The sequence below is a fragment of the Hylobates moloch genome, unplaced genomic scaffold, assembly GCF_009828535.3.
Source record: "Hylobates moloch isolate HMO894 unplaced genomic scaffold, HMol_V3 SCAFFOLD_1, whole genome shotgun sequence".
Taxonomy (NCBI): Eukaryota; Metazoa; Chordata; class Mammalia; order Primates; family Hylobatidae; genus Hylobates; species Hylobates moloch.
The window spans coordinates 186,900,675-187,012,525 of NW_026652276.1; the positions used below are offsets into that span (position 1 = coordinate 186,900,675).

The 111,851-nt window shown below is 42.1% G+C and overlaps 2 pseudogenes; both read left to right on the plus strand.

Moving 5' to 3' along the window:
• Nucleotides 1-1,274: 1,274 nt before the first annotated feature.
• On the plus strand, nucleotides 1,275-71,366 carry LOC116810909 (uncharacterized; annotated as a pseudogene).
• Nucleotides 71,367-99,674: 28,308 nt separating this feature from the next.
• Nucleotides 99,675-99,775, plus strand: LOC116809828 (U6 spliceosomal RNA; annotated as a pseudogene).
• Nucleotides 99,776-111,851: the final 12,076 nt, after the last annotated feature.

The window sequence follows — 111,851 nt, forward strand, 5'->3', positions numbered from 1 at the left end:
TCAGTGAGCACCTAATGGCATATCTCCTTTTGAAATAACATTAAGAGCTGGGCGCGGTGGCTCACGCCTGTAATCCCAGCACTTCGGGAGGCCGAGGCCGGCGGATCATGAGGTCAGGAGTTCGAGACCAACCTGGCCAACATGGTGAAACCCCGTCTCAAATAAAGATACAAAAAAATTAGCCTGACGTGGTGGCACGCGCCTGTAATCCCAGCTACTCGGGAGGCTGAGGCAGGAGAATCGCTTGAACTCGAGGGGTTGCAGCGGGTTCCTAATGGATGGTTGCGGATTTCTCCCACTAAGCAACAAAGCATCATAGATACCCCTTAGGGCTAGGTGAGTGGAAGGTGACCATACACTGCTACCTGGTGCATCTGAGACCACGATGAGCGGTGCTCCAGGTCTTCCAGCTTCCTCTCTCTCCTTTTTTTTTCTACTTTGTTTCTGTGTCTTCCTCTCAGTACTTCTCTTTTTGTTCTCTTCAGCCCGTTTTTCTAAGCTTTTACCCTCATTCTGTTGAGGTCTTCTGGGTAGGCACCTGGGGACGGAGTAGTGAATAGTAGGACTATTTAGCTTGTGCTTCATATTCACGAAGATTCAAATTAGACTCCTAATGTTATTTCTTTTTTTTTATTGAGACAGAGTCTCACCCTGTCACCCAGGCTGGAGTGCAATGGTGCGATCTCAGCTCACTGCAACCTCCCCACCCCCGGGTTCAAGCGATTCTCCTGCCTCAGCCTCCCGAGTAGCTGGGATTACAGGCACGCCACCACGTCCGGCTAATTTTTATGTATCTTTGTTAGAGACGGGGTTTCACCATGTTGGCCAGGTTGGTCTTGAACTCCTGACCTCATGATCCGCCGCCTCGGCCTGCCAAAGTGCTGGGATTACAGGCGTGAGCCACCGCGCCTAGCTCTTAATGTTATTTCAAAATGAGATATGCCTTGACAGATTAGAGATATGTTCACATGCAGCTTTATTAATTAACTTTAAATATCTAAAACATACCATAACTTAGTAAACCAATATTGGCATCTCTTCTTCTGTTTATTGAAGGCCTTAGAAATTGGAATTGGCCAGGCCCTTTCTCAACTTCTGCGCTAAACTTTCTGTTGCTTCTGTCTGCCTGTCCTCACTTTCTCTCCTGCTTCTTGTTCAAGCCCACCAGTGGAAGGCATGGTGGTTACTTTTCCTCAGGAAACCTTCAGTGCTAGAGTAACTCCTTGAACTTTAAGAAGGTTCCTTCCTTGGCCCTGTGGCACTTGGTTTTAAAGATGGAGACCACCGAGGGTGAGCAGAACCACATCTGGTCACTTATCAGAACTCATTCACAGAATCTCTCTGAGCAGAAAAAAACAGAAGTGAGCTGCCACTGCTCACCTTCAGTCACAGCCCAGCACTGCTTCTGCCAGTCAGCCGAGCTCAGGGGCCTACCTTCCTGAGAAGGAACTGGCCGTGACTGGCAGAGCCAGTGAGATCTGATTGGGCCACAAGATAATTGTGATTTTTTTTTTTTAAATCCTCCCCAAACAAGAGTGTTTAAACAATAGCATCTCATTGAAGGCACAACTGTTCAAAATCTGGGAAGAATGTTCAGATGACTGTATCACATTGACTACAACACGGTCATTTTCTGCATTGTTCCTCAAATCTGAGGAGAGAGCCAGATGCTCTGGGAACAACATGTTTCAGGTCTACTCTACCAGGGCTATTTGGAAAATAATCCCTGTAATATAAAATGGTTCTGTCTATCTGAGGTAGTATTATTGAGCGCTATCTGTGGTGGTAAAATTATGGCTAAGTTACCTACATAATTTGTCATTGTTTTACTTTCTCTCTGTGGCTTTGAACACATGTGCCAGACTGTGACACTTGGGATTTAGGAATGCTCAGAAGGCCAGAAAGGAAACTATATTTAGGCAACCATATATTAGCTATATTAGGCAACTATATATAGCTATGTTAGGCAACTTATTGGCTAACTATAATTTTTTTTGTTTTTCTCAATGGGAATACAAAATTTTGGTCACCTTACTGGCAAGATGAGACTTTGTAACTCATTCCCAACCAATATTTACCTCCTTTTCTGAAAAGATATTGTTTAATACCAAATTCAAAACCTGACTTTTGCTTATAAACACAAATAGGTGTTTTGTTTTCACTAATGAATTCAATAATCATTTTAGAAAAATTTTAAAATAACTAAATTTATTTAAATTGTACAATGGATTGATTCAATAGGCTCAGTAAATTAATCTCAAAATAATTAATCTGAGGCCTCTTAAACTTTTCATTTTAAAACGTATTTTGATTTACAAATGGCAAAGTACAAAGAGTTCTGTATACACTTCACCCAGTTTCACCTAATGTTAACATCTTCTATAACCATCACACATTTGTCAAAACAAAAAAATTAGTATTGATGTATTACTACTGACTAAACTAAAGAATTTTTCAAACTTCATCAGTTGTCCACTAATGTCTTTTTTACTCCCCCAGGATCCAATCCAGGAAACCACATTTAATGTAATGAGCGTCACAGGTGATCAGAAACTATCTGGGGCCAGTAGTGCAGGCAGTAAGAAGAATTTACCAAGACAGTTGCAGGTAAAGAAAGGCAGATTTATTTGAGAAAGTAGGAAAATGTATTGCAAGGGTGCAACAGGCAGGTCAGCGAAAGAGGAGCTGACTGCAAAGAGACAAAAGCTTGCTAGGGATTTTATAGGATGGCGCTTGTGCTCTGTGCTTGAAGACTTTGTGCAGTACTGGTAACGCTGAGGTTGCAGTGAGCTAACTTGTATTTTTCTGTCAGCCAAGAGTCTGGTGATAGCTGGGCACAGGAAGATTGTGAGTGATTTACGCATGAGGGCTATGTGTCCTGGACCATGAAGAAAGGCAGACTTATAGCTTATCTATCTGCTTTCTCATTTTGCTTTCCCCTGGTCCTGCCACCCTGACTCCTTTTCCCGAATTAGGACTCTACCTTTCTTCACACCCTGACACAGCAACGACTAATCTTTGGCATGTGGTCGAAGGTCTCATCTTCCAACTGCTTCTTGCTGACCAGGGGTGTATAGTTGGCCCTACCTAGGATTGTTAGTCGGTCAGGAGGTTATGTGGGCCTAAATCCGTGAGTTGGGACTTAAATTGGGCAGGGTTGCTATGAGACTATGGGGGAACAGCATTTGTAGCCTAAAATTTTGCTGCTGCATTCAAAGGAAAGTTATGGAGTTCTCTTAGTAGCTGTTACCTTTGCTGTAGTACTATTTTGGTTTGAAATTGTTGTATCCTAGAAAACACAAAATCAGATGTAGTATTAACAATACATGATGCAAATAAACTAATATGAGCTTTATTATAGGCAGAAGAAGTTGAGCAACCCATGGCCAAATTTAACTGGAGAAGCTTTGAAATAGTTGTGCTAAAAAGGAATCTTGAGGAACTCTGTTTTGAAGGCCCTTTAATATTTTTATGTTCTCTGTTATCTTTTCTAAACTTTCTTCTACCTGACATGAGTTACTGATGTAAAAGCAACAAGTTTTATTTAACAGCATGCAGGTGCCTCCTGCTTCAGCAGGAAGCACGTCCAAAGTGAGTTGGTTCTGCAAAACATACCCTGCCAACGAGTTTAGGGCCTGCCGTTGGGCTTCAATGGCCGTGATTGTAGCTTCCCAAGATTGCTGGACTAGGATGGTGAGATTATGAATACTGCACTTAAGCATGGGTATATCTGCAAACCAAAAGATTGCACTGGCTACAGAATGTCCTAGGTCATTTTTCTCTGTGACAGGATTATTACTGGCGAGGATGCCAAATGATGGGAGACTAAGTACTGCTTCTGATGTCCTTTGGAGGGACCAACATAAGAAGGATTTTAAATTTGGAGCTTGGCCAGAGGTTACGAAGTCTGAGGAGTTATATATATGCACTCCAGATATTGCTGCAACTATAGTGTAAGTGCCTCTTCACTTAATAGATAAGGCTAGGAATATGTTAGGTCTGTAAAAAAGAAGAACCCAGTTCATTTTAATGAAACTCCTGAAGAGGAACCTCATAACCAGGCATAGATTCCAGTATGGTTTGCATAAATAGAGGGATCCCATGGTCCCCTGGGATTAAATGTGGATGGGCAGTGACCGAAAAAGTAGTTATCCATGCATAAGGGGGTAAAAGTTTGACTTGTGGTGTTATGTGAATATGGGGCCTGACAGGTATGATTTTTGAATATTAATGGGATAAGAGAAAATTGAGGAAAAGATGTAGATGTATTAGTGAAGTTGAGAAGTCGTCCAGTTTTGACTGCTGTTTCTATGTATTCCATCCTGGCTGCTAAACTACTTATAGGCATAAAGGAATTGTTATAAATCTTTCTGGCATGAACTTTGTTGTTTCCTCACCATAGAGAAAAACTGTGGAGGTACACAGTGAACTTGTTAAGAGTCATTGTATGGCTTCCTTTCTGGTTTGTTTGATTATAGCTGACAGTGTAATTGCAGTGGACTTGTGTGTTAAAGCCCCTGGGAAAGGGCCAGACTCCTTGGAATTTCTAGCCTTATAGGCCATCTCTGGTGCCCTCCCTATTTGCTCGGTCACCGTGGATGATTGGCATGAGGGATCGAATGGCCTAGGTTTACCTCATAAACCTGTATTTTTGGTGTGTGTGTACCTGGTGTAGTTGAATCCAGAGTATTGGGCTTGTGTGTTAGCAATTTCTTCTATAGATAGTGGAACTGCTAGGAGTGTAATGTCGTTCTCGAGTGACTGCCCACGTGAGCATATCCAGCGGTTAGTGCTGTGTGTTGTGTTAGCAACCTGAGATATTACTGGTTAGAGTGGGTGCTTGGTGCAGCCATGGAAGCAATAGTTAGCCATGATAGACAGAATAAACACAGAAGAATATTTAAGGAAAATGACAATATACAGTAAACTCAGGGAGACAGGAAAGAAGAAAGGCTGTAAAGAGTAAGAAAAAAATCAAACACTTAGTACCTCAGCATATCAATGTTGTGGTATGGGGGCAAATAACATTACTAGGACAAAGATAAAGAAATTTCCCCTGGGCAGTAGTTTTGGAGGTCCCCCTGCAAACAGTAACTATCTCCCTTATAAAAGCATTAATATCAAGAGGGTGAAGCTGCTCAAGAGAGGCAGTTGGATAGTTACTGAGAACTTGCAGTAGAATAAAAGAGTCAGCTTTAAGAATAACGTTTAAGAGCCAGGCACAGTGATTCACACCTGTAATCCCAGCACTTTGGGAGTCCGAGGTGGGCAGATCACCCGAGGTCAGGAGTTCGAAACCAGCCTGGTCAAAATGGTGAAACCCCTTCTCTCTTTTTTTTTATTATTATACTTTAAGTTCTAGGGTACATGTGCACAACGTGCAGGTTTGTTACATATGTATACATGTGCCACGATGATGTGCTGCGCCCATTAACTCGTCATTTACATTAGATATATCTCCTAATGCTATCCCTCCCCCCTCCCCCCACCCCACGACAGGCCCTGGTGTGTGATGTTCCCCTTCCTGTGTCCAAGTGTTCTCATTGTTCAATTCCCACCTATGAGTGAGAACATGTGGTGTTTGGTTTTCTCTCCTTGTGATAGTTTGCTGAGAATGATGAGGTGAAACCCCTTCTCTACTAAAAAAACTACAAAAATTAGCTGGGCGTGGTGACACACACCTGTATTCCCAGCTTCTTGGGAGGCTGAGGCAGGAAAATCACCTGAACCTGGGAGGCAGAGGTTGCAATGAGCCAAGATCAGGCCACTGCCCTCCAGCCTGGGTGACAGAGTGAGTCTCTGTCTCAAAAAAAAAAAAAAAAAAAAAAAAAAGAAAAAGAAAAGAAAAAAAAGAGTAAGGTTTAAAGGAGGTGCTGGATTTATTTCCATCAACTTTAAGGGAGATTTAAAAACTCTAGGTTGTTTGGTTTAACAAAACCTCTTTTACCTTTTTTAAAAATTTAAATGAGTTTCCAATGTGTACCTTCTAGTTAGACTGTAAATAATGAGTATCATCTCAGCACTAGCAGCTGAGTAACAGCAGATTTAAAGCAGGCAGAAAAAAAGAGAGGAAGATAGACAGCTTTAGAAGACTCTAGTTCTCTTTAGTGCAGGTTAACCATTTGAGCTATGAATTTTTTTGTTGTAGTTTTTGCATCAGTTCAAAGTATGCACAAAATTATAATAGTGAAAGAGATCTGATCTAGCCCACCTGCCCCTCTTGCCTTTAGCTTGTAAGCTGCCTTAATCATTCCAGGGCTTTTGGGCTGAGTTAATTTTAGAAGACATCTGGGTTATAGTTTAATGATAATAGCCCTTCCCCCAAACTCAAACACGTTTTTAAAGCTAATGAGTGGCCATCAGGCTAGGGGGTGGAGAGGAGCCTTATTTCTGCTAAGGAGTAGACATAGGTTGCCAGCCATTCCTGTAGATAATACCACTATTGTAGGTTGGCTTTTTGAGGTATCTTTTCAGGTTTTTTGAATGTCTGACACCCATGACGCTACCTGGACCCACAATCCCACTCCTGTGACCTCACCCAAAAGCGATTCAGTGTGCAGGAGGACAGCTTCCACTCCCTATGATTTCATCTCTACCCCAACCAATCAGCAGCAACCCCAGCCACCCCCACCCCTCCCCTAAACTGCCTTTGAAAAACCCCTAAACTATGATCTTTGGACGAGGCACGTGGCATGACTGGCCTCATGTCTATTAAACTTTATCTGTACTGTAATGCTGTACTCTTTCTTTGTACAGCAGGCAGGAAAAACTCCTCGGGTGGTTACACATCCAACCCAAAACTCAGGACTCAAACCCCTGTATGGCTCTCGTTCTACTGGATGGGCCTGGAGCTCAGATGTTTCTCTTATACAAGGAATGAATCTCTGGGTTGGCCACTCCTGTATTCCCTCACTGGGAACACACATTCAGGTGTGTCTATCATACAGGGCCATTCTAAGGGTATGCTCAAGTTATTCCTCTCAGGGGCATTTACCCTACACTTTGACAAGAGGTTTAACCTTTCTAAGTTTCCATTTTCTCATCCCCATTTTGCAGACAGGAAATGAGAGTTGTAGTGGGATTTAAATTTTATAATCATAAGAGATCATTTAGAAGAGTGCCTGGTACAGACTAAGAACTGAGAAAATGTTACCCGTTCTTGCCACTGTGTTCCAGAAACAGTGGAGTGGGTGCATCAATCTTCTGATTGGGTCAGTAAGAAGCAGCTAAGACTTAGTGCTACAACAAAAGTCATTTAAGGAAATCAGACTTTGGCTAGAGCGAATTAGAGTTGTAAGGAAGAATGTTCCATTGATAAAATGAAAGAAATATGAAATGAGAATATAATTCTTGAAAGCAAATAAAATGCAGTTTTTCATTACTGAAAACTATGTGGGGCAGAGGTCATGCTAATCCTCCCTGTGTGGGTCTACTTTTAGTCTATTTGTGTCATCACCATTTCAAGCTTAGCTCACATTTAAGCAATGAATATACAGGGAAAGTCCTCTAATTTGTAGAGGTTAATTTTATTTTTATTTTTATATTTTTGAGACCGAGTCTCACTCTGTCACCCAGGCTGGAGTGCAGTGGCCCAATCTTGGCTCACTGCAACCTCCACCTCCCGGGTTCAAGCGATTCTTGTGCCTCAGCCTCAAAAGTAGCTGGGATTACAGGTGCCCGCCACCATGCCCAGCTAATTTTTATATTTTTAGTAGAGATGGGGTTTCACCATGTTGGCCAGGCTAGTCTCAAACTCCTGGCCTCAAGTGATCCACCCGCCTCGTCCTCCCAAAGTGCTGGGATTACCAGCATGAGCCACCGTGCTGGCCGAGGTTATTTTTATAATAATCATTACAAGTACTGTAATTAAGTTTCTAAAAAAAGGCTTATTGTGTAATAACTATTTTATAATAACATAGCATGGCCTTTGAATAGTGCTTTGCCTTTTTCAGAGAACTTTCAGGGTCATTTTTTTATGTGACCTTTGAGTTACAGGATGGTGTAGGAATTATAATCCACATTTTGCTAATGCAGAAGCTGAAGTTCAGAGGGAAGAAAGTGTATCAGAAAAGGCTTCCTAGGGGAAGTGACACAGCACTGTAGCTTGAGAGATGTGTAGGTGATTCCTCAAGTAGATGGGGGCTGGGGAGTTTTCAGCAGAGGTGCTGCAGAGGGTAGGGCATAGTGATAGAGGAGGGGGAGTTCTATAGTGGGACCAAACACTTTGATATATCTGATGCTTTGGGTTAGGGGAGCAGTGTAGAGTCAGGGCTTTGTATATCAGGCTAGGAGTTTGGACTTTATTCTCTGTCAGGGAGGTGCTTTCAGGCAAAGGAGAGTAATATGATCAGATTTCAGTTTAGGAAGATCACTATGTCAGTAGTGTAGAAGCTGAACTGGTAAGATGTTTAGGTGATAGATTCAAGCTAGCTGATATTTTCTAAACCTATTGGTCATGAGGTCTCAGTTCCCAGGTATGGTGACAATGAGCAAGTGTAGACAGCCAGATTGGCACTAGCAGCATAAACTGCTTGTGAAAAAAGCACAGCATTTAGACACGGAAACCACTGGCTCCTGTCCTGGATTTGTCAGATCTACAAATTTTCCTGGAGCATTTGCCATTTAATTTCCTTTGGCTTACCTCATCTGTGTAATGAGGGTATTTGTATGGCACCAGCTTTGCATATGTTAACATTGATGAAATACTTCAAATAAAACAAATCAGAACTTGGGAATGAAGACAGATATGAAGATGCCACAGGCTGGTCCCAAAATCATAGCCAAGGATGGATGGAGGGCTTAGCAGGTTGCCTGTGCTATATAAGCAGGGTTGATAAGAGGTTTTAAGATCCAGTTTTGAGCAGCCTCTATCATAAATAATTATTCAAAGGACTTCCATGTTTTATTGTCTCCCTGAAAAGCAGAGTACCCACAAAGATTTATGCAGAGTTTTCAAGTTTAGCATTGTATTATAGCCACCACTCTCTCTTGAAATCAGGTGGGAAGCAAAACAAAATGTCCACTAGTTCTGAATGAATAGTGTATTTATCCTATTTGCAGTTGCACAGAGAACTGACTTCCTACGAAGGAGAAAACAGTTGATAGATCTTCTGAGACAATAAACTGGGTGAACGAGGCGCTTTGTTTTAAGCGTGCTAGACAGAATTTTTCCAGGATCTGAACTTCCTGTACCTAGGGTGGGAAGCCCAGAGAAATATACAGTAGCCCTTCCCTCCTAATTCTAACCCTGCAGAATTTGTGTCAGAACCACCAAGATCAGATTCTGAGTGACATCATAGCATTTTATTAGGAGAGAACAGATCACTGAAGGTGACCACTTTCAATGTTAGCTAGTCATATACCCAAGATGTCTATAATCTTATCAACAACAGAAATCGATCTTCTAACATGTTGCAAAGAGGGGAAAGAAAGAAATGCCTGAGTGGAGGCTGGCCAGGAAAATTCTAATGCTGATGAACTGACGGCAATGGAAGTTTGTATATTATTTCTCTAGCAGGCATAGGAAGGTACTTTACACAGTAGGTGGGTTTCTAGAAAGTTAACTATTTTTATTTATTTATTTATTTTTGAATCTCACTCTGTCGCCCAGGCTGGAGTGCAGTGGCACGATCTCAGCTCACTGCAACCTCTGCCTCCCAGGTTCAAGAGATTCTCCTGCCTCAGCCTCCCAAGTAGCTGGGACTACAGGCATGCGCCACTGCACCCAACTAATTTTTGTATTTTTAGTAGAGATGGGGTTTCACCATTTTGGCCAGGCCAGTCTCGAACTCCTGACCTCAGGTGATCCATCCACCTCAGCCTCCCAAAGTGCTGGTAGAAACTTAACTATAACTGTAATTTTTTTAAATGGAATTTTCTTTTAAACACACTTTAGGAGTTGGTCATTTAAAGTAATTTTTTGGAGAATCTGCTTGTGAACATTCTTTTTTTTTTTTTTTTTTTCTGGGAGAGTCTCATTCTGTTGCCCAAACTGGAGTGCAGTGGCGTGATCTTAGCTCACTGCAACCCCCACCTGCCAGGTTCAAGCGATTTTCCTGCCTCAGCCTCCTGAGTAGCTGGGATTACAGGTGCATGCCACCACGCCTGGCTAATTTTTGTATTTTTAGTAGAGATGGGGTTTCACTATGTTGGTCACGCTGGTCTCAAATTCATGACCTCAGGTGATCCATCCACCTCAGCCTCCCAAAGTGTTGGGATTACAGGCGTGAGCCACCACACTCAGCCTGCTTGTGAACATTGTTTATGTTTCATGGGCTTGTATTTTTTATATCTTCCACCCATTCGAATTTTTTAAAGTGATAAACATTTGTCATTAATTGTCTTACAAGCTCAATAAATTGATCTTTGCTTTCTGAAGCAATTTGTTATTGTTGCTATTTTCCTTGAGGGAAAAGCAAGGTTTCTGTGTTTGTATTTAAACCCCTCTGCTTTCTTATTCTTCTTTGTTGATTTTTTCCTCTCCTAGTATGACCAATGGTGAGAAGCCTGAGTTTATTGACTTTGACTAGGAATTTACTGACTTTGACTTTGTAATCAAGGCAGGTGACCACCTTTTTGATGAGGCCTGAGAGAATAAGAAAAGTCCCAATCACTCCACCACCCACCTACGGAAATATATATACACCGCATGCCACTGTCTCACTGACCCTGAAGTGCCATCATAATACATTCTCTGTCTTAGGCTAACGGCTTCATGTTCTAAAATACAAATACCCTGGAGAATTATTGGATTAAATGATCTATTACAGCATAATGCTTTAATGAGAAATTATCTGAATATGTTTCTCCTGGCAGTAAAAAATAAAATAATGGGAGTTTTAATGAGAGTATAGCAGGAAAGAGATAGTCTTGGAATCTGGGCACCATCCCAGGAAGACAGACTTAACTAAAGGGAAAAGTTCTAGGCTGCCAAGGAGCTGTAAAAGGGATACTGAATGCCTGGGAAGTATGATGGAGAAGCTGCTCAGTATTGAAAAAAAGGAAAATGCAAAGCAGAGCTAAGGCAAACTTGGATTTATGATACAAGTTAGCTTAGGGAAGACTGAACTCTTAGTATCTTTAATTTCATTGTTTGCCAATCATTTGAGAAGAAAAACCTGAACATTTCATACATTCCTTATAGTATTTACTGATCACTCATATGTACTGGACACTTTGTTAAGTGCTGATCATACAAAGTAGAACAAGATATTCTTGTCCTCAAAGAGTTTATATTTTAAAGGGAGAGATAGGGCTGGATGCAGTGGCTCATGCCTGTAATCCCGACACTTTGGAAGGCCAAGGCAGGTGGATTGCTTGAGCTCTGTAGTTTGAGACCAGCCTGGGCAACATGGTAAAATCCCATCTCTACAAAAAATACCAAAATTAGTTGGGCGTGGTGGCCTGAGCTTGTAGTCCTAGCTACTTGGGAGGCTGAAGTGGGAGGATAGCTTGAGCCCAGGAGGCGGAGGTTGCAGTGAGCCAAAATCACACCACTGCACTCCAGCCTGCATGACAGACCCAGGCCCTGTCTCAATAAAATAAAATAAAGCGAAAGATAGGACAAAAACTATATATATTTTCAAGTTGTGATAAGTGCAGTGAAGAACACAAAACATGTGCTTTTTATATATTTTTTTTGTTTTCTGCTTTACAATTAGATTACCCTGCAAAATCTATGGTAAAACAGAGATAAATTGGTAAGGGCTGCAGTCTTCATAATCTACATAAAAACTATGATTGACTCAGGTCCTATAGGAGGAAATTTCTGGGGATAATCCTGTGACACTCTCAGTACTCTTTGAAATTCTGTAGAGCGAAGGAAGAGCTTGTGGAGTCTGGCAGGAAGAGCAACCAAGGTGAAGGTGAAGATGTTGAGCTGGAATCCGGACAACTATGTCTGCAAAACCAAGTTGGACTTACAGATTGTTCCAAGAAACTATGATCCTACCTTACATCCTTTTGAAGTCCTGCAAGAACGTGTAAGAGTTTTAAGTGCTACCAAACTGGGAGGAGTATTTGCAAAACCATGCCTGGCTTGGCTGGATGGTCACGAGATGGAGTCAGTTGCTTGGCAAAGCATCCGAAGAGCCTGGCTACTGTCCTTTCTGGGGGATGTGATGGAGCAGTTAGAATTTGGAACCTGACTCAACTGAAATGTATCCATATAATACAAGCACATGAAGGTTTTGTACGAGGAATACATACTCACTTTTGTGGGACTTCTTTTTTCACTGTTGGTGATGACAAAACTGTGAAGCAGTGGAAAATGGATGGTCCAGGCCATGGAGAGGAGGGAGAGCCATTACATACAATATTAGGAAAGACAGTGTATACTGGGATTGATCATCACTGGAAAGAAGCTGTGGACAGCAAGGAGACATTTGGGATGAACAAATAACTAATCCTATATGTTCAATGACCTGGAGATTTGACAGTATAAGTAGTGGTAAATTTAATGCAATTGAGACATTTATCTTGGGAAGTTGCGCTTCTGACGGGACTATAGTACTGTATAATAGTATATAGTATATAGTATATAGTATATAGTATAATAGTATATAGTATATAGTATATAGTATAATAGATATGAGAACAAATACAATCTATTGAAACCCTATGGAAGCTTTCATTTTTATGGCAGCAAATGATGATTATAACTTATTTACTTTTGATATGCGTGCACTCATGTAATGGTCCATATGGATCATGTATCTGCAGTGCTTGATGTGGATTACTGTCCCACCGGGAAAGAGTTTGTGTCTGCTAGTTTCGATAAATCTATTTGAATCTTTCCTGTAGACAAAAGTCAAAGCAGGGAGGTATATCACACAAAGTGAAAGCAACATGTTGTCTGTGTAAAATGGACTTCTGACTGCAAGTATATTATGTATGGATCTGATGAAATGAACAGTTACCTGTGGAAAGCTAATGCTTCTGAAAAATCGGGTATGCTTACATCACAAGAAAAAGCCAAGTATTATAACCAGAAACTGAAGGAGAGATTTCAGTGTCATCCTCATATACAACCAATAGCTCGTCATTGACATCTACCAAATTCTGTCTGCAGCCCAATTCAGGAACAGTGCCTCATGAAAGAAGCTTGTTGACGAAAGGAAGTGAATCACATTAAACACAGCAAGCCTGGATCTGTGCCAATTGTGTCAGAGAAGAAGAAACACATAGTGGCAGTTGTAAATATTTGGTATTCCTAACAATCTTGATGTATAATTACTTGTTACTTTTGATTTGAGAACTCTACAAATAGAAGTGCTGGGACTAGATTAATTGTAAACATTTCAGTTATATATGTAGAGCTTTATTGTTGCTCCTTTTAGCTACCCTGATAAATGATTCTTAAAGGTGGCCTAGTTGATAAGACTGTGTTTTATCCTTAATCTGTGTTCTTCTTTCATTGAAGGATACAGTACTTGCAACTAACTCATTTTTTCCTGTTTTTTTTTTTTTTGTTTTTTTTTTTTTTGAGACAGAGTCTTGCTCTGTCGCCTGAGCTGGAGTGCAGTGGCACAATCTCGGCTCACTGCAACCTCCGCCTCCCAGGTTCAAGCAATTCTCCTGCCTCAGCCTCCCTAGTAGCTGGGACTACAAGTGCTAATTTTTGTGTTTTTAGTAGAGACAGGGTTTCACCATGTTGGTCAGGCTGGTCTTGAACTCCTGACCTCGTTATCCTCCCGCCTCGTCCTCCCAAACTGCTGGGATTACAGGTATGAGCTACTGCACCCAGCCATTTTTTCCTGCCTTTTTTTTTGGAGATGGTGTCTCGCTCTTGTTGCCCAGGCTGGAGCGCAATGGTGCAATCTTGGCTCACTGCAACGTCCACCTGTTGGGTTCAAGCAATTCTCCTGCCTTAGCCTCCTGAGTAGCAGGCACCTGACACCATGACAGGCTAATTTTTTTTTTTCTTTTTTGTATTTTTAGTAGAGACAGGGTTTCATTATGTTGGCCAGGCTAGTCTCGAACTCCTGACCTCGTGATCTGCCCGCCTTGGCCTCCCAAAGTGCTGGGATTATAGGCATGAGCCACCATGCCCGGACTTTTTTCCTTTACAGATATACTTACTTTCTCTCTGATCTATTATTGTAGACTCTGTACATTCAAATTGACATTTAAGACCAAACAGTTCTTCTGATACCTTTAATATTACTTTGAAAATGATTGCAATGATGTTTCTTCCTATGATTCCACATAACATTTAGAAGAATGATGTCAACTGCTTATAACTGAATTTATTTCTAGTGCTTTATTTTTATTTGGCTTTTTGACTCTTTCAAAACAATCAGCCTGCATTTATATAACTTTTATAAATAATATAATTTGGGTCAAGTTAAGATAATAAAACTTTCTTTTAGCATTGAAAAAAAAAAAGAAATTCTGTAGACTCAACATTCTAAACACTGAGGGGCTCCTCAGACCCAATTCTAATAATTAAACAGGTGAGATTAACTGCTGCCTGTGTGGTTTGATGTTAAAACCTATCTTCTGTTTGCTATGCCCCCCCACTATACAATGCCTACCCTCCTGTTACATATCCCAAAATTCCAGGCTTGAGAATTCTAATAGACTGGCCTAAGAAGAAGAAAACAGGGAAATGTGATTAGTCATGAAGCAGCTGGTGACAAGGAGAGAGGAATGAGGAATATGCCCAGAACCGCGGAAAAAAACTAACAAGAAAACTGACTGAAGATGCTCCACGTAGGAGAGTGAATTCACACCGTTTCAACCTCAGTAACTTAGGTAATGAGAAGAGGGAGAGTGGTGAACAGAATTCCTTTTAAGTTTAATAGTGTAGGGGCTGCATGCAGTGGCTCATGCCTGTAATCCCAGCACTTTGGGAGGATTGCTTGAGCCCAGGAATTCAAGACCATCTTGGGGAACATGGCAAGACCTTATCTCTACTAAAAATAGACACACACACACACACACACACACAAATTAGCTGGGCACAGTGGCTCATGCCTGTAGTCCTAGCTACTTGGGAGGCTGAGGTGGGAGGATTGCTTGAGCCTGGGAGGTCAAGACTGCAGTGAGCTGTGATTGCATCACTGCACTCCAGCCTGGGCGACAAAGCAAGATCCTGTCTCAAAAAAAAAAAGAACATAGCATGGGGATCCCATGCACGAAACTCCAAAGTAAGCCCTTGAGGACTTGTTGCTCAGTGTTAAGGCGCTACTATAAATATGTACTATGCATGCATAGTCCTAAACACTTTCTTAGCAAAGCATGTGATTACTAAAGCCATTAGAAGTAAGAAGACAGGGAGATAACTTAATGTTATTTTTTTATTAAAAGGTTAATTGTACTATCATTAATAGAATACTAAGGAACTATGTAAAATATGTCTATGCCTTGTTCTCATGTACCTACTAGTGAAAGAGGCAGGAGAATTAATTCGAGCAATCAAATAAAACTATCTCCTCAGGTCTTCTAGTGGCACACATTTTTGTCTGCCCAGCATTCCTTGTGGGAAACATGCTCCTTCTCCAACACTCCAAAGTATTCCTGGTCATGTGGTTTGGGCCAGGGATGAGTATGTGATGTAGGCTCAGCCAATCAGTATATTTTATTCCTCTCATCACAGTGACTGGCTCATGAAGGAGTATGTAATATATGATGGACCATTTGAAAGTCTCTGGGTGTTTTACCAGAGACTTTCCAGAAAAATGTCCCGTTTTTGGATCATAGGCTCTAAAATCTCTAGAGGTCTGGAGCAGCCAGGATCCATCCATCTTGCTGCTACATAGAGGGGGCTAACTTGAAGATGAAGCAAAGTAGACACAAAGAATGCTAGGAAGTATAGGGACTGGGGGAAGAAAGAGCCCAAACAGACACTTTGTCCGTGCTAAGAGATCCTTGTGTGAATGAAGCTCAGGGTACATTCCTATTAGCCTATTAGCAAGGGGACAGTTGGTGGGGCGGAGGGGGTATGACTCACCGTAGAACCACTTGTTCTTGTCAGGAGGGGCCAAGCTCCCCCAGGAAATTTACAGTGGTAGGGGAATGATGATAATAAGTAACGAGTCTGGGACTTACTTGAAGTTATTTGTCTTTCGGTAACTTCAAGACTGATGAATATGCACCCACTTTCCTGGAAGCCTTCTTGTGCCCTCTGCTGCCTTAATGTCAACTTGAGTTACCTGATTCACCTGAGATACTGTCAAAGTCCAACATAACGGTTTTGTTGTCTTACTCAAGCGTCTGACTTTGAGTTTGGAGGCAGGGCCTGTATCTCCCACTTCTGCATCTTCATGCTTTGCACAGCCCCAGAACCCAGTAAGCATTTCAGTGGTGCTTGGATGAGTGAATCTGATAAGGTGTATAGAAATAGAAGCCCTGAAATATTAGCCTGAAAAATTCATGGCTTTGCATTGAAGTACTGCCTCTCCAAGCATCCTCTTAAAAAATACAAATACCCAGAGGAGACATAACATGTTTAACTAGCGACCAGCAATTCTCATTTTTGGCAGTTATCAGAATGAAGGTGTCAGAGGTGTTAAAGAGAACAACTCCATCTTGAATAGGAGCTGGGTAAAATAAGGCTGAAACCTACTGGGCTGCATTCCCGGATGGTTAAGGCATTCTAAGTCACAGGACAAAATAGAAGATCAGCGCAAAATGCAGGTCATAAAGACCTTGCTGATAAAACAGGTTACAGGAAAGAAGCCAGCAAAAACCCACCAAAACCAAGATGGAGACAAGAGTGACCTCTGGTTATCCTCACTACTACACTCTCACCAGCGCCATGACAGTTTACAAATGCCATGGCAATGTCAGGAAGTTACCCTATAAGGTCTAAAAAGGGGGAGGCATGAATAATCCACCCCTTGTTTAGCATATTATCAAGAAATAACCATAAAAATAGGCAACCAGAAGCCCTCGGGGCTGCTCTGTCTATGGAGTAGCCATTCTTTTATTCCTTTACTTTCTTAATAAACTTTCTTTCACTTTACTGTATGGATTCACCCTGAATTATTTCTTGCGTGAGATCCAAGAACCCTCTCTTGTGGTCTGGATTGGGACCCCTTTCCGGTAACAAAGAGAACGATAATAATTGGATTTTAGGCCGTGTGCAGTGGCTCACACCTGTATTCTCAGCATTTTGGGAGGCTGAGACAGGGGGATCACCTGAGGTCAGGAGTTTGAGACCAACCTGCCCAACATGGTGAAATCCCTTCTCTACTAAAACAATTACAAAAATTAGCCAGATGTGGTGGTGCATGCCTGTAATACCAGCTACTTGGGAGGCTAGGCAGGAAAATCGCTTGAACCCGGGAAGTGGAGGTTGCAGTGAGCAAAGATTGCACCACTGCACTCCAGCCTGGGTGACAGAGTGAGACTCCGTCTCAAAAACAAAAACAAAACAAAAACAAAATTGGATTTTAAGGAATACTCTTTGTATGAAAGAAAGGTCATAGATTTGTGTAACTAATTTGAAAAACAGTTTGGCATTATTTCCTAAAGCTGAACATTCATCTATATATGACCCAAAAATTTCACTCCTAGGGATGGGACCAAAGGAAACTGCTGTGGTTCGAATGTGTTCCCCAGATGTCATGTGCTGGAAACTGAATCTCCAATGCAACAGTGTTGGTAGGTGGGACCTTTAAGAGGTGAGGGATTAATGCTGTTATTGTGGGACTGGGTTAGTTATCTCAGGGGTGGGTTCCTGAGGGATGAGTTTGGCCCCCTTCTCGTGTGTGAGCACTCTCTCTTGCCGTGTGATGCCTTCCACCATGTTATGATGTGGAGATTCATTCCCTTGATCTGGAACTTTCTAACCTCCAGAACTGTGAGCCAAATAAATCTCTGTTCCTTGTAAACTACCCAGTGTGTGATATTGTGTTATAGCTGCAGAAAAAGGACCAAGATAGAAACTTTTACACATGTAAAACAGGAGATGTGTACAAGAATGTTCATAGCTGCCCTGTTTTTGATGCAAAAAATTTGGAAACAATTGAAATGCCTGTCAACAGGAGAGTGGATGGATAAATTGTGGTGTATTTACACAACTATTGTAGGACCATAAAAACAAATGAACCACACTGATTCACAACAATGTGGACAACTCCTAGCAATAATAAAACATTAAGTGAAGAAAATAAATGCCCCAAATGTATATGATATGATATATAGTCTTATGCCACATAATGGCATTGCAGTCAGTGATGGACTCCATATATGACAGTGGTCCCATAAGATTATAATGGAGCTGAAGAATTCCTATCACCTAGCGATGTTGTCCTGAGGAATTGACTAACAAGAAGTTTTTGGAAATGGAACAGGAATGCATGGCTGAAGAAGAGGCAAGAGAAAAGGAAATTGCAGGAGAAGAAAAAGAAGAATCCCCAAGAAAATTCATGAAGGGTTTAGCAGAAGGTTTGCAAACCTCAACAAGCTCCTTAAAAGGTTTAAAAACATAGACTCCAATGCCAGAGTTTTCATTAACAGAGAGGAATTTTCATAGTGCAGTATCTGCTTATAAGCAAATCTTTGACAAAAAAAAAAAAAAAAAGAAAGAAAGAAAAACAAACCAAGAAAACCACCATGCATGTATTTCTGAAGAGTGACCCTCCTCAAGAAGAACCACAGGCAAGACCTTCAGGAGGAATTCCAGAAGAAGGCCTTGTTATCATAGGAGATGACAGCTCCATGCATGTTACCGCCCCTGAAGACCTTCCACTGGGACAAGTTGAGGAGGTGGAAGACAGTGACATTGATGATCAGGAAGCTGTGTAGGCCTAGGCTAAAGTGCATGTTTTTATGTTAGTTTTTAACAAAAAAGTTTAAGAAATGGAAAATAAAAATTTAAAAATGGAAAATTTGAAAAAAGCTGATAGAATAAGGATGTAAAGAAAGAAAATACAATGTGTTCCTGTTTTAAGCTAAGTGTTATTTCAAAGTTTAAAAAAGTTTGCAAGAGGTACATGATGTGTTCAAAGGAACTGAAAGAGACTTTAGAGTACAGAAAACAGGAGGACAGAGGAAGGGAAAGTGAGCTAGGAACCACTAGAAGACATTATGTTTGTCCACAGTCAATTGCCTCTGTGGACAAATTGACTTTGAGAACTTCTGAGATATCTAACATATCATTGTACTCAGACTACAAAATGGAATAAAATGAGTTCAGACACGGGAAAACAAAAAAGTTTATAAAGTTAAAAAGTTACAGTAAGCTAATTTATTATTGAAGAAGGAAAATATTTTTAAAATAAATTTACCATCGCCTAAGTGTCCAGGGTTTATAATCTCTACAGTACTCTACAGTAATGTCCTAGGTCTTCACATTCGCTCAACACTCACTCACCGACTCACCCAGAGCAACTTCCAGTCCTGCAAGCTCTACCTATGGTAACTGCCCTATATAGGTATGTAATTTATAAATCTTTAATACTGTCTATTACTTTACCTTTTATATGTTTAGATACCCAAATACTTAGCATTGTGTTATAGTTGCCTACAATATTCAGTGCAGTGACATGCTGTACAAGTTTGTAGCTTAGGAGCAATGGGTTATGCCATACAGCCTAGGTGAGTAGCGGTCTACACCATCTAGGTTTGTGTAAGTGCCCTCTATGATGTTCACACAATGACAAAATCACCTAATAATGCATTTTTTAGAATGTATTCCTGTTGTTAAACGATGTACGATGTGTTTTTCTAGAGTTACAATTAACATAAAAATAAGCTTTATAGAAATACATATAGGTGCAATAAAACTATATATTTCAAAAAGCCAAGGAATTCTCTGGATGATGGTGACCTTGTGTGTGTGGGGGGTTGGGGGGGTAGGGGGTGAGGGGGGTGGGATGTGGGCAGTGTATGGTTAGATGAAGTTTATGTCAAGGTTCCAGATTTTGTTTTGGATGGTAGGTTTCCAGGTACTTATATCATTAAGAATAATGAAATAAGAAACTAAACACAAACATGACTAGAAATCCTGGGTTCCCTAGGAAACTGTCTAAGGCTGATGCTTTATTTGGAAAGTGCAATCTCAGAGCATTGATAGTAGGGGAGAGTGAGGCAAGGAGGAAGGATAGGGAGCAATGCCAGGGGTGCTTTGGCCTTACTTCATGAAGAGCTCTGCTGGTGAGTCGGCAGGTGAGCCTGTCCGGCCACATACGAGTCTTCAGGTGGGACAGGTCTGCCTTGGAGCAGTCCTTGGGTGGAAGAAGGGAGAGGAAATGAGCAGATTGGGTCTCTAACTGGAAGGTAACTTCTCTGGGGCACTGCCTCTGGGTTGCTTCTCTGGCCTCTTTTGGTGGCAGCCGGGAAACTAGATCTCACATCTTGTGTTTTAGTTAAGTCTGGAAGTGGTGAGAAATGCCAGAAGCTCAAACCTGCGGCTTTTCTGCCTAGCTGCCCAGCAGCAGCAAGGATATGGTCCCAGCCCTCCCTGGCAAGATGCTGGCTGGCCCCAGGCAGAGTAAGTTGGTGCTATGGAGGCAACTGAGTCAGAGTTGGCAACCGAGGGTCCGTGGGATGCCATGTGAGCAGGATATTGGGAGTCAGACCCACATTTGAATCTCTGTGTGAACTTGGATCGATTTCTTAACTTCCCTGGAGCCTCATCTAGAATGTGGGAGTAGTGATAACCACCTCCAAGTGTTGTTTCTCATATTAGAAAGGGATAACGTACATAATGCAACCAGCAGAATCTTTGGCATCTCATAAGTGCTCAAAACATGTAACTCCCCTTTGTCCTACCCCTGCCATGAAGCACAACTGAGACAGTATTGGGGGTTGAGGGTGGGCAGACCTGGCTTAATTCCCCTTCTCTCCTTGTCCCACCTGGCCCATTTCCTGGCCTTGGGCAGCCCAAGGGCACTGGGCCCTGTGTTACAGGATGAAGGGGAGAAAGACGCTTTGCATCCCCTTCCTAAGGTCGTCAGTCTTGAGGCTGCACCTTCCCTCTGTGCCCTTGGTTTGAAAAGATATTGGGTTTAAAGAGGGATCTCAAACAAAGATGGGTGCTCCAAGCAGGCATATAAGCTGCTGTCCCCTTGAAACAATATTCGTCAAATATTTGTCTAATATTTACTTTGGCTAGGGGCAAAGCTGGCCCAGCAGAACAAAGGCATCTTTCCCCAATATGTTAGGGGTTGGGCCTGGAGACCCAAGGCCATTGATGGCAGATTTCCAATTTATTTAAGGGATGTGTCTGCCATCTTCTGGCATGCTACCATGCCACCTGTTCACCTGGTTGTTTCTTATATGTCTAGAGCGCCACAAAGGGTGACTAGGTCAGCCAGAGCTCTTGCTAGGCTTCACTTTAATTCAGGATTACTTTTACTCTTTGGTCACGTAAGAACATTCATTTCCTGATTTGCCTGTCTTATACATTTAAGTGCTCGTGTATTTCATAACACCACTATAGGATCTTGCATTTGAATACTTACCAGGGACTAAAATAAATTCACACTGCTATTTTGCTGGTGAAGTGTCCTATTGTGTAAGTGAAGTTTTTAATTTTGTAGATTTAGATGAGTAAGTTAAAATTTTCCTTTCTGGTTCTTAATTTGTTTTCTAATTTGGGGTAAAATGAAGTTAGGTGGGGGCAGGGGAGAAATTTTCAAAAGGAGCTCTTCATATCAGTAATGCATATTTTATACATGCCCCAACTCCAAGACGCTTCTCCTCAGAGCCATTTCAAGGGCAGAGAAGATTCCTGATCGCTAGGTTGCCCCTGTTCCCTTTGAGTTAATCCTGTGGCCTCCACAAGCATGTAGAAAATTCTGGAGGAGTGGTACTCCTTATGCTCTCACGAATTTTATTTGGCCTCCCCATTCTGGCTCACTTCTTGTGAATGCAGATTCAGTTGGCCCCAATTTCTTTCTAATGGGCAGGAGTCAAAGGCGTAGAATGTTGTTGAAAGGTTTTGTACTATTGTGCAAAGTAGTACTGTACAAATTATCTTTTGCCTCTTTCTCATAAGACCTTTTGAGCAAAGCCCAATTCTAGAATTCTGGAATTCTACTGCTAGAACTTTCCTTTGGCTAAATTTTGATTGTTATTAAAAAATCAGTATGCCAGAGGACCACATTTTATTCATTTTTTTGAGACAGGTTCTCATTCCTGTTGCCCAGACTGGAGTGCAGTGGCACGATCACGGCTTACTGTAGCCTCAACCTCCTGGGCTCAGGTGATTCTCCCACCTCAGCCTCCTGAGTAGCTGGGTCTACAGGTGTGCACCACCACGCCCTGCTGATTTTTTGTATTTTTAGTAGAGACAGGGTTTTGCCATGTTGCCCAGGCTGGTCTTGAACTCCTGGACTCAAGCAATCTGCCTGCCTCTGCCTCCCAAAGTGCTGGGATTACAGGCATGAGCCACCGCACCTGGCCAGGACTGCATTTTAATTGTCCTAAGTCATCTGTGTCTTAACGTGAATGGCAGACAGCTTGTGTCAGTGGCCGCTGTGAGGACAGCCCTGGAATGGAGGGGAGGAGAGCCTGGAGTTAGGTAGCTCAGGACTCAGGGAGAACTTCAACTTTGGTAGGAGCCATCCCAGACCTGCCTACAGCTGGTAACATTTTGACCCTGAAAGCCTCCTCCTCCTTGCAGGTGTAAGCTGTTTCTTAGTCTTTAACTTTCAAATTAGAAATGTTTATTTAGGGTAGCAATGGAAAATAGAAGATAAGTTAGCAAAGCCAGCAGAAGTTGGAGAACTCATAAACAATAAAATACCAGAAAAGTGTTACCCAAAATGCAACATTGAAAAAAGGTAAACATTAAAAAAAATCTTGAGAGCCAAGAATAAAGGTGCGTCAAGGGAAGTAACAAATACTGTGATTTTTTTGCACTTTTTCTTTTGCCCTGTGATACTGGTCTATCTTTTATGAAGGTCATCTTTTATGAAATTCAATAATGGTAACTAATGTTAGGGTGTCTCCTGAGGCAACATGAGATTATATGGTAGGTAAACAGTAGGCCGTTGCTGACTCAAAGGAAAGGATCACTTAGGAATACAATTAGCCCAGTGCCAGTGGACCCTTTTAGTCAGAATCCTCAATCTCTGTGGGGATCACCCTTTGGCCTGGACTTTATTGAGCTGCCAGATTAAAGGCATGAGAATTGAGCCTCATTTTTTCCCATTTCTATTCTTAGATAATCCACTCATTCTTTTTCAATTTACCAGGACCAGTCCCAGAAAATGTTGAGAACTGGGTGTGAGCAATAATCACTGATATTATATAGTTCCTTGTAGTTTGCAAAGCAGCTTTACATACATTATTGCATTTAGCCCTCCCAATAACCCTGCGAAGCAGGCGTTATATTATTATTATCATCACAGTTTCACAACTGTGGAAACTAAGCTTAAAGAGATGACAGGACTTGTCTAAGTTCACAGAGAGAGGGAATGGCTCTCAGCTCCAGTGTTTTGATCCTAAATCCTGTTGCTCCTCAGTTCACATTGAATCTGAGGAGCTGCCATTTGTCCACCATGCTCCTCTCACTCTTATTAACAACAACAATGGTAATAGTGGCCAGTGTTTGAGGGGTATTCATATGATGCCAATTACATCCCATTTAATCCTCACACCAATTGTATGATACAGGCTTAATAACTGATCTTATTTTACAGTTGAGTAAACCAAGGCTCAGAGAGGGTAGGTAAGTCTCAGAGAGGTGGGGTATGTCGACCAAGGGTCATAGCTAGGAGGTGGCGAGATAACATTTAAATCTAGACTTGTTTGGTGTCCGTGCTCTTAAACATGAGACTTTATGACCTTGCTGTCTCTTTGATTTCTCTTCCAAGGTTTCTGGCTTAGTCCAAATGTTTGATTCAACACAGCAGAAGCATACAGGCTGCTTTCAAGGGCAAAGAATCAAACTACAGGCTGTGGGGAGGACATAGAGAATGAACAATGGGTTCTCCAGGACTTGTAAGAGTGGGAAGCACCACTGACCAGCAGATGAGGATTGACAGAACAAAACAAAGAGTAATGATGGGGTGCAAACATGCTACCCCATAATATGGTACCTCGGCATATTGAACAGTGTAAGCTGAAGGAATTGGAAAAATACACATAAGCAGGAAGGTCTCTGTGACCTCGTCCAGGCTTCTTTCCTGAGTCAGGTCCTAAAACCTGGAAGGCCTCTCTGACTTTCCCCTGCAGCAGGTCTTCAGGTGCTCATGTGAGAGGTGCCCTCCCCACATCTGGAGGAAAAGAGCATCCTTACCTCTGAGGACATAGGACACAGAGAAAAATCTGAACAAACAGGCCTGCCTAAGTTCCCCCAGCTTATTACCATTACATCATACTCTTTTCCCTCTCATATTTCTCTGTGACTGTCCACTCTTCATGAAACCTACTATAAAAAACAAGTTTCACTGTTTCTTCAGGTCTTCATTTCCTTATGAAGTCTCCCGTACCCATAAAACTTACATTTAAATAAATTTACATATTTTTTTCTCTTGTTTATCTATCTTTTATTAGAGGGGCCTCAGCCATGAGCCTAGGATGGGTGAGGAAAATATCTTTTTAGTCACTACAATAACAGATGCATTAGTCAGAAGGGACATGGAGCCTACTGGGGGACTGGGAAAAAAGCTGGATGGATTAACCCACATCCAGGCATCGGGGACTTCATACGGATCCTCTGGCCTGAATCATTTGCATTTCATTGCAGGATGGCAACACTTAACACCAAGGCATCCCTTACTAACAATGACCTATCATAAGGCACGTGGAGGGCTCAGGGTTGCCAGCTGGGTACAGGAAGCTCCTGGAAACACCCTATGAAGGCAGCAGCCTGCTCCAGACAAGGAACACAGACTGATAGTGTTAAGACTCTCTCATTGGCTACAAATGCTTCTGCAGTAAGTAATCCTAAAAGATAAAACTTCTTTGATGGAAAGGCCATAATACACTTAAATGTTACTTAACCCAGCAATCCCATTATTGGGTATATACCCAAAGGATTATAAATCATGCTGCTATAAAGACACATGCACACGTATGTTTATTGCAGCACTATTCACAATAGCAAAGACATGGAATCAACCTAAATGCTCATCAATGATAGACTGGATAAAGAAAATGTGGCACATATACACCATGGAATACTATGCAGCCATAAAAGGAATGAGATCATGTCCTTTGCAGGGACATGGATGGAGCTAGAAGTTGTTATCGTCAGCAAACTAACACAGGAACAGAAAACCAAACACTGCATGTTCTCACGTATAAGTGGGAGCTTAGCAATGAGAACACATGGACACAGGGAGGGGAACAACACACACTGGGGCCTGTGGCGGGGGAGATGAGAGGGGGAAGGAGAGCATCAGGAAGAATAGCTAATGCATGCTGGGCTTAATACCTAGGTGATGGGTTGACCTGTGCAGCAAACTACCATGGCACACGTTTACCTATGTAACAGACGTGCACATATGCACATCTTGCATATGTACCCCGAAACTTAAAATAAATACTAATATTAATTTTAAAAAGCAACAAACAGTTCCTCACCACCTTTAAGAGATATTTAGCTAGTTTCCCTGCTGATTGAACCTGGCAGAGGTGAGGGGGGAAGTTGGTGAGAAAAGGTCTGGGAATGAGACGATTTGTCCAGCCCCATAAAAGGAAATCCCTGGAAGAATTGGAGCAGGTGGGAGAATCTGCATCTCTTTCATCTTCCATTGCTCCCTGGGGATGCAGTGGGGCGGTGCTTCTCCCAGTCCTGGCTCCTGGTTCGCAGGCCTGGAGGCACATTAGAATCACCTGAGGGGGCTTTTAAATCCACCCGTGCCTGGACCCACCCAGAAATCTCCAGGAGTGCAGCTGAGGTAGGGAAGTTTTTAAAAACTCTTCAGGTGACTGTGAAGCACAGAGCATATTACTGCTCGAGAGTTTCAGAACCAGAAACAAATAAGTGACACAAGTGTCCAGCGAAACTACAGGATTTCGGTGAGTTTGGAAGGGAGCAGGCATTTTAGATAGATTTTTAAAGAGGGGAAGTGGGACCCCGAGAGGAGGAGCAATTTGCCTGGGTCAGTGGCAGAGTTGGGGAAGGAGGTAGCCTCGTTTTCTTTTTGGTCCCCTGTACCCTTTTTTTTTTTTCTGGTGGCATATTATAGCATTAATTGTTCTGACGGCTTAGCTTTATATGTACCCAGCCATGAAATTTCCACTCTGTCATTGGGCAACCTCTCCAGTTAGACCTACACACTGTTGTAAAGTGTTTCCTGGCAGGGAAACCCAAATATTTCATTTCTAATTCTTAGTTCTTTGCAAGTCTGAGCACTGGGTCATGAGTCTCCCACAACTGTTTAGAAGGAGCCAGGGCCCACGTTTCATGCATTCTGTTCAAAGCATAATCCATTCCATGTGCGTGCAGTGAAAATGCAAACGTGAGGGTGGCATTCAGACCTAACGCAGTCTCAGCTTTCAATCCCGCTGTGAATCCAGCGTGGCTGTCATGGGATCTACTGCAGTTAATTTTTTCAGAACTCAGAGCTAAATCCCCGAGGAGGCCTGGGCTGGAGAGGCCACCTGAATGGTGGCCTGCTTAAAGGTGCGGTCATGTTTCCTGATTTAACTGGGTCAGTTTGGTTGTTTATTTTTGCCATTTGATTTCAGGGCAGGGTTGGCTTCAGTGTGCTGGCAATTCCCAGATAGTTTATGCTCTGAGGGACTGGGACAGGTGTTCAAGAACCCCCAGTGACTATTATTTAATTTTGTTCCTCCCCCAGCCTCATGGTTTATATATGAGTTGTTATGTGACAGAGTTCTATTCTTAACCACAAACATGCTCTGTTCAACTGGAATCATGTTCTTTAGACACTGCATTATGCAAGCTGGCTCCAAAGTTTGCCAGAAGTGCTAAACTAAACTGTGACAATTCCCAGCCGTAGTCACTGACACCCCCACAGTGAACCAAACAGCATGCTTACTTGCTTCAAGATAGGGTTTCAGTTGTGTTAAATAACTGTCTGGTGCTACCTGATGAGAAAGCCATGTCTGGCCGTTTGCATCAGCTTCTCTGATCTTGTCTCCTGTCTAATTCCGGAATAAATCCTTTGGGTCTTGGGGGAGGACGTTAAAAAGGCTCTGATGAAGAAGATTAAACCTGAAACAAGTCATAATGAGGCATAAACAAGGTAATACTTGTTGTGAGGTATCTTCCCAGGTTCTAAACAGGAGAGGAGAAAAGATGGTTTCGATGGAGGGCATCTGTTGAGAAACCCCTCTGATGTAGATGTTCCTGTGGAGTCATTTTTATCCAAACGTTAGGACATTAGACAAGTGCACTGGTGGGTTCTCAGGGTTTTTTTCATGGGGTGATCATAAAGAAGTGGCTCTCAAGAATTGCATCAAGCCAGGGATCTTCTAACTTCTGAAGATTGATATCTGGCTTATCTAAGATGACCCAGGGAAGGGGCGGAGCTAGAAGTCTCTGCAGGGAGGTTGTTAGTATTTGCTGGGATTCTTTGGTGGCAAGCAACAGAAATAAACTCTCAAGAAGAGTTAATCTACTTAGGCAGAAAAGGACTTTTTAGAAAGTATGTTCCATGACAGCAAGGGCTAGCTTGTTCACTTGTATTTCCTCAATAGAACAGTACCTTGAATATAGTAGGTACTCGTTGTCTTAGTCCGCTCAGACTGTTAACAAAATTCTTTAGACTGGGTAATTTATAAACAACACAGATTTATTGCTGACAGTTCTGGAGTCTGGGATGTTCAAGATCAAGTTGCCAGCAGATTTGGTATCTGATGAGAGTCCGTTCCTCATAGTTAGTGCCTTCTGTGTGTCCTCTGGCAGAAGGGACCAGCAGGCTCCCTCACACCTTTTCTGTAGGGCACTAATCCCATTCAAGAGGCCTCCTAAAGTTCCCACCTCTTAACACAATCACATTGGGGATTAAGTTCTATAAATTTTAGAGGGACACCAACATTCAGATCATAGCGCTCAGTAAATATTCATGGACTAAAAGAAGATATAGGGTGGATCAAAGCATTGTTAGGAAGATTGAGAACCAGTTTTGGAAAAGGATAAGAATGAGAGCATCTCTGGAGAGGCTTAGGTAGCAGGAACTAGGTCCCTGACAGTCTCATCAGGACACCACTGCTGGAATAACTGCTTTCCAAACATTTTAATATTTTTAAGGGTCTACACTCATGCTTCAAAATCCAGACAGAGAGAAAGAGTGTATATTAATCAGGGTTCTCCAGAGAAACAGAAACCTCTATCTCCACCTCTCCCCCTCTCCTCCCTCCCCCTCTCCCCGTGTGTGTAAAAGAAGGAATTGGCTCGTGTGATTGCAGAGGCTGGCAAGTCCAGTCTGGCAGGTTGGAGACCCAAGCAGAACCCATGTTTCTATTTGAAGGCCATCAGACGGGAAGAGTTGATATTGCATATGAAGGCAGTCTGCTAGAGAATTCTCCTTACTTAGAGGAAAGGTTGGTCTTTTAATTCTATTTAGGCTTCAAGTAGTTGGATGAGGACCATTCACTATGGAGGGCAATCTTCTTGACTGATTAAGGTGTTAATCTCTTTCAAAAACACCCTTGCAGAAACGCTCAGAATGTTTGACCAAATATGTGGGCACTGTGTGGCCCAGTCAAGTTGACACACGAAATTAACCATCACAGAGAAGGAGAGAGAGAGTGCAACTGACCTAGCTTAAGTCGTGTGCTCACCCCTTTGGCTGGTAGAAGGCAGGGTATTTTGTGAGTTCTAGAGATTTTGAACCATGGGGCAGAACTGATTTCCTAAAGGGAAAGTGGAGAGCTGTTACCAGGAGAATGAGAATAAATAGTGGGAAGCTACAAAACAACTGGCTCTTCTTGAAGGATGGTTTTATTTTTCTGATTTTGTTACTTGCTTCCATGTGAGTAAACATCAAAACACATCTGTGCTGCTTTGCTTGACTTCTTCCAGCTCCTCTATACAAGAGGGAGAACAGCTGGGATGGGGAAAAATATTTTTTTCCTTTCTCTCTTCACCTCCAGTCCTCAGTAGAGATGACTGTTTGAGGGGTGATGGTTACCTCCAAGTCCTTGCTCGTGGGGGTCTGTGCTAATGATTGAGCACTCGAATGCTGCCTCACTCTGAAGAGGTCCTTCAATACTGTAAAAGGCATTCACAAGACATCCCTGCCCCGGAAGAGTTTGAATCTGTTGGACTTTGTGCATTTTTCTTTTCTATCCTTCACCTACTAGTTGTGGCTACTACGAACTCATATAGTTCTTCGGGAATTAAAGAGACACGCTTTCCTCAAAGTGCTTTGCATCTATTGGTCAGAAGTGGTCATAATGTACTGTTTGTTAGAAGGACACGTTGCTATGTGCCAGGAAGTTATCATAGGGCATGTAAGTCTACCATGTCTACAATGTGAAGGATGCCTCGTTAGATGCAGCACTCTTGTGCAATGTACAATCTGTCTACTTTATATGGCAGGCCTGAACTACGGAGGGAGAGAGAGACCACCAGAAATCAGGAAAGCACAACTTATTTAATGCTCTTATGAATGGTGTGTGCTGGGGGGTGGTTGCAGTTCCCTTTGTGTTCTCACCAATAGCTGAACCACTGATCAGATTCAAGACAGAACCTTGAATCCAAAACTCCTTTAGTGTGGCAAGTCCACCATAGTTCCTGAGGAAGCTGCCTTCGAGGAATTGGGGACCACTGCTCTCTTTTTAGGGGAATTCCTGAGATACCTGCATATCTCAGACCCGACAAGCAGGGAGTGGGAATGGGCATATTGCTATTCCAGGATACAACTGCTGTGAGATCCTCTTCAGAGGTTTATAAGCCTGACTTCTCATTAGCACGTTAGATACAAGGCATGACTCATTGGCAAATCTACAGACCCATGATAGGGTAGACAAGATCAATAGTCTAAAATGAAAACAGATTTTAAAATGAACAGAAATTTAATGCTTTTTCCTGTATGCCAATGGATCACATGGTACACACCCTGGGGTAGGCATAGCCCACTTTGTAGACCACTGATCTAGAGCCTGGTACTCCCCTTACAACACCTGTGCAGGCAGGACTAATTGAGTACAACACCGTGGGCCTGGAGACACCCTCACCCTCCATTACAACAAGTGGGCACGTGGTTTCTAGGCCAAGAGTTGGCAAATTACAGCCCATTGGCCATACCTGGCCAGCCCCCTGTTTCTACAAAGTGTTTTTGAGACACAGCCACACTCACTTGGTTAGGTATCGTCCATACCTTTTTTCACACTATAAAGGCAGAGCTGAGTAATTGCCACGGAGAGCAGATGGTCCACAAAACCTCAAATACTACCTGACCCTTTACAGAAAAAGGTTGCCAACCCCTGCTCCAGGCAGGTAGTATTGATCCCTGTGTGTTGGTAATAAAAGGTAAGACTTGTCTGCTGCCTTTGCTCTGGAGTTAGGCCAGAGTTTGCGGCATAGCTCATTGTGTTAATGAGGCTCAGTTTGGCCCTTCCTTCGGGGGATTAGCACCTAATCCCGGCTAGCTTTCTTAGAAAGCTCATTCACTGGTCACAAGGACGCAGAGAAGTGAGTGTGGATGAAACTGGTCCTGGTCACCTGAAGTCCATGCCTTACACGGCGTGGGTCAGCTGTGTCCTCTCTGCTAGCTGGCCCCGCTGCTACCTACCTCCAGGTGATGTGCCTGCTACTCAGCACAAGTGACGGAGACAGATAAGGCCTTCCCCACTGCACTGCTGCACAGCTGCTGCACATCCCCAAGGGGGTGGGGCAAATGCATGCTGAAATGTTTGTGTGCACATGTGAATACATTGGTTAGGACTATCCCCAACTCCAGCTAATGCAAGCCTAGTAGACACTTGCGTTTTTGCATATCCATGCACCCTTCTTTTGGGAACTGCCGCTAAATGAAAATCCAAATATTTAATTCCTAGCAATTAGTTTGGGCTTGAGTGGTATTCATTTTTATTCAGAACTCAGGTCCTAGGCCTTATATTATTCAGCTTTCAGTCCCACTTGACAAACTTCCACAGTTCCTCTGAGATGTCCTGATTCTTGCTGGTGAGAATGGCAGAGACTGCTGGTTCCTTACCTAACAGCCATCTACCCTATAAGCCCTGATTTTGAGACAGTCTCTGCCACCTAGGCTGGAGTGCAACCTCCACCTCTTGGGTTCAAGTGATTCTTCTGCCTCAGCTTCCCAAGTAGCTGGGACTACAAGTGCACGCCACCATGCCCGGCTAATTTTTTGTATTGGTAGAGACAGGGTTTTGCTATGTTGGTCAGGCTGGTCTAGAACTCTTGGCCTCAGGTGATCTGCCCATCTTGGCCTCCCAAAGTGCTGGGATTACAGGCATGAGCCACCGCACCTGGCCCCTATAAGCTCTGATTTTATTGGAAACGTGTCCTTTAGTGAATTGTGCCTCTGGAACAGGGACAGACATGTTGTGCTTCATTTGTACTTTATCCTTTTTGTCCTTGGTGCAGAGGTATTACATGCCCTAATGCTGGCTCTTTGGGGCCATGAAAATTGCAGAAGTCACGGCTCTTCCCACTTCAGTCACTGAGCCAACACCAGTACTCACTTACTTCAAAATGTATCTTTCCATGAGAGGAAAGAAAAACCCCACCTTGTTTTTAGTTTGAACACAACTGCATCAAATTCCTTACTGATGACTGAAAAAATTAAGGAAAAGCTCAGAGTGAACAAGAAATAGGAGATCAGCTTTCCTTATAGATGCACAAAATGACACAGCAAGCCTGGGTTGTTTTTTTTTTTTTTAAATTTTGGAGCAGGGTCTTCTGTCCCCCCAGCTGGAGTGCAGTGGTATGATCATAGCTTAGTGCAGCCTTGACCTCGTGTGCTTAAGCAGTCCTCCACCTCATCCTCTCGAGTAGCTGGGACTACACGCATGGGCCATCATGCCCGGCCTAAGCCTGAGTTGAGGTCTAGATCTGTCATTCTCTCATCATGTGCCCCAGAGCCAGTCACTTCCTCTAAAAAGGCTCGGTGTCAAGGCAAGACCACTGCACTCTGAGGCCCCCTTGATCTCTAGGCCCCGGCATTAAAATATATGGGAGATTTCCACCCTTCCTCAGGGGGCTTGCAGGCTGAGGGAGTGAGAATTTCCTCTCCAGCAGCATGGGCAAATTCGTAAAAAGAAAGAAATAAATTGCTTGCTTTTAATGGCCACAAAACCTCAAAGTCTAGTTACCACCAACCAGTCCCTCCTCAGTGAGGCTGGTCGAATCCAGAAAGGCTTTCTCTGGAAGAGCCCAGAAACCTGCTGTCTCATTTCAAAAGCCATCTTCCTTCCCCGAGACAAACATGGTGGAAAGGAGGCCTGCCTGATAACACTGAGGGTTTTGGGGCCAGATTTTTTTCTGCAGGCAGTTTTGGACATTTATTTTAATCTTCTTTATGTGAGCTTTAAAACACATTTAGAAAAGTATACTAACTGGTTGTAGTGGCTCATACCTGTAATCTCAGAACTTTGGGAGGCTGAGGCAGGAGGATCATTTGAGCTCAGGAGTTCACGCAGTGAGACCCCATCTCAACAAAACATCAAAACATTAGCCAGGTTTGGTGGCATGCACCTGTAGTCCCAGCTACTCAGGAGGCTGAGATGGGAGGATCACCTTAGCCTTGGGAGGTTGAGGCTGCAGTGAGCTGAGACTGTGTCCCTGCACTCCAGCCTGGATGACAGAGTGAGACCCTGTCTCAAAAGAAAAGAAAAAATACATTAAACATAATGAACAGTTACTGTTTTTTAAAATAAAGTAAACCCCTTATTAGGTCAAGAAACAGAACTTTGTGAGACCCCTGGAGCCCTCCTGCCAATCCCTTCTCAATTGCATTCCCCCCATTTAATGGTAACCACTGCCTCTATTTTTTTTTTAATTTTTTTAAGATGGAGTTTCGCTCTTGTCACCCAGGCTGGAGTGCAATGGTGCGATCTCGGCTCACTGCAACCTCCACCTCCCAGGTTCAAGTGATTCTCCTGCCTCAGCCTCCTGAGTAGCTGAGATTACAGGCGCCCACCACCACGCCTGGCTAATTTTTTGTATTTTTAGTAGAAATGGGGTTTCAACATGTTGGTCAGGCTGGTCTTGAACTCCTGACCTCTTGTGACCCACCCGCCTCAGCCTCCCAAAGTGCTGGGATTACAGGTGTGAGCCACCATGCCTGGCCCCCCACTGCCTCTACTTTTATGTTCATTCATGTCTTTGATTTTCTTTAAAATTTTACTACAGACATATATGTCCATGGCCACTATTATTTGATGATACCTGCTATTGAAATTTATAGAAATGGATCCATACAGGATGTGTTCTTCATATCTGGCTTCATTCACCAACATGATGTTTATGAGATTCATTCTTGTTGTTGCAAATAGCTGTAGCTTATTCACTGTCATTGTCATGTAGCATTTTATTGCATCAATAGGTTTTCACAAATTCATACCATTGCAGATACTTGTTACCAATTTGGGGATTTCATGAATAGATCTGTTCTGAGTGTTCTTGTCCCTGCCTCCCTGTGCATATTTCAGTAGGATGTCCACCCTGCAGTAGAATTGCTGGGTCATGGGGTATGTTCCGTTGGCTTTGCTAGGTGATGCCAAAGTGATTCTGTGGATTTATACTCTCAGCAACTGTACATGAGAGGTCTTCGTGCCCCACATCTTTGTCAACACTGGAGAATGCTATTCTGTAAGGTTAGCTACCCCGGGTGGTGTGCACGGCTATATCTGTGTGTGTGTGTGTGCGTGTGTGTGTGTGTGTGTTTGTGTGTGACAGAGATTTTTTTTTCTTGAGTTTTAGGGTACATGTGCACAACGTGCAGGTTAGTTACATATGTATACACATGCCATGTTGGTGTGCTGCACCCATTAACTCATCATTTAACATTAGGTATATCTCCTAATGCTATCCCTCCCCCCTCCCCCCACCCCACAACAGGCCCCGGTGTGTGTTGTTCCCCTTCCTATGTCCATGTGTTCTCATTGTTCAATTCTCACCTATGAGTGAGAACATGTAGTGTTTGGTTTTTTGTCCTTGTGATAGTTTGCTGAGAATGATGGTTTCCGGCTTCATCCATGTCCCTACAAAGGACATGAACTCATCATTTTTTATGGCTGCATAGTATTCCTTGGTGTATATGTGCCACATTTTCTTAATCCAGTCTATCACTGATGGACATTTGGGTTGGTTCCAAGTCTTTGCTATTGTGAATAGTGCCACAATAAACATACATGTGCATGTGTCTTTGTAGCAGCATGATTTATAATCCTTTGGGTATATACCCAGTAATGGGATGACTGGGTCAGATGGTATTTCTAGTTCTAGATCCCTGAGGAATCACCACACTGACTTCCACAATGGTTGAACTAGTTTACAGTCCCACCAACAGTGTAAAAGTGTTCCTATTTCTCCACATCCTCTCCAGCACCTGTTGTTTCCTGACTTTTTAATGACTGCCATTCTAACTGGTGTGAGATGGTATCTCATTGTGGTTTTGATTTGCATTTCTCTGATGGCCAGTGATGATGAACATTTTTTCGTGCATCTTTTGGCTGCATAAATGTCTTCTTTTGAGAAGTGTCTGTTCATATCCTTTGCCCACTTTTTGATGGGGTTGTTTGTTTTTTTCTTGTAAATTTGTTTGAGTTCATTGTAGATTCTGGATATTAGCCCTTTGTCAGATGAGTAGACTGCAAAAATTTTCTCCCATTCTGTAGGTTGCCTGTTCACTCTGATGGTAGTTTCCTTTGCTGTGCAGAAGCTCTTTAGTTTAATGAGATCCCATTTGTCAATTTTGGCTTTTGTTGCCATTGCTTTTGGTGTTTTAGACATGAAGTCCTTGCCCATGCCTATGTCCTGAATGGTATTGCCTAGGTTTGCTTCTAGGGCTTTTATGGTTTTAGGTCTAAGATTTAAGTCTTTAATCCATCTTGAATTAATTTTTATATAAGGTGTAAGGAAGGGATCCAGTTTCAGCTTTCTACATATGGCTAGCCAGTTTTCCCAACACCATTTATTACATAGGGAATCCTTACCCCATTTCTTGTTTTTGTCAGGTTTGTCAAAGATCAGATAGTTGTAGATATGTGGCATTATTTCTGAGGGCTCTGTTCTGTTCCATTGGTCTATATCTCTGTTTTGGTAGCAGTATCATGCTGTTTTGGTTACTGTAGCCTTGTAGTATAGTTTGAAGTCAGGTAGCGTGATGCCTCCAGCTTTGTTCTTTTGGCTTAGGATTGACTTGGCAACGTGGGCTCTTTTTTGGTTCCATATGAACTTTAAAGTAGTTTTTTCCAATTCTGTGAAGAAAGTCATTGGTAGCTTGATGGGGATGGCACTGAATCTATAAATTACCTTGGACAGTTTGGCCATTTTCATGATATTGATTCTTCCTACCCGTGAGCATGGAATGTTCTTCCATTTGTTTGTATCCTCTTTTATTTCATTGAGCAGTGGTTTGTAGTTCTCCTTGAAGAGGTCCTTGATGTCCCTTGTAAGTTGGATTCCTAGATATTTTATTCTCTTTGAAGCAATTGTGAATGGGAGTTCACTCATGATTTGGCTCTCTGTTTGTCTGTTATTGCTGTATAAGAATGCTTGTGATTTTTGCACATTGATTTTGTATCCTGAGACTTTGCTGAAGTTGCCTATCAGCTTAAGGAGATTTTGGGCTGAGACGATGGGGTTTTCTAGACATACAATCATGTCATCTGCAAACAAGGACAATTTGACTTCCTCTTTTCTTAATTGAATACCCTTTAGTTCCTTCTCCTGCCTGATTGCTCTGGCCAGAACTTCCAATACTATGTTGAATAGGAGTGGTGAGAGAGGGCATCCCTGTCTTGTGCCAATTTTCAAAGGGAATGCTTCCAGTTTTTGCCCATTCAGTATGATATTGGCTGTGGGTTTGTCATAGATAGCTCTTATTATTTTGAGATACGTCCCATCAATACCTAATTTACTGAGAATTTTTAGCATGAAGGGCTGTTGAATTTTGTCAAAGGCCTTTTCTGCATCTATTGGGATACTCATGTGGTTTTTGTCGTTGGTTCTGTTTATATGCTGGATTATGTTTATTGATTTGCGTATGTTGAACCAGCCTTGCATCCCAGGAATGAAGCCCACTCGATCATGGTGGATAAGCTTTTTGATGTGCTGCTGGATTTGGTTTGCCAGTATTTTATTGAGGATTTTTGCTTTGATGTTCATCAGGGATATTGGCCTAAAATTCTCTTTTTTTGTTGTGTCTCTGCCAGGCTTTGGTATCAGGATGATGCTGGCCTCATAAAATGAGTTAGGGAGGATTCCCTCTTTTTCTATTGATTGGAATAGTTTCAGAAGGAATGGTACCAGCTCCTCCTTGTACCTCTGGTAGAATTTGGCTGTGAATCTGTCTGGTCCTGGACTTTTTTTGGTTGGTAAGCTATTAATTATTGCCTCAATTTCAGAGCCTGTTATTGGTCTATTCAGAGATTCAACTTCTTCCTGGTTTAGTCTTGGGAGGGTGTATGTGTCCAGGAATTTATCCATTTCTTCTAGATTTTCTAGTTTATTTGCATAGAGGTGTTTATAGTATTCTCTGATGGTAGTCTGTATTTCTGTGGGATCGGTGGTGACATCCCCTTTATCATTTTTATTGCATCTATTTGATTCTTCTCTCTTTTCTTTATTAGTCTTGCTAGTGGTCTATCAATTTTGTTGATCTTTTCAAAAAAACACCTCCTGGATTCATTGATTTTTTGAAGGTTTTTTTGTGTCTCTATTTCCTTCAGTTCTGCTCTGATCTTAGTTATTTCTTGCCTTCTGCTAGCTTTTGAATGTGTTTGCTCTTGCTTCTCTAGTTCTTTTAATTGTGATGTTAGGGTGTCAAATTTAGATCTTTCCTGCTTTCTCTTGTGGGCATTTAGTGCTATAAATTTCCCTCTACACACTGCTTTAAATGTGTTGCAGAGATTGTGGTATGTTATATCTTTGTTCTCATTGGTTTCAAAGAACATCTTTATTTCTGCCTTCATTTCGTTATGTACCCAGTAGTCATTCAGGAGCAGGTTGTTCAGTTGCCATGTAGTTGAGCAGTTTTGAGTGAGTTTCTTAATCCTGAGTTCTAGTTTGATTGCACTGTGGTCTGAGAGACAGTTTGTTATAATTTCTGTTCTTTCACATTTGCTGAGGAGTGCTTTACTTCCAACTATGTGGTCAATTTTGGAATAGGTGTGGTGTGGTGCTGAGAAGAATGTATATTCTGTTGATTTGGGGTGGAGAGTTCTGTAGATGTCTATTGGGTCTGCTTGGTGCAGAGCTGATTTCAATTCCTGGATATCCTTGTTAACTTTCTGTCTCATTGGTCTGTCTAATGTTGACAGTGGGTTGTTGAAGTCTCCCATTATTATTCTGTGGGAGTCTAAGTCTCTTTGTAGGTCTCTAAGGACTTGCTTTATGAATCTGGGTGCTCCTGTATTGGATGTATATATATTTAGGATAGTTAGTTCTTCTTGTCGAATTGATCCCTTTACCATTATGTAATGGCCTTCTTTGTCTCTTTTGATCTTTGTTGGTTTAAAGTCTGTTTTATCAGAGATTAGGATTGCAACCTCTGCCTTTTTTTGTTTTCCATTTGCTTGGTAGATCTTCCGCCATCCCTTTATTTTGAGCCTATGTGTGTCTCTGCCTGTGAGATGGGTTTCCTGAATACAGCACACTGATGGGTCTTGACTCTTTATCCAATTTGCCAGTCTGTGTCTTTTAATTGGAGCATTTAGCCCATTTACATTTAAGGTTAATATTGTTATGTGTGAATTTGATCCTGTCATTATGATGTTAGTTGGTTATTTTGCTCGTTAGTTGATGCAGTTTCTTCCTAGCCTCGATGGTCTTTACAATTTGGCATGTTTTTGCAGTGGCTGGTACCGGTTGTTCCTTTCCATGTTTAGTGCTTCCTTCAGGAGCTCTTTTAGGGCAGGCCTGGTGGTGACAAAATCTCTCAGCATTTGCTTGTCTGTAAAGGATTTTATTTCTCCTTCACTTATGAAGCTTAGTTTGGCTGGATATGAGATTCTGGGTTGAAAATTCTTTTCTTTAAGAATGTTGAATATTGGCCCCCAGTCTCTTCTGGCTTGTAGAGTTTCTGCCGAGAGACCTGCTGTTAGTCTGATGGGGTTCCCTTTGTGGGTAACCCAACCTTTCTCTCTGGCTGCCCTTAATATTTTTTCCTTCATTTCAACTTTGGTGAATCTGACAATTAGGTGTCTTGGAGTTGCTCTTCTTGAGGAGTATCTTTGTGGCGTTCTCGTGACAGAGATTTTCTAACCTAATTTTCATTATTGCATTAGCCTAATTTTTATTAAAAATTTCTTTTTTTTTTTTTTTTGAGATAGGGTCTCTATTGCCCAGGCTGGAGTGCAGTGGCAGAATACCAGCTTAACTGGGCTCAAGCAGTCCTCCAACTTCAGCCTCCTGAATAGCTGATACTAAATGCCCATGTCATGGTGCCCAACTAATTTTTTTTTTTTTTTGAGACAGATTCTTGCACTGTCACCCAGGCTAGAGTGCAGTGGTGCGATCTTGGCTCACTGCAACCTCCGCCTCCTTGTTTCAAGAGATGTTCTGCATTTGTCTGATGTTTTCTCATGGTGTCTCACTCGTTCTTCTCTATAAGCTGGGAGTTGTGTCTAAAGGCTTCATTAGAGAAATCTCAGTGTGGTTTTAATGTGCATCTGTTGGATTTTGTTTGTTTGTTTTTTGTTTTTTTGTTCGAGATAGAGTTTTGCTCTTGTCACCCAGGCTGGAGTGGAATGGTGCGATGTCAGCTCACTGCAGTCTCTGCCTCCTGGGTTGAAGTGATTCTCCTGCCTCAGCCTCCTGAGCAGCTGGGATTACAGGTGGCCACCACCACGCCCAGCTAATTTTTGTATTTTTAGTAGAGATGGGGTTTCACCATGTTGGCCAGCCTGGTCTTGTACTCCTGAAGTCGTGATCCACCTGCCTTGGCCTCCCAAAGTGCTGGAATTACAGGTGTGAACCACGGCGCCCGGCTACATCTGTTGGATTTGTAATGAGATTGAGCACCTTTTCATGTATTTACTGGCCATTTGGAATTCTTCTCTCTTGAGGTGCCTGCTCAAGTCTCTTGCCTGTTGTTCTGTTCGCTATGTGTCTTTTTCCTGTTGATTTGCAGGAGTTCTTTATCTTACACGTGTTGAAAATGGCTTGTCCCACTCTGTGGTTTGCCTTTTTACTTTTTTTTAATTTCACTCCTGTCACCCAGGCTGGAGTGCAGTGGCATGTTTTCAGCTTATTACAACCTCCATCTCCTGGGCTCAAGTGATCCTCCTGCCTCAGCCTCTGGAGTAGCTGGGACTACAGGTGCGTGCCACCACACCTGGCTCATTTTTGTATTTTTAGTAGAGATGGAGTTTTGCCACATTGGCCAGGCTGGTCTTGAACTCCTGGCCTCAGGTGATCCACCTGCCTTGGCCTCTCAAACTGCTGGGATTACAGGTGTGAGCCACTATGCCTGGTCTGCCTTTTTCTTTTTGTAAGGGTATCTTTCGGTGAGTGGAAGTTTTAAATTTTAATGTCCAATTTATCAATATTTCTGTAACATGTTCAAGAAATCTTCCCTAACCTGGGGTCACAAAGATCATTATAGATGATCTCCCTGATCGTCTTCCATAACTGGGTCTCAGGTCCTCCTGGAAGTGTTGTTTGTGCATGGTGTGAGGTGGAGGCCTGGTTTCATTTCTTCCCGTAATGACATTAAGAACATGGTCCTTTCCTTAGCCCTCTGCAGTGCTCCCTTCCTTGTAACCTGAGGGTCCCTGTGTGCATGGGTCTGTTTTGGAGATATCCATTCTGTCCATTGGTCTATTTTTCTAAATTTTTATACCAATGTATACTTTCTTAGCTGCCATAGGTTTATAATAAGTCTTGAGGCCTACCTATGCAAGCTCTCCCTCTGAATTACTTTGATGGTGCCGTGGCTAGGATTTTGACATTTCACAGGAGACTTGGCTCAAACCTTATGCCCCTTTTTTGAGGTAGGATTATGGGGTTACTATTCTTTCCTGGGCTGTGATCTCCGAAGTAACTTAGTTTTCCAGTTGGTCCTTTCTAGGGACTCTTCTCACTTGTGTCTTATTAAATAAAGATTTGACTTGAGACCATGGAAGTCCAGTGTTCGGAATGCCTGTATCTGTTATGTTCTACTTTTTGGGACAGGTGGACATACAGGAACTGAATCTGAAATAGATGGTAAGGAAAATCCCCTGAAATTTGAAAACGGGTGCCTGAGAGGTGATTTGGATGTCTCCTTTGGCGGCTGCACGCTGTAGAGAGAATGAACTCTAGAGTCAGGTTTTTGGGCTCAATTCCTGGAAACACCAGTTACTAGCCCTATGACCTTGGTGACATTGATTAACACCCTGGCCTCAGTTTCCTCATCAGTAAAATGGGGATAGAAATAGCATCTACCTCATGGGTGTTTGTGAGGATTAAATGCGATTATATAAAAAAAGGGCCTGGCACAGAATAAGTGCTTGGTAAATCTTAGCCATGATTATTTTTGTTGAAAAGAATTCATCTTTCTTCCAAGGGCTTTGAGACTAACCTAGGAGGTAGCAAAACCCATTCCTCTTGTGTTTCTGAGGTGCAGAGGCTTTACTTGTTGGAGACTCAGCACAGGCGGTGATGATGGTCCTAACATTACCACCTGCCCCTCAGCCCTCAGAAAAGCAGTTCATTTGTGGATGTTGACCTGAGGCAAAATTGATACAAATAAAGTTTATTTGGGCCACATTTGAGAATTGCAGCCAGGAGCAGATTCAAGTTGCCTTGAATATGCATTCCAATTAACAGCAGTTACAGGCAGGTTTTTTTTTTTTCCTGAGATTACAAGTGTTTTTTTTTTTTTTTATTGAGACAGGGTCTCACTGTGTTGCCTAGGCTGGCCTGCAGTGGGATGATCACAGCTCACTGCAGCCTCCACATCCAGGGGTCAAGTAATCCTCCTTCCCCAGCCTCCTGAGTAGCTCAGACTACAGGTGTGCGCTACCATGCCTGGCTTATTTTTTGTAGAGATAAAATTTTGCTATGTTGTCCAGGCTGGTCTCGAATTCCTGGGCTCAAGCAATCCTCCCGCTTCAGCCTCCCAAAGTTTTGGGATTACAGATGTGAGCCACCTTACCTGGCCACAAGTGGATTTTTAAAGGCAAAAAAAGGGGTACGGGGAATGGGCTGACACAAAGTTGTTTGTCAGAAATTCTCATGGGTTTACAGAAATATCAATTAGTGATTGGCTATCTATTGTTAAGCTATAGGGTGTGGATTCTAGTGTGGGGTGTGGCGTTATTAGGTTAATTTATAACTAAATGTGGAAAGAGCAAATAGTCTCAAGAGATGAATACGTAGCTCAAAGTGGGGATTAGGGCATGATTGTAGTCTCATTTTAATGTCTCTCTGGGCCTGATAATTAAAAGGACTTGCATTTCTCAGATAAAAGCTATTTTTTCTGCCCCTGGCTAATAGTTATGTAATATACTTGACTCCTTTAGTTCTTTGAACCTTACGTTTCGGAGGTTATAGAAGTTACAGATGGCAGGAGTCAGCGGCACGGGCCGGGCCCTATTCTGTGCTTGATCACCTTGCTGCTGTGGTAGGGCATTCACCACTCTTCCCGTCTCTCCTGGTCCATGGCCCTTCATCGCTGGAGGTGGAGTTGTTACAGAGGCCAAATATGGGGAGAAACAGTTTACATTCGGTTTACTGGGGAGCCAAAATGAAAGACCCCAGTGGAGTGGAGCAATGAGTTTACACCTTTAGAAGACTGGAAAGAAACTAAAAAGGGAGGCATCTCCTCAGTGCACTGGAAGAGGGTGAAGGATGATGCGATCTTGGGAAAGCTGGGGGCTGGAGTGGATGAACTGCATTGGATGGTCAGTGTCAGGCAGAATAATCGGCACGCCCAGCCCACCATTGTCCCAAGTCAAGCCAGTTGGTACTGGTGCAGAGAAGTAACTTCAGCTTCTGGTCTCAAAGCCATCCTCTGAAGGGTGCCACAATCTCTCAAGCCCTTTTAGAAATGAAGATGGACTGGTGGTGGCGTGGGAGGGCAGACCTAAGTCTGATCTCATTGGAGCCAGACAGAAGGGCAGGCAACTCTAGTTACATTAAAATAGCAATGTATTGTCGAGGGGTTGAAATTGCACACTTACAATTGCACTATTCTATCTATAGTATTATCACATTTAATGATAAATACGTATTTGTGTATATGTATATCTGAAAAGATCTGGAAGGTTATTTCTGCAGCTTTAAAAGAAATTGTCTTTGGGTGGAATTATTAGCACTTTTGATGTTCCTCTATTTTTTTTTTGTATTTGTACTATATATCTGCATAACTTTCTGGTTAAACGAGTTTAAGTTTATAATTTAAATAAAAAGAGAAGGAGCATCATTTGGCCGCACCTCCCTCAACTTCAGATGTAACTTGCGGGCGTGGAGGACAGGGCAGGGAGGCCAGCTGGGGTGTTCCTCCAAGAGTCAGCATTGATGATCGGGCCTCACTCTGTTCCCTACGCAGGTTGGTCACTGCCATCTCTCCAGACCCTCTGGCCCCCTCACTCTAAGGTTCTAATGTTATTTCTATTTCAATATGGGGACGAGAAATAAAAACAGAAGCTGCCTATCTGGATCAGGAAAAGGCGAGAGGGTGTCTTTCTTCCATCTGGGTTTTCTCTGTGACTGTTAACTGGATGCTTACAATGCATGGGGCAGGGTAACCTCCTGCCACTTATAGTGGTGGGGGTTGATGTCAGTGACTTAAGAAAATTAGGGAATAAATGTTTCAGTTTTTTCTCCAGTAACAGAAGGAGGGAGGAGTTGAGGCAGGTATGGTGGCTCCAAAAGGTTATTGATGTCAACTCCTCCTGTGTATGCCTGCCACTCCTGTGGATGGCTGTGAGCACTGAGCTCACAAGATGACTGCTGGACCATCCCTGCTGTGGCCGTGTCCCTGTTTCAGTCAGGATTGGACAGGGACAGGGGCAGATGCACCTCCCAAAAGGCCTCATCCCCAGGCTCGCCAGCATATTTAGTGACATTAATCTGTGCAAGAGGCTTGGAATGCAGTTTTTTGTTTTTGTTTCTTTTTAAACAAACGTATTGTCCTGTTACTAAGGAAGGAGGAAGAATAGACTTTGGGCAGGCAACAAGTACTGTCACATAGTCCAAAAGCTCTGATTCTCACAGGAAAGTCCATAATCTTTAAGTGCTGCAGAGATTTCAGGATCAAGGTAAATTTGTAAAAAATTGGGAAACCAAAGGTATTATACAGTCCCATGGGAAGAGTTTGCTCGACAAGATGGTTCTTATGCTGTAGTTGGTGAGCCAGGGTCTCGCTCCACGTTCACCCTCAGGGCTCGGTGGGGTTGGGGTTAGCCTGATCTGCAGCTAGGCTGGCACCTGTCAGTGCCTGGATGATTGTTCCAACACAGACAGTCCGTAGGAAGCTGACACAAGAGCTGACGGTTCTTGTTTGTCATCCCGTATATTTCTTTCTGTCCCCACTCAGTTGGGCCTTCCTGCATTCTTTTGACAGTCGCTAATGTCACAGACATACTTGACTTTGCCGTTTTTAGAGGGGACCTGTCACCTTTCAATAAACAAGAGGGAAGATCTTTGAGCAGTGAGTTCCAGAGACCCTGTCAAAAAGAAAAACCTCAGACAAGTTTAGCAGAGTTTAAGTGAGAAAAAAACAAACACTCAGAAAACAAAAACACATGATGTGTGAATCAGGCAGCCCTCTGATTCAGAATGGGTTCTAAGAACTCAGTCAGCAATGTGATCAAGTGTTATGGATGCACAGAAAACAGAAGTGAGGTACGTATAGGGCTTAACTGGTTCCTGCTCAGCGTTTGCCTTATTTGATCGTTGGTGGACTGTGATTGAAGGAAGCTCAGTTGCTGTGATGGTGGAGACTCAGCTATTTCTTACAAAAGCATACTCCTAAATTTAGGCTTTCAGTTAGTTTAAGTAGTAAGCCAGGCTGCCTGCAGTTAGTTAAGTAAGGACTTGGGTGCAAAGGCTTCCTCAGGCCAAATTTAGGTTATTTTAACACCCCCAATGGCCAGAGACAGGCTTCTTGGAAGCCAACTGCTCGGAGTAAAACTGTGATGACATTTCCTTTTGAAACATGTACTCCTTGAAATTTGGAAGACATTTTGGGCTAATAGATGTTCTCTGTGCCTGAAAATAAGGATGGCTTCTTCCAAAATGCAGGTGAGTCAGCCCTTCCCTGGAAAGAACTTGCTGACTGCTGCAATTAGGGGCAGTCCACAAAAGAAAAACCATAAGGCTGCATCAAAGCACTGGCTCCTCTCTCAGAGAACAGAGGAGAAGCTGCCCCTCAGAGGAAGGAAGGTGGCTTTCCAGCAGGCAGATGCTGAGTCAGGAGGAAGGTTGCTTCAGGATGTTATGTTAAACAAAACAAAAAGCAGGCCAGGCGCCCTGGCTCACGCCTGTAATCTCAGCACTTTGGGAGGATCACCTGAGGTTAGGTGTTTGAGACCAGCCTAGCCAACATGGTGAAACCCCGTCCCTACTAAAAATACAGAAATTAGCCGGGTGTGGTGGTGCACGCCTGTAATCCCAGCTACTCGGGAGGCTAAGGCAGGAGAATCGCTTGAACCCGGGAGGCAGAGGTTGCAGTAAACTGAGATCGCGCCACTGCACCCCACCGTGGGCGACAGAGCGAGACACCGTTTCAAAATCAACCAACCAACCAAAAAAACAAGGAGTCATCTGATCCCCACCCCCAGCAGAGGCTGAACTTGGAACAAGTACAGATACCATCAGAACTATGATCTCTTTCAGATCAAAGAGGCTCATGGTACATTCTAGCTTTGCTTGTTCTCTGATTCTAGACATTTTCTGCCTTGAAATAGATTTCCTGGGGTGCGCCCGCCCGCCTTGCCTCAGCTCTCAAATACATCCTGGGAGCAAGGAGCCCTGCGGCAGGCAGTTGCCCAGCGCTCGGCCCTCTGCTGCCCTCTGCTGGAATGTCGCTGCCAACACCACTAGTGCTTACCCTCAAAGCTTTGGCCAATTCCTGGTACTTCTTTTTGGTCTGTTAACAGAGAGAAGCTGACAAGCAAGTTACAGACCTTTGTGACTTAGAACTGAATGCTAAGTAAAATCAATGCTCCATTAACACAGAATGAGCAACATGACTGTTAAAAAAGCAATGATAGGGTCGGGCGCAGTGGTTCCCGCCTGTAATCCCAGCACTTTGGGAGGCCAAGGCAGGTGGATCACGAGGTCAGAAGATCCAGACCATCCTGGCCAACATGGTGAAATCCAGTCTCTACTTAAAAAAAAAAAAAAAAAAAAAAAGCCGGGTGTGGTGGCGCGCTCCTGTAGTCCCAGCTACTCTGGAGGCAGGGGCAGAGTAATTGGTTGAACCCAGGAGGGGAGGTTGCAGTGAGCCGAGATGGTGCCACTGCAGCTTGGCGACAGAGCGAGACTCTGTCTCAAAAAAAATAAATAAATAAATAAATAAAGGCAATGATAGAGACAATTTAACTTAATTACCAGGCAAGAAAGACCGTAGATTTCTTGTACTTAACAAGAAATGCTTCTCAATGGCCATATTGTGCAAAATATTGTGTGCATACTAAAAGGGACACATGAAACAAGTTATGTACTCTCTGCTTGCAGGAGTTTATAATCATATAACTCAGAAGGAGGGGAAGTCATTACAAAATGAGACAGATCCAGATATATCCCACGAGAGAGCACCAGATAGTGATGGGCTCACATTCAGCTAGAGATCAGGGAGGTTGCAGAAAAGCAGCCGATGCAGCCAGGCTGCTGAGGAGGTGCAGACATTCTGGGGAGAGGACAACAGGGACGAGGTCTCAGCAGGAGGGAAGAATGCTGTGTGTATGTAAGTGTGTGTGTATAAAGAACTGTATATCTGTGCCCATATGTTTGGAAAGAGTGTTACTAGGTTGCCTTGGGTTCCTTAGAGTCTAATTCAAAAAGCTATTGAATGCTTCAGGTAGGGTTGGACCAGTAAAGACTGAGCAGTGAGATAACATTTTGAGATAGGAATAATTGCCCCCTTCTGACTGTTTAACAAAGCTCTTTTTACTATGAAATAAAACCAGCTATAGAAAACCACACAAAAGACAAGTATAGCTTAATGATTGCAACATGGACACCCAAACACAGCAGCCTCCCACACCCATAAGTAACCACTATTCTGACTTTTATAGCAATTACTTATTTGCATTTCTTTCTAGTTTGTCATCTAAATGTGTAGTCCTAGACACTGTAGTTTAATATTGTTCCCCCTTTTGAATACTGTCTTGTGTCCTCAAGTTATTTTTAATTTACGTATTACCCTCCATCTTTTCCTTTCCCTTTAAATGTATGGGCTTAAGAATCTGGGCCACTTGACCTGTGATCTGGATCTTAGATTGTGTGTACGTGGTCCTCTCTCATGTTCTTCTGACCTTTGTGATCCTGCAGATGGGCAGCTGGATCCAGAGGCTGGCTCACCTTCAGGCTTGAGCCCTTGGTAAGACGCTAGGTGGTGAGGCTTCTTTCATCTCGTAATCTCTCTTTTATGTGCACGATGTTAGCAGCCATCGATTCTCAATGTCTACGTGGACTAACTCATTGGCCGTTGCAAAACGGTGATATTAAATGGTGATATTCTGAAACAATCTCTTGGTTGTTTCATTTGTTAGTTAGAATACGTCTATAAGGAGAAGCTTTGCCATGGCAGCAGTTCTTTCGAAAAAGGTAATTCTAAGCATCTTGTGTAGTTTTGGATAGTCACACCCTCGTACGGCTGACCCCTTAGTGGTTGGCTCTCTCAGAATCTTGCAGAGGCCAAACTGGACCCAGGAATAGTGGCCCGGAACTGCTGCCACTGGCCACTTGTGGACATAATCGGAGGACCCTTACCCCACCTGCCACTCTTCCAGTGACCTACTCCCCCATGGGGTGGAATAGCTGTTTCTGTCCATATGGAAGATTAAACACTCTAAATTATCTTCCACTTGAAAACTGGAAATAAAATGCTAGACAAAACAACATATTTAAAACATGTAATACTGAGCCTCTTTGAAAGAAATCTGGAGAGGTCAAAAAACAAGAAGGAAGCAAGAATCCTGTGAAGTAATACCAAGGGTTTCCGCTACAGACAGGAGACTTTCAGCTTCCTTTTTGATAGTTGCAGGGGAGATTGGAGGGTAGGCGATAAGGCTAGGGCTTGCCCAAGGGGTGAGTCTATGTTAGGAGACTCTTCTGCGTAAGAGTGGGAACCCAACAGGCTACAATCTGATGGCAGGAATGAGCAAGAAATAAACCTAATATGCTGAAGAGGATAGTAAGGAGAATTGCCTGTTTCAACCTTGACACCAGATGGGAGGGAATAAAAATATCTCCCATGAGAATTTGTAATGACAAGCTGGCTCTCTGAGTTGTGGTCCAAATTTATGTAACCTGTGTGGTAAAAAATAAAACAAAACCTCAAACAGATAATTACATTTAGAATGGTTCTGGGTTGAGACTGGGTGCAGTGGCTCATGCCTGTAATCCCAGCACTTTGGGAGGCTGAGTTGGGCAGATCACCTGAGATCAGGAGTTCAAGACCAGCCTAGCTAACATGGCGAAACCCCGTCTCTACTAAAAATACAAAAATTAGCTGGGTGTAGTGGTGCACACCTGTAAGCCCAGCTACTTGGGAGACAGGTAGGATAATTGGTTGAACTCAGGAGATGGAGGTTGCAGTGAGCCGAGATCACACTGCTGCATTCCAGCCTGGGAGAAAGAACGTGACTTCATCTCAAAAAAAAAAAAAAAAAAAAAAAAATACAGGAATGCTTCTGGGTTGATAGTGTCCCCAGGCAAATGGCAGAAGCAAGCATAAAAACTTTCTGGAGGACTGCAATCTGAACAACGGCTTCAGAGATTTCCTATGGTGAATTTCTTTACTTTTAAGTAAGTGAGTATTTCAAGGTCAAAAATCTTAAAAAGAAAAGGGGAATGAGGCACCTGACTGAAGGCCAGTTGGAAAAATCAATATCCAAAACAGACTCTAAAGACTTTGAGTATTAAAATCATCAGATGCAAAGTATAAAATAGCTATATGTAATATGTCTAAATAAATAAAAACAACTTGAAAATATGATTGGAAAAGAGACTGTAAAGCATGACCAAGCAAATTTGCAAAAGAAATAAAATTTCTAGCAATAAAAATTAATAATTGAAAATAAAACTCCAAGGATAGATTAAATAAATCAGATTTTAGATGAAGCTGAGGAGAGAACTAGTGAATGGGAAAATAAATTCAAAGAAGTTATCCATAACATAGATCAGAGGGATAAAGACACAAAAACGAGACAGGTAACAGGACATAGAGGATAGAGAAGAGTGTCTAATGACCAGCTAGAGTTTCAGAAGGAGACAATGTCAATGAGGCAATGTTGAAGAGACAATGGCTGGGAATTTTCCAAATTTGATGAAAGCAGATTTCATCAGATTTAGAAAGCCCAAGAAATATCAAGTAGTATAGATAGAAATAAGGCTGGGCATGGTGGCTCACACCTGTAATCCCAGCACTTTGGGAGGCTGAGGCAGGTGGATCACGAGGTCAGGAGATCGAGGCCATCCTGGCTAACACAGTGAAACCCCGTCTCTACTCTAAAAATACAAAAAATTAGCTGGGTGTGGTGGCGGGCACCTACAGTCTCAGCTACTTGGGAGGCTGAGGCAGGAGAATGGCGTGAACCTGGGAGGCGGAGCTTGCAGTGAGCTGAGATCGCACAGCTGCACTCCAGCCTGGGCGACAGAGTGAGACTCCGTCTCAAAGAAAAAAAATAAAGAAACAAATCTACCAAGACACACCATAAGCAAACCATGGAACACCACCACAAAGATGAGATCATAAAAATAGCCATATTAAAAAGAAACAGCAATTAGAGAAGGTTGAGTCTTAATTTTTTTTTTTAATTGAGATGGAGTCTTGCTCTGTTGTTCAGGCTGGAGTGCAGTGGCTCAATCTTGGCTCACTGCAACCTCCGCCTGCTGGGTTCAAACAATTCTCCTACCTCAGCTTCCCAAGTAGATGGGATTATAGGCATGTGCTGCCACGCCTGGCTAATTTTTGTATTTTTAGTGGAGACAGGGTTTCACCATGTTGGCCAGGCTGGTCTCGAACTCATGATCTCAAGTAATCCACCGGCCTTGGGCTCCCAAAATGCTGGGATTACAGGTGCGAGCCACCGTGCCCGCCCTAATTTTTTTGATACATAATATTTGTATATATTTACCGGGAACGTGTAATATTTTGTTACACACACAGACTATGTAATGATCAAGTCATTATTTAGGACGTCCACTGCCTCAAACATTTATCATTTCTGGGTATTGGGAGTATTTCAAGTCCTCTCTTCTAGCGGCTTTGAAACATATAACACGTTGTTAACTCTAGTCACCCTACTCTACTACAGACATTAGAATGTATTCCCTCTACTTAACTGTATGTTCATACCCATAAACCTACCTCTCTTCATTCTCCTTGCCCCAACACAATTCCCAGTCTCTGGCAACTATTATTCTACTCTCTGCCTCCACAAGATGAAATTTTTTTAGCTCCCACATATGAGTGAGTACATGTGATATTTGTCTTTCTGTGCCTGGCTTATTTCACTTAATATGATAACTTCTAATTTCATCCATTTGCTGCAAATGACAGGATTCTATTTTTTTTTTATGGCCAAACAGTATTCCACTGGGTACATATTACTGAATTTTCTTTACCATTCATCCACTGATGGACCCATAGGTTGATCCCATATCTTTGTTATTGTGAATAGTGCAGGCATCCCTTTGATATACTGATTCCTTTTTCTTTGGGTAAATACCCACTAGTGAGATTGCTGGATTATATGATAGTTCTATTTTTCATTTTTTGGAGAAATATCCATACTGTTTTCCATAATGGCTAACTTACGTGCCCACTGACAGCATATAAGTGTTCTCTTTTCTTTGCATTCTCCTCAGCATCTTTTCTGTCTTTTTGGTAATAGCTATTCTAACTGGGGTAAAATTATATCTCATTGTAGTTTTGATTTGCATTTCCCTGATGATTAGTGATGTTGAGGATTTTTAAATATACCTGTTGGCCATTTGTATGTCTCCTTTTAAGAAATATCTATTCATGTCCTTTGCCCCATCTTTAAATTTAGTTTTTTTCTTTTTTGCTGTTGAGTTCCTTGTATGCCTTTGATATTAGTCTCTTGCTGAATGAATAGTCTGCAAATATTTTATCCCATTCAACAGGTTTTTTTCTTTACTCTGTTGATTGTTTCCTTTGTGTGCAGAAGCTTTTTAGTTTAATATAGTTTCATTTGTCTACATGGATACACATTTTGTTGTCTGTGCTTTTGAAGTCTTAATCATAAAATCTTTGCCTAGTTGAATGTCTTAGTGTTTCCCTATATTTTCTTCTAGTAGTTTTATAGTTTTGGGTCTTACATTTAAGTCTTTAGTCAATGTTTGAGTTGATTTTTGTATATAGTGAGAGGTAGGGGTTTGATTTTATTCTTCTGCATATGGAAATTCAGTTTTGCCAGCACCGTTTATTGAAGAGACTGTCCTTTTTCCAGTATATATCCTCGTTGCCTTTGTCAAAAATCAGTTGGCTGTAAATGCATAAATTTATTTTTGGGTTCTCTCTTCTGTTTCATTGATCTATATGTTTATTTTTATATCACTATCATGCTGTTTTGTTTATTATAGCCTTGTAATATATTTTGGAGTTAGGTAATGTGATGCCTCCAATATTATTCTTTTTCCTCAGAATTGCTTTGGCTATTTGGGCTCTTTTTGGGTTCCATATAAATTTTAAGATTTTTTTTTCTATTTCTGTGAAAAATGTTATCGGTATTTTGATAGGGATTACATTGAATCTGTAGATTACTTTGGGTAGTATGATCATTTTAACAATACGAATTCTTATCCATGAGCATTGGATGTCTTTCCATTTGTTTGTGTCCTCTTTAATTTCTTTCATTAGTGTTTTATAGTTTTCCTTGTGGAAGTCTTTCACCTCCTTGGTTAAATTTATTCCTAGGCATTTTTTTTTTTTTTTTTTGGTAGCTGTTGTAAATGGGATTGCTTTCTTGATTTTCTTTTTCAGCTAGCTCATTATTGGTGTATAGAAATGCAGCTGATTTTATATGTTGATTTTTGTATCCTGCAACTTTACTGAATTAATTTATTAGATCCATGAGTTTTTTTGGTAGAGTCTTTAGGTTTTTCTAAATAGAAGATCATGCCATCCGCAATGAGGGACCATTTGACTTCCCTGTTTTGCATTTGGATGCTTTTTATTTCTTTCTCTCGCCTGATTGCTCTAGCTAAGACTTCCAGTACTATGTTTGATAGGAATGGTGAGAGTGAACATCCTTGTCTTACTGCAGTTCTTAGAGGAAAGGCTTTCAGCTTTTCCCCACTAAGTATGACGGTAGCTGTGGGTTTGTGTCTTTGTTATGTTGAGATATGTTCTGTGTCTAGCTTGTTGAATTTTTATCATAAAGAGATGTTGAATTTTATCAAATGCTTTTTCTGTATCTATTGAGATGATCATATGGTTTTTGTCCTTGATTCTATTGATAAATCATGTTTATTGATTTGTCCATGTTGAACCATCCTTGCATCCCTGAGATATTTCCCGCTTGATCATGGTGTATTATCTTTTTTGAAGTGCTGTTGGATTCACTTTGCTAGTATTTTGGTGAGGATTTTTGTCTCTGTGTTCATCAGAGATATTGGCCTATAGTTTCCTTTTTTTGTTGTGTTCTTGTCTGGTTTTGGTATCAGGGTGATGCTGGCATCATAGAATGAGTTAGGGATAATTCTTTTCTCTTCAGTTTTCTAGAAGTTTGAGGAAAACTGGTGTTAGTTATTCTTTATAAGTTTGGTAGAGTGGCAGTGAAGCTATCCAGCTCCAAAGTTTTTCTTTGTTGGGAGACTTACCTGTTACTGGTTTTCTATTTCAGAAGGCTGGTTCTTAATAGCAAAAATGGAAGCCAGAAGACAGTAGCATAATAGCTTCAATTTAATAATAGAAAATAACTTTCAAACCATAATTCCATACTCACACAATATTTCTCAAGTATTAGGACAAAATTAAGAGATTTTTTAAAAAAAACCAAATTTGAGCATTTAGTAATAGACCTTTACCAGAAGAAAATTCAAGGAGAAGCTTTAGGAAGAAAGAGAAGTTTCCAGAGAGGTAAAAAAGAATGATAAACACAGACACTGGTAAATGTGTGGATATCGATAAACTAACATTAACCCTGTAAAATAATGATATTAGTAAGTCTGTATTTGTGGAGGCAAAACAAAATAGGCCCAAAATACGGAACAAAAATAACATGTAAGTTATTAGTGTTATGAGTAGCAAAAACATATTCTATCCTTCTAGTATTGTTTGGGAGGAAGGTAAGGATGTTGATTAACTTTAGTCTTTATAAGAATATGCATCTTAAAACATCGGGGGGTAAAGCAGGAGGGATAGAGAAAGAGAAGAACAATCAGTAGATCAGTAGAAACCTACAGTCAGTAATCTACAATAGGGATCTGTAGAAAATTAAGATGGTAAAAATAAATTGAAACGTACCTTTAATCCCAACAAAGGTAAATGGACCACAATTCAGTTACAAGGTAAAGAATGTCAGATTGGATTTAAATAAAATTATGCCATTAAATGAGACATAAGGATACAAAAAATGTGCAAAGTCTCAAAGGATAGAAAAGCTGGTAACTTCAAAATAATTAAAGATAGACTTTACTGGAAAGTTATAATAATTCTAAACTTGTGTGTATCTAATAACACAGTATCACAATATTTTAAGCAAAATGACAAATCTAGGAGAAAGTGACAAATCCATCATTATAGTGCAAAATTTGAACACATTGCTCTCAGTAAGTTTTGGATTAAGCAGACAAAAATCAGTGGGATATAGGAGATTTGAACAGTGCAATTAGCATGCATTGTGTAAAGAACACACAAGAACAGTTGGAGAATATGCATCTTTTGCTAGTACATAAGAAATATTAATAAAATTATCCACATGCTAGATCACAAATCTAGCTTTTACAAATTTTGGAAATTCAGTACCATATAGAACATATTCTCTGACAACAATCCAATTGTGAGATATAAATATCTAAAACTAAAAAAATCCTCTGTATCATTCAGTGCTCAAATCAAAAAATCACTGTAGCCATTTTGAGCAGAAAAGGTCTTCATACTAGGAATCAGGTGATGACAAAATTGTTGGAAGGCATGGATAATTGAACTTTAGGTGGGGTTTATGGAGATGGTACCCAGAACAATATCCCAAGGGCACTGCCTTGGACTCTGCCAGGGCAGGAGGGTGGGAACCAGGGCACTGTGCAGGTTTCCTGTGGCAGCTGTCCTATCACTAGTAACTGTTGAGTTGAACAGGCCACTGGACCGTGATCCAGGTGTCTCAGTCTGTTTGGGCTGCTATCACAAAGTACCTTAGATTGGGCAATTTATAAACAATATAAATTTATTGCTCACAATTATGGAGGCTGGGAAACCCAAGATCAAAGCACCAGAAGAATGTGTGTCTGGTGAGGGCCTGTTTCATAAGTGGTGCCTTCCTATTGTGTCCTCATATGGTGGAACCCTCTTTTCTTTTTACTTCTTTTTCTTTTTTTTCTTTTTTTTTTTTTTGAGATGGGGGTCTCACTCTATTGCCTGGGCTGGAGTGCACTGGCATGATCACAGCTCACTGCAGCCTCAACCTCCTGGACTCAAGCTATCTTCTCACCTCAGCCCCCCAAGTAGCTGGGACTACAGGAGCACACCACCACGCCCAGCTAATTTTTGTATTTTTTGTAAAGACAGGGTTTTACTGTGTTGCCCAGGCTGGTTTCGAACTCCTGGGCTCAAGTAATCCTCCTGCCTCAGCCTCCCAAAGTGCTGGGATTACAGGTGTGAGCTGCTGCGCCTGGCAGGCCTTTTTTAAGGGCACTAATCCCATCTGTGAGGGTGGAGTCCTTATGGCATAGTCACCTCCCAAAGACTCCCACCTCTGAACACTTGCTTTAGAGGATAGATATCAGTGTATGAGCTCAAGGGCATATGAACATTCAGGTCATAGCCCAGGGATCAGGAAGCAGCCCCTGCTGCCATCACAGCTGCTGCATACCCACAAAGCCAGTGCCTGCACATGAGAACTCTGAGTTCAGTGCTGCCACCATCAAAACCAACTCTTAACACTCAAAAAACCCAGAGAGACTAGATTTGGGAGTGCTATGGAAGAAAAACAAAACATTCCATGACCTTGCCTATCAGCAGGAAGAGGGCGTTTACTTCTGTTCCTCCTTTCAAATCATGTGTAGGTGTGTCCAATAGAGGAACCTAATTCACATTCAGAACTGTAGCTCGAGGTAGTCTGACATATGAAGTTTTTCACTTTTTGGACTCTGTAGTACTTCTGTAGTGTAGAAAGAGGTTTGTAGAAAGAGGATAAATGCCAGTTTACCAAATCCATCACCCTCATGGATCAAAGGAAAAAATTCTGATGTAAATATTTTTAAAGTTGAACAATAAAATACAACATATCAAAACTTGTGAGGTACAGCTAAAATGACACCCAGAAATGGATAGTTTAAGTGGTTATATCAGAAAAGAAAGGCTCAACATCAATGAGCTAAGATTCCAACTTAAAAAATGTAAGAATAAACCTGGCATATCATACCCAAAGAAAAAGAGCAGTTTAGAAATAATAAGAGCACAATATTGACATAGGAAAGAAAGACACAGTAGAGAAGATCAACAAAACCAAGAACTGGTTCATAGAAAAAAAGCAATAAAATAGACTTCAGGCAAAATTATCCCATAAAAAAGAGAAAAGATGTAAATAACAATGATAGGAATGAAAAGGGAAATAAAACAACAGATGCTGCAGACATTACAATAGTAAAAGGAAATTATGAACAACTTTTTGCAAATAAATTGGAAGGCTTAGATTAAATTATTACGTTCTTAGAAAAACATAACTAAATTAACTTAAGAATAAGTAGAAAAATGGATAGTTTTATGATCTTAACCAAATTGGATCAGTTGTTAATATCATCCCTTGAAGACACCAAGTTGAGAAGGTTTTATAGGTGACTTTCACCAAACTTAAAAAGAGTAGATAATTCTGCTTATAAGCAAACCCTTTCGGAGAACTTATTTTGAGAAGAGCTGGATTTTTAATAGAATTCTATTCTTAAATGTTGGCAATTATTTAAACATTTTTGTCAGTGCAGGCAAAACAAAATATGTCTGCAGGATGGTTTCAGCCCACAGTCTGACAGTTTGCAACCCCTGATCTAAACCTTACAAAGGAGAGCTGATCCAAATCATAGTGCAATTAAACTGAATGATTTAGGTCTAACATTAAGAAAATTTGCTGATGGAATTATGAGACACTGATATGCATTTCCAGAGATGGTTGTGGAAATAGGCTCTGAAGGCTAAAAATTATAGCTGACTGTAGTACTCCTAATAAGACTCATGTGCAGTCTTGCCTGGAGGCAGAGGGATGGACCAGATGATCTTTCTGGGTTGTTTCATGGACTCTTCTGGTCTTTATAATAAATGCAGTTTTCTCAATGCATCCCTTCCGTGTTACCATCTGATCCAATAGTAAACAGTGATTTGATGCTTCCTCCAGACAATCTTGCTTCAGGAAAAAAGGATTAGAATATTTAGGCCCAATTTGGGGCTGAGAATCTTTCACAGCATACAGTTACTTACATGTCTTTGATTAGGAGAGTTAATATAGTGTAGTGATTAATAGCACAGACTTTGGATCCAAATTCTTTTAATTTGATCTTGCTTCTCTCACTTCATAGCTATATGGCTTTTCCTTGCCTTTGTTTCCTCAGTGGTGAAATGGGAATAAGACAGGATCCCTTTTTTAAAGGCATTCACACTCTAGTTGTGGGAGATGACAAAAAAAAAAAAAAAGTGCTGGGGATGGTGGCTCACATCTGTACTCCCAGCACTTTGGGAGGCCGAGATGGGAGGATTGCTTGAGCCCAGGAGTTTGGGATCAACCTGGGTAACATTACAAAACCCCATCTCTACAAAAAATACAAAAATTAGCCAGGCATGGTGGTGTGTGCCTATAGTCCCAGCTCTTTGGGAGGCTGAGGTGGGAGAATAGCTTGAGCCCTGAAGCGAGAGGAGGTTGAGGCTGCAGTGAGCCAAGACTGCACCACTGCACTCCAGCTTGGGCAACAGCAAAACTCCATCTCAAAAAAAAAAAAAAAAAACCAAAAACCAAAGATGCATAGTATGTATCAGCTAGCAGACTATTTCCCCATCCTTGAATCTGGCCTTGGCCATGTGATTGGTGTGGCTAATAGCATGGGGCAGAAGTGTTGGTCCTCTAGTCCTGAGTCTGAGTCTCAAGTGTTGGTGTGTTTCCAGTTGCTTTCTTGCACTTCTGTTATTGCTATGACTAATTTGCTAATCCCCGGGGAATGGAAAGATAGATGGAGCCGAGCTACATTCAGCCTAGATTATTCAGTCCCTAGCTGCTTACAGAAGTATGAATGAGCCCAACAGAGACCAGCAGAACTGCCCAGCCCTGCCTAGACTAGCCACCTCCCCAGCTGACTGGCAGATGAAGGAGAATTAACAAATTCCTGTTATTTTAAGCCATGGAGTTCTGGGTGTTTTTTTACACAGCCATAGCTCACTGACATAAACAGCTGAGATTTATCAAGGTCTACTTTGTGCCCAGGACTCTTCATTTTCACAACAGTTGTGGGGTAGGTACAGGGCATGCTAACTTAATTAAAATATAATTAATGGAAATTTGATATAGTGCAATAAAGATATTAATAAAATCGTGCTTTGTGTGCAAAGTTTGAAATGAGGCAAATTTCTATTATACATCTCGTCTCCTTCCATCGCTCCCCCACCCCCAACCAAATCTTGTCAAACATCATGGAACATCAAGGTTACATGACTGGTTGTAACCAAGGCTGACTGGCTCAGTGCATTGTAAATGGTGCCTGCTTGACAGCAGAAATGTTTGATATTCTTTGTCTGGATTAGCTTAAATTACTGCATTTTGTATAATGAGAAGTCTATATTGAATTTGTCATACAAAAAGAACAACTACTTTGGACTATCATTATTAGCTCCAGTGAACAGATGAGGGAAGTGAGACGTAGAGAGGTTAAGATCATGTGGTTAGTAAGTGGGTACTGCCTTCTAGGATGATGGACAATGCCAGAAGTTAGATAAATCCCAAATGCCTAAAATGGTTTTTCCTCATCACAGGACACAGTTTAGGAGTATCTAGTCGCTGCAGGGTATCTGACTTCAGGCTGAGAGGGTCCATCCAGGTTTACCAGACCATGTGCCCTTTGCTTTCTGTCTTCAGATTCTAGAATTTCTGGTGATTCAGGTATTGATTTTGCATATTCTCCCTGGCCTTTGACATTTTCAACCTTGTATTTAACACTACTAGTAATGTGATTGTTCTCTGCTCCCTGTGTCCATGACTTTTAATCATTTCCTACTTTATTAATGTGCTTTGCTAATTTGGATTGAACTTTAAAAAATTATTCATCTCTGTCTTTTCCATTTTTTTCAGCAGTGTTCTCACCTCCGCCCTCAGGCTCATAGAAACACCAACATGGCACATGTATACATATGTAACAAACCAGCACGTTGTGCACATGTACCCTAGAACTTAAAGTATAATTAAAAAACAAAACAAAAAAAGAAAAAAAGAAACTGGGCCTTAATGGGAATTAGGTCCTTCCCATGCTCTTAGTGGGCTTTCTTGGCTCTGGAATAAATTCCTGGCCCTTTGTTGCCCTCTAGTGGCCTCCTGAATTACTGCTTCATGTATTTGACGTGTTTAATCCACTGTATTGTGGAAGCACTTGTCGGGACCAACAGTTTTAAAGGATATAGTTCATAACTGCATTTCATCTCTCACTGGATCCAGCCTCCTTCATGATAGTAAGTTACGTGTTTGAGGAAAGCTTAGACATTTAAAGATTTGAGGCAAATTGATAAAAGTTATTTCAGAGAACCCCAGGAAAGTTCTGCTGTAACGTTTTGACCTCCAGTTGAGCCCTGTGCTAACAGATACTTTTCCTCTCAGCGTTAATGAGAAGCCAATGAATAAATCAATCAACAAACATTTACTGAGCACCTATCAAGTGCCACACACTCTTTTAGATGCTGGGACCTAGGTGGAAGAAAGTGTCAAGCTCTTGCGTTGCTTTTCAAAAACTATTCTGCTATTATCATTTTAAAAAGCTAACAACCAGCCCACTCACTTTACATGACTTACGTGAAGAGGAAAAGTTCATGTTACCTTCTCTAACCCCAGGTGAATCTACATCACTTTTTATAGTCCTGGCTTGGTTAGTTGTATTACGATCAGGCGAGTCACCAATAATGGGTTAAATAAAGTAAGATTTATGGTAACCAAATTTTTCATAACAAATGTACAATGAGCAAATTCAATTTTCTACAGCAAATAGTAAAACAAGTGTCATAGTCTCTGGGTTAGGGTTACGTAACAGTAAACCATGGCAGCTAAAATAGAATTTTGCAAGAATTCTTGTGGCAAATGAAGCACCCAGTTTTATGATCTGGCTTGAAAGGGCCTTTACTCCAACTTGGCTAAGATTCATCTTTTTGGTATCCTTGAGACTAGCTGGGCTTGCTATTCTCAAAGCATTTGTGGTGATAGTATTTTTATTTTTTTAAATTTTCTTAATGACCATTTTTGGAACATGTAGCTTCTGATTTCAAGTATAATCTTAAGACTGAAAAAACTCCTGCGGTTTATAGCTTTCTATTTTTACATGCAATGCTGATGGCCAAAGTTGCTGCTGTTTAGGAGCTTGCCTTCTTGTAGGGGAGAGAGCCCATGATCGGGTGAGTAAGTAAGCCCAGAGGAGCAATGCCTGGGTTAAAAGTCAGACTGGGCTAAATGTCACAGTTCTCTCTGGCTCTATCCCTAGATCTTTGGGCTTCCAAGGAGAATATTCAAAACATGACTTAATATAACACCTGCTGTGGTACTGCACCAGCTGTTAAATCTTCACAGGGTCTGTTGTCCCTGACTGGCTTGACCTGGCCCTGGGCCCTGGCGGGATTGGAAATGTCCTCCTGACCGGTGTTAGTCGGGGGTCACTTCCTCAGGCCATGCTGAAGGCATGCGACCTCCCCTGCAGGAGTCAGTGCTTAGCACAAGTCTCCTTCTAAAAGGTCAGCGCCTTTTGAGGAGTTTCCCTCTGTCTGTGTGGAAAAGGGTGGAGGGGGAGTTTGTGGAGATACTGAACAGCTACTTTAGGTAGTCTCCCTCCCTCAGGCCCCTCCCATGAAGAGCGCCATGCAGTGAAGCGGGTCCAGGTTTTGTGGTTGATACGTTTTGGCTCTATGTCTCCACCCAAATCTCATGTTCAGTTGTAATTCTCAGTGTTAGAGGTGGGGCCGGGTGGGAGGTGATGGGATCATGGGGGTGTTTCTTATGAATGGTTTAGCACCATCCTCTTGGTACTGTCGTAATGATTGTACTGTCGAGTTCTTGTAGGATCTGGTTGTTTAAAAGTGTGTGGCACCTCCTGCCTTGCTCTCTCTTGCTCCTGCTTCCGTCATGAGAAACGCCTGCTCCCCCTTCACCTTCTGCCATGATCGGAAGCTTCCTGAGGCCTCCCCAGAAGCAGAAACCTCTATGCTTCCTGTACATCCTGCAGAACCATGAGCCAATTAAACCACTTTTCTTATAAATTACCCAGTCTCAAGTATTTCTTTATAGCAATGCGATAACGGACTATTAGTCTGGTGGGGCCTGAAGGTTGACATAATTGTGTGTATGTGAGTGGTCTGTAAGCAAGAAAGCCCAAAATTTGGAATAAAAACTAGATACAAAAAGGAACATTTATTTAGAATGAGAAAAATGTCATCAGAAATTAAATTTTTTAAGCTAACGAATGCTAGAAATGTCACAAAATTGGGTTGCCTTTCTTGGTGGCTAGGAGGAATGGACTTGAAAGAGGGTGCTGGCGGTTGGAGAATTAGCAATGCCAGAGAAAGGTGAGAGTTCTAGAGGCCCCATGAGTGAGCCAGGGGCCTAAGAGTGGCTGTGAGAGGAACAAGTTCCCTTCAACTTTTGGAGCACTGGTCCTCAACTGGAAGGAGCATCAGCTGGAAACCGGTTCAAAATGCAGATTCTAGGTCCTCACCCCAGACCAAGTGAATCAGAAACTCAGGGATGGGGTCCAGCCATCTGTGTTTCAACAAGCCCCCCAGATGATTTAGAAGCATACTCAAGTTTGACAACCCCTGATGTAGAGGAGAGTGGAACTCTACTGTGCATGTGGGCATCTCCTGTTAAATATATAATTCTGGCCAGGCGTGGTAGCTCATACCTGTAATCTCAACACTTTGGGAGGCCAGGGTGGGAGGATCACTTAAGCCCAGGAGTGCAAGATCAGCCTGGGCAATATAGACCCTGTTTCTACAAAAAAGAAAAAAAACTAGCTGGCTATGGTGGGGCACACCTGTGGTCCCAGCTACTCAGGAGACTGAGGTGGGAGAATGGCTTGAGCCTAGGAGGTCGAGGCTACAGCAAGCCGAGATCGTGCCACTGCACTCGAGCCTGGGCAACAGAAGGAGACCCTGTCTCAAAAGAGTGGCTGAAATTTTTTTTTTTAAATAATGTATTTTATGAGGTGAGTGTAGTGGTGCCCTCAGCTGAGGTAGGAGGCTGAGGTAGGAGAATCGTTTGAGCCCAGGAGTTTGTGGCTGCAATGTGCTATGATTGCACCCGTGAATAGCCACTGCACTCTAGGCTGGGCAATGTAGTAAGATCTGGTATTTAAAAATATATCCAGATACACACACACATGCATACACACACACACACACACACACACACACACACACACACGCATATTTAGGCAATACATACACAGATGATATCTTTCATAAAGCAAACCAACTCATCAGCTTTTATGTCATGGTTGAGTGTCTGAGAGATAAGTGATACCATCCACCATGATTGGGTGCTAAAGAGAATACATTTTAAGGCTGAGTGTAGAAGGGAAAATTCTCAAATCTCAGTATTCTCCACAGTATAGTTTATTAGCCAGAGACACATGGTAGGTTGTTTTTCTGCTAAATTTATGCAAGTGATTTTTAAAATTTTGCATCATTTACAAAAAACCACAACCACAACAACATCGAATTCAGGGTAGAAATTTATTTTATTGTTTGCCATTAACTGAGCTAACCTATTTTTCTTTTAACTTTCCATTTTTTCCAGCTTTTCCTTCTGTGTTCATGGTTGGGGTGTTAATAGCATGTCTAAACTAATTGCACTCCTGATGGTCTAATTCTAGTCACTGTCATTTTTGGCAGGAAAATTTTGAGTTTGGCATACTCTCACACTGCACACAGGCATGCTAAATTAGCTGAGAAGGATCTGAGAATGCTAGATTTTTATAACCAGGCAGAATAAGTCCAAAAATACCATCAAGGATTATACAGAACAGTTAAGAATTCTGCTTGGTAGGCACTGGGCATAGAGCTGCCAAAACAACAAAACAAAACAATAAAACCTAAAAAAGAATTGCATCTACTCCAGGGAAAGCTTGTCTGATGACCTCTCTTGCCACTCTGGTGTTATTGGTGTGGGCTGTCAAGATGCATATTAACGTTTTAGTGAAGAGGTCTTTGGGCTACACATGACATGACAGAAACCCAACTTGAACTGATTCTTACAAGGAGAGAATATATTACCTCTCACAACTGAGAAGACCAGGAGGAATCAGGCATGGCTGGCTCCAGGGGCTCAAATGATACCGTGTTAGGCAGTCTCTCAAATGGCTCTCAATGATCCTGGCCTCCTGGTACTCATGCCCTATGTAATCCCTTCCCCTTGAGTGTAGTTGGACCTAAAATTTGCTTCTAACAAATAGAATACAATAAAAATGATGGGATGTCATTTCTGAGATTAGGTTGCAGAGGGACTGTGACCTGGGCCTTGCATGCCATTGCTTGCTCTTCTCACAGAGCCCTCCATCTGCAGGAATCAAGTTGTCATGTTGGGAGTAGTCCTACGGAGAGGCCCCGGTGGCAAGAAACTGATGTCTCCAGCTCTCAGCAAGAACCCGAGGCCCGCCAACGCTCACGTGAGTGAGCTCAGATTCAGGTGTGCTCTGAAACCTGCTGCCAGGTGAGTGCAGTTCTTCCCGCAGGGAGCCCTGAGATGATCGCCGCCACTGGGGAGACCTTGAATCAGAACCGCCCAGCTAAGCTGCTTCTGCATTTCTGACCCACAGCACAGGTGAGATAGTAAACATGTTGCTTTAAGTGGCTTCTTTTTGGGGGTAATTCATTAGTCACACTCGGTAACCAGCACCAATGCCATCTACACGTGGTCCCTCTCCATCTCCCCCAGAGCTTTCCTCTGTGTGGCCTTCATGACCAGGCAGAGATGGCAAAACAGTGGCCGGGAACTCCAGACTCATGGCCTAGCTCCCTCATATAGTGACTTTCTCCTTTGCAGTAGATAAGGAAAATATCCTGGGATTGAGTCTCATGAAACTGACTTGGGTTGCTTTCTGCTGGAGCCCTTAGCATTGATTTTCCTTTGTGCTGTTCCCTCTGTCAGTTTGGAAATGTGAAAGATTGTAACCAGAAAGTTCCATGTCAGTCTTTGTGGCCTCCCCGCTTTCAGCCTCCCTGAGTTCTAGCCTAGGCCAAAAGTGACACTGGAGTTTCTTCTGCTTTTTTTTTTTTTCCTCCATTGGTGAAGCTCGACAAAAATTGAGGTGGTGGGACAGAGAAGGTACAGACAACTTAGACGAGGCAGTGGTAGGTGCCTCTGCCGCTAAAGAGTGCTATTGTTAATTTATTTATTGACCATTAATAGTTATTAGTGATTACTAAAGTGTTTGTAGTTTTAATTTTTATTTTCTATCTTTATGACCAAGCATTGATTAGTTTCTATAAGCCTCCTGGACCCAGTAATTGGCTCAACTGCTGAAATTATACCATATAGTTATATAAAAATGTACCAAGCGTTTAGTGGCTGCTGCAGAGCTCTGTTCCCAGTGGGGCTCACGGCTGCAGCATTCATCCTGAGTTTTGCCTTCCCCCCTCTAGTTGGGAGTGGAGGAATGTCATATGCAAAGGCCAGGGCTATAGATTTAGGGACGTGGGTTTGAGTCCTGGTTAGAGTGTTGCCTTGGCCTTTCTGAGCTGTAGTCTCTTTTTATGTAAAACAAGGATTTTAGTGCCTGCCTCATAGAGCTGTTATAACTATTAAATGACACAAAACTTATGCTGTTGTTTATATTTATTTACTCCTGGAGCATACTAAATGTTTTATACATTGTCCATAGAAATAATGTTTTAATGTCCCTCTTAAAATGCAGAAACTGGCTGGACACAGTGGCTCACGCCTGTAATCCCAGCACTTTGGGAGGCCGAGGCAGGCGGATCACAGGTCAAGAGATCAAGACCAGCCTGGCCAACATGGTGAAACCCTGTCTCTAGTAAAAATACGAAAATTAGCTGGGTGTGGTGTCACGCGCTGTTGTCCCAGCTACTCAGGAGGCTGAGGCAGGAGAATTGCTTGAACCCGGAAAGCAGAGGTTGCAATGAGCCAAGATTGTGCTCCTGCACTCCAGCCTGGTGACCATCTCCAAAAAAAAAAGGCAGAAACCAAATCTGAACAGACACCTCATATAATGATGTAATTACTTCAACAACTTCTGAACTCTTCTAATGACATAGCTTAGTCTGCTATAGATTTTTATTTTTACTTTTTGGTAGACACATATATTGTTGACTTAAGTTGATCTTTTAATGAGTGAAAGACCCTCCCAGTTCTTTTTTACATGGACTGTTGACAAACCTCATATCTGACTCTGCACTCGTCCCAGTGAGTGTACTCAAACACTTGGCTTTACATTGATGCCTATGACACTCGTTTTGTTGTTTGTGGACATATTCATTTTATCTGCCTGGTCTTTTTGAATTTTTTTTTTGCCTTTGCCCAGTAAATCGGTTGGATGTGCACTATGCTGGATGAATAATTTGACCATTTCATGACCAGGCCATCCATCTTGTCAGTTGAGACATTGCAAGATCTAGTCCAGAGACCCTTGGCACAGCAGTAGAGACCCCTTTTGGCTCACACTTGCTGAATGATCAATCTGTACTTTCTTTTTCTAGCCAGCTATGGATGCTCCTAATCGTTCTAATCTTCAACCCACATAGCTCCGTATTCCCCACCTGGATGCCATGAAAGCCTTTTCTAAATGCTTTGTTAAAATTCACAGCCTATATCTACATTATTATAATTATCATGAAAAGAAAACAGGCCAGGAGCAGTGGCTCACGTCTGTAATACTCGCATTTTGGGAGGCCAAGGTGGACAGATCGTTTGAGGTCAGGAGTTCAGGACCAGTCTGGCCAATATAGTGAAACCCTGTCTCTACTAAAAATACAAGAATTAGCTGGGCGTGGTGGTGCATACCTGTAATCCCAGCTACTTGGGAGGCTGAGGCAGGAGAATCACTTGAACTAGGGAGGTGGAGGTTGCAGTGAGCTGAGCTCACTCCATTGCACTCCAGCCCAGGTGAAAGAGGGAAGCTCTGTCTCCAAAAGAAAACAAACAAGAAAGAAAACAAAAGGTCATTCTATATCATCAGCTGTCCCTTTGTTGAGCAGCAGTTTCAAGAGGCAGGTTCCTTTATTACTTGTGAATGATGCTATTGCTACCATGTAAGAGTTTCTGCTTTTCCACATTTTTGCCAATAGTTGGTATTATCAGATTTTTTAAATCAATTTTTCTGAGGGTGGAATGGTATCTTACTGTTTTTGTAATTAGAAATTCCTCCTCACTAGTGAAATAGAGCATGTTTTATATTCATTGACAATTTGGGTTTTCTTTTATATAACTTGCCTGTTTATATTCTTTGCTCATTTTTTTTGAACTTTCATTTTAAACTTGATATATCTTGATATTTCTAGATATGTGCACATACAGAGTGCTAGTATTTTGTTTTTAACAACTGCAGAATGTTACATTTTATGGACATAGCATGATTTATTTAACCATATTCTTCTGATATTTAGTTTTTTTCCTAGTTTTTGTTTCCTACTATAAACATCGCCTTACTTGATATCATTTGGCCAGTATATCCACAGATAGGTTCCATTCCAGGAGAGAAATTGTAGATTGTTTTTAAAGTTTGTGCATTTTATATTTTAAGCGATATTATTAAATAGCTTTCCAGAATGTTGCACCAATTTACACTCTTTCCCCAACAAGTATCTCATCTGTTGTGATGTTGCGTCAGGACAGGGCTATGTATGTTCTTCAACTGATTAGGCCATTTGTACAACATGCCTGTGGCATTGTCTTCACTTCTCTCTTTTTTTTTTTTTCCAAGAGAGCTCTCTCCATGGTACAATCATCGTCTCTTGCCTAGCTTTCCACAGGATTCTGGGGGAGACTGTATTTTCACTTAGCAAGTATCTGCTCTCCCTCCCCATACCCCCGCCACCCCTTTATGGGAAGAGCATATTATCCCACTGATGTTGGGTGGCCATGTGACTTCCTTCAGACATCAGAGTGTAAATGAATGAGACATGAGCAGAGGCTTTACGTGTGCTTGTATGGCTTAACTTCCCTCCTGTGCAACTGCCATTTCCCATGAGAAGAGCATGCCCCGGGTGGTTCTGGTTCAGAGCGAGAGACAGAGGGAGCCTGACCCACAGCCTAAAGCAGTCACGCCAGCCAACCCACTGATCCGTGAGTGAGAAATACATGCTTTTATTGTACTTGCCAAGATTTTTGGGTTTGGGTTGTTACATGGCATGATTGCAACAATTGTTGACTAATATAAGCGTCTCACATTTATATTTTTAAAATGCTATATACTTGGAAACATATATATATTTTTACAGAAGTGCATAGCATATTTATGATTGTGTTACACAGGTTTTCCTGCTGTCTTTATTTGTCTTTTCCTTATTAGATTGGTTATCCCCTCTTTTATTTTCCCTTATCCTACCTAAAGAAGTCTCCGTTCTTTTCCAAGTAATCCATGTTAACAGCCTACTATGCAGCCATCTATATTTTCTCCATAGTATATACTTATATACAATAATATGAATGCATATACGCAGGACACTCCTCATATGACCTTTGCTCATTTCTCCTTTGGATTTTTTATATCCTTGTCAATATGTAGAACCTTTTTTTGCATATTGTAGGTATGAATCCTATGCCTACATTGAAGTACATTTTTTCTTAATCTACTATATGTCTATTGTTTTGGTGCAGGTTATCACTGACCTAGCAAATGCTATCATGAGTTTTAGGAGTGTGCTGCATACATGCATATGCATACATTCAAAATATGTAGCAAATATGTATTGGCTGCAGTATGCACAGTACCAATCAAACACAGTGAACACTTACTAAAATGTCCAATATGGTTTTATCAGTGTACACTGGCTGAATGCCAGCCCTGAACACACACATACACAATAGAAATTTCTGTCATTATTTTGTTCTACAAAAATGGAGCAATATTATGAACATTTTTGCCCTATATTTTTAATTATTGTTTTCCACACAATACCTCATTCCTTAAATTTCAACTCCAATATGGCTCTATTCATTCCATTTAATTGCTGTATAAAGCCATATTGAATGGGCTAGATGTATCAGTGTTTATTCAACAGTACCCTATTAATGGCCTTTTTCTTTGTACTGGTGTTTTTGCTACTGGGAAGATTGCTGCAATTAGCATTCTTGTGCAAATACTGATGTGCCTGGTGCTTTTATCTTGACAGCATCAAGTCCCCGGAATGGAACAGGTGGATTGATTGAGTGGTAAATTTTGTTAGATGACGTCAGATAGCTTTTCAAAGTTCAGTAACAGTTTACACTTTTTACCATCAAGATTTAAAGAAATCCTTTCCCCTCCATCCCACTCAGCTATAAGTAAGTGGCTTTCTGATTTTTGCCAGTAAGTATAGGTATACAATAATGATCTGCACTTCCCAAACTGCTAGTGAGCTGAACACTTTTTCATGTCTTGGCTACTTGGATCTTCTCTCCATGTCTTTGCTCATTTCTCCATGGCATTTTTTATATCCTTATCAATATGTAGAACCTTTTTTTGCATATTGTAGGTATGAATCTTATGCCTACGTTGAAATACTTTTTTTCTTAATCTACTATATGTCTATTGTTTTGGCGCAGGTTATCACTGCCCTAGCAAATGCTATCATGAGTTTGGGAGTGTGCTGCATCTTTCTCATGTCTTTCTTTATATCTCTCTCCCCCTTCCCTCCCTCCCTCCTCCTCCCTTTCCTCTTCTTCCCCATTACTCTCTCTCTCTCTGTGCCTGTTTTCCTTCCTTTCTCTGTCTTAGGATCTCCTTTTTTCTACCTCCTGCTTTGTCTGCTTCCTTTCATCTACTCCTTACCTCCTTGCTTCTCCAGCTCCATGGGAATACTCACTTTCAGTGCAGCGAGCACTGTGTTTTTCTGCTTGTGTCACTTACAAAACCAAGTCAGACCGAAGAGGTATTGTGGAGCAGCCCAGTAAGGGGTTAAAGCCGTGTGTTTTCAAAATCGGCTGAATGTAAATTTCTTTGGGAAGGTTTTTCTTTTTATATGGATCCCTCAGACCCATCCTCAGAGATTTTGATTCTGTAGGTCTAGATGGGTGTCAGTGGGTATTTATTTCCAAATCTATCCAGGTAATTACAGTACCTGGCCATCTGTGGGTGAGTGCTGGCTCAGGGAAGTTGGACAAGTGCTCCCCAATGTGGGGGTAGCTTGCTTGGGTGACTGGACAAGACAGGCCATTGCAGTCTTAGATAATTGGCTTCCACAACCACCCAGCTCAGCACAAGACAGCAGGGAGGGGTTCCAGTGGAGTAGAGACATTAGTGAAGTCGTGGTCTACTGGCCCGATTCTGCATCTCAAATGGCAGCTTTGCATGAATGCAGCCGCAGTGTGGCAAATGGGCACAGGGGGGCAGTGTGGCCCCACGTGTCTCCGAAGCCCTCTGATCCTGCATGAGGCCTGACCGGGGCTGGGACCCAGGCTCCAGGAAAGCTGTGAGCTGGTGAAGGGCTCTCCCATTGCCTTCTTCCCCTTCCACTCTTAGTCCCTGTCCCACAGAACCTGGCTTTCAGATGATTAAAGTTCATCCACCATTTACTGAGCATGAATTATCTCATGTCGAACACTGTCCTGGGTTATTTCATTTAATCTTCATAACAATCCAAGAAAGGCATATGATTTCCACCCTACACAGAGGAAGCTTCAGTTTGGGGAAGTTAATTAGTTTCTCAGTGATGGCAGAGCCAGGATTAAGACCAAAGCCTGTTTGACTCCAACCCCAGTTGAGTGGAATTCTTTGCATTCAGTAACTGCTGCTTAATACAGGTAACGATTAGTTGATTCTGAATATATTAGGTACTAATTTACCAGTTAATTTATTCATGCACGCTGATTATTTCCCCTTCCTTCCTTCTTTAAAGGGATCAGTAAGAATAACCAAGTTAGCTAAGAAAGCTCAAAGCCCGAGGTCTGTTTGGATTTTAACAGGAGTCTCTGAAGAAACAAAGAATGAAATAGCTGATGGTGAAATAGTGGCCATGGGGTTGCCTTCTCCATTCAACTAGGCCAGGGTATCACACTGACAGTCTGCAGACCGAATGCAGGATTTTATTTGGCTAACATGATGTTATTTAAAAATCTAAATTCCAGTGGTTTTGTTGTTTATTTAGAGACAGAGTCTCCTTCTGTTGCCCAGACTATTCCAGTGGTTTTAGGTGGGACATCTGCTTTTCAGTTTATCACAATCCCACCCTTCCCCTTTCTGTACATCTTTCTGCTTTGCTCGTTGATGCTACCTGCCTGACATCCGCGAACAGCAGTGCCGAGCTGACGGGTCCTGTCACACTCCTGCAAGATGAGAACTGGCTTTGGGCCCTGCTCCGTCTCTTTCCCTTGCTCCACTTCCCTCCCAGGTGCTTCCCTCCCAGGTGCCATCATTGGCCCTCACACCTGTGATGGGTGCGTCAGTCAGTCTGCTCTGCTGCTTCTAGCACCCAGATCAGTCCCAGGTTCACCAGGGCTAAATTTAACCTGCAGCTGCTTCATCAGATGCTCGGGTATTTTCAGCCCCAGGAGCCTCGAGTGGCTGAGCTGGAAGTAGCTGAGGGCTGCTGGCCAGGGCTTACGTCCAGTGTTGTGGATTGAAATTAGCATCCAGGTTGGTCCAAGGTCTTGGCTACCCCCAACACTGTGCTTCCATTTTTCTTAACTGAAGATGAGGAGAAGAGAGAGAAGGCAAGAACTGACAGAGAATAAGACAACACAAAATAGACCCTGGGATCCCTCTGAATTTCCTCCATCATTCCTCCCTTCTCCACAGCCAGGAATGCCCCTCTGGTTGGTGGCCTAGCAGAGGGTACAGTCTGCATCACACAGTGAAGGGCTGCCAGCTGGCCTGTTCTCTCCCGAGACACTGTTTTGGGGAGCCGCCAGCCTTGCTGTGAGCTCTAGCGTTCTTCATGTGTCTGTCATTCAGTGTCCTTTCCTGACCTGGGCATTCACTGACAGGACTATGTTGGCCCATGACCTCTGAAAGTTTCCTGCTGATGTGTGCTGTGGAGTCAATAGTCCCTCTGGCCAAGTAAGCAGATGCATGTGCAGAACTGCAGGCTGTCAGTGGCATTTACAAAGAGAAGAGGAATGTGGGTCCAGAGATGGGGCGGGTGGCCTTGAGGGGAGGGGAGGAGAGGAGATGCATGTGCAGGGGGGGTTGCAGCCCCTAGGTCCTGGGGCCCTGGGATGGAGGAGGTGCCTGCCTGGGCATGAACCATCCTGCCTATCCTCAGCTGGTGTCCTTGGCAACAGGCTGTCAGCCATCATCAAACCTCCTGTGAAGCCAAGTGAAGCAAAGTCCTCCCTTTCTCCCTAAATCCTACATGTCCAACGCAGGAGATGTTCCTTTGACTACTTCTTTAGTAGATGCCCCAGTGGGTGGCAGCTCTAGCCCACAGCTCCAACAGTAGAAGGGCTGTAGGGATCCTTTGTTTGGATCTGCTCATGTTACAGACAGGCAAGCTGTAGCCCTCAGAGGTTGTAAGTTTCATGGCTGGAACCCTGACCTCCTGTTATGAGCCCTCAGCACCCTTCTCTCTTTCACGCCAATATTCACAATACCTAACGATCAGGATTCTGTACCAGGCACTATTTCATTTTATTTGTTTGAGATAGGGCCTGGCTCTGTCACGCAGGCTGGAGTGTGGTGGCATGATCATGGCTCACTTCAGCCTCAACTTCCCTGGGCTCAATCGATCCTCCTGCTTCAGCCTTCTGGGTGGCTGGGACTAGACGCACATGCCACTATGCCTGGCTAATTTTCCATTTTTTGTAGAGACGAGGTCCTGCTATGTTGCCAGGGTGGGCTCCAACTCCTGGGTGCAAGCGATCCCTGCCTTGACCTCCCAAAGTACTGAAATTATAGGCGTGAGCCACTGTGCTGGGCCCACCAGGCTCTATTGTAAACACTTCTCAGGTATTAACTCATTTAGACCTTGCACCCACCCTGTGTGAGGTAGGCACTGCTATCATCCCCATTTCACAGATGAGGACGCTGAGACTCAGGTAAGTGACTTGCTCAAGGTCCTGCAGGAATTGAAGCTGGGTGTTCTGGCTCCAGAGCCCAAGTTCTTCACTACTGTGCATACTGCCTCTCACAGGACTTCCTCGGACGGCCTATTTCATGTCCATCTCCTGCACCAGATTGTAAGCCACTTGATGAAAAGGATTCTGTTTTAGTCCACCTGGGGTCCCCCAGATTACGCCAGAGCTCAACACAGTGGAAGCTCAAGCAAATGTTGGTTGAATGAATGTATGAATGAATGGAAGAAGAAAAGCATCAGTTAAACCATTGTTCCTTACCCTGCGTTTCTTGGAACCAATGTCTCTGAGAGCTTCCTCAGTATAGGGTGGGACATTTTGGCCTCTGGGGAGAACCCAGCTGGGTATGAAAGCAGCCCTTCCCTGGGTGGGACCCTCCTGGCTTCTCACTCCGCCTGTGTGACTATGAAGTGGGAGTGCTGCATGTTTTCTTCTGCAGAGCAAACACCTGGGTTGTTTTGGCAACTGTCCTGTAGACTGAGGAGCACGCGGAGCATGTGGAGTGTCCAGCTGACTCCTGTGACTGTGGCAGCAGCGTCACCTCTGTGTGGGGCCAGAGGCAGTGAGGGCTCCCTCTTCTGTGCCTCAGCCGCTGTGTTCTTGAGGCTCAGACCCACAAAGGTCTCTGAGTATCCAGTTTTCTGAGGCTAATGCAGGGGGAGGGACCCAATGTGGATAGGGGTAAAGTTGGGGTGGGGTGAGGGGTGCCGAGTAGATGGAGCTTGCACTGGGCCCTGGGAAACATACTAAGAGTCAGAGATTTGCATGCAGCTGGATTGCATGTGGACTGGGGAAGCCCCATGGGGAGTCACGGTGGCTGTTCAGAGGTCCTGAATCGAGGCAGTGGGTCTGAGCTTTACACCCTTTTCATCCACCAGTTATGGGGACATAGTGGCTGCCTCAGGGATGGGAGCAGACCTTGGGCAAGTAGCTCCTTAATTAGAAGCAGCCTTCCTAGAAAGGAGGATTTGTGAGCCATCAGCAAGCAACACTTGGGCCAGGGTGGTGGCTCATGCCTGTAATCCCAGCACTTTGGGAGGTCAAGGAGGGAGGATTGCTTGAACCCAGGAATTTGAGGTTGCAATGAGCTGTGATCACCCCACTACACTATAGCCTGGGCAGCAGAGTGAGACCCTGTCTCTAATTAATAAGCAACACTCCCCATTGTTGGGGAATGAGGTGCTAAGTCTTAAAGAAGGATCTGGGGAGGTACCACAACATCTGTCAGACACATTCACCTGGAAGACAACAAGAAACAGCTATGGCTGTTTCTTCAGCCCATGTCTGTTTCTCTTGTCATCTTCCAGGTGAGTGTATCTGGCAGTGGATGTTGTGGTGACATCCAGGTGAGTGTATCTGGCAGTGGATGTTGTGGTGATGGCAAGAGAAGCAGCCCTGGACTGAAGCCATGCTGAGAAGCAGCAACAACAGGAGAAACAATGGTTCTGAGTGCCAGAATCACCACTTAGCAGCAGCACCTCCTGGGAGTTTGTTAGAAATACACATTCTCAGCCCCATGTCAGATCCGGTCAGGAACTCTGGGGATGGGGCCCAGGAATCTGTATCTTAAGAAGCCCTCAAGATGATTCTGATGCAAGCCAAAGTTTGAGAACCACAGTTCTAGACTACCCCATTGGCAGGACTGATCGAAGACTTCAAAGAGTCTTTATTGAGTTCACATATTTTGTAGAAGGTGGCATTCAAGGCATGTTGCAGATTGAATACAACCCTTCTCTCCCTCTTCCTCACCCTGATGGAAACTCTGGACCAAGTATGAGAACCTTAAAGAGCAACAAAGTACATGGAGCCAATCATTGCTTTGGCCCAAATCCTACATCCACAGGAAAAGGGAACAGAAGATATATTTTTATCCAAGATTTGTCACACCTGTGGGCCTCCAAAGATCAGGAAAATAAGACATTAGTACTCTCCAATCTTTTTCAAGTTGTAATATGCTAATAACTGATGGGTTAAATTACAAATCATGATCTGTCCCCAAAGACTCTCAATACACATAACTACTTAGAAACAACAATTAGCCTTGGAAATTAATGGTTAAAACCAACACAGTGTATCACTAAACTATGTCCTCAGAGCAAGTAGTGGTGTTTGAAGAACCTCCCAGTAGGAGAAAACACTTGTGAAAAAGTTAGTTTAGGTAGGCTAGTTTAAAAACCAGCACAGGCCCTCTTTTGGATCACTGTTTATGTAAAATCATGTTAGTAAGTATCTTAAGTTTTAACTACTATGTATTCAAGACAAATGATTAATTTATTAAATTTTAATTTTTCTGAATCAGAAGTTGACACTTAGATCATCTTTTTTAGTTGCTTTAATTAACATGCTTCTACTTTCCGTTGCTTTGTGGTTGCATGGTATCAGAAGCCACTCCTTTATTTTCAACTTCTTAAAATCACTTTGTTTTACATTTCATTTTTGCATATAGTACATAGCTGGATTTGTTTTTAAGCCAACCTGACAGTCTATTTTTTAATGGGTTAATTCAGTTTCTTTATATTTAGTGACAACTGGTAATACAGTTGACCCTTGAACAACACGGATATGAACTGGGAGACTCTACTAATACGCAGATTCAACAAAACTCGGATTGAAAATACAGTACGCCCTGGATGTGAAACCCACTTGAACAGAGGGCTGACTTTTCACATAGGCAGGTTTCACAGGGCTGACTTCGGGACTTGGGAATGAGCAGATTTGGGCATCTGTGGGGGTCCTGAAACCAAACCCCCAAGTGTAACAAAGGATAACTATACTCACTTTCCTTCTGCCAACTTAAGTATGTTTACTGTTTGTTTTATTTTTTTATTTTCTATTTTTTTTGAGATGGAGTCTCGCTCTGTCACCCAGACTGGAGTGCAGCGACACGATCTTGGCTCACTGCAACCTCCACCTCCTGGGTTCAAGCGATTCTCCTGGCTCAGCCTCCTGAGTAGCTGGAATTAAAGGTGCGTGCCACCATGCCTGGCTAATTTTTGTATTTTTATTAGAGATGGGGTTTCACTGTGCTGGCCAGGCTGTTCTCAAACTCCTCCTTACCTCAGGTGATCCCCCCACCTCAGCATCCCAAAGTGCTGGGATTACAGGCGTGAGCCACAGCGCCCGGCCTGTTGTTCGTTTTGTTTTGCTGGTTCCTCTTTATCCCTTTTCTTATGGTTTGATTAAGTTACCATTTAGTCCCTTTTTCCCTGTTGTTAATTTTTAGCAGCTTCATTGAGGTATAATTGACATGTACAATAAACTGCACATTTTAGAGTATGCAAGTTGGTAAGTCTTGACATATGTACAGGCCCTAAAACAGTCACCAAAATTCAGGTGATTAACATATTTATCATCCTTAAAAGTTTCCTAGTGCCCGTTTGTAGTTTCTTCCTCCCATCAACTTTCTGTTACAGTTTGTATTTTAAAGAATTTTATATAAATGGAATCATACAGTATGTGTATGTTTTTGTTTGGCTTCCTTCAGTCAGCATTCTTCTGTTTTTGAGATTATAAGTTGTGTGCCAGTAGCTTCTTTGTTTTTATTGCTGAGTAGTATTCCATTGTAGGGATATGCCATAGTTGACATTCACCTGTTAGATCCATGGTATGGGTATGCCATAGTTGGCGTTCATTTACCTGTTGATGAACATTTAAGTGGTTTCCAGTTTGGTGCTATTACAAATAATGCTGCTATGAACGCTCATGTGTAGATCTTTGTGTGGATGTACATTTTCATTTATCTTGGCTAAATACCTACAGTTGGAATGTCTGGACCAAACAGTAGGACTATGTTTAACATATTATGAAATGTTCATATTGTTTTTTTTTTTTTAATTTTAATTTCTTATTTTTTTGAGAAGGAGTCTCTGTTGCCCAGGCTGGAGTGCAGTGGCACGATCTCAGCTTGCTGTAACCTCTGCCCCTCGGGGGTCAAGCAATTCCCCTGCTTCAGCCTCCTGAGTAGCTGGGACTACAGGTGCCTGCCACCGCACCCGGCTAATTTTTGTATTTTTAGTAGAGATAGATTTCACCATCTTGGCTAGACTGGTCTTGAACTCCTGAACTCATGATCCACCTGCCTCAGCCTCCCAAAGTGTTGGGATTACGGGCGTGAGCCACTGTGCCCAGCCTCATACTATTTTTAAAGTCATCGTTCCACAGATAGCGGGTCTGTAAAATGACCCACTATCAGTGTATGATAATTCAGTTTATTCATGCGTCTCCAACCTTAGTATGTTTAGTCTTTTTAATTTAAGCACTCTAATAGGTGTGTCAAACCTAAATAACAGAGAAGGAGATGCTGAAAGAAAGATTTATTCAGGAATGGGCATTGAAATGGGAATATGTGTGGGCATATTGAGGAAGATAAAGGAAGGCAAAAGTTTTTAAAGGTAAAACAAAGAGGATTATGTAAGTTGTTTTCCGACAATTATCCTTGGCCACTAGGACCAACAGCAAGGTGGCATTGATGCAATTGCTAGGCAGATATCCTTGTAGAAGTAGTTTTTTGTAAGGTAGTGGCAGCCTTTGTGCAAGGTTGTGGTTTTTGCAGAGTCTTTTGTGATAGTTCCTGTTATCAGGCATACGTGCATGAAAGCCCTTCCTTCATGGCCTTCCCTAGCTCCATTTGTCAGGGTTTTGACAGAAGTGACTCCATTTTGATTCTGACAACTTTTGCGGATCTATGATGGTATCTGATTGTGGTTTGAATTTGCATTTCTGTAATGTAATGTTGAGAATGTTTTAAAGGTTTATTTGCCATCTGTATATCTTATTTGGTGAAATGTGTTTTCAAATCTGCCCATTTTTAATAGTTGTTTGTATCTTTTTTTATTGTTTGTCTCATTACTGGGTTTGAGAGTTCATTATATATTTTGGATAAGATTCATTTATCAGACATACAATTTGTAAATATTTTCTCCCGATTTCTGGCCTTTCATTCTTAACGGTGTCTTTCAAAGCGCATAAATTTTTGTCTTCAATGAAGTCAAATTGTCAACGTTTCCATTTATGGATTGTGCATTGAAAACTATAGCTATGAAACCTTCACCTAATATAAGGTCACAAAGATATTTTCCTAGATTTCCTTCTGGAAGTTTTGTAGTTTTAGGTTTTACACTTGAGTCTATGATCAATTTTGAGTTAATTCTTGAATATGACATATGTGGATCAAAGCACTTTTTTTGCATATGGATATATAATTGTGTCAGCATCATTTATTAGGAAGAACATTCTTTCCTCTCTGAATTTCTTTTGCACCTTTATAAAAAATCAATTGTCACAGCCATAAAAAATGATGAGTTCATGTCCTTTGTAGGGACATGGATAAAACTGGAAACCATCATTCTCAGCAAACTATCGCAAGGACAAAAAACCAAACACCACATGTTCTCATTCATAGGTGGGAATTGAACAATGAGAACACATGGACACAGGAAGGGGGAACATCACACACCGGGGACTGTTGTGGGGTGGGAGGAGGGGGAGGGATAGCATTAGGAGATATACCTAATGCTAAATGACGAGTTAATGGGTGCAGCACACCAACATGGCACATGTATACATATGTAACAAACCTGCACGTTGGGCACATGTACCCTAAAACTTAAAAGTATAAAAAAAAATCATCCATTCATATGTGGGTCTATTTCCAGACTCTGGTGTTCCATTGATCTATTTGTCTATGTTTATACTAGTACCATACTGTCTTGATATTTGTAGATTTATAATAAACACTGAAATCAGATGGTGTTAATTCTTCAGTTTTATTCTTTTCAAAGTTATTTGTCTATTCTCTGTCTTTTGCATTTCCATATAAATTCAGTCTTTCACCACTACGTATGATATTAGCTATGGGTTTTTTTTTTTTTTTTTTTTTTTTTTTTGAGACAGAGTGTTGCTCTGTTGCCCAGGCTGGAGGGCAGTGGCGTGATCTTGGCTCACAGTGACCTCCGCCTCCCAGGTTCAAGCAATTCCCCTGCCTCAGCCTCCTGAATAGCTGGGATTACAGGTGCATGCCACCATGCCCAGCTTTTTTTGTATTTTTTTTTAGTAGAGATGGGGTTTTGGCATGTTAGCCAGGCTGGTCTCAAACTCCTGATCTCAGGCAATCTGCCCACTTTGGCCTCCCAAAGTGCTGGGATTACAGGCATGAACCGCCGCACCCAGCTGAGGCTATGGGTTTTTCATAGATGCTCTTTAGCTGATTGGGAAAGTTCCCTTCTATTTGGATTTGTTGAGAGTTTTTATCTGGAATTGGACGTGGGATATTGTCAAATGATTTTTCTGAATCCATTGAAATGATTAGGTGTTTTTTCATTTTAGTTTGTTCATATGATGAATTATATTGAAAAAATATTGCTTTGTTTATTTTTGAGTTGGGGTCTCACTCTGTCGCCCAGCCTGTAGTGCAGTGGCACAATCTCAGCTCACTGCAACCTCCATCTCCTGAGTTCAAATGATTCTTGTGGCTCAGCTCCCCAGTAGCTGGGATTGTAGGCACCCGCTACCATGCCTGGCTAATTTTTGTATTTTTAGTAGAGACAGAGTTTCACCATGTTGCTCAGGCTGGTCTTGAACTCCTGACCTCAAGTGATCTGCCCACCTTGGCCTCCCAAGGTGTGGGATTACAGGCATGAGCCACTGCGCCTGGCCTATTTTTGAATATTAAACAAATCTTGCATTCTTGAGATTAAACTCCTCTTGGTCATGACTGACTGACAACTTAAACGGGATAATACATCATGTTATCTCGGTCAGATAACATGTCAGTTAAACAGTTGTCTTTTAAAGTATAGTAAGAAAAAATCATGTTTTCTTGGTCAGATAACATTAGTCAGTTAAACAGTTGTCTTTTAAAGTATAATAATAAGAAAAAAATCTTATGCGTTTACTACTGTAGTGATCATTTCCAGTGGTCTTTAGTCTTCAGTCCACACTTAGATTTGGCATCCTTTTACTTGCCTTCCTCCCCTTCCCTTTCTCTTTCCCTCTTACCTTTCTGAAAGACTTTATCACTTTTTGCAATGTGAATCTGCTGGTGATAAATTCTTTCAGTTTTATATGTCTCAAAATGTACTTAATTCACCTCATTTTTGAAAGATATTTTTACTGGGTATAGATTTTTTTTTTCTCTCAGTCCTTCAAAGATTTTGCTTCATTGTTGTCTCACTTGCACTGCTTCCAACAAAGTCTGCCCAAATGCTTATCTTGGTTCCTCTGGATGTAAAGTATCTTTTCTCTCTGACTGGTTTTAAGACTTTTTTTTTTTTTTTTTTAAAGACAGGGTCTCGCTCCGTCACCCAGTCTGGAGTGCAGTGATACGATCTCGGCTCATTGCAGCCTCTGCCTCAGGTCTTTGAGCAATTTTCCTGTCGAGTAGCTGGGACTACAGGTGCCTGCCACCAGACCTGGCTAATTTTTGTATTTTTTGTAGAGATGGGCCTTTGCCATGTTGCCCAGGCTGGTCTCAAACTCCTGGGCTCAAGTGATCCTCCCGTCTCAGCCTCCCGAAGTGCTGGGATTATAGGTGTGAGCCACCATACCTGGCAAGACTTTAACTTAACACTTCTTTGGAAAATTTGGTTGTCATGTGCCTTGGTACAGTTGTTTTATGTTTCTTGAGCTTGGGATTTGTTGAACTTCTTAGATCTGTTTATAATTTTAGTTAAATTTTGAAACATTTCAGATATATTCACTTATTTTTTCTGTTCCTTTCTCTTCTCTCCTCTGGAGACTCTAATGACACATGTATTAGGAAACACCTGATGTTTCCTACAGATCAATAACGATCTGTTATTTTATATTTGAGTGTTTTTTTCTCGCTGTGTTTTATTTGAGATAGCTTCTATACCTATGTCTTTAAATTCACTAACCTTTTTTTCTGTACTGTCTAATCTGCTTTTACTTCCCTAGTGTGTTTTAAATCTCAAATATTGTAATTTTCATCTCTGGAAGTTCAATTTGGGTCTTTACAAAATATCTCCCATGTTTCTACATGACACATTCACTGTTTCCTCTGGCTTTCTGAACACATAGAATATAGTTGTAAGTTTTAATGTCCTTTTCTTCTAAGTCTAGCATCTGTGTTCAATCTGGGTTGGCTTCTGTTGATTGATTTTTTTTCTCCTTATGATGGATTGTAGTTTTCCACTTCTTTGTGTGTCTTGTGAAATTTGATTGGCTGCCAGATATTATGTTTACCTTGTTGGTACCAGAATATCCACGTGGAGTATCTTCCAAGACCCCTAGTGGATACATGAAACTAAGGATAATACAGAACTCTGTAAATATTATGCACAAATTTCTTTTTCCTTGTTCACAATTCCACAGATTGAAGATTTGTTCTTACCATAGGTCTTAGCAACTTCAGCATATACATGTATTTTACCTATCCAAGGAAAATGTTCACCTTTTCACTTAAAGGAAGCACTTATTGGCTTCTCTTTGGTGTATCTGAATTGCTAGCATTACTACTCTCGTGTTTTGTAGCCATTATTAAGTAAAATAAGGGTTGCTTGAACATAAGCACTGCAATACTGCCGCGTTCAATCTGCTAACCCAGATGGCTACTGACTAATGGGAGGATAGGGCATACAACAGTGTGGATATGCTGGACAAAGGGATGATTCATGTCCTGGGCAGGACAGAGCAGGAGAGTGTGAGATGTTAATCTTGCTACTCAGAAAGGTGCACAATTTAAAATTTGTGAATTTTCCATTTAATATTTTTAAGCCACAGTTGACCATGGGTAACTGAAACTGCAGAAGGTGAAAATGTAAATAAGAGACTACTGTATTTTTATGTTTTTATAAATATTCTTGAGATTTGTTTTGGGATGCAGTTAATATTTTGGAGCAATTTGATTCTTTCAGGGGTTATTTTTAAGGTTGTTATGTGGGGCCAGAACTGTCTTTAGGTGTAGTTGTTTCTCACTATTGAGGTAAGACACTTTGGAGTATCTGCCACATAACCTCTGAATCATAATGTTTTCTAATTTGGATGGCAGAAAAAAGGCACCATTTTTGGGCTGGCATGTGTTCTGTGTTCTATTTCATTTAACTCTTTCAGATAATTCTTCTCATACGTGCTCTGATCAGTATTTGCTGAATACTTGAGAAAAACCCTCTGCAGATCTCTGGAGCATGCTCTCTCTCTCACTCTGTCTTTCTCTGCAGTTCTCTCCTTTATGGTACCCTAGCCTACATGCCAGCCATGTGAACTCTAGCTGCCTTGGTCTTATTGGCTTTTCAGCTTTTTAACTCAAAGAATCTGTCAAGCTCCCCAGGTTCCTTTCTTGTTTATTTCTTTAAGGGATCACTTTTCTTTGTTGCCTGGTGTTCAGTGCTTTAAAAATCGTAGTTTCATATTTTTTTCCTCTCTGTGTATGTTTTTAAAAGTGGTTTTAGGAATGAGGGCAAATATAGTCCTTGTCCCTCCATCTTCCTTGGAAACAGAAGTTCCCAGATTCTGCCTTTAGTCAAAGCCTCGATGGAAGAAATCCTGCAGAAGGTTACTCCCTACATTCACTCTCAGTGGGAGGCTCTTCTTCTTGACATCCTCCTTTCTGGCTGAGTGGAGGCCTGAGGGCTGTGGTTCAGACAGGGTTCTTGGGAGCTATGCCTAGGGCGTGGGATTGGAAAGCCCAACTCTTTCTGTGAGGGTGAAAAAGTAAAAGTGCTGCCCTGATCTTAGATAAGAGAGAGTCAGAGTATAGACACAGATCTTTTCTTTAAAACGCCTTTTCCTATGTTTTCCTATTGCCCAGGCTGGAATGCAGTGATGTGATCATGGCTCACTGCAACCTCCACTTTCCAGGTTCAAGTGACACTTCTGCCTCAGCCTCCTGAGTAGCTAGGACTATAGGCATGCTTCACCACAGCTGGCTAATTTTTATGTTTTTAGTGGAGATGGGTTTTTGCCATGTTTCCCATGTTGGTCTTGAACTCCTGAGCTCAGACAATCCTCCTGCCTTGGCTTCTCAAAGTGCTGGAATTATAGGCATGAGCCACTGCACCCGGCCGGCTCTGGCCTTTTTATTCCATTCTGACAAGTGAAATCCTGTCAAGTAGGAGGTCCGGTACATCAGGAAATCTGAAGGGACTGAGGCTTAGGTGATGCAGAGTCAGAGGGATGGCATGCTGAACAGGGGAGGCAGCTGGAGGAGAATTTTTAGGTAAACTTGAAAACAGAAAACTATCAGAAGGAAAGGCCATCTGTATTTAAAAAGTTATCACACATCTTTGTAAGACTGTGTATAAAAAACCTGTTTGAAAAGCCAATTCAATCTCACACATTTGTCTCTTGTATAACAGAGCCTTTAAAAGCCTCCAAAGACCATTTTCTGCTCATTGGTCTTCAAAGGTAGTGGTATTCGACTTGAGAATGGTTACCTTAGAAGTTATATAAATGGTCACTTTTTTTTTTGTCAGACAAAATCTTTTGACTCCAGGTCTGTGTCTTTTCCCACTTCCTCAAGAGAAACACATCAATAAATGTGATGAATCCCTGGCCTTCTAGATGTTACTAGAGGTTTACTGTTGACAGGAGCAAAAATGGGTTTGAAGCATCCAATTCCAGGGTGTAAGTCCGCACATAGAACAAACAAAAGAGAGCAAGTGGATTTGGGTGATGGGACTCAGGTTTGTTAGGTTTCTGGAACAGGAAGATTGACGATGCACAGCAGAATGTCGGTGGGGGGTGGGGGTGGGCTGGAAGCCACAGGATAAACACAACCTGTTTTGGGACATCAATTTTAACATTGGTAAATATTTAAAACACAGTTTAAAAGCAAACAGATGTATTATGATATAAAAGAAAAATTTTACCAAATGTTAAGATAAAATGGTTAGACTTGGAAGAAATACTGAGCCTTGGGTGACCTTAGACCACGCCCTCAGACTCCAGAGGGCAGAGGAAGTTCTGCTCATTCCTCTGCATGGACAGGGATACTTCAGTGGGGAAAACTGAGAAAACTTGCTCTAAAACTACAGTGCCCCTAAAAGGGAAAAAGAGAGGGAGCCCCTTATGGGAGGCCTGCAACTGTCTAGTGGGCTTGGAGGGAGATGTTGATGGGCCAAGCCCATACAGAAGGCCTTGAGAGCTGCCCAAATGGGGACAAGACCATTGCATTCACTCATTCACCCATCCATCCACCTGATAAGGATTTATTAAATGCTTCCTATGTATCTAGGATAATAATTAGCAACGAAGACAAAAATCGATAAGAAAGACTGTATTCTCAAGGAATTCAATGCCTAATGCAAGAGTCTCAATGTTCTTCCTGCCCCAACATATATCATTACAAAAATATATGTTAAATCTCTTGTCTAATGTCAGATACTGTTCCAAGTGATTTACACGAAGTGGCTCATTTAATCTTTACAATAACCCTATAATTCACATACTATTATCATCTCTGTTACACAGCTGAGGGGCAGGTGGACTGTGTTTTCGAGGCTGAGTCATTGTTCAGAAGGCGTACATGTTTATAAATCATTATAATACAGGGATATCAGTGTAAGTGGAACAAGAGTATGAGACTAATTATTTCTAAGGAAGTGGAGACCCCTGATTCCAGATGGATGACCAACAGGGCATGGAAACCCCGACATGGAAATCCGTTCTTTTTCCTGCTTCTTATCACAGAATCTCAAGCCCTGTGATGTGACTCTTCACAGCATTTGACCTATAGTGAACAACTTCAGTAGCAAAGCATTCCTGACCTCACAGGCAGCCCATTCTGTCTTTGGCTAGCTTGAATGTTGGGATATATTATACTGTATATTGTACCAGAATTCATCTCCCGATAATTTCTGAAAACCTGCCCTAGTTCTGTTTCTCTTTTTCCCCAGCTTTACAGAGGTATAATTGACAAATAGCAATTGTTTGTATTTATAGTGTACAATGCAATGCTTTGCCTAATTCTGCTTTTTAGAACAGCTTTTCCTAATGTTCTACGTATGATGTTAATAAGCATTACATGGGGAAATAAAAGATGAGATTTTGATTCAGTAAGTTTGGTAAATAAACTTGAACAAAGGTTTCTTTATTAGAGGATTTTCTCAGAATCTTCTGTATGCTAATGTGCTTTGTGAACTTCAGAGGGGCTTACCTTTGTGGCATTTTCCAATTTTATTTACCCACACAACTCTTTTCTTGAATGCCGCATACTAACACTCCACTGGAAATGGCTGGGGAGGTAAGGCTGGGGTGTCTCACAGGTATAAGGAGCCTGGTCCTCCTTTCTCAGGCCAGCTTTTCAAATGGCTGTGTGGGTGCTGTGAATATAATCTCCAAACTAAGCATCCTTGCATCTTTCAGTCTTCTTCATGGTCAGGTTTTCAGACCTTTCTTTCTCTGGTCATCCTTCTCTGGGCAGTTCCACTTTGCCAATGTATGTTCCTCCTAATGCGTGGGGTTCAAAACAGAGTATAGTAACTCTAAGGTGGATTTTGGGTTAGTTCCGATGAGCACATCTGGAACCCCTGGGATATTCTCATTCTGCTCCTTTGTTTACAACCTCATAGGGAGGATTAAACAACTCTTAGCACAGAAATGATGGACTCTAGAAGCAAGAGAAACTAGTGGAATTTGGAGCAGTTCAGAGAACAAATAGAATGATTTTTAGTTTTGAAAGTTTGGGATATCTTAAACAATCAAACATTTGGGAGCCTACTATGTACAAGGCACTACAGAGGATAGAAATGTTGTGAGCCATTAGTCTTTCACTCATAAACCTGAACGTTGAGCTCAGGAGATGGTTAACAGAACAGGCCAAAAATATAAGATAGTATCACCAATGCTGAATTAGGCAGATTAAGTAGGGTTTTAGGAATTCAAGGAAGATTCGCTGCTAGCTGTTTATGTACTTCCTCCATAGAATCTCATCCATACATTGAGGATGAATAAACATTACTAATGGGTTGAAAGAGGTGGTCTTACTTGAAGAATGTATGTGCTTCCAAATAGCTCAGCAGTGAAGTGAACTTTTGATCATGGAATACTTTTTCCCAATGATATTTTATAAAATTATAAATGTGTTTTCTGGAAGAAGGTAATGTTTACTCCAAGTCAAAAGTCATGTCCTGAACTGGATTCATCTTCTAAAAAGTCATACACTTAAATGCCAAAACAGAGAGTAAGTTTTTTAGGGTACAAAGTATTATTCAGAATACGTTAAGAAATACAAGTACTTTCTTTTCAAAGTAACTCCCACACTCAAGGTGAGACATTACAGTGGCTAAAAGCACAAATGTTGGAGCCAGACCATCTTGTTTCTATCCCTGTTCTTCTACTTGTTAAGTGAATGACCCTGGCTATGTACTTCTCACTATCTTGTTTTGCTTTTTTTTTTTTTTTTTAAATGCAGATGTTAAATAATGCTTATTTCATGGACTGGTATGAGTGTCAGTGCAACACATACAGTCTATGTGTTATAAGTGCTTTGCAGATAAAAAGACAGCGTATCTCTTTTTATTTGTTACTATGTAACAAATCACTCTAACACTTAGTAACTTGAAATAAGAATCATCATTTATTATCTTTCATATTTTCTGGCGGTGTGGAATTCAGGAGCAGCTTAGCTGGGTGATTCTGTTGAGATTTCTCAAGTTGCAGTCGGATGTCTGCTGGAGCTGAGGTCATCTGAAGGCATAACTGAGGCTGGAAGATCCACTTCCAAGGTGGCTCACTCACGTGGCAGGCAAGTTGGTGCTGGCTATTGTCAGGAGGCCTCAGTTCACCTTCACATGTGCCTCTGCATGGGATTGCTTGAGTGTCCTTACAACATGGCAGCCACCTTCCCCCTGGAGTGAGAGACTTAAGAGACTGATGTGGAAGTGCAATGCCTTTTATGACCTATCTTTGGAAATCATACACAGTTGCTTCACCTTTATTCCACTCTTATTTAATGTGAGAGGGGGCTGCACAAGGGCATGATGCTATCAGTGGGGGTCATCTTGGAGACTGGCTACCACACCCTTCAAAAAGGCACTATGTCCTATTGTGTTACTGATACTAGGTATAGGAAACTTAAATACAGAATATTTTATTTATTTTATTTATTTTATTTATTTTGAGACAGGATCTCACTCTGTGGCTCAGGCTGGAGTGCAGTGGTGCTCACTGCAGCCTTGACCTCCTGGGCTCAATTGATCCTCCCACCTGAGCCTCCCAAGTAGCTGGGACTGCAGGTGTGCACCACCATGCCCAGCTAATTACAGAATATTTAGAAATCATGGGTCCATGTAGATACTCAGCATTGTTTTCCTGAAGGAGAGTTCTGTTAACATGACTCCATTGCTGTAAATCACATATCACATGTTTTGGATTGGGTTCCCCTGAAAGCAGAGCCTGAGACAATGACTTGGGTACAAGGAGTTTATTTGGGAAGTGGTCCCAGGAAGCAGGAGGATGGGAGTGGGGACGTGAGCAGGGAAGAAGGGAAAGCCAATATAAAGGTATGTTATGGAGGCTGCTGTTATAGCCACTTTGGACTTGATTCCTCTGGGACCTCCTAAGAAGGGGACTGAATGCCTCCCAGCATTATCTACCTGAAAGTTGGGAGGCCAGGGCATTTATCCACTGACTCTCTCCTTTCACTGACTGAGGGCTTCCCCAGGGGGGTTAGCTTCCCTTGCACTTACGATCTGTGCTTGTGCTCAGGCTGAGGGGCCCCATGGGATTGGAGAAGACTCAGACAAAAAGTGGAACTGTTGGCTCTTGCTGGAGGGAGGATCCTGTCAGCACAAGTGGGTCTGGGCTCACACAGCTGTGGCAGAAATCAGAGATGGGCTGAGGGATGTGATATAGACACCAGAGGCATTCGCTACATCAGGTTTGTAGGAGTTAGGGATGGTGGCTGTGATAGTTCAACTCCTCCAAGAAGCAGATGTTAAGATGGGAGTAGATGTGCAAGGACTGTTTTGGGGAATATGCCTTGAGGAAGAGGAGGAGGGAGCTGGAGGATGCTGGGAGAGCTGTCAGACTGTGATACAAGTCTGCCCCTGGGGAGGAGAGAGGGAAGGAGGAAAGGTTGGGTAGAAAGTCTTAGGTTGTTGTGCAGGTCTAGGAAAGGTTCAGCCAGGCTGATGGGGAGGCCTCAAGCCAGAGTCCTCATTGGAAGAGTCTTGGTTTCACAGGCACAGACCTGCCTTTGAGTCCCAGCCTGCATGAAGCATGGCCTCTGTGCAAACAAACACAGTGGTGGGTTCCGAGCACCTCAGCTCAGCTGTCAGGCAGTTATTCTCCCTGCAGCCATTGATCTGAGAGGTCTATTTTTGTGGCTGCCACAGGTAGTGTCATGCGTGGACAGCACAGGTAGTTGCAACAAAACTTGTATTCCGGGGAAACCAGAGGTCATGCACCCATATATGCTAAGATACCTCCTTCCTCTTTCTGTTTGCCACATTGTCTGAAATTCCACCACAAGGGAGCAAGCCTTTTGTTTAATTGTTGTCCTCCCTTCTGGCTCAATTCTGAAAGAAGTAACAGATTGAATCACTAATACTTTCAGATAAACATATTATCCAAATTCTTTAATTCTATGACAGATGGAAGGGTTCTGGGACAACACGAGGGCATGTGGAATTAAGGAAAATGGCACAGATCTGAAGGACTGAGGGCCACACTGGGCACTCTTTCCAAGTATGCCACAGCCCGCCTGCTGGAAGTGGAGCCAAACCAGCATTCAGACTCTGTAGTGCATAGCAGGTGAAATGTCCTTCAAATGAAGTGTCTGTCCAGCGCCACTTTTTTCTAAATCTGAAATATTTTGAGGGAGGGTGTATTTTTCTGAGTGGTTTGAGAAATTAAATGAATATTGCCTAGGTGGCTGGAATATTTGAGTGGGGAAATGGGGTTGGGGGAGGAAACGATCCCAAGATTTTTCAGATGGCGATCCATGAGCCACTTGGAAAAGAATCCTAAAAGCTTAAAAATATTAATTTCCTGTTCTCCCTGACCCATGTCCCCTCACACAAGATCAGAACTGATTTAGAACTTCTGGGGGTGAGACCCAGGAATGAGTAATTTTACCAGTGTTTCTGGTGATTCTTGTGAACACTAAAATTGGAGAACCACGGGTTCAAGGCTAATTGTAGTAGGACAAATGACATAAAGATCATAGCTAGGGCAGTTTAGTTTCTAACACATAACTGAGGTCTTTCTATATCTTCTCTCCTGAATTGTAGAAACCAACTGCCTCCAATTTCCAGCTATGTCCTTGATATCCCAAACTCAATGTGTACATAGCCAAATACCTAATCACTGACCTGGTCCTTGCTAAGAGGCTTCTCCACCAGCCTACCCCATTACAGTATTGACAGCTGTGTCCTTTCCCATTTGCTCAGACCAGGCTCATCTTCCCCCCACCCCCCTACCCCTCACACTTCATAGCATCCAGTTAGCTCAGTTTCACAATATAGCCAGAATCATCTTAACACTTCTCTCCACCTCCACTGCTCCCTTTCTGTTCTGATTGCCATAATCACTCGTCTGACTTTCGACAAGAGCCTCCTGACAGGTCTCCCTGCCTCAGTCTTTGCAATTTGCCCTGCCCCCACCTTGACCCTTGGCCGAAAACCACTCAATGGCCCCCTACTTCTCTTCAAGTAGAAACCAAAGTCCTTGCAGTGGCTTAGTTAGGACCCCAACTATCCCCTGACCTCATCTTCTATTCCCTCATTTCTTCTGCTTTAGCCATGCTCGCCTCCCTGCTATCCTGGAGTACATGAAGCATGGCCTTGCCCCAGGACCTTCGTATTGGCTGCCCTTTCTGCCTGGACCCCTCTTCCCTCGGATCTCTGGGTAGCTCTCTCCCTCACCTCCTTTGCTTAAGTGTTACCTTCTCCGTGAGGCCTGCTATGACCTCCCCTATTTAAACTGCAACCCTTCCTGTTCTGAATTCCCTTTACCTGTCTTGATTTCTTCTGCATAGCACAGTGTATTCTAATATGCTATATAACTTACTTATTATGTTTATCTCCTACCTCTCCCCAACAGAAGGTGAGCTCTAAATGAGCAGGGATTTTTGTTTTATTCACTGCCAGACCCCAGGGTCTGGAACAGTGCCTGGCATATGGAAGATACTCAGTAAATGTTTGCTAAATGAGTGACTGAATTGCATAGAGTGGAATGAGAGGAAGCACGTGTTTTTATGAAATGATTCCTTATAGAGAATTTGCCATATCCAGATCAAAAGAGGCCTGTGAGTTTAAGTCATCCATAGAAAGATACAAATCACTTGGGAAGAGTGAGCAATAAACTTCAATTCAGTGTTTACTGTGTGCTAGAAACCACACTAAGCATTTTCACCAGCATTATCTCTTTAAATCATTCCAACAACCAACCCTATGATGGGGGTCTACTATTCTTATTTTACAAATGGGAGAGTTGAGGCCCAGAGAGGTTAAGGAACTTGTCCAGGGTTGCACAGCTAAGTGTCAGACTCAGAATGTGACCTAATGCTGTGAGTCCAAAGTCTGAGTAGACTGCTTCTTCAGAGTGTGGCCCTTCCTAGTGATACTTCTGTTTAAGTGTCTGTTTACTTAACCTGTATTGGTCCCTTTAAAAATCAAAGTTTATAAGCTTGAAGCTGTGGCTCATACACTTTGTGCTTAAAAATGTTTATTTTGATTATGCTAATATTGCTTCATTGTTTATTTAGCTGAGTTTCTGTGACACTCGTAGGAACATGTGCTCTCACCTCTGTGTACATTTTTTTGTTGTTTTTGAGACAGGATCTGGCTCTGTCACCCAGGCTGGGATGCAGTGGTGTGAACACAGCTCAGTGCAGCCAGGCTCAAGGGATCCTCCCAACCCAGCCTCCCAAGTAGCTGGGACTACAGGTGCATGCCAGTATGCCTGGCTAATTTTTTGTATTTTTTTTTTGGAGAGATGAGATTTTACCGTGTCCCCAAGGCTGGTCTTGAACTCCTGAGCTCAAGCAATCTGCCCGCCTTGGCCTCTCAAAGTACTGGGATTACAGGTGTGAGCCACCATGCCCAGCCCTGTGCATTTCTGAGATTTTTAGAATCTGCTGCTCTGCTGGCTTTACAAGTTCTTAAGGTTGGTGGAAGGAATCTGTAACTTCAGAGACTCCCTTTCTCCTTCCAGTGGACTTTTAGAACTCTGTAGGGGTCCCTCTGAGGACATATTCAGCACAGGCTGTGTTATAGTACTATCCTATTTCATTCAAGTCAGCAGATTTCTTGAGCATCTCAAGAAGCTAGGCTGCTAGGCTCTGAGGACATAAGATGATAAATGCATGGTCTTGCCTACCTGGGCTCTCAGTGGAGCTAGGGAAAATGACAGAAAATGCTGTATAGCCATGAAGGACCAGAGATAGCATCTCCATGGCATAGGATCAAAGCTGGCTGTAGCGGGAAGTGGGATGAGTTTGCCCAGAGTGAGGGGAAAGGGGATAGATTGACAGGAGGAGGTAAAGTCCAGGTAGGCTTCAGGCAGTGCAGGGCTTGGGAAGTGGGGAAGGGAAAGGCCATTCTAGCAGCAAAGACGGCCCCAGCGACCGGCAAGGTGCAGTAACATGGTGTGTTTGGGGGGGACTCTACTTGAACTTGATGTTGGGTGGGGAGTGCTGAGAGTAAAGGATCGGAATGAAATGATGAGATTCCAATTGTGCAGAGCTGGGGATGAAGAGGTGAGGAATCTGTAACCCTTGTGGGAGGGTTTTGAAGGAGGTAGATTCTTGACTTACTTGAGATTATGGTTCTGCAATAGGGTGAGGGGTGGGCAGGACTCATGGCCCACTGTATCATTTAATCCCCTTCGCTGGAGGGAAACCTCTGCCTAGAGTAGACCATTTCTTACATACTTTCCTGTGCCCTGCACTGCTTTGCTTAGAGTAGATACTTAGTACATACATAGTGAATAAATGTGTGTTTACCCCCTCCCAGTTTATTTCTGTAATTTTATTTTTTTAATGGAGATTTTCTTTTAAGAGCAATTGGGGATAGATTCAGACATCAGGAGATCTGCTCTCACACTGATTGCAGATAGGCAGGTAATTGTGGGCAGCATTCTCTTCAGTTACTTTGCATATTAATCTGCTCATTGTAAGATGGAAAATTTCCTCCTCTTTCTCTTTCCTGGATTAAAAATAATTTTTTTTTTGAGACAGGGTCTCGCTCTATCACCCAGGCTGGAGTATAGTGGCACTAACATAGCTCACTGTAGCCTCAACCTCCTGGGCTCAAGTGATCCTCCCATCTCAGTCTCTCAAGTATCCGGGACTATAGGTGTGTGCCACTATACCTGGCTAATTTTTAAAATTTTTGTAGAGATGGGGTCTTGCTATGTTGCTCAGGCTGGTCTTGAACTTCTGGGCCCAAGTCATCTTCCTGCCTCAGCCTCCGAAGTGATGAGATTATAGGTGTGAGCCACTGCACCCAGACCCTCTTTCCTGGATTTTAGCAAAATATTTGACTGCTCTGAGAATATTCCTTGTCAGAACAAATGCATTTGATATGGGACTAAATTATGGGACATTGTGGGAGTGGATTCACATAGGCTGAAGTGAACAGACGTTTGGGTTACCAATGTTACTGCCTGCATAGAGGGCAAAGGAGATAAGGCAACAGATGGATTTGCCTGCATCCTGGATCTCTTTTAATTTTCTCAGCCATAAATCAATTCATACATTCAAATAGAAAAACCATGAGAAAAAAAAACAAAAAAAAATCCACCAACAATTTTGAGTAATGGAAATAATTAGGATTTTTTTTGTTTAACTTAACTACGGTCTTTAGTAGAAGTGTGAGTACTTGCCTACCACATTCTTTTGATATGTTTATGGGTTTATTTTCAGAGAGGAAAAGTGAGAGAGAGAAAAAATGGAGAGAGAAAGTGGAGAGAGGGAGGAGAGAAAGATCTTCAGATATTTAGCTACTTGTCTGCATTAGAGAATCCCTTGAGACACAGAACTAAAATTAGCCAGAAGCAAATACTCACTAAATGCCAAAGCATACTCCATGGCCCAGAAGACTTGTCTGGTGCTTAGAGGTAAAGTCTGGCCTATTTGTCCCTATGCTGAAGCCTGGTCTATGTCCCTGTTCTCTTGACATCATGTTCCCATAGCAGGTACACAAATTAACTGATGATTGTGATGGAATTCTGTCCTTCTATATCCAGCCTCAATCTGAGAGATTCTTAAAGATTCTTATCTTAAACTTATTCCAAAATAAAAATCCACTCTAGTCAATGGAGAAATTACTTTGTAGGTCTATATTATTTTCTGTTACATTTCTTACATGAAGTCCTCATTTTTCTTCAGGGAAAATTATGAAGACTTACATTTTTGTATTGCTGTGTAATTTACAAAGTGCTTGTCGTCCATGACTCCATGGAAATGTTACTATGTTGTGAGGAAGGATATTTTTATCCCATTTCACAGCGAAGAAACTCGAGCTTCTGATATTTTCCTGAAGTCTCTTGGCTAGCACTCAACAGAGTTGTGTCCGGTATCTTTATATACGAACTCCTAGACCAGGATTTGCACCATAAAAAGTACTGACTATTAAACTGCAGTAAACCTGCAAATCTTAGTAGAGAAATCAGTTGTGTTCTAATATCTAACTACCTGATTCAAGCAGAAGTTAAAATAAAAAGTACACATTCAAATAAAAAAGCAGCTAATTATTGAACACTGACTGTGTTAGTAGGACTAGGAATTTAAAAAGTTTATTATCTCTAATTCTCCTGACAGCCCTAGGAGGTATGGCACTGTGGTCACTTCCATTTTTCTAGATAAGGAAAGGGCTTATGAAAGTTAAGAAAATGTCATAATTTCTCATTCACTCCTTACAACAAATCTATAAAGGGGGAATAATGAATTGCTCCCATTTTACAGATGGTACAACTGAGGCACAGAGGGGTGACCAAGTTCACATGACGAGTAAGTAGCAGAGCTGGGATCTGAACCCAAATAATGGTTCTCTCAGGATCTGGGCGTATCTTATGTATCCAATGCCACAAAACAGTCTTCCCTTGCTCTGTTGTGGTCAAAGTCTTGGAAGGTGTGGGATTGTTCATTATGCTTAGGGCTCCTTGGGCATGTCAGCATCGTCATGCCTTCTTGGATAAGCTGGTAATAAGCAAACTTTTCCTACATGGAAAGGAAGAATTTAATAGGAACTTTCTACAAGGACTTTGTTATGGAGAGTCTGTCTGGAAATTGTTGAGACTGAGCTGTAAATATGCTTCAAAGATTTTCACTCTAAGGCAGGAGTTGGACAAGTTAGAAGTTTACTTCTATGAGTCTAAAGAAAGAACAAGGTTAGGTTAAGTAGCTATTAATAACAGTTGACAAAAAGAAAAAAATCTCTGGGACAGATTATCACAGTCTCTTAAACCAGATTAATAAGTAGCTGCCACTTGCTACTTATTTATTTTACATTATTATTGAATTCAGGTTCACATAATTGGATTGATCATAACCCTTGGCTTGTAATAAATTGTCTACATTGGTCTTTGCAACTTGTTTATAGTGATTATTGTTTTAAATCCTATTTTAAAGCATAGTTGATAACCGATTGTAATATATGCTTCTGGGTACTCTGGATCCAGAGATACAACACTGGCATGTGGTTTGTCTGTGGAATATTGACCCACATTCCAGACATAAACTCTAGAAGGAATGGCTGTAGTCAGCCCTGCAACCAAGAACATGGTGGCAAATGGCCCTGCCACAGACATGAAGTCTCTCTCCTTTCCACCAGGGGTTAAGGTTTCAGGGCAGAGTCAGCTACGGGCTTGGTGAGGACATAGTTTTTATGACATACTCTCCAAATACCAAGGAGATAAAACAAATAAGTGGAATTTTCCAGGAAAACTGAGGCAATGTTTCCAGTGCCCTGAAAATCCTCAGAATCATCTCTCTGCCATTTAAAAATGTTGCTCATGCCCTCAACCGTTTTTCTTGGGAGGGCCAGCTGGGGTGAGGGCGGCAGAGCTGCTTCTTATGGGAAGTGTTGTGGAAGCTGCATCTTGCCCATGGTCTGGTTAGAGATTCTGCCTCCATTTCTTAAGAGTCATTCATAGGGAGAAGGTGAGGTTGCCTTGGAGAGAAATCTCTTCCCAAACCACCCATCTGGCAAAAATTTTCATATTCATCTCTTTCTTCCTCGTCACAACTTCTCTCTGCTTCTATGGAAAACATTTGTTCCAACTTTCCTACACCCGTCAAAGTGGATTTTAATTCTGAAACCAAAGTGAGACCAGGCATTTTGTTTCTAGTGGCTGAGGTCATTGTGACCACTCCTCTTCCAAGGGCATTTGGCTAAGTTTTCTTTTTTGGTTATTTGTCTCTAATTTGGCAGCATGTTACAGTGGCTGCCATCACATTGAGCAGTTTCAAGTTTCAACTCAAACATTTACTGGTGTATTTTTTAAAACCTTGGACAACATATTTAACTTTGCTAAATTTTAGTATTCATCTGTGAGATAAGGGCAACTTCCTCATAAAGCTGTTATGATAATTCAGATATCCTTTGTAAGGCATTTAGCACAGCACTGGGCACATAGTGTGTGCTCAGTAAATGTTTGTTACTGATATTATTGTGAAATGTGTCTTAATATACTTGCAGTTTTATTTCTTCTCTGTGGATGCCCTGAAGTAGCACTTCTGGGTCCAACAGAATGTGTGCTATACACTTTAATGTATGGTGCCAGATTATTATCAAAAAAGTTTGCAAGAATTTAGAGTCTTATTATTAGTGAACAAGTATAGCTATCTTCCTCAAACCTTACCAACCTTACCAGGAAATTAAAAATCATCTCAATTTTGGCTAATATCATGGGCAGAAATGATTTCTCCTCATTTTAAATTTGCCTTTTCCTGGGATCTAATGAGATTAAGCATCAATACATAGCTTGTTGGCCATTTTCAGATTCTCTTCTACGTCTAAACAGGCCAGGGCTCTTCATAGTCTTTGTCTATGGGATTTTATAAATATTGCTATTTTAAGTATTACTAATTTATAACAGCTCTATGTGAATTAAGGATATTACATATGTTGGCCGGGCGCGGTGGCTCACGCTTGTAATCCCAGCACTTTGGGAGGCTGAGGCGGGCGGGTCACGAGGTCAGGAGATCGAGACCACGGTAAAACCCCGTCGCTACTAAAAATACAAAAAAATTAGCTGGGCATGGTGGCAGGTGCCTGTAGTCCCAGCTACTCGGAGAGGCTGAGGCAGGAGAATGGCGTGAACCCAGGAGGCGGAGCTTGCAGTGAGCCGAGACTGCGCCACTGCACTCCAGCCTGGGTAAAAAAAAAAAAAAAAAAAAAAAAAAAAAGGATATTACATACGTTGAAAATATATTTTCTCTCATTTTCCTGTTTTGTAATCTTTTGCTATGTTGCCATTTATATTTTTCATATAGATTGGTAATAGCCATTTTTCTTTCATGTATTCTGTTATTCATCAAACACTACTGTACACCCAGTATCTATTCAAAACTGCAGAAGACAAAGGTGTTTTTTTTTGGTTGTGAAAGTGGTTTGCCATTTTTATAGCATATTTTTCTTTATATATCAGCTTTTCCCTAATTATTTATTTTGAAGAATTAACCTGAGAGTAAACTTAGGTGTAAAGTTTTGTTCTCATTTTCATTCTCTTTTTCTCTCAAAGAAAAAGAAAAAAAATAACTCTTTAAAACATATATTGTGGCTTCTGATTTTGATTACACGATCATCTAAGGGTTAGTGTCGGAAACTTAAACTTATGGATATTAAGAAGCATAAACCAAAAAATACTGCAGTCTCAAAGCCTCATATTTTTGTAATTGATTTGAAGAGTTTCTTAATAATGAAGAGCTCTTATTTTGAAGAAATATATTTATAAAACTCAGCAATTTCTTCACTTTCATTTTTTCCCCTTCAAATCCAAGTCAAATTAAGTAGAATAATTTATAAAAGAGTAGTTACAGATACTGTCTCTGGGTAGTAGAATTGGAATGATTTGAATATATTTGTGTGTGTGTGTATCACACATGCAGTTGGCCCTTGAACAATGCAGGGGCTAGGGTTGCTGATCCCCTGCACAGCCAAAAATCTGTGTATAACTTTTGACTCTGCAAAAATGTAGCTACTAATAGCCTACTATTAACTGGAAGACTTACATAAACAGTTAACACATATTTTGTGTGTTATATGTATTACATACTATATTCTTATGATAAAGTAAGATGAAGAAAAGAAAATATTAAGAAATCATAAGGAAGAGGAAATAGATTCACTATTCATTAAGGGGAAGTGGATCATAAAGGTCTTGATCCTTGTTGTCTTCTCATTGAGTAGGTTGAGGAGGAAGGGGTTGGTCTTGCTTGCTCAGGGTCAGTAGAGGCAGAAGAGGTGGAGAAGGTGGGAGGGGAGGCAGGAGAGGCAAGCACACTTGGTGTAATTTTATGGAAATACATGATGATTTCTGTCTGACTTTTTTGCTTTCTCATTTCTCTAAAAATGTTTCTGTATGGTACCGATCCTTCTTCCACTGTTTGCTTTAGTTTCAGTGCCCCATCATAGAAGTGTCCACGTTATAAAAGAAGTTAAAAGCAGTTTTGAATAGTTGGAATGCTTCTGCTGTATTGTCTAATGTCAATTTGTTTCCTGGCACTGCTGCTTCTACACTATCTTCCTCATTGTCTGGTGCTGGTTTAGAAACACTAATCTCCACCATGTTGTCTTCTGTTAATTCCCGTGGCGTGGCATCTGTTAACTCTTAAATTTCTCTAAGATCTATATCTTGAAACCCTTCACCCTCCACCGATTTTTTTTCCTTTGGCCATATCCACAATCTCTTTCATGATTTCCTTGATTGGTGCTCTTGTCAATCTTGTGAAGTCATGCACAACATCTGGACACAGTTTCTTTTCCAGCAGGAATTTATTGTTGCAGGAATTAATTGTTTCAGGCTTGATGGCTTTTTCTATGACAACAGTGGTATCTTCAACGGTGTAATCCTTGTAGACTTTGTGATGTTCTCTCTACTGGGGTTTTCTTCCATAGCATTGACAAAATCTTCTCCATAGGGTACTGTGCATAATGAGCTTTAAGGATCCTTATGATTCTGGGTCTAGAGGCTGAATTAGAGATGTCGTGTTTAGTCACAAATGGACTACTTCAATGCCCTTGATGTTGAACTCATGGGGTTCTGGGTGGTCAGCGGCATTGTCCAATATCAAAAGAACTTTAAAAGGCAGTCCCTTACAGGTAGGGTACTTCCTGACTTCAGGGACAAAGCGTTGATGAAACCAGTTCAGAAAAAGTGTTCTTGTCCAGGCTGCCTTGTTGTACCTCCAAAAGGCTGGCAGCTGGTGTTTCTCTTTTCCCTCCAAGGTTCAGGGTTAGCAGCTTTATAGATAAGGGCAGTTCTATTTATAAACCCTACTTGTGGATGCAGTTCATCTGCAAGTTTTTTCAAATTGTCACAAACCTCTAACATTTTTCCGATATATTTATTGAAAAAAAAAATTGGGTCTAAAACTGGAGCCATGCAGTTGAAACCCATGTTGTTCAAGGGTCCACCGTTTATGATTTTCTCGTTTTTCTACCAAGAATATGTATTGCTTTCATAATTGGATAAAGGACCACACAATTTAAAAAGGAAAAGAGAGAAAGTCCTTTTTAATGCCCTCATCTTCCACTAATCGTTCCCCTCATGTTTGCAAACTCATTTTTTAAAAGAACTCCCCTTTCCAGGGATAGCATGCATAGTTTTCCATGTTGGGTGCTCCTGTCTACAAGATTTTTAGTTTCTTTAAGACAAGGCCTGGGTCTCTACATCATTTCCATTCTTCTGGTCCAACTTGGCCTAGCCTCCAGCTTCCCCTGCCAGGAGGGAGTCCTGAGCAAATGCAGAGGCCCTTGTTCCCGGTGCCCTGCAGTGGGTGAGGGAGAGGGGTGAGTAGCAGGTTCAGGCTTGGGGAAGTAAGGTGATGAGAACCCGCATTGCAGAAGCTTAAAGTTCTCTAAACCAGCTCTTAGGTTTTTGAAGTTGCATCCAGTATAAATGAAAGGCTTGAATGCTTACTTACGTGTTGGATCAGTGCAATAAACAAAATGATCAAATGGCAGGAATAGACTGACCTCGCAGTCTCTTCCCATGAGCAGTATTTGTGGGAACAAAGCCATTTTTGGAGAGCAGAGAAAATAATTTATTGATAGAGGTTTGGGACATTGTCACAAGGGACCGAAAGGATAACACACATAGGAATTTTTCAAATGCTGATATTATCAGAAAAAAGCTTTCATTGAAAGGAGAGCTGTTTATAATTTGATTCCTTCCCCATGAACCTCAGATCCTTCTTACATCCATGCTTTCCCACAGAGGAGGAAACCCCCGAAAGAGAGAATGAGTGCAGAAAGTGGGAAAGCAGGAAATGGGGCCCTAGGAGCTTGAGATGAGGGTGAAACCTCGAGAGGCAAGAAATGCTTCAACAGTGCAATGAGTCATGCAGAGTGAAATTAGGTCTGGGCTTCAGTTTCCTTTCTTTGCTCCCAAATCTTGGCATTATCTTGATTTTTGTCTCTAGATTCTGCTTGTAGTATCTTTATTCCAAAGAGGGAAGGCTGTTTCTGACATCTTCACAGGCCTTAGCATGCTTAATGCTGGAAGGCAAACACATTAGAGTAAACATACATCCCCAATTAAATGTAACTAAATATTTGATGAGATATTATGTTGAACCATGTGAAATTGCCATTTATAAAGGTCAAAAATGGTCAGATATTAGCAGTTTCATACTGTTGAATCTAATGACTTTTTTTTTTTTTTTTTGAGGTAGGGTCTCTGTCACCCAGGCTGGGGTTGCAATAGTGCTATCCCGGCTCACTGCAGCCTCGGCTTCCTGTGCTCAAGCAATCCTCCCACCACAGCCTCCCAAGTAGCTAGGACTACAGGCATGTGCTACCACACCCAGCTAATTTTTTGAAATGTTTTGTGGAGGGTGAGGGCTGAGGTCTTGCTTTTTTGCCCAGCCTTGTTTTGAATTGGCTTCAAGCAGTCCTTCTGCTTACTGGCCTCCCAAAGTGTTGGGATTACAGGTATGAGCCCCTGCACCCAGTCCTAGTAACTTTACTTTTGAAATTATTTAACTGTAAGTGCTGCATTTAATTTACAATTCGCTATTATTTGTCAGCATCTATTACATGTGGGCTGGAATTTACATGAACTGAGAAATTCTAACCTGCAGATGGTGATTAGAGGTAATGACATTTTAAATGTTGATGAATACTAAATTTAACAATTAATGGAGTTCACATAATGTGGCATCTGTAAACATTCCATTAAACATTTATTCACTAGAGCCTCTTAATTGTTCTTTTTTATTTTGGAGCTGTTGTAGGTTGGCTTCCTAAAGAGCAGTTTCTGATGGGGAGATTAATGCGCCAGAGATTTATTAGGGGAGCTACTAGGGTTAGCACTTGTGGGGAAGGAAAGTAAGCCAAATTGTTCAGAGGGAGGAGCTGGGCCGCAGTGCATTCATGCTGGCCTCTGCAGCTCCATAGAGAGCTTGGAGCTAGGATGGCCCTTCCTGTCGTGAGATCAGGCTGTCCTGGGAAGGAGGCATAACCCCAGGCGGGGTGGCTGTCTGCAGGTGAGGGCAATTCCAGAGCGGGCCGGCAGTTGAGGGCTGTTAGCCAACATTCCCAGCAGCTTGGGGCACAGGACCTGCTGTCCTGCTGGGGAGCTGGATGGCAAAGCAGAGCAACCGCAACAGCTGCCTACTTTTTTTAAAAAGGTTTTTATTAATCCCCTAGCACTGGATCTGAAGGACCCATGGGATCAAGGGGCTCTGTTGGGAAGTGCTGACAGTGCTTGAGGAATTTGTTAGGGACAGAAAGGCTTTTAGGTATATGTAAGAGGAAATAGGACAATATTGGGCAGGGTGAGATTTGTCAGTAGATGTTAAGGTAGAGGGACCTGGATGAGAGTCAGGAATCCTACCTGGTTCTCTAGCTCCTACCAGGGCCCAAGCTGCAACCCTGACTGGACCCATGGTGGCCTCCCCTGTGAACCCAGGGGACAAGGCAAGACTTGGTGACTCCCATCTCTCCTCCTGGCCCTGGCATGCGGGAGCTCTCCAAGTCTCATCTTTTGTTTTGCTTTGTTTTATCTGAGACTGAGTCTCTCTTGCCCAGGCTGGAGTGCAGTGGCGTGATCTAGGCTCACTGTAGCCTCTGCCTCCTGGGTTCAAGAGATTCTCTGCCTCAGCCTCTCGAGTAGTTGGGACTACAGGGGTGCCATCACCACGCTTAGCTAATTTTTGTACTTTTTTAGTAGAGTTGGGGTTTCACTATGTTGGCCAGGCTAGTCTCAAATTCCTAACCTCAAGTGATCCTCCCACCTTTGCCTCCTAAAGTGCTGAGATTATGGGTATGAGCCACCATGCCCAACCCCAAGTCTCATCTTGATGGCTCCAGTGTGGAGCAAATCACAGTTCCTAACTCACCCTTTGAAAGGGATAAGAAACTCCGAAATGATTCAGATTTCAATTAGGGACTTTGTGAACCTTCTCCTGTCTCCTTGCTCTGATTCCTGGGTTGTTGGTGGGGCAGAAAGCAGAGATAAGATCCAAGCCAGGCCACTTGATAAAGAATCATGCCTTTTTCTCCTTCCTCTCCCTCACGATCCTGAGAAGGCACAGGTATGACTGGGACACTCCAATTCATTACTGAGCTGAAGGCAGCAGATCACAGAAGGAAAGCTAGAGAACGGGGAGGGGAGCCAAGAGTTAGAAAATCACATGGCACATGTATACATATGTAACAAACCTGCACATTGTGCACATGTACCCTAAAATTTAAAGTATAATAATAATAATAATAGAAAACCACTGACTTAAACACAAGGCCCCGTTGCTTTGTAGCACATATACCGAAATTGGAATGAGACTGAGAGATTATCATGGCCCCTGTGCAAAGAGGACACGAAAATTCATGAAGCATTTCATATTTTTTTCAGGGGCTGGTTAAAAAAAATTCTGGAGATGGATAGTGATGAGGGCTGAACAACAATGTGAATGTACTTAATGTCACTGAACTGTACAGTTAAAAATGGTTAAAATAGTAAATTTTGTTATATTTTACCACAATTTTTATAAACAAATAAACATGACCCTGAGAGATAAAAGGCTACATAAAGAAATCATAAAGAGCAGCAAGCTATGAAGTGAAAGTCACACAATTATATTAATGATGTCAATTACAGCCAAAAGAAAAGCAAATCTTGAAGCCCCTATGTAAGCCCTCAGTCATTGCATATACCATGATATAAGTTCAGATATTAGAATGAGCAGGCTCGATGTCCTCTGGGTTCAAAGCCCAACTCTGACACTTAATAGCTGTGTGACCTTGGACAAGACACCTAACCTCTCTGAGCCTGTTTCCGTGTGTATAAAATGAAAATGACATCGATTTAGTCCAAGATGGCCGAATAGGAACAGCTCCAGTCTACAGCTCCCAGTGTGAGCGACGCAGAAGGCGGGTGATTTCTGCATTTCCAACTGAGGTACCAGGTTCATCTCACTGGGGCTTGTCAGACAGCAGGTGCAGGACAGTGGGTGCAGTGCACCGAGCATGAGCCGAAGCAGGGCGAGGCATTGCCTCACCCAGGAAGTGCAAGGGGGTCAGGGAATTCCCTTTCTTAGCCAAGGGAAGCTGTGACAGATGGCACCTGGAAAATCGGGTCACTCCCACCCTAATACTGCACTTTTCCAGTGGTCTTGGAAAACGGCACACCAGGAGATTATATCCTGCACCTGGCTCAGAGGGTCCCACGCCCATGGAGCCTGGCTCATTGCTAGCACAGCAGTCTGAGATTGAACTGCAAGGTGGCAGTGAGGCTGGGGGAGGGGCGCCCACCATTGCTGAGGCTTGAGTAGGTAAACAAAGCAGCTGGGAAGCTCGAACTGGGTGGAGCCCACCACAGCTCAAGGAGGCCTGCCTGCCTGCCTCTGTAGACTCCACCTCTGGGGGCAAAGCATTGCCGAACAAAAGGCAGCAGAAACCTCTGCAGACTTAAATGTCCCTGTCTGACAGCTTTGAAGAGAGTAGTGTTCTCCCAGCATGGAGTTTGAGATCTGAGAACTGACAGACTGACTCCTCAAGTGGGTCCCTGACTCCTGAGTAGCCTAACTGGGAGGCACCCCCCCAATATGGGCAGACTGACACCTCACATGGCCGGGTATCCCTCTGAGACGAAGCTTCCAGAGGAATGATCAGGCAGCAACATTTGCTGTTCAGCAATATCCACTGTTCTGCAGCCTCCGCTGCTGATACCCAGGCAAATGGGATCTGGAGTGGACCTCCAGCAAACTCCAACAGACCTGCAGCTGAGGTTCCTGACTGTTAGAAGGAAAACTAACAAACAGAAAGGACATCCACACCAAAACTCCATCTGTATGTCACCATCATCGAAGACCAAAAGTAGATAAAACCACAAAGATGGGGAAAAAACAGAGCAGAAAAGCTGAAAATTTTAAAAATCAAAGCGCCTCTCCCCCTCCAAACGAACGCAGCTCCTCACCAGCAAAGGAACAGAGCTGGATGGAGAATGACTTTGACAAGTTGAGAGAAGGCTTCAGATGATCAAACTTCTCCGAGCTAAAGGAGGAAGTTCGAACCCATCACAAAGAAGCTGAAAACCTTGAAAAAAGATTAGATGAATGGCTAACTAGAATAACCAGCATAGAGAAGTCTTTAAATGTCCTGATGGAGCTGAAAACTATGGCACGAGAACTACGTGATGCATGCACAAGCTTCAATAGCCGAATCGATCAACTGGAAGAAAGGGTATCAGTGATTGAAGATCAAATGAATGAAATGAAGCGAGAAGAGAAGTTTAGAGAAAAAAAAGTAAAATGAACAAAGCCTCCAAGAAATATGGGACTATGTGAAAAAACCAAATCTACATCTGATTGGTGTACCTGAAAATGACGGAGAGAATGGAATCAAGTTGGAAAACACTCTGCAGGATATTATCCAGGAGAACTTCCGCAATCTAGCAAGGCAGGCCAACATTCAAATTCAGGAAATACAGAGAATGCCACAAAGATACTCCTCGAGAAGAGCAACTCCAAGACACATAATTGTCAGATTCACCAAAGTGGAAATGAAGGAAAAAATGTTAAGGGCAGCCAGAGAGAAAGGTCGGGTTATCCACAAAGGGAAGCCCATCAGACTAACAGTGGATCTCTCGGCAGAAACTCTACAAGCCAGAAGAGAGTAGGGGCCAATATTCAACATTCTTAAAGCAAAGAATTTTCAACCCAGAATTTCATATCCAGCCAAACTAAGCTTCATAAGTGAAGGAGAAATAAAATCCTTTACAGACAAACAAATGCTGAGAGATTTTGTCACCACCAGGCCTGCCCTACAAGAGCTCCTGAAGGAAGCACTAAACATGGAAAGGAACAACTGGTACCAGCCACTGCAAAAACATGCCAAATTGTAAAGACCATCGATGCTAGGAAGAAACTGCAACAAATAATGAGCAAAATAACCAGCTAACATCATAATGACAGGATAAGATTCACACATAACAATATTAACCTTAAATGTAAATGAGCTAAATGCTCCAATTAAAAGACACAGACTGGCAAATCGGATAAAGAGTCAAGACCCATCAGTGTGCTGTATTGAGGAGACCCATCTGATGTGCAGAGACACACGTAGGCTCAAAATAAAGGGATGGAGGAAGATTTACCAAGTAAATGGAAAACAAAAAAAGGCAGGGCTTGCAATCCTAGTCTATGATAAAACAGACTTTAAACCAACAAAGATAAAAAGAGACAAGGCCATTACATAATGGTAAGAGGATCAATTCAACAAGAAGAGCTAACTATCATATATATATATACATACACCCAATACAGGAGCATGCAGATTCATGAAGCAAGTCCTTAGAGACCTACAAAGAGATTTGGACTCCCACACAATAATAATGGGAGACTTTAACACCCCACTGTCAACATTAGACAGATCAATGAGACAGGAAGTTAACAAAGATATCCAGGACTTGAACTCAGCTCTGCACCAAGCAGACCTAACAGACATCTATAGAACTCTCCATCCCAAATCAAAAGAATATACATTCTTCTCAGCACCACATCACACTTATTCCAAAATTGACCACATAGTTGGAAGTAAAGCACTCCTCAGCAAATGTGAAAGAACAGAAATTATAACAAACTGTCTCTCAGACCACAGTGCAATGAAACTAGAACTCAGGATTAAGAAACCCACTCAAAACTGCTCAACTACATGGAAACTGAACAACCTGCTCCTGAATGACTACTGGGTACATAACGAAATCAAGGCAGAAATGAAGATGTTCTTTGAAACCAATGAGAACAAAGACACAACATACCACAATCTCTGGGTCACATTTAAAGCAGTATGTAGAGGGAAATTTATAGCACTAAATGCCCACAAGAGAAAGCAGGAAAGATCTAAAATTAACACCCTAACATCACAATTAAAAGAACTAGAGAAGCAAGAGCAACCACATTCAAGAGCTAGCAGAAGGCAAGAAATAACTAAGATCAGAGCAGAACTGAAGGAAATAGAGACACAAAAAAACCTTCAAAAAATCAATGAATCCAGGAGCTGGTTTTTTGAAAAGATCAACAAAACTGATAGACTGCTAGCAAGACTAATAAAGAAGAAAAGAGAGAAGAATCAAATAGACACAATAAAAAATGATAAAGAGGATATCACCACCGATCCCACAGAAATACAGACTACCATCAGAGAATACTATAAACACCTCTATGCAAATAAACTAGAAAATCTAGAAGAAATGGATAAATTCCTGGACACATACACCCTCCCAAGAGTAAACCAGGAAGAAGTTGAATCCATGAATAGACCAATAACAGGCTCTGAAATTGAGGCAATAATTAATAGCCTACCCACCAAAAAAAGTCCAGGACCAGATGGATTCATAGCCGAATTCTACCAGAGGTACAAGGAGGAGCTGGTACCATTCCTTCTGAAACTATTCCAATCAATAGAAAAAGAGGGAATCCTTCCTAATTCATTTTATGAGGCCAGCATCATCCTGATACCAAAGCCTGGCAGAGACACAACAAAAAGAGAATTTTAGACCAATATCCCTGATGAACATCGATGCAAAAATCCTCAATAAAATACTGGCAAACATAATCTAGCAGCACATCAAAAACTTATCCGCCATTATCAAGTGGGCTTCATCCCTGGGATGCAAAGCTGGTTCAACATATGCAAATCAATAAACATAATCCAGCATATAAATAGAACCAATGACAAAAACCACATGATTATCTCAATAGATGCAGAAAAGGCCTTTGACAAAATTCAACAGCCCTTCATGCTAAAAACTCTCAATAAATTAGGTATTGATGGGACGTATCCCAAAATAAGAGCTATTTATCACAAATCCACAGCCAATATCATACTGAATGGGCAAAAACCTTCTTTGAAAACTGGCACAGGACAGGGATGCTCTCTCTCACTGCTCCTATTCAACATAGTGTTGGAAGTTCTGGCCAGGGAAATCAGACAGGAGAAAGAAATAAAGGGTATTCAGTTAGGAAAAGAAGAAATCAAATTGTCCCTGTTTGCAGATGACATGATTGTATATTTAGAAAACCCCATCGTCTCAGCCCAAAATCTCCTTAAGCTGATAAGCAACTTCAGCAAAGTCTCAGCATACAAAATCAATGTGCAAAAATCACAAGCATTCTTATACACCAAAAACAGAGAGCCAAATCATGAGTGAACTCCCATTCACAATTGCTTCAAAGGAATAAAATACCTAGGAATCCAATTTACGAGGGATGTGAAGGACCTCTTCAAGGAGAACTACAAACCACTGCTCAATGAAATAAAAGAGCACACAAACAAATGAAAGAACATTCCATGCTCATGGACAGGAAGAATCAATATGGTGAAAATGGCCATATTGCCCAAGATAATTTATAGATTCAATGCCATCCCCATCAAGCTACCAATGACTTTCTTCACAGAATTAGAAAAAACTACTTTAAAGTTCATATGGAACCAAAAAAGAGCCCGCATTGCCAAGACAATCCTAAGCCAAAAGAACAAAGCTGGAGGCATCATGCTACCTGAGTTCAAATTATACTACAAGGCTACAGTAACCAAAACAGAGATATAGACCAATGGAACAGAACAGAGCCCTCCGAAATAATACCACACATCTACAACCATCTGATCTTTGACAAACCTGACAAAAACAAGCAATGGGGAAAGGATTCCCTATTTAATAAATAGTGTTGGGAAAACTGGCTAGCCATATGTAGAAAGCTGAAACTGGATCCCTTCCTTACACCTTATACAAAAATTAATTCAAGTTGGATTAAAGACTTAAATGTTAGACCTAAAACCATAAAAGCCCTAGAAGAAAACCTAGGAAATACCATTCAGGACATAGGCATGGGCAAGGACTTCATGTCTAAAACACCAAAAGCAATGGCAACAAAAGCCAAAATTGACAAATGGGATCTAATTAAACTAAAGAGCTTCTGCACAGCAAAAGAAACTACCATCAGAGTGAACAGGCAACCTACAGAATGGGAGAAAAATTTTGTAATCTACTCATCTGACAAAGGGCTAATATCCAGAATCTTCAAAGAACCCAAACAGATTTACAAGAAAAAAACAACCCCATCAACAAGTGGGTGAAGGACATGAACAGACACTTCTCAAAAGAAGACATTTATGCAGCCAACAGACATATGAAAAAATGTTCATCATCACTGGTCATCAGAGAAATGCAAATCAAAACCGCAATGAGATACCATCTCACACCAGTTGGCGATCATCAAAAAGTCAGGAAACAACAGGTGCTGGAGAGGATATGGAGAAATAAGAACACTTTTACACTGTTGGTGGGACTGTAAACTAGTTCAACCATTGTGGAAGACAGTGTGGCGATTCCTCAAGGATCTGGAACTAGAAATACCATTTGACCCAGCCATCCCATTACTGGGTATATACCCAAAGAATTATAAATCATGCTGCTGTAAAGACACATGCACATGTATGTTTATTGTGGCACTATTCACAATAGCAAAGTCTTGGAACCAACCCAAATGTCCAATAACGATAGACTGGATTAAGAAAATGTGGCACATATGCACCATGGAATACTATGCAGCCATAAAAAAGGATGAGTTCATGTCCTTTGTAGGGACATGGATGAAGCTGGAAACCATCATTCTGAGCAAACTATTGCAGGGACAAAATACCAAACACTGCATGTTCTCACTCATAGGTGGGAATTGAACAATGAGAACACATGGACACAGGAGGGGGAACATCACACACTGGGGCCTGTCATGGGGTGGGGGGACGGGGGAGGGATAGCATTAGGAGATATACCTAATGTAAATGACAAGTTAATGCATGCAGCACACCAACATGGCACATGTATACATATGTAACTAACCTGCATGTTGTGGTCATGTACCCTACAACTTAAAGTATAATAATAATAAAAAACAATGGAGGAAAAAAGAAAATTACATCAGACTCATATCTATTAGGAGAATAAAAGTATTACAGGCAAGGCATTTATCATAGTTCCTGGTACCTAGTAGACATTCATTAAATGTGTTTTCCTTCTCTTTCTGTAACACACAAATGCAGTGTGTTGTGGGACACAGGAACTAACTTGACAAATGGTAAGGACAAAATAAAACAAAAAATAAAGGTGATATTTGTGTAGTAGTTTCTGGCAGAGGCAGACCAGATACAGCAAAAACACTCTAAGTTGCTGAAAAAGACTTAAAAACTTCTATTAGGCATAGGGTACTGGCCTAGCTGTTGTAACTAAGAAAGCCCCACATATAATGGCTTAAAGAAGATGGGAGTTTATTTTTCTCCATGTGATAATCCAGAAGTAAACTGTTCACAGCTGACAAGGTGGCTCTGTCATTCTCAACACAGGATTTCCATCTTTGGCTCCAATGGGGTTGCTTTGGATCCTGATGTCATCTAGGTAGCGGGAAGGGGGATAAAGGCCAGGGGAAGGGAGGATGTAAATTTCTTTTAAGGACATGACTCAGAAATGACACAGCTCATTCTCACCCAGCATGGCCAAATCCATGCTGTAAAGATGCCAAGGGAAGTACACTTGAACTGGCCGGACAAATTCTCAGCTAAAACACAGGAGTGCTGTTATTAAAGACGGGGAATGTGGATGTTGCTGGACAGGTAGCCATCTCAGCCACATACCTGTGTTATGTTTTCTCTAGTCTACAACTTCAGGCTTTCAAAAACAAACAAAACAACAAAGCCAACGTAAACCCCAAAATATAAGCCTAATTTCTTGCTTGTTATTCAATAAATATTTATAGACTACTTACTATGCACTAGGTACTATTTGAAACGTTGCAGATTCAGCAGACTGCAAAACAGATCAGCTTCCTGATCCCAGAAAGCTGTATTCAATAGGCAGAGAAGGTAAACAAATGAAAAACAGAAAAAACAGTAGATACCAGTAAGAGCAAAGATGAAAATTAAGGCAATGGGGAAATGAGCGACTGGGTGGCTCCTCCCATTGGGTGGTTAGGGAAGTCAGCCAGCCTTTGGAAGAGCGGGAAGCAGAAAATGCCTGCACGGGAAACTGCAAGGGCAAAGGTTCCAGTGCCCGGAAGATCTTGGAGGGTTTGTGGCACGGAAGGGCTAGTGTGGCTGGATTTAGTGGGAGAGGGAGAAGGGTTATAAGGGGAGGGAAGAGATCAGAAAGGCAGCTGGGAGCAGGCTTGCAGAGAGCTTTGCTAGCCAGGGACAGTTTGTTCTCTGGCATTTTCCAGCACTGATTGCATTGTACACAAAGTAGGCACCCAATGAGTGACGAATTAACAAACTAAAAGATAAAGAGCTGAGGCTGTTGACACTCATAGCTTTCCTTTGCTTTACTTGGCAAAGATTAGGTTTAACCTCTACTCATCCTTTGCATACCTCTTGCTCAGAACCTCAACACATCTTTCTCCTTGCAAGATTGTTCTTAGTGTCCTTGGTAGCCCAGTGTCCCCTAGTTAAAAACGGCCTTAGGGAAAGAATTTGAGAAAAAGATGGCTATCTGAAGAAGATGACCACATCTCCTCTTTGGCTTTGTCTACTCTGTTCAGCAGCTCCTGTTCTGATTTTTCTCCATAGGGCTTAACAGATCTGGCATTAGCCTGTCACTCTTGGTTAGGGTTAAGTTTGAAGAGGCAGTGTAACAATGGAGTGGCAGGATGGGATGGTAGTTAAGGCTGTGGCCTTTAGAACCAGACTGCCCGAGTAAGGTACCTAGCCTTCTTGGTCATCAGTTTACTTATCTGTGAAATGGGGAACCATAATGGTTCATGGCTGCAATATTGAAAGCTTTGAAACTGAGATTTTTAGTAACTCACTTGAGGCAACACCTGTCCTGAGTTAATCTGAAACTATTTGGAAGGAAAACTTGACATGAAACTACTTATAATCATTATTTATTCTACTTTTTAAATATTAGTGCATTTTGTTTGATTAGGAGACAGCCATAGACCCTTCCAGGGGAGTTATATAATTTATAATGTAATTTATAATGGGCCATAGTTCTTAAAATCTGATAAATTTTGAATTCCAAAACACTGGGCTTCAAGAATTCGGATAAAGGACTGTGAACCATTACTGTTCTTCCTAAAACATGGCAGCTAAAATGAATGTGAGCTGGCAATTGTGGTTAACGTGCCAGCTCAAAGTTAAATGGGGAGTGAGAAGGTGTGTGGATGTCATAGAGTCATCCTCCGAACTTGCATTTCACCCTTGTGGGTGAGATGGTAAAATGTGGCTCAAATGATACAGCAGGAGGATTTTCCAGGCCTCACAGGAGTGTTTTTCAGGGGGAGATCTTATAGTGCTCTAGCTCTGGCCACGCTCTGGCCATTCTCCAGCTAATGGTTTCAGAGGTGATTTCTGATAAATGGGGGTTCTTTTGGTTTCAGGTAAGCAACAGAAGTCCACATAAACTAGCTCAAGCTGGAGGATTATCAACGAAGCCAAGGTCAAGAGGCAGCTGGGCCTTAGGGATGTTCTGGAACTAGGAATGAAAGCATCGTGGACAGTTAAGGCTTCCCTCACTCTCTTTTTCCTGCTTCTGTGCAAGTCCATCCATCCATCCATGTGGCTGCAGAGCAGCTTTCTCTGCTTACGAATCCACTTGGCAAAAAAACAGCCACTGTCAACAGCTTCTGAGCTGTCTCTCTTGTGTGAATTCCAAGCTCCCCAGGAGTAGGACATGGGCTTGGGCCAATGGGCTAAGGAGATGTGGTGGTGTGTGGGGTCAGGTCACCCTGCCCAAACATGGCTTCTCCCTCAGTAACTTTGTGGGTGGGGAGGAATGGGCAGCTACTAGTAAAATGTGGGAAGGTTGTGTGGGGAAAGTGTGTGAAGGTTAGAGAACAGAAGAGTTGGATTGAACAGACCCTGCTTCACACCAAACCGAAAACAAATAGTGAAGTGGTGGGCAGGTAGGTCAGGCTACAAGCAGAGATGTCTCTGATCCTGTATCTTGAAGGAAAATCACACTCACCTTCACTACCACATCTGTTTGTACCAATGGCGGTTTTTAAAAAAAGGCAAGGTGAGAAACTGATTAGTTCAGGAAGGCATTCTCTGGTTCTTGTTGGGGTAGGATGGGGGAAGGTATAGAAAGGAAGATAGAGCAACAGCACTAGAGAACAAAGGGACAGTTGAAGTGTTTCACCTCCCCAGTCTATCAGTGCACAGGCTGTGCCTAGTTTCCTTCCACACGTAGCTGTGTCTCAACATCAGAATAAAGGATTTCCTCTGGGCCCTTTCGTACAGGTGGACCCAAGATCCTTCCTTGCCTATCAGCTCCTGGGGGCTATGACCACTTTAAATGTGGCCCCACCTCATTCTTCCTGATGAGAGACAAAATCAAGAGAAGTCCAGTTCCCAAGAAGACAGTAGGAGGAAGATTAGGAGGAAGGAGTCCCTGCTCTCCTTCCCATGGTAGACAAAACCATGCCTTCCTCCCCAAGATTTCACTTAATTGCTGCTCCTTTCAATGTGTAGTTATCTTGCACTTGGCATGTTTACTGGGTGGGATGAAAATCAAGGGTCTGCTTGAGGACTTTTGGAGAGGAGACAAATCCAAATACCTTCTGACTTGGGAGCCACTTGCAAGCTTAGGCCCAATCTGTATGATTGGAGAAAGTAGCCCAGGACTATCTTTTCATATAGATGCAGAGGAGCAGAACAAATAAAGCCTCATTCTTTCACGGTTTACCTGGGGATCAGAAAGTTTATTCTGAGCTTAATTCCATAAGATCTTCTGCAAATATATGTTGCAGTCCCTGGCTCCTTCTTGGCATTTGAGCTAGCATGGAGCATTTTCCTCTCTAGTGCTCCTAGTTCTGTGATTTAGATTGACCATGAGGGCAAGGTAACAGAGGAGGAAGGTGAGGAAAGGACCAGAAATACGATGTGTCTGCAGACAGCAGGAGTATCTAGTCTTCTAAGCTGTTGCCTCCCTGATGCAGCCCTAGATTCCCTACAAAGGACCTGCTTCTGCCCCCACCAGTTGCCATGCCAGCAGGTTCCAGGTAACTCCAGCCCAAAGTTTCACACTTAAGAGGCATGCAACCAACAGGTAAGTAACTACAGGAAGGGCTGTGTGTGCAGTTTGGGTAAGATCGGGCCCTGGTAGAAAGAGCTGTGAGCTGGAGGTCTGATAACCTGGGTTTGAGTCATGGCTCTGCATGGTGAAAACTTGGGCAAGTCACTCACTCCTCCTGGACTTCAATTTTCATATCTATAAAATAAGATTGATGACCTCTGGGATACTTCCTGCTCTGACTCGCTGGATTCTCCTTGCCTTTTGAGCATCACATTTCCAGAGCACTCCAGGCCTTTACCTGGAAAGCATGGAGCTAGGAAAGGTGAAACTTGAATAGCCAGTTGGATTAGTCTACTTAGGCTGCTGTAGCAAAGTACCCCACACTGGGCAGCTTAAACAACAGAAACACATCGTCTCACAGTCCTGGAGGCTGGAAGTTCACAATCAAGGTGTTAGCAGGGTTGGTTCCTCCTTAGGGCTGCAAGGGAGAACGTGTCCCAGGCCCCTCCCCTAGCTTCTGGTGGTTTTCGGGCAATCTTTGGTGTTCCTTGGCTTGTAGATGCATCACCTGGTGTCTGCCTCCATCTTCATGTGGCATTCTCCCTGTGTTTGTGTCCATCTCTGTGTTCAAATTTCCCTGTCCGTGACACCAGTCACATTGGATTAGGGTCCATCCTAATGACCCCATTTCAACTTTATTACCTCTGTAAATACCCTATTTCTGAATAATGTTACATTCTGAGGTACTAGCAGTTAGGACCTCAACCTATCTTTTCTGGAGGAAACAATTCAACCCATAATACTAGTTGTAAGGCTTGGCTAAATATCTCTGCATGGAAGAAGTGGAAAAAGTGAACTAAAAATAAGTTTTGATTTTTTAAAATCAGGTGATATTTTTATGCAATACTCAAAGCTGCGTTTACCAGCTGTTAGCAGGTTTGAGATGTAGTGTCCCGACAAATGATTCTCTCAAAGAAAACATAACATCTTCCTTTCTTTCTTCTCCTTCTTACTTGCTTGCTTCCTCCATTCTTTTTGTTTCTAACTTCAATGCATTTATTCTTACTCCATTCCCCTCCACTCTCCCTACCTGGGTCTTACAAAATAAAGAAAAATCTGTTCTTTATTCTCTGGTTCACCTTCTAGAGGAAAAATGCAGCCAACATCCTTACTGAATCATTACTTCTGCTTTCAAAGCCCCCTTTCTTCCTCTCCACTTTTCCAGGAACTCATAGAAATCTTGGGGCTGGATGAGACCTGAGATGTTTTCTAAGCTCCTAACTGACTTGAGTCTCTTGCACAACAGCCAACAGCCTGCCATTTTTTTTTTTTTTTTTTCAAAGATATGGTCTTAGCCAGGTGCAGTGGCTCACACCTACAATCCCAGAACTTTGGGAGGCTGGGGTGAGTGGATCACG